The sequence below is a fragment of the Candoia aspera genome, chromosome 2, assembly GCF_035149785.1.
Source record: "Candoia aspera isolate rCanAsp1 chromosome 2, rCanAsp1.hap2, whole genome shotgun sequence".
NCBI lineage: Eukaryota > Metazoa > Chordata > Lepidosauria > Squamata > Boidae > Candoia > Candoia aspera.
The window spans coordinates 151,309,407-151,453,585 of NC_086154.1; the positions used below are offsets into that span (position 1 = coordinate 151,309,407).

The 144,179-nt window shown below is 43.2% G+C and overlaps 1 protein-coding gene across 1 annotated transcript; it reads right to left on the reverse strand.

The window, feature by feature from the left end:
• Positions 1 to 28,575: 28,575 nt before the first annotated feature.
• Positions 28,576 to 99,840, reverse strand: S1PR2 (sphingosine-1-phosphate receptor 2). Its single transcript, XM_063294306.1, has 3 exons — positions 99,658 to 99,840; positions 42,080 to 42,194; positions 28,576 to 31,409 (listed from the first exon to the last, which is right to left on the reverse strand). Exon 3 carries the CDS (start codon positions 31,292 to 31,294, stop codon positions 30,242 to 30,244), a length of 1,053 nt encoding a protein of 350 aa, XP_063150376.1. The 5' UTR covers positions 31,295 to 31,409; positions 42,080 to 42,194; positions 99,658 to 99,840; the 3' UTR covers positions 28,576 to 30,241.
• Between the last annotated feature and the right edge of the window lie 44,339 nt (positions 99,841 to 144,179).

Consider the following 144,179-nt stretch of genomic DNA (forward strand, 5'->3'; position numbering starts at 1 on the left):
CCTTGCTAGCATGTGAAATGAGCACAATTGTGCGGTAGTTTGAACATTCTTTGGCATTGCCCTTCTTTGGAATTGGAATGTAAACTGACCTTTTCCAATCCTGTGGCCATTGTTGAGTTTTCCGAATTTGTTGGCATATTGAGTGCAGCACTTTCACAGCATCATCTTTTAGGATTTTAAATAGCTCAGCTGGAATACTGTCATCTCCGCTAGCTTTGTTGTTAGTAATGCTTCCTAAGGCCCACTTGACTTCACTCGCTAGGATGTCCGGCTTAAGGTCAGTGACCACACCATCATGGTTATCAGGGACATTAAGATCTTTCTTGTATAGTTCTTCTGTATGTTCTTGCCACCTCTTCTTAATCTCTTCTGCTTCTGTTAGGTCCCTACCTTTTTTGTTCTTTATCATGCCCATCTTAGCACAAAACCTTCCCTTGATCTCCAGTTTTCTTGAAGAGATCTCTAGTCTTCCTCATTCTATTGTTTTCCTCAATTTCTTTGCATTGTTCATCTAAGAAGGCCTTCTTACCGCTCCTTGCTATTCTCTGGAAATCTGCATTCAGTTGGTTATATCTTTCCCTTTCTCCCTTGCTTTTCACTTTCCTTCTTTCCTCAGCTATTTGTAAAGCCTCATCAGACAGCCACTTTGCTTTCTTGCATTTATTTTTCTTTGGGATGGCTTTAGTTGCTGCCTCCTGTACAATGTTACGAACCTCCGTCCATAGTTCCTCAGGCACTCTGTCTACCAGATCTAGTCCCTTAAATCTATTAATCACCTTCACTGTATATTCGTAAGGGATATGATTTAGGTCATACCTGAATGGTCTAGTGGTTTTCCCTACATTCTTCAATTTAAGCCTAAATTTTGCAATAAGAAGCTTATGATCTGAGCCACAGTCAGCTCCAGGTCTTGTTTTTACTGGCTGTATAGAGCTTCTCCATCTTTGGCTGCAAAGTACATAATCAGTCTGATTTCAGTATTGACCATCTGGTGATGTCCAAGTGTAGAGTTGTCTCTTGTGTTGTTGGGAAAGAGTGTTTGCTATGACCAGCGTGTTCTCTTAACAAAACTCTATTAGACTTTGCCCTGCTTCATTTTGTACTCTAAGGCTGAACTTGCCTGTTATTCCGGTTATTTCTTGACTTCCTACTTTAGCATTCCAATCCCCTATGATGAAAAGGACATCTTTTTTTGGTGTTAGTTCTAGAAGGTGCTGTAGGTCTTCATAGAACCGGTCAACTTCAGCTTCTTTGGCATCAGTGGTTGGGGCACAGACTTGGACTACTGTGATGTTGAATGGTTTGCCCTGGATTCGAACTGAGATCATTCTGTTGTTTCTGAGGTTGAACCCCAGTACTGCTTTTCCCACTCTTTTATTGACTGTGAGGGCTACTCCATTTCTTCTAAGGGATTCTTGCCCAGAGTAGTAGATACAATGATCACCTGAATTAAATTCACCCATTCCTGTCCATTGTAGTTCGCTGATTCCCAAGATGTCGATGTTCAATCTTGCCATCACATGTTTGACCACATCCAGCTTTCCTTGATTCTTAGATCTTACATTCCAGGTTCCTATGCAATATTGTTCTTTACAGCATCAGACTTTCCTTTCACTTCCAGACACATCCACAACTGAGCATCCTTTTGGCTTTGGCCCAGCCGCTTCACTCTTTCTAGAGCTACTCGTAATTGCCCTCTGCTCTTCCCCAGTAGCGTATTGGACACCTTCCGACCTGACGGGCTCATCTTCCGGCGTCATATCTCTTAGCCTTTTGATACTGTCCATGGGGTTTTCTTGGCAAGGATACTGGAGTGGGTTGCCATTTCCTTCTCCAGCAGACCACATTTTGTCAGAATTCTCCACCATGACCTGTCTGTCTTGGGTGGCCCTGCATGGCATAGCTCATGGCTCCATTGAGATATGCAAGCCCCTTCGCCACGACAAGGCAGTGATCCAGGAAGGGGCAAGCAATAAATATTACTGACCAAAATATAATCCCAAGAAATTTCAGTATTTGGGGTTTTCCCACATGTTCCCACATGTTGAGCATTCATTGTAGCAGAGAGGAAAAAAGGATGCATTGATAGATGATGCAGTGAGAAGAAAATAGGTGGGAGAAACTCAAATGAACATTTTGCCATAATGCTTACCTCATGCTTAATTCACAATGTGGTTTCTTTGGTCTTCAGTTTAGCATGTTGGGTAAGCCCAGCCAGTTGTGGTTTATTCATGAACTGTCATTAAGCAACCATGAGTAAGCACATTATGTGTACTTAACTGATCTCTTGTAAAAGCTCTGGCTCTGCCTTGTTCTGAAGCTTGTCCAGCCACCCAGGGAAAAGTTGGCAAATAATCTAGAAAAGTACATGGCAGAGGCAGATGAACTGTAAGGTCCTTCCAGTCCTTCCATGCGTTGAGTCAGCATCTCTCATTATTTTCAGGTTGTTGCAAGAAGGAAGACTCAGGCTGGTGCCTTTATTTTCAAGGCTGCATATATCTGCCACCCCTTTCCGATGGGAGGAGATGGGTGGGGACTAATAATATAATATAATATAATATAATATAATATAATATAATATAATATAATATAATATAATATAATAATATAATATAATATAATATAATATAATATAATATAATATAATATAATATAATATAATATAATATAATATAATATAATATATAATATACAATATGGCACAGAGTCCACGTGGACAGTTTTTTTTTTTAAAGTAGAGATAGCCAGAAAAGGATCTTGAAATCTAGCCAAAAGAGAGAGAGGTGGCTGCGAGAGAAATTGCTGAGGCTAGCTGGAGAGCAGAAAGAATGGAAGATGTTTGCACCTCCTGACCCTCTAAAGGCACACTTCTGGTCACCCCCGCGATGGCCCTCCTGATCTCAAATTCTACAAAAATGGCTGGTAAAGTGCTGTAGATTAAATTGCAAGTCATGATTTTGAAATGGATTGTTAAAATTTATTTAAATTGCAAGCAGGGAAAAGGCCTCAGTTTGAACATTTGGTAGTGGAGATATATGGGAGCAGATTTATTTCACTGCTGGTGGAACTATGGAAAAAGTGAAAATTCTTGGAAAGATCTAGCTGACTTTTGCTGATCTCAAAAAGTTGGTGGACCTAGTTGGTGCTGGGAGAGGAGACTACCAGGAAATACCAGAATTATAGGCTAAATTGAAAAATAAAAAAGCTGGAAAAAGGCATCAGCAAAGTACCTATATATTGCTGTCAAGAAATTGTACTGTATAGTCATGTAAATAGTGTGTGTGTGTGTGTGTATAGCCATGAGATCTCCAGGATCTGAGCTTGCTTCAAAAGAGATTTTACTTTTTAATTAATCCAATCAAAGATACAATTGACATTACACATGTTATCTATATTGGATTGCTACCATCTACAAGACTGAAAACTAAATGGTGATGATTTCAAGCATAAATCCTGTGTTAAAAGAGACAAAATCAGAGCAGTGGTTTACAAGGGAAAATTGTCAAAATGTTATTACTGTTCGGATAAACTGAGAAGTGGAATATATGAAACAGCAGAAGAGTTATTGCTAAACTTTGTATCTGGAGTTATGCTTTGCTTCAGGCTGCCACTCTTAGGAATTAGCACCATGACTTTGGGACTTTTCATAATTTGACACATTTTTTTAAAATCAAAAGTGAGGGAATGCAAATTTTGCTCTAGTCAGTTGCAGAAATTGTGTAAGTTTGTGCTTTCTATAGCATGCTGGACCAAGAGCAATTTCAGCATTCAGTATAAAAGCATTTGCTGATATAAGCATGCTGCAGTTATACCTTATTATAGTAACCAAGTTTTCCTGACAAGTTGGATGATAGCTCTTGTCATCCTGGGCCAGCATCACCTTGTCAGATAACATATCTGGAGGGCTCCAGAGCTGAGAAAGCTGCAATACAGTTTTGCCAGCACAAGATGGAGCTGTTACCTTGATCTTACAACCTTGAATTGCTAGCCCTGTATATATGACATTACTCACTGTCGTGAGTTGGCTTCTTAATTGCTGAAGCAAACAACAGATTCACGTATCATGCATTTTCAGTAGAGTTATGAACTAATGTGCTTTTGAGAGACTCTGCTTATGAAGAGAAAGGGAGGGACATCTTAGAGTTTACTGCATGGAATTTTATTCCCTTGCATAATTCCATCCGAGTTGGCCATTCACTAGAGCTAAGAAAATGGCACAGGAAACTGAAGAGAAGTTTGAGGTTTGCTACTGCTGAAACCAAGGACTGTACAAAATTTGGGTTGGGTAAAATAGCATATGAATTTGTTTGCATTAGTCAGGGTTTTGTATACTTTCTTTTGTAAACTTGGACTTGGCTGACTGGATGGGCAAGTCTTAGGAATGGAGGGTTTGCGAATATTCATTTGCTGTGTGCAAATGTTCAAGTTACCTTTTGTAAAGGAAGAGCTTTCCCACAATTGACTGTATGCCTGAGAGACATGGTAATGGCCAAAGTTTCCCCAAGGGCACTGAGCGAGGGAAGACAATAACAACAACAACAACAACAACATCAACCAACAATTTATTAAATTTGTATGCTGCCTGACTCTCAGTGACTCTGGGTGATTCTAAAGGTACTGCCCACAAGCCAGGACTCCCAGCAATTGGCATTTATCTCTGAGGAGAAGATGTCATATGGCCATTAAGAGGAATTCTCAACCTGTAGTTTTCCCTATTAAAACAGATATGGGCAACTTGAAGCCCCAGCCACATGCAACCCCCTTTTTGTGTCTCTCTCCCAGCTCCAAACCCTTTTGACTGGATTGCTGAATGTCCATTTCCTCTATTTTGAGACAGGAAATACATTAAACTGTTCTGTAAACTCTAGGCTTAAAACACTTTTAAAAAGTTAAAGGCCACCCACCCCAAATAGAAAAATATAGTTAATATTTAAACTCTAGCCACATGCATGACATGGCCCTATTTGACCACCCCCTCTGTGTTGCTGCCCTATTTATGAAATACTTCTGGATGTACTTCCAAGCGTGCTAGAATAACAGATCAATTCAAGAAGATGGTGGTGAACATCAGTCAAAGGTCCTCTAGTGTGTTGTCAACAACTGTGCATTGGGCATCTATGAACAATTTGGACAGATGCACAGAAAAGAGTATTCATCTTTAATCCCTTTGACAATTTTATCAGTGTTAAACTAGCCTTCCTTAGCCAGGCACCCTCAGATGTGTTGGAAATTCCAGGCAGACTGGCCTTTGGTTGGGAAGGATGAGAGCTACATTACACACTTGGAGATATTAGGTTTAGGAATTAGATATTAGGCTATATTTTCCATCTTATTGTTTATCAGTTGCATTTGTCATTCTCAGTCTTTGTTTTATTTATGTTGATTTTTTACCCCTTTGTTGCTTTACAGTTTATTTCATTCCTAAGGTTTCTTTGTCCAGTGGTGTGCTGGTTTAGAATGTTAAGCCAGGTTCAGGCCACATCCCTCAGCATGAGCTCAACATGGCCCTGGTTGGACAGATGTTGAAGTGAATGAATGAAGCCATACAAATTGCCACTGAAAAAAGGAGGTGGGGTGGGGGCATTTTCAGAAATGAAAAGTACTTGGCAACTCCACTGTCTTTGCCTGGACTACATAAATCCTCTTTTTATTTCTGATCAGTCATTTCACATTGTGAGGCTTCATTTAGTAAACCACTCTAAAAACATTCTGCCTGGTTTGATTTGTGAGTCAGAGAACATGCCCAGGAATGAAAGGGAAATTCCAGCAATGGTCCTGGTTCTGGCTTTTATTAAGAGTCAGAATTGAATTTAAATCATGATACTGCTGTAACCACAAATAACTATGGCTCCTTAAATCAAACTTAAGTGAGCAATAGTTTGGTTAAAGGTTTTTTTTTTATTTTAGTTTTATGTTTTTTTGTTTCTCTTTTGTATTTATGTTTTCTTTTGTGAATTAAAGCAGTAAAATTAATCTGGAAAAAAAAACTTGATGTACTGCTTGTTGCATCTCTTTTTTATAGTCTTCTGGCCGAATACTTCATTTTTCTTGCTGCTTCCACTTAGTTCCTCTAAATCAGTGTTTCTCAACAGTGGCGACTTTAAGCTGTGTAGATTTCAAGTTCAAGAATTCCCCAGCCAGCATTGTACAATGCTGTAGATACCCAACCTGGCACTCTTTGCGTTAGCTCCCATTTACCCTCCAGTAGCATGGGAGTGATGAGAGTTGCAGCCCAACACAGCTGGAGGATGCCAGTTGCCAAAGGCATGAAAAAAACCCTAAACCAGTGGGTGGCCTGGGTGCCTGCAGGGGGCATATTGTGACATATGCATCCTGATATGGCACAAAGAATGAGACTTATGCACATGCAATGGATGCCATTATGTAATTGTGCTATTGGCACAAAGACATCACGGCACATGTGTTATCATTTTGATGTCACTGTGGCTTATTACGGATGCCTATGATGCCTGGTATTTATTTGTTTATTTACAGTCCAAGACCAAGTCACAGAATTTAAAGAAACAGCATGTATGTACTGTTATTTATACATGATGTCTGGTAGCATTTCCAAGTATGAAAAGGCAATCTTTAAAGGCCATATTGGGTACAGCAAAGGAAGAAACTATTTTCTCTTTAAAAGGCACTTTGACCTTATCCAGATTTGATCTAAGCCCGTTTCCTTCACAGGTCCAGTGAAACATAGGAGGAAACAGGCCCCACTGAAACTTGTGATGTGCTTAGCAGAAACAAGGCCAGTTAGTCTTCAGGATCTGGTTTCTAATTCAGATGTAGAAGATACAGATAGTTCTGATGGATGTGCTTGTGTGTGTGAATAGCCTTTATAAGTCTTCACTGAACTATTAAGAGAGGCCCAGCCAACAGCAATGTGGATCAGCTAAAACCAGCTGCATTTTATCAAAGCATTATTTTCTCCTGTAAGAAAGAATTGCATGACACACTAGGATGGGGTCTGTTTCTTGAGCTACCCCACTTTAAGATAGCCTTTAGGCCAGGAACGAGGAGCCAGATATTCCTGACCTATACCTCCAGCAACCTCAGCATGACCAATAGTGAAAGATGATGGGAGTTGTAATTCAACAGAGTCTGGAAGACCTTCCGAGGAGATTAATTTGATGGAATTGCTATGGCATACTGCTGTGGATTTCTCCCTTGGCCAGCTAGCTATATTTCTCCATAAGTGGCCAGCAATCCCTGCCCTGTCTCCTCCCATCCCCAGTAACCCCAGTGGCTACCAGTGTCACAGCTCTGACTCTTAGCATTATCTATATCTGCTGCTGTCACATGGGTCCCAGGTGCTCCCAGCAATTGTCTTTTCCTTAGTTGTCTGATGAATCACTAATGGTAGCACCAGCCTCAATCATTCATTCATGGATTGGCTTCAAGAAGAGATGACGTAGGGCCAATCCTAGACACGTTGGGACCTGAGAGAAATCCAAACAGCAGATTGCTACTGACTAACTAACATGAGACACGTGACCATGCTCTCCAGTGGCTCTTGAACACTTTTGTGAGGCTTGCAGTAAAGAACGTCCCTGTGGACTGAACCCATCCATGTACTGTCACATGGCGAAACTCAACATCTGGTTATTCTCCTGGCTGGAACCCTTCTTAGCATACCTTGCCCAACTCTTTGATATAATTCCTGTGTTTTGAAATGAGCTGGCAGAGCATAACATTTGATTCATAGTCAGAATGTTCAACAATTGAAAACACTGGCTCAGTAGAGATACTGAACGTTTGAGGGCTTTGCCAACAAAGAAGTCAAACTGTTTGACTTGGAGGCACATTATTTTTCTCTAGGCAAAGACACTTCCAGATCATTTGCATCAGATGCTGCCACACTGAAGTTGGCAGCTCTCCACTCATGAGTCATTCATTCCCCATCCCCTTTTTTTATCCCACTCAGCAATGGAGCAGCAACCAAGCAGGCTAAAATAGGAAGCAGTCCAGTCATATTATGAAATGAAGCAATTAGTGAAACTGAAAGAGAATGACCTCTTTGGATGCTCTCTGTTCTTTGATCTCTTGCAATATGCAACTAATGGAACTGGATGCCAGCATGCCTGGTAAGGGCTGTCAAGTGAAAGAAATTGCCTTTGACTTGCACAACACCTTCTCCCTGTTCACAGCATTTAGCATTGCGTGGAGATGATTGGACTGATCTGCAAGGTCTACTTCATTGTGGTTGCTTGAAAGAGCAGGGAAATACTTCACAGATCTGATGTCCCCAAATAATTAGATTTGGCTGTGTTAGTAAAACTGACACATTTGTTGATTGCACTTATTTGGAAGCTTGAAATTGTTTTAGTGCTTCATCATTAAAACTTAACAAAATGTCCACTAAGAATTGGAAGTGAGTAGAGCAGATGGCAAAACCTACATGCAGGCTAGTGAGTTCACCCACACGCCAGATCTCTTCAATATACAGAGTACAAAACCTTGGTAGCAATATAACCTTTTTTGCTTTTCTCCCTGCTAAATGTTATGCCTAACCTGAGTGCCAATCATTTTTTGAAGCCATTGCAATACATTGTTTCTTGAACTAGCCTTGGTTAATTTGGTATATTATTTTAAGTTGGAAGTGGATGAAATTGTGACAGGACTTTGTCAGTTTTATTTTGATCTTCTTTCTTTCTTTCTTTCTTTCTTTCTTTCTTTCTTTCTTTCTTTCTTTCTTTCCTTACTTACTTACTTACATACATACATACATACATACATACATACATATATATATATATATATCCCGCCTTTATTATTGTTTATAAATAACTCAAGGCAGCGAACATACCTAATATTTCTTCCTCCTCCTATTTTCCCCACAACAACAACCCTGTGAAGTGGGTTGGGCTGAGAGAGGTTGACTGGCCCAAGGTCACCCAGCCACCTTTCATGCCTGAGGTGACCTTGGGCCAGACACTCTCTCTCAGCCCTCACTCACCGTCTCCTGGATTCTAGCCCACTGCCTTAACCACTAGACCAAACTGGCTCTATGCCACCAGGGATTATTTTCCCCCCCTACATGTTGATCTAGAACAGCCTTTCTCAACCTTTTGACCCTGGAGGAACCCTTGAAATATTTTTCAGGCCTTGGGGAACCCCTGCACATTCAGGCTCAAATATAGGCCACAAGCTACAAAATTATTATATTCATTTCATGTATAGGCCTGTAGATATACCTCTTTAATGTGAAGTTGCCCAAATTTGAAATAATTTTTTAAATCGTGATCTCCCAGGGAACTCCTAGTGGCCTCTCATGGAACCCTAGGCTGCCATGGAACCCTGGTTGAGAAACCCTGATCTAGAATGTATTGTGAACATATGAGAAGGAGGAGGAGGTACAGCACAATAACACTAGTGACTGTATTATTATTTATTTAGATTTGTTATGGCCACCCACTCCAGCAGTCTCTGGGCAACTTATAAAGTCCCAAAACAGTAAAAACAATTAAAAACATAAAACAATATAGACAGCCCAAACTGAAACAGCTGTAACAGTAACAGGAAACCACAACAGGGCCCACACAAATGGATTAACCCCACCCCTGGGACCAGGGCCGGGGCTTAAGGGGTTTCTAGAACCCGAGGAGGGAGGGTGCCATCCATATCTCGGGGGGGATGCTGTTCCAGAGGGTGGGGGCCATGACAGAGAGGGCAATCTTCCTTGGTCCCACATAATGATAACATTTAATAGAGGGGACCTGGGGCGCACCCACTGTGCCAGAATGTACTGGGCAGGCAGAAACAACTGGAGATAGGCGGTCCTTAGATTCTGTTATTATAGCCAATCTCAATAAAAGTAGTTTTAGCCTTCCTGTGGCATTGATATCCTGATCTGGTCTACCTAGCAGGGCTGACATCAAGAAAGAGCAGCCTTTGCCAGCAACAGTTATCCCCCTCCCTCCCTCCCTCCCTCCCTCCCTCCCTTTTTTGTTTGGGAATACTGAACCGTTTTTCACATTCATACATTTCTCAATTATCTGCTGAAAAACAAAAATCACATCTGCATACCCATCGCCTGGCATAAAGCCACACTGCACTGCACTTCCCAAATTTTACCCATTGCCGCTCCTCTTGTATTCTGTTCCTCAGAATTCTGACAAATACTTCCCAAGCACAATTAACAAACTGATCCTGCCGTAGTTGCTGCATTTACTTTTGTTACCTTTCCCTTTGTTTAGGGGAACAACAACAACATTTTGTCCAGCTGTGAGGCCTAGAGCAGTCTTCATAACCTCGTTAAACAAGTCTCACAGCTACTCTTTAAGCAAACCATACTATATTCTAACATTTCGCTAATTAAACCACCTAAATCTGCAGCCTTACTATTTTTCAACACTCTCACAGCATTTATGAATTCCTTTGCTTTAATTTTTACTAGGACACTAACATTTCTAGCATTTGTTTCGATTTCAATCTTCAACACATCACTATCATTCCTGGCCTATTTCTGCAACAGCATTTCCTCACTCCAGTTTCACCCCAAATCTTTTCCTTATTTTTCTTTTTCATTCTGCTGAAGTTTCCTAGGTTAGCTCTCTTCACCTATTTTTGAAACATTTTTTTAAAATTTCATCAAAAACTGCACTTCCTCTTTACATTATATTCATTCCTCGCTTTCTTTGACAACATTCTTTGCAATTATCTTTTTCTCCATATAAATAGGTTACAAGATCTTTCATCTTCATTTTTTTCACTCTCAGCCTCTTTCATTTCAAAAATTCCACAAATACCTGTTTTCATACTTCCGTTAACAGAACTCCACACACTGCTGTGGAATCCTGTGACTTATTATTTTCACTTTGTCCCAAGCACCTTCTATATCCTCTTTCCTTGTGTCCAGTTCCCATTCATTCTTCTGGGAGAGTAATCTTCTAAATGTTTTTCATTTAGCATTCACACTTTGTCTTTCTGCAGTCATTCTCCCCTTCCCTTCCCTTCCCTTCCCTTCCCTCCCTTCCCACTTTTCCCAAGACCCACTAACAATGCCTAGTCAATCTACAAAGAAGAAAATCTATGTACAGAGGGAAATTTTCCTGAACAGAAGTATACAAAGTGCCTATTAGTATCATAAGATGGGAAGAAAGTACAAAAATAATTGTTCATTCTCCATTATTCTGTACATGCACTGAAATAAAATTTAGCAGAACATCATTTGCTTCAGAGACTTGTTATTAGTGTCTATGTATTTATTCATTAGAAAGCCCTTGTATTAGAAAGGTAGGTGATTAAGGGACAATTGGTTAGAATGCTACCAGCATATTTTCTTTTACTTTCGATAAACAGTAGGGCTTCTGGCTTACATTTCTGTCTAAATAAACGGTTGAACTTGAAGGAGGTGAGGTTATGGAGATTGCTGGTGAAGGAGAGGGGGGCCCTCTCCAGGGGGAAAAGCGCACCCACAGTACTGAATCTCTCTGCCTCCCAGTCAAGAGGTCCAGAAAAGAACCGCCTTAGCCTTCTGGGCTTTTCTGCTAGGGTTTGCTGGTGCCTTTTCAGTTTAGCAGGATTTTGTCTTGTAGACTAGAATGATACACACTAGAGCATAATCTTCTAGTCTCAGCGCGGGTCTTTGCTCTATATCCTGACAGGTGACCAGTCAGGTCAGGCAGTGGGGACAAGGTGGCCCATGTAAGATGTCAGACTTTTCTATAGCATTAAGGAACAACAGACTGAAGTACATACAAGAAACCTTGTCTTTTGTCTTTAACCTACAAAACCCTGGGTTCTAGAATCCTGGGCTGTGGTCGGGGAGAACAATAAATGCAAGCTGCCTGGAAAGGCTCCAATCTTGGGGTACTACAAGGACACATCTTCAGTGGTTTAAAATAGTGACATGTTAACCCTATTAACAATTCTATATTGAAAAGTGAGACTAAATGTTCTTATATAATGTTATCAGTTATTGGAACACGTGTTTGGAGATGGGGATATGAACAGGCAAACATCCCCTCCCTCCCCAGATAAAACCAAGAAACAAAACCGCAGTGTTGCTCAGAGAAAGAGGAACAAGCTTTCCCCTGGTCTAAGCCGTCTGTTGCCTGCGCGGTCAGGAAGAAGCCAGTGACCCCTATAGCTTTCCTGGGAATGTTTGTCTTTGGGGCTTGGATTTTCAGCATGGCCTTCCTGCACTGAAGAGTGAAGACCTCTTGTGCCCTGATCTCAGTCAGGCAGAGGAGATGGGAGAGGCTGGACAGAGGCAGCGCTGCAAAAGCTGGACTGTACTTTACTGAAGTTGTCCGTCTTTCAAGTTCAGTCCTATTTTATCAATTTCTCTCCACAAAGATTTCTCCATTATTGCTGCCCTGAATGTGTTGTCCTTCTGCAGCAAGGAAAAGGAGGAACACCGAAGTCTCTTGCATGGGCAATATCAAACAAGAATTTTTCCTCATCTTAAACAAAGCAATATCAAAATCCAGGAGCACATGTTGGATCTTAACAGTCATGATGTTAGGAGGTGGATTGTTTGGGGAGTCTGAACATAACAAAAATGGAAAATTCTGTGGCAATCTTCAAATGTAAATTTGGGGAAGAGACTTGAAAATGCGTGTTGTGAAGGAACAGGAATACTTCTGGATTTGGTGGGACACATCACAGATGACAGCCCCCTGCTACCTTTCCTCACTTGCCTGCCTCCTCCCAAATGGGGCAGTGTCAACTTCTTGAAAGGTCCATTCCTTTTCAAGACTGAGTAACCATAAACTTCTCTTTGTGCAAAAGTCAGAGAATCAGGCACTCTGGCTTCTGCATAGAGCAGCCTCAATGCCGAGCTAGCTAGCTTACTTGACCTTGCATGAAACAGAGGCTTCTGGTTGACTGACGTCTTCCTACACGGGGTAGAGGCCATAGAGCTGCTCAGGATAGACAACAGCACACCTGGCACTCAGTTTCTGCAGGTAGAGGACTCTGTGTTTGATATGCCTTGTGGTGCCTTGTGGTGCCTGCTTTCTCAAAAAGCAGGAGTGGCTACAACATGGGTAGGACTTAAGCAGGACTGCTCTAGGCTAAGGCCAAGTAGGCATCGGCCTAAGGGAGCCAAAGTTTAGGAGGTGCCAAAACTGAAAAGACTTCTGAAAAACACAATAAAAAAGCAAAAAGCAGTAACAATGCACTCTGGGAGCCAGTGCGCCAGCCCAGGGGTTAAATATAATTTCGCAGAATTGCGCATGCCTATTAGGGTGTGTGCACATAATGTTGGAAATCTCCAACCCGTTACTTGGCTTGCACTGATACTTAAGAGCTCAAATGGCTACCTAATTGTATCAAAAAACTGCAGCTGTAATTAGAGGTGGTCTTGCTCAATTCTGGCTGATACTGTAGTTATTGCTGAAAAATGTGGATTTGGTCATTGCAGTTATCTGGAGCATATTATGCCAGTGTTGTGTAATCTTATGAGTGCTAGTGATACTGCTAGCAGCCAAAAGTGCTTGGTTCATGGTACAGAAAGGGCCGTTTGTTCCTGCAGAGATGTCCAGAGAGGGCTGTTTTGCTTCCCATCTGCACTTTGTGAAGGTAAGTTGGTGGCTAGGTGGGGATGGGGCCTTTTCCGTAGTGGCACCTGGGAGCTTTAAACTTCCCTTTTTAATGTTGCTTTTAATGGTTCCTTGAGGAATCTGCTGTTGCGTTTCATGCTACAGAGAAAGTTGCCTTGACTCATATCAAGGGACAATCCCCTAGAGCAGTGTTTTTCAAACTTGGCATCTTGAAGATGGGTGGACTTCAACTCCCAGAATTCCCTAGCCAGCACTGGGGAATTCTGGGAGTTGAAGTCCACCCATCTTAAAGTTGCCAAGTTTGAAAAACACTGCTCTATAGAGATTTCAGACTACAGGTGGCATAGTCTCTGATGAATGTTGAGGTGTTTGGTATTTGAAGTCCAAAACATGGGACTAAAGCATTGAACTGCTTATGCTTTATCTTCACTGACCGGTCAAAGTCTCTGAGAATTGTCCATCTCAGGCCTATGTAGATAGAGGTGCTGGGGATGAAACTGGAAAATGTGCTATCCTGTTGGCTTATGAATCTGTTGTGTTGGTGAAGCTCCGACAGCCTGGTGAAGCCAGTATTGCTGCAGCATAGGTCTGGGCCAGGCCGCTGCCTTCCTTGGTCCCATCCTACTGTATTCCTTCCTCAGGGTAAGAGAAGGGAGGAAATGGCCTTGCTCTTAGCAAATGGAATGCAGCACACTCCTCTCACAAACCCTGTCTGGCTCAGGTCGTGGAAGCTAAACATGATCATATCCAGGGGGACAGAATGATTGCAAAAGACTCTCTATTTAAAAACATCCCACTGCCCCCATCTCCCTAGAGGGATCTGAGCTAAATCCTGCTGAGAACTGTGTTTTTCTTTCCTTGGGAAGGCTTAGTTAAGCAGCTCAATTTAAAGTGTGGGGACAGGATGGAGTGCTGGAAAGTGACAGTTCTGTTGATGGAGACCAGGTTGGGCTACCCAGAATCCTTGTGATGCATTCCTTCGTAGGTGTCCACAGTCTCCTCAGGGTAGGAGTTAGATCATCTGATGATCTGATTCTCCACTGAGGACTTGCTTCACAGTCACCATGTGTTGCAGAAATGGGGCCTCCCAGGAAACCAGTAATGGCTGCAACTTTGGTTAATCGAAGTAAGGAGGCAGGCAAATGAGAAAGGGGCATTTCCTTTTCTTCAGTCTTTGCGGCATTAAGGTTGTTGGGAGGAAGATTAAGTCTAGGTGAATGCGTTTTATGCGTGCATATACATGTGGGTTTACGTGTGGGTTTATGCATGCAAGTATCTTTTGGAGCTGGAAGTTTCTCATCCCAGATGTAAACCAGCTTCCCATCACAGATGTAAAGATGTAGATAATGTATGGTCCTCCGGATACTAATTAGTCCTAGCCAGCATAGTCAACAATAAGGAATAATGGGAATAAGAGTCCAAAATATCTGGAGGACTCCCCTATTGAAAGCAGTGACAGGAAGTTTGATAGGTACTGCTTTCACGATGTGGGGCCCCACTCACCTTGTGTCATGGAAGGAGATACCGTTCTTTAGAAGAGAATGAAGAACTTGGAAGCAGCTTAGCTGCCATGTAACATGCCGTTCCTCATCTCCCCCCCCCCCCAAATTACTATTGAAAATAAAAATGGCAAGTAAATTGAATCTCAACCTAGCAAGGGTGCAGCCCTATAGATCCTTAGGAGGGCACTCAGAGATTAGATTTTTCAGATTTCTCCCATTTGGTCTCTCCCTCTGGAAATCTTGCAGACTGTTTTACTGTCAGAAGGGGCCAAAAAGAGGCATGCCAAATTGTTGTAGTATCGGCTGAGGCAGTTGCAGAAAATCCCAGGGTGTTAGCAGCAACAGTAGTGCATGTAGTTAGCGAGCAAAGTATTGGCTAAGATATAACTTCCTTGTATCATTATCCCTCCCTATGTCCCTTGATGTCACTTCCTTGCCTGTTCAATAAAAGGGAGGTGCGCAATTGTTCTGGGCTCTCTCCCGCCTAAACGAACCGTTGTGCTGAGTGTCATTCTTCCCGTGAGGAGCCCGCCCGGTCAGACCAGGCCGGTTGCGCCATCACCTGTTGGCAACACATCCCGCAGAGGACCAGCAACGCCACAACTGGTGACCCCGACGTGATCAATTCCAAATACACGGCGTGACCCCTGTCTAGGGGTGCGCTGCCTTCACTCTCATACTACGCACCTGGCATAGGCTCGCGCATCGTAAGTATGCTCTCTCAAGTTCAAGTTCTCTCACTCTCTCAAGTTCAACACAAACATAGGGATGAACTTCTCTCATTAGTGAAGAAGGCGAATTGTTTACAAAAGGTTAACGGCACAACTGTATACCCCGTGTCAAAGAAAAATCTGACCCTCTTTTTACAATATCTCGATAAGCATTGTCCAGCTTATCCGGCAGAGGGGACCTTTAAGCGTTCCACATGGGAACGTATGGGAGTTTGGCTTCATAAATCGCCTAGAGCTCCACCCGACTTCCTTTGTGTGTGGCGTGCCCTTATGGCAGCCCTCACGACTTTATACCCCGACCCTTCCACCCTGCCCCTATTAGACCATGGGACCTCTTTGCCACCGTCCGACTCCTTGTCTTCGGCTGAAGCCTCAAAGACAGTCACCCCTAACCCCCCACCCCCTTATGACCCTTCGGCCTCAGGCCCCTCCACTCTTTATCCGTCGCTACCGCCAGAGCCGGCGACGACACCCACTGCTCCTGCCCCAACCCCGCGTCCGCCTCTAGATCGCCACCCCCCCCTGGTGTAGAACACCCCCCAGGAGGGCACGTCTTACAAGCTTTGCAGACCGCTCACTTGGCGGGCGAACTCGACCCCGATGAATTCGAGACGTGTGCCGCTTTTCCTGTCACTTGGGGGCCCGCCGGGCAGCCGGCCCATTCCCCCTTGAATTGGAAGCAGATTAAAGATCTTAAGGAAGCGGTCCGGAATTATGGTCTTCAGTCCAGATATTCTTCCGGCCTCCTTATGTCAATGTCTTCCCACAACCGAGAGCTTTGTTTGGGGGATTGGCAGATGCTTTTTAACATGATTTTAACCCCCGCCCAGTATGTTCTTTGGGAGTCGGAATATGGCAAACAGGTCATTATTCACGTCAACGCTGGCCTGCCCCCCTATGTTACCGTTGACAACCTCAAAGGGACCGGTAACCGGTCTACGATAGCCCAACAGCTTATGTCTGCCAGGGCCTCTTTCCCGCTCATAAAGGCATGTGTCATGGCGGCACTGCGGAAAGTGGATGACGTGCAGTCACGGCCCGTTCAGACCTTTTCCAAAATCATCCAGGCCCCGACAGAAGATTACTCCTCCTTTGTCTCTCGTCTGCAAACAGCTCTCGAGAGGCAAATTGACAACGTGGAGGCCCGCCATGAGTTGCTTTTAAAGTTGGCTTACGAAAATGCCAACTCCGATTGCCAAAAGGTCTTGCAGCCTATCGCTACCAAACCGGGCGTGACCCTGGCCGAATTTTTACAGGCTTGCAGAATCGTTGGAACTACCGACCACAAAATGGCCGCCCTCGCCTCCGCCATTACCACCACCCTGCACCCGCCTTCATTTCCGGCCGCTAACGCGGCGGAAACGTATCCGGTGGCCCGCCCTCCAGGAAATTGTTTCAACTGTGGTAAACCTGGCCACTTTAAGGCGCAATGCAGAGCGCCAGGAGGGGGAGCCAACACACCAGCCCCTAGACAGCCTCTCAAGCCGAAAACAGTTTGCCCGCGGTGCAGAAAGGGCTTTCATTGGGCGAGCCAATGCCGCGCAGCCCCCCCTTCGCCGAGTCAGCCGGAAAACTATTAAAGGGGCGTTCAACCAGCCCCGCCTCCAAGGTTGACCCACTAGAGGGCGCTGTGGTCCCATCCTCCGTAGAGATGGTTGCTAACGATACCGTCACTTATTCGTTGCCCGCTCATGTATACCACCTTTTTATTTCGCCCCGCTCGCCTCTCACATTGCCTCCGGGCCTACCAGTCCTCATATTCCCCAACCTGGACCTTGTATCTCAAGGCGTACTTGCCGCGCCGTTTTTGCGCAGCTCTGACTCCTTTTCTGATTTGGCTTTAGCAATTATGATAAATTCCCCGATAACTATAACTCAAGGCGAAGCAGTAGCCACTATGATAGTACTTGATCGCCCCGCAGATTGTCTGGCTTTAGAGCAAAATCTGAGACCCACCCGACCTACGGCGACCTTTCAGCTCAATGGCCGCTCTTTTTCTGGTCTTTTAGATACTGGAGCGGATGTTTCGGTTGTTTGCTCGGCTGAATGGCCCGCTGACTGGCCTACCGACCCCGCCCCGGCAGTTCGAGGGGTAGGCGGCACCCAGACTGCCCTTATTAGCACTAACTGGATTGCGGTCACTTCTCCTTCTACCGCTGCCACTGCCTTCATCAAACCCGTTGTGTTGCCACTACACACCAACTTATGGGGAAGGGACTTGATGTCCCAATTTCAGGCTAGACTCATTCTAAAATAGTCTCCCCGTCATGCCTGCCCCCTTTGTGCTCCGCTTGGACCTATTATCTCAGGCGCCCGTTTGGGTAGACCAATGGCCCCTGACTGCCGACAAACTGCAGGCCCTTAAACAAATGGTCCAAGAACAGCTGGATAAAGGCCACATAGAGTCTTCTACAAGCCCCTATAACACCCCCGTGTTTTTATTAAAAAAGAAGTCGGGGAGCTGGAGATTGCTGCACGATTTGCGAGCCATTAACGCCATCATCAAACCTATGGGAGCGCTTCAATGCGGCCTCCCTAACCCGAATTTAATCCCCCACTCTTATGATATGATGATCATCGATTTGAAAGACTGTTTCTTCTCTATTCCATTGCACCCTAAGGATACCCACATATTTGCCTTTACTGTACCGGCCCTTAACTATTCCCGCCCCACTTCTCGCTTTCAATGGAAAGTCTTGCCGCAAGGGATGTTAAACAGCCCCACCATGTGTCAACACTTTGTGTCTCAGGTATTACAGCCTTACAGGGATGCTTATCCCGCTTTTTTAGTCTATCATTATATGGATGATATCCTGGTCGCCGCACCGGGACCAAAGGGCACTGTTTTTAAGACCTTGCCTCACCTACAACACATATTACGCCAAGGGGGCCTCTTCATTGCCCCAGATAAGATTCAAATTGCCCCCCCCTTTAATTATTTGGGGCATAAGGTCCTTGCATCACATGCCACCCCGTGGCTACCTGACATTCAATTACCTGCCACCCCGACCTTATTACAATTGCAACAATATTTGGGATCCATTAATTGGATACGACCCTATTTAGGCCTCTCTACCAGCCAACTCTCCCCACTTTTTGCAGCGTTAACAGGAGGCAAACGCCCAGCAGATGTCGTTCCATTGCAATCTACCCAATTGGAAGTTGTTAAATTGATTAATCAGGCCCTGCTTACCAAATGGGTAGACCGCATCGAGGACAACGTCCCGTTTTCTTTATTATTAATTAACACCCTCACATTACCAACTGCAGCTTTGGTTCAAGTGACCTCGTCTCTGTTGATCCTTGAATGGATCCACCTCTCGCACACGCCACGGGCGACCTTGACACCCAAGTCCTCTCAGTTTGCCTTTCTTATTCATAAAGGCCGTCAAAGGTCAAAAGCCTTGGCGGGCGTGGAACCCTCCGCGCTTTATGTGCCATGTTCGCTTGCAACGTGGGAGCTTTTATTCGCCTCCAGTGAGCAACTTCAATTTGCTCTTGTTGACTGGCCTGGCATTGTCTCTTGCCACCCCCCCCTGACCCACGTCTCCAACTGTTGAAGACCACGCCTTTTGTGTGGCGCTCGCCTTTTTCTTCATTACCCCTTTTGGATGCTGTTACGGTTTTCGCTGATGGCGGCAAGACCTATGGCGCGTGCGCCTGGCGGCAGGACGGCCGTTGGCACACCCAACTTACGCCCCCTCAACCCTCTGCCCAACGTGCAGAGCTTTATGCCTCTCTACTTGTTTTCCAAGAATTTTCTGACCAGCCCTTTAACCTCATATTGGACAGTCTTTATGTCTCTCAAATTCTTTCTCACCTTTATGAGGCTTATTTGTCCCCCTCTATTGAACCCACCCTCATGTCCTTATTTTTGTCATTGCAACACTTTATCTCCGCCCGCATCCACCCTTTTCATGCTTCCCACATTAGAAGCCACCAGCCCTTTCCTGGGCCTATCCAGGAGGGCAATGATGTTGCTGATGCTGCGGCTGCGGCTGCATCCTCCCTTTTTTGCCTTTCCCTGACCACGGTTACACCATGGGAAAGTCACTCGTATTTCCATCAGAACAAAAAGGCCCTTATTAAACAATTTCAGATCTCTCCAGGAGAAGCGACGGCCATTGTCCAACAATGTCCAGCCTGTAGCAAACAAGCACATTCAATTCCCATGGGGGTCAACCCTCGTGGAACTGAATGTTGCCAACTCTGGCAGATGGATATAACCCAATATGCTTCCTTTTCCCCTTGGAAGTATTTGCATGTTTCCATCGACACATTTTCAGGGTTCATCATGGCCACCCCCCAGAGAGGTGAGGCCGCTAAACATGTGATCAATCACTCTATTCGGACTTTTGCGACGCTGGGATGCCCAAAGCAAATAAAAACAGACAATGGGCCCGCCTACACGGGCGGTGCTTTTGCTGCCTTTTGTCAAAAATGGGGAATCACTCATAAACTTGGCATTCCATACAACAGTCAAGGCCAAGCCATAGTGGAAAGAGCAAATCAGACCTTGAAACATGCTCTCGATAGATATATTGACAACAAGGGGAAAGGGCCCCCCAGCCTCCCAGCGGTGCAAGATATTCTCAATATCTGTCTCTATACTATCAATTTTCTCAACCTGACCGGACAGCCAGCGGCCTCTGCCGCTTCTCGTCACTTCACATCGCAACCCACTGCTGACCGCCAACGACCACCTGTCTATTATCGACAGCTTCCTGACCTGACGTGGAGAGGTCCTGTGCAACTCATCACTTGGGGCAGAGGTTACGCTGCTGTTCAACTTCCAGACCGTGTTCTCTGGGTCCCTGGACGTCACATTCGACCGTACTTGGTGAAGTCCGCCCCTCAATCACTTCCAACCCCCGACCTTGCCTCTGAGGTTGACACAGGTAACCTCGCCTTTCAAGATGCTCAAGAGGAGTGATGGCCTTGTGTTTGGCCTTGTGTTTCTTTCCCTTCCTTTGTCCGCTTTGGCGCGACCCCCCGCTCATGAGGCCCACCGACCTGTCAACTATACATGGACTGTGCGAGACTTCCAGGGTGTGTCCCTATTCAGCATTTCAAATCGAACTCTTTGGCCGTGGTTCCCTGTTCTCCATTTTGATTTTGCGGAAATGGGCTCTGGTTCCATTGCTTTTATAGATAAAAGCTCCTGTACCCCATCGCCAAAAGAGGTGTCTCACTTACATCTTTATTTTTGCCCTGAGCAGCCTGCGACGCCAGCCCGGTCCAACCAGTGCGGAGGCGCAGGCCATTATTTTTGTCGACAGTGGTCCTGCGTTTCCACCGGTGACATATATTGGGACCCCCCAACAAAACGGGACTATATAGCGATAACGCGAAGCCATGGTAGACCCACCATGTCTTGCAGGGATTGGCACTGTTGTGGTCAACGAAAAAATCCAATGAACATTACCTTCACGTCCATTGGTCAAGCGGTTCCTCAAGCAACATGGCTTGCTGGCGTGCGATGGGGCGGCAGAAGATGGAGCGGCGATGGTGATACCGGACAGATCTTTTCAATTCAACTTTCTATCACTCCTGGGTTTTCGCGACCCATTGGCTCAAACAAAGCCTCTCCTTCCAACCCCCTTATTGTTCCGGCTGATCCCCGACGAAACACCCTTTATAAACTTCTCGATGCCTCTTACCACATGCTTAACACCTCCCGACCCAGTCTCACTAATTCATGCTGGCTTTGTCTCACTGCTACCCCTCCTTTCTATGAGGCCTCCGGATCTTCAGAAGAGATCACCACTAGTACTCAGGACACTGGCTGTCGCTGGGGCAACACCTCCCAAACGATTGCTGGCCTGTCGGGCCGCGGGTGCTGTCTCGGCCTCATACCTGCCAACCTCACTCAATATTGCTCCAACTCCTCACGCTGCGATATGTATACATGCTTCACACCCCGCTTCGAAACCTTCAAACCTGTCTGTGGTTGGGCCTCGCCCTGGCGATCCGCCCAGTCAACTGCCAATTTTTCCTCTGCGTTTGCTAATCAATTCTTTATACCAGGCAATGACTCTATGTGGGCATGTTCATTCGGCTTGTCGGCGTGTGTATTTGCACCAAAACTCGTGACTGACAATCATTATTGTGTACAGGTTTATCTCTTACCCAAGATTTCATATCATACTGACTCTAACATGCTTTCCTTTTTTGCCTCACCTAATCCTACTGTTAAACGTGAGGTGGTCACAACATTAACACTATCTGTCCTGTTGGGTTTGGGGGTGGCTGGGGCAGCCACAGGCATCGCCGGTATTGTGGCTGGTCAACAGAGCTACCAATCTCTTCGTCTCAGCATAGATGAAGACCTGGAGAAGATCGAGACTTCCATCCTACATTTACAGACATCCCTCACCTCCCTCTCGGAAGTGGTGCTCCAGAACCGCCGCGGTCTGGACTTGTTATTTCTGAAGAATGGAGGGTTATGTGTGGCCCTTCAGGAAGAATGTTGTTTTTATGCCGACCATTCTGGGGTAGTCCTAGATTCTATGAAGGAGCTCAAAAAAAGGCTCACTGATAGGAAAAGGGAACGCGAGGTACAGCAATCTTGGTTTGAGGGATGGTTTAATATCTCCCCTTAGGGCTCACCACACTTATTTCGGCTATTGTTGGCCCTTTGATTTTGATTCTTATTATCTGTGCTATTGGTCCTTGTATATTTGGGAAACTTATAGCATTTTTGAAACGTCGCCTGCTGGCCATAGATACCGACATTACAAAGATCAATTTGCTGCTCAAAATCGAGGCTGATGCGAGGCTCTCCTCTGAAAAACAATCCCTACTGGCGCTCTCCTCTGATTCGGATGACTCAGGGGAAGAGTTCCCGCTCAAAGATGAAGGACCTCAAGTTCCCATGTGTCACCGAGCCCTGGACTCGGAGGACGTTTAGCCCCCGGAGACACAGGAATCGAAGGTCTGTAAACAAATAAAAACAGAGGAGATGTTGTAGTATCGGCTGAGGCAGTTGCAGAAAATCCCAGGGTGTTAGCAGCAACAGTAGTGCATGTAGTTAGCGAGCAAAGTATTGGCTAAGATATAACTTCCTTGTATCATTATCCCTCCCTATGTCCCTTGATGTCACTTCCTTGCCTGTTCAATAAAAGGGAGGTGCGCAATTGTTCTGGGCTCTCTCCCGCCTAAACGAACCGTTGTGCTGAGTGTCATTCTTCCCGTGAGGAGCCCGCCCGGTCAGACCAGGCCGGTTGCGCCATCACCTGTTGGCAACACATCCCGCAGAGGACCAGCAACGCCACACCAAATCTTGGCAATGCCAAGTGCTCCCAGTCCATATTCATATTCCCCAATATGGGAGGACATTTGGGATCGCTTTCTTCTGACCAGAAAGTCAGGACATCTCTAATAAGAGACAAGACGACCTGCCCGTTTTTGCCTGCCTAGCTCACAATGACAGAGCTCTAGATTCTTTGGTTTCTCCAGCATCAGAGCACCTTAAAATTGCAGTTGTACGGATTGCCCTTTGTAAGCAATTTCATCTCTGTAGGTTAGATTGGCTTGAGTTTACCTGAATTATGATGACTGCTACCCAGGATTTCTACCACACTTGTTTTAGTATTTGAAGCGCACTCTTAGTTTCTACGCCGCACCAGTTACTTCATAATGCATATGTAAAACCAGCACTTTCCCACATTTTCATAGGACATATACTGTAAGACACACACCTTCCAATGTTGTATAAAAAGGGGTCCCTTGGGGAGGGGGAGAAGGAACAGGGAGTAATGGGTGGGAGATTGAATATTTTACACTCCTAGGAAGGTTGGCTACATTTTCCTACCTGCCATCAGGAGGAGGGAAAACATGGTCTTCTGGATGTTGCTGGTGTAAAATTCTCAGTAATTCTAGCTGGTGCAGCCAATGATGGAAAATGCTTATACTTATATTATAAATTCTTTCTTTCTTATTTATTTATTTCCTGCCTTTATTATTTTTATAAAAACTCAAGGCGGTGAACATACCTAATATTCCTTCCTCCTCTATATTCCCCACAACAACCACCCTGTGAGGTGAGTTGGGCTGAGAGAGTGTGACTGGCCCAAGGTCACCCAGCCGGCTTTTATGCCTAAGGCAGGACTAGAACTCACAGTCTCCTGGTTTCTAGCCCAGCGCCTTAACCACTAGACCAAACTGGCTGTTTGCAATGATTATTGTGATTAGTATATTTGGTTTTCCCTGTACAGTGCCATGAGGCCATGTGGAATGTGGTGGTCTAAAAATAAGTAAATAAGCAAATAAAGAAAAAGCAACATCTGGAGACCACTGATTCCACTCTTCTTATTGCTTTTGCAAATGCATGTATCTTATGCAACGTGCACAGGGAGAAAAATGCACAAGGGCCCAATTTAGAAGCAAACATTTTAATACATACATATCTCCATTAAAAGGGAGGAGTGTGTGTTTGTGTGTATAATAAAAGTTAGTGTTTCCACAGGCAAGATTCTGCTGGGATAAAGACGGTACCATTTAGTGTGTGCCAAAGAAACCTGGTGATATGAGTGGTGGATTGCACTCCCTGCACTTGCTAGGGTAAAGTTTGCTCCACAGACTGGCCCAGGGATTTCCAACTCTTCAGCCTCTATGGACAGAATTGATACCACAAATTACATAACTCTTTTAACCATTTAAAATCATGGGTGATTGTACAGAATCCTGGAGATTTATTATGATTACATTAATTGGTATTCCACAAGATATTTCCAGCCCCATCCCTGCCCCTACATTTCCAAGACACTTTGCTACATGGCCCTATCTGTGCTATTAAAAGGCCCTCTGATTGCAGTCTTGACACACTCAAGTGTGGGACATGCTATTCCTGCTAAAGGCATGTCCACAGAGTAGCCACCTGCAGGCTCAAGTGTTCCCAGCTGTAGCTTTCCTCTCTTCACTTTATTTAATTTATATTCCACTTTATTTTGTACAATTCAAGGCAACATATATATTGCTCTCTCCTCCTGCTTTCCACACAAAAATAACCCAGTGAGGTGGGCTGGGCTGAGAGAGAGTAAGTGGCCCAAAGTCACCCAGCAGCTTCCATCCCTTAGAACTCATGGTCTCCCAGTTTCTAGTCCAGCATCTTAACCACCATACAGTACCAAAGTGGCTCTCACTAAGCCAGCCTATCAAGGAATTGCTGCAATTCATTATGTGGGTGGCACAGGAAAGCAATGAGCAACAGAGGCATTCAGCATAGAATGAATGTATAGGTGTATTTCAATTTGGGCATAGATTATGGATAGGGAGATATTTCACTTTCTCCCAGAACCCAATTTTTATAAATTTGTCAATTTTTCTGATTCTGTTTTTGCAGAAATGTCAAGTTTGATTTGTTGAACTTGAATCCGCCCCCCACACATTTGCATTAAAATCTGAACGTAGTTTGGTGTACAGTTACCCAATTTTGGTTTCATTGGGTTGACAATTTTGCCTAATGTTACATAGCTTCTGCAAACAAACCATCTTAATATGGTAAATTTGTGTACATTATTTCCACGAATATATGCATAAATGAATATATACAGACTTGTGGCACCACAAAATTTGAAAAAGTGCATTTTTAAAAACAGTAATTCAGAAATGTACAAATTTCAAATGATAAGGAAATCTGGGTGTATTGGTTCAAAACACAAACGTTTGTTAGGTTTGTACTATATATAACAACTCAACAAATCAGGGATTGGGGATAATAGTAAAGAATGGATAATTTAAGATAAGCAATATTGCTTATGAGGATGCATACACACACACACACACACACACACACACACATTTTTGCTCTACTAAAATGAACTTTTAGATTTTGGAAGGTCTACAAGACCTTGAAAAATCTACCGGCATAAACAATAGTGAATTGGATGGTCACAGCATGAGCAATACTTGTTCTCTGTCACCTTAAACTCTGGATATTATTAATAATAACATCAATCAGCAATTTTTGCTTATCCTCTCCCTTTCAAGGTCACCTGCAATCAATGGGAACTTGATGGTTACTGATAAGATGTGAATGGAGTCAGTTGATTGGGGGAGCTTTCCTCCCCATAAAGGAGGAACACCCGAACGTCATGTATCAGTCTCTGAAAACAGCCAAAGGTCTTGCCCCAGATTTGGCCACATGGGAAGAGTGAAAGCGAGAAACCAAGTACACACTGTAGCCAAGGGAGGAGAGAGCCAGAGCCAGACATCTGGTGCAGAGCATCCCTTCATGTCTACAGAAATGTCACAGCAGAGCTCCTTCTTGCCAAAGGTGGGCCGTATTCCATGCCCCTTCAGACAAAGATGAATAGGCCTAGACACCAGCCAAAGTGCAGACACTGGTAGCATTTACATCCATCATCTCTATATTGATGTCAGTGCAGGCATGCATCATGACAACTCAGGAATACTTTACAGAGGGGCTACGTCACATCTACTGGCACTTGCATACTAAAGATTACATGCACATGCACATACATAGGACAAACATGGTGATACTTCATGGCTATGACAAGCAGCATAAACATACATGCTTCATAGTTTAAAGTTGCAGTCTGACATACACCGAAGTCCCATTGAACTAAATGGGACTTACTTTAGAGTAGGCATGCCAAAAAATGTGCTTATGCATGCACACACACACACTCACATACTTATTTCTATCCCGCCTTACTTAAATAATTTCCCATATAATTTGCTTAGCTGCTTAAGGTATATCCACAGGAAGGTAACCCACAGTTCCTTGTTACTCTATATTTTCATGTTTGTGCACTTTTTTCCTTGCCCTATCCGAACACCCATGTTTTATACCTGTTGTTTGTAACATCTCCTTGACCACATCCAAATCTACACTTTCAGTGCTTTCATCTATCCTGGGAGAGGTGCTGATGCTCAAAGCCCAACTAAGAAGTCAGTGTCTATCTGAGATACAAGACTTTGTGGCAAGAGATCAGCATTATAGACGTATGCTCACAGATGCATTTTTGCCATTTATGATAAAGACATCTCAGCTGATAATATCCCTATTGATGGATTCTAGAGCTGAAACAACTTTGGCTCAGATTGTGTCCTAGGCTGATTATTTCATAAACTGCACATTTGCCTGTAAGCACAATAGGCTATGATCCTATAATTCCTCTCCAAACTGCACTCTATATGGTTTGGAACCAGGAGCCATGTTACTCAGGAAGTGATAAGTTGTAATATTTTTGGTTTTCAGTTAGTTTGGGAGATTGTATTCATGTCTTGAGATTATATAAGCACGTGTAGTCCTCGTTTAGTGACTACCTTGTTTAGCAACCATTTGCAATTACAACAGTGATGAAAAAATAACTTTATGGTCAATCCTTGCATTTACAACCTTTGCAGGTCTGTAAAGCAAAGGAAAGCTGAAGTAAGATAATAAGCACAGTTGTGGTTTCACTTAGCGATGGCGTCGCTTAATGACTGATTGTCGGTGCCAATTGTGGTCACTAAATTAGTTGTATGCAGGAACTCATTCCTACAGAACACTGTTCTGGAGCAAAGAAAGTGGGGATGATGGGTTCTTTAAATTACCTCCTCTAGACCCTGGACTGCATTGTCTGTGCCTGAGGAGGGAAATGATTCCCACGCCTGCATCTCATTCTGATTCATAAAAACATCCTCCTCTCATCCTCCTATGGCATGTTCCTACACATCATGCTGGGTGAATCATATTTCCAGGCTGGAACCAGCTATTCAGGCAGGAAACACCCACTTCTGGCTTTCTCCTTAAAGGCATTGCTGCCTTTCCTGCTTTTCATCACTTCTTAGAGATGCCCCAACCTCAGATGCCCACTCCCCGCAAGCCCCCCAGCACTCCTTGGTTCTCACACGATAGCTTGATTGTTGTTGTTGTTGTTGTTGTTATTGGGATAGAAGTTAGAAAGCCTCTGTTGAAGACTGGAATTTCAGGCTGGGACAGGGATACTTAAGACAGACTGCATGCATGTACAAACCCAGCCTCTTCACACACATGCTTAGGGCTGAAGATTATTCTGATGCAAAATCTCCTCTCAGAATTAGTGTCCTTGGTGGCAGGTGGGGGGTGGGGGGAGGATAACAGGGTATGGCTAGAAGCTGCTGCCAAATGCAGCATCAGACCAGTCTTTCACATTGCCATTTCTTTCAAAAGGGGCCAACCACGGGCTGGTCACACACCTCATTCCCATTTCAATGTGAACTGCCAGCAAGTCCTGTTGACACCACCAGATTAGCGCTCTTGCCAGTGGGCTGGAAACTGGGGACTTGATCCTCCTGATGGAGCCATATGTGTTTCTAAAGGTCCTAGTTGCTGGCCTTCAACTTAGTCCACTACCGCACACTCTGAGAAGGGATGCCCAGCTTTCCAGAATGCTACGCTGAGGCCTCCCTGAGCTCTACTCTCCAAAAGCATCCTAGGAGATGACAAGGATAGATGTTCTCTAATCCCTTTCCTGTCCATGCCACTTGGAACAGGTGGCATGGACAGGAAAGGGGTTAGAGAACACTTGGGCTACAAGGCATTGAAACTGGAAAGGAAATGGATGCATAGAAGATGGAAAATCTTGCTGTAAGTAAATTTTCCTCAAGTTCTATAGAGCTGCCGGACAAAAGCAAAACCAATGGGAATGGTGGCCCCAAAGTTGCTGGTCTAACTGGTTTTATATTTCTTTTGTTTGGTTATAAATATTTAATGTCCCTGGATGGTAAGGCATTGCAGAAAGAGAGAAACTAGTCTTTCCCACATTTAAAAAAAGGGTACCACATGCTTAGAGTAGATGAGTGCTCATGTTTGAATGGTGTAAATTCCATTCATTTCAATCATGCTTCTGCAGGGGAACTTCCCCTGGACTGCATCTTATTAAATTAACTGAAGTTAGCGTTTCCCTGTTGGATCTCAGGCATCTAAATCTACAGTATTAGGCCAAACCAGGGCATGTCATAGCACCTAAGCTGCCCATCTGCAAGAGAGATTGAAATCTGTCCAGACTGAAACTTTTTGTTTGGCTCCTGAAGGAAAATCAAAAGGATTACTGCTGGTAATGATATCCATGCTGATTACATAAAATGACAGCAGCTATACTTTGATGAGGTTTTTTTCTGCAAGAGTTCTAGGAAATTCCAGCCTTATTTCAGCAACCCCTATGTGAAAGTGTGAAAAAATGAAGTTAAAACAGAAATCTTCCCTCTCTCATTTAAAACATTCTTTTTTAAACCCGCCCTTTCTTAATATGCATTAAGTCTATTCATACTTACTACAAGGGAACAGTCTGGGTAAATACAAGTCTACAGATTCAGATTGCTTGTATATGTGATGTTTTCAGAAAAATATCCCCTTAGCTGCTCTTATGATTATATCTCAGTTTAGCTTCAAAAAGGCCAGGCTAAGGAAGGAAATCGGAAACTACTTCAGGATAGGAAGGGGAAGGGGTGGCTACTGAAAGGTGGAGAAATACTTTGTTATTGCTTTGGAAAACACTTTTAAAACCAGATGTAAATCCAGTCCTGGAGAACCTAAATGCATTCTGTTCATGGAAAAATATTAAAAACAGAAAGAACAATTTTAGTAGGAATTATGATAGCTTTGCAATATTTCTCTTCACAAGAGGTTCTTATGCATGTGTGTGCATTTATTTAATCAATGTATCTATCCTTTACCACTTAAGAAACCCCAGATCTCAAAACTTGTTTAACTTTCATGTTATAGGAGAGGAAGAGACTTTTAAAAAGGATGATAAGAGTGTTTTGGCAAGGGTGAAGAGAACATATAGCCTGGCATCTGTGATGTCGCAGGTATGTACCCAAAGCAGCTCTACATAGAACTTTGGAACCAGCCTTTGCATCCTCTTCAGAAAGTGAAGAGCCAGATATTTCACATTTCCAGCAGCAGAGGTACTATCAAAATCCCCTCTGTGCTTCTAAAGATATGATTGTCTTCAACTTCAGTCACTACACAGGAAACCCAGGGGTCAGCTGGTTGGGATTATGAGTATTGTAGTTTTGAGTGTCTCAGACAGAAGACTGGTTTTAATCAACTAAACCTGCAAAAGACCCAGCCGATCAGAGCAAATGATTGCTTTGCTGGGAAGAATGAGTGAGTGTTTTGTGCAAAGAGGAGAAATCTGAAAGTATGGCTCGGAGATGCAGGACAAAAGAGGTGGGTCTAAACACAGGCAAGGGCAACTTTTAGAAAAGGGGAGAATCGTACCAAATCAGATTCTTGGTAGCTCAGCAGCTACCCACCCTCCCCACTTCATGTCAGTCAATCAGTCAGCAGTCAATCACTCTGTCTCACACATTCCTAACATAAAATCGTAATACTGTGCAGGTCTAGTGAACAAATGGACACCTCCACGTAAGTCCAAGGCAGGTTGATTTGGCCACCAGGACAATGTATTCATCAGATTTGTACCGCTTTCTTGGGTTCAATCCCACCCCATTCTTCGCCAGTGCCTGTCCATTCCATAGTTCCTTTCTTTGTGTCTTTTCACACAAATGTGGAATGTTCCTTCATGAAAGATAAAGTGGGAAGGTCCTGTTTTGGGGTGCACCGCTCTAAGGAACTGGAACTGCGGAGGGGGATCATGCAACGCTCTGCTGGCTTTCCCTGCCCCATCATCCCCCAGCAACAAAGCACCCGCAAGAACTCCTTCCTCATGTCTTTGCTGCGGAGGGTATAGATGAGGGGGTTAATGGCTGAATTGAGGGTAGCAAAGGCAAAGAAATACTTTGACTGGTAAAGGATGGGGCAAGACTTCCTGGCGCATGAAGCGTCTATCAGGAGGATGGTGAAGGCAGGCAGCCAGCAGATGATGAAGGCCCCCAGGACAAAGGTCACTGTCCTGAGCAAGGCCATTGTCTGTGAGCTGGCTTTCTCAGCATGGCTGGAGCGGACGATGCAGTAGATCCGGACATAGAGGACCACAATGGAGAAGAGAATGACAGTAAAAATGGTAACCACAAAGACAATGTAGCTTTTAGAGTAAAGGGGCAGAACAGTGGAGCACTTCTCAAGATCAGACATGCAGTTCCAGCCAAGGATGGGCAGCCCCCCAGTGGTGGCCGAGATGACCCAGCAGGCCCCAATCAGCAGCACCATTCGGCAGTTCTTGTCACTACTGTAGAGCTTCACCTTTGTGATAGCCACATGTCGTTCAATCGCAATGGCTAACAGACTGAAGACCGAAGCTGCCAGGGTGGTAAAGGCGGTGCCTTCTCTCACAAACCACTGTATCGGAGTGAGGCGAAAGGTGGCTGGGCCTGAAAGCACGATGTTGGCAATGAAAGCCGAGCCAGCCATGAGGTCTGAAAAGGCCAGGTTGCCAATGAAGATGAACATGGCTGAGTGGAATTTCTTGTTCCTCCAGACAGATATGAGCACCAGCAGGTTCTCCAGGATAATGAAGCAACAGAGCACAATGATGGTGATGGCAATGGGGGTCAGTGAAGACACCTCATCTCTCTCCAGCTTATCTTTAGTGTAGTTGTAGTGCTGGAAGATTTTGTTCTTGTCGAAGTAGTACTTGTAGACGTTTCCCATGACTGGTTACAGAGGTACCCCCCTGGGGAGGTCTCTATCAGAGGGCATTGGGATAAGACCGCACCAGAAATAAGTTCATTTGAAACAGAGGAAATGAGGGCCAGCTAGGTGGAATCTGGAGACGAAAAAAGAAACACAACATCAATCGGGCTAGTTGCTTAAAACAGCAGGCGAAAACCCAACATGGAACAGGTGTGGGGACAGGGGAAGCCACCTGTTTTAAGAATATTCATCTCACTTCATCAATGTGGCCATTGTCTGAAGTGATCTTCCTATTGGATAAACCAGCCCCCCCTCCCTAAATGCTCGGATTTCATCTTTTCTTTCCTTTTCTTTTTTAAAAAGCAGTCTTTTGGATTAATGGAGATGTTTGAGGCAGTTGCTAGTTGAAAAACCTGACCCTTGCTTCCCACATTCTGGCTTGTTAGCATAGAAATCTCCAAAAGAATGGCATTGTTCACATGACAACATTTGTTTTATGGAACATGGCTTTATAGTTGGACCACATTAATCATGTTCAAGTATACATAATTAAGTTCTTTGCTGATTTGTGCTGACAAGCTTAGGGAGGAGTGAATCTGACAATTTCAGTACAGTTTTATATTTTTCTTACCTGAAGTTCAGATTATCCTGTTACTGCATCAGTCTGTAACTTAAATTATCCTGTTACTGTAATCAGTCTGTGTTTCTTTGCATATTTCAATTTTCCTAATTTATAGTCTGGGGCAAAACATTTTCCTCTGTATAAATGTTCTACCAGGGCCGCAACTGGGGGTGGGGGGGGGCAAGCGGGGCATGTGCCCCGGGCACTGTGCTGGGGGGACACCAAAATGAGCGCTGGGGGGCGCGCCAAAATGTGGTCTCCGAATCCATGTTTGCCTAGGGTGACAGAGACCCTAGCTGCAGGTCTGTGTTCTGCAGTATATTTTATCTTCATCGATATACACATTTTCATGTACATTTCTTCCTAGTAGAGGCATTTTTCATAATGTATACAGCTTTGTGTGCCATAGTTTTGGAAACTATGAATCATTAGGGACAGCAGCATTTCACTTCATGCAATATTCAAAAGGTTCAGAATGATGTATAAACTTTACAAAGTGAAGGCCCAAGCAACTACAAGGATTATCTCCTTCCACATAGGTCACCACCACATTCTCAGAGTGCCTGTTGCAGGGCCTACTAGACATGCTGGTCATCAGCAGTTAATTCTGCTTTCTTCAGGAAGGGTGCATGTTATAGAACTTGCTGTTATTGGAGTTGAAGGAAATGCCTTCATTATTAAGCCTCAGAAGCCTTTTAATGGATTAGTGTTTTAATGTTAAGATCTTAGCGTCTTATGTTTCTTGCTTTTACCAGTGTTTTTATGAGAGTTTTATGAGAGTCTGTTTTTCAGGCATGGAGGGAGTTGGTGATATAAACAGTTTCCAAGTATATAAATACATGTTGATATCTTTGCACTGAATGCATTTCTTCCCATTCCAGTTTAGGCTTCTGCACAACCTATCTCAGGCCTGCACAAGAAAATCATTTCCTGTCTATGGGCCCTATTCTGATAGTGCTTTTGTTAGTAACTGGGAGGCAAGACTGGTTTTTTTTGGCTGGGTCATACAGTTAAGTTGGTCATGCTTATAATCCCAGATGCTGGCTGGACATTACCAGCTGGACCAGCTCAGGTAGTTCAATAAGCGCTGTGCAAAAACAGTCCAATAATCATGGGTATCCCTGAACTTGGCTGGATGCTATCCTTCCCCAGAAATATCTGGTCTTCCCCCACCAGCCCTGGGGAAATCAGCTCCAAGGTGCTTTCTACACTTGTTCAAAATGGTAGGCTCAGAGAACTTGATATTTGAGAGATGTGGAACAAAGCTTGAGAGATATGAAACAATGTCCAAGTAAAGTCTTCCATGAGTCAAGCTCAACTCCCAGTGACAATATAGAAGTGGTTTGCTACTACTGCCTTCTTCTGGGGATTTTTTTTTTTTTACTTCCCAGTGTAGCTTACAGCCCTGGGATGTCATGATAGTCTCTGATTCAAACCAAGTCTGATACTGTGTAGCTTTTCTGAGATCAATCAAGGTCTGCTACATGCTGCCATCTGGTGTGAGAAAGTCAGGGGAGTTATAAACGTTGGTCAGTAATTATTTATATGCTTCATGTATATTATCTCTGGAATCATCCTTGCAGCAGTGTTGCAAGGTAGGTCAGTGTTGTTATTTCCACATTAGGCCAAGATTGAGAGAAATGTGGGTTAACTAAGGACACAGCTGTGGTACGACTGGCAGTACAAACCACCTGATTCATAGCTCAGTCTCTTGGGGAAGATAAGACAGGCACATTCATTGCTGGTTAGAGAGCAGAGGAAGAAGAGGTTTCCTGCTATGACAGCAGGCCGCTGGACCACTCCTTCCCTTCTCATGTGTGACCCTTTACAGGCCAATTATTATTACTTATTCTTGTTCAGAAGGCAAGTTCTTCCATGCATAGGATGAAGTCTGAAGAAGGATCTGTTTTCCAGGGCACACCAGATTTAAGATCATATCCCTCTTAAGGGGGAAAGGTCTCTTCCCTAAGGGGCCACTTTGAAACATGCAGCCAGTCAGCAGTTTGCCCAGTGGTGGGGGCATATTACCAGTTGGAACTGCCTCTGTAACGATCCCCCTTTTTCATCACAGTTTGTCCAGTGACCATTCCTTTCCATTCCATTCCTGTGTTTGTTTACTCTAAACACAGCAATAATTAGTGATTCACTGGCAACTCTTGGCAAATCTATGAGGAAGGGCACTCAAAAGGGCACTAACGTTCAAGCGCCAGATAATATAATGCAGGTTGAGTCAAACCATTGGAACAACCAGCTCACTGTTGTTGAATCTTACTGCAGCAACTCCGACAGAAGGCTTTCCATAGTTTTTGTTCTTCAGAACTTGTATACAACAGAGGTCCCAAGAAACAAACTTGGAGCTTTCAGTATGCAAAGTATAAACTCTGTCACTGAGCTATTTTCACCAAACTGTAGCGTTAGAGGAGGACAAAAACACACTTGGTAGCATATACTCAAATAAGAATGGCATGGTTGGTGTTTCAAGAAATTAGTTATTTTCCATATTTGGTTGCTAGCTTGAGAAGAGGCCTAAAATGTGGGTCTTTGGCACCATTTTCCCCTGGGTCTTCTAATGACATAGACCCAATAAACTCTCTTTTTTAGAAGGAAGGGGGTTGGGAAGCAAAAACTAGATCAGGCATGACTATAACCCACCAACGTGGTGGCCCTCTAGAGTCTTGGGACTCTGGTTAGTCAGGAGTGTGTGAAAACTCAGAGGCAGTAAAATCTCTGAGCACTGTACATGGCTGGCAGACTGCATTTGGCTTGATAAATCAGGCCCAAGATTTGAGGAAAGATTAGCAGAACGAGGGTTCAAATACTTAGGTCTGCTCAACACAGACCTAGCCACAGAATATCCACAAACATCACTCGCTTTTAAGTTCCACCACTCATGGCTTTGATCTTTTCAGTCTGCTTTTAGAGAACATACAGTAGAATGCTAATGAGATTCCCACATTTAATCAAACATCCGTATAACAATTAAGGTGTGCCTTGGCTTACTTAAAGACATAATATGATTGTCAAAGAAATAAGGCAGGCATTCAAGTAATAGCGTTGCTCTTTTTTTTCCCATTAAAATACATTGTGTTTCAACTTTCACTTAAGTAGTAGGTTGGGAGCCCCACCTTCCCCTGAAACGTAAGTCTCCAAGAGCTAGAAGCCTGAACCCCAGACAGCCTGGGAGAAGCACAGTGCTGCTCCTCACTCCCACGGTGTGTTTGTATGGAATACAAAGTGGAACTGCTTCCCTCCAACTTAAAAAACCAGGCAAACCCACTGCTCGCTTCCCACCCCAAATTATTAATGACCTAAAAAGCAATTAGACATCAGCCCCTCCCATGGCCTCTGGAAAGGAGGATGCCTGCTGGGATGGGCAGCAATGACTATGGGGCAAACTGGTGTATAAACGAGTACTTTCGGGGCAGTTCCATCTCCAAAGCAAGGTGATGTCATGTACGCAAGAAGCAATGAGAATTTGGCCACGTGCACCAAATATTGACACAGCTATTATAGGAAACACTAATCACAGCTGGGTAAGGTTCATTTCCTTTCAGCTGTAGAAGCATTTATCATTCTGGATCTCTGCCCCTCCATCTCCCTAAGTTGCTGAACATATTGGACACGTAGCAACAGGAAGTTCAATGCATAACAACAGGAGCCAAGTTGGCCCTTAGAAAATCCTCACCAAATATGTGGGCAGAGAAATTGGGTGGATAAGTTCTTCAAATGGCTCTAGATGGAGAACTTCTCCCACCATTTCTCAAGGTCAGGGTTCCTCCTTAGCAGGGATGGTTGCAGCGCTACTCAAAAGGCTCTCTGGGGAAGTTCCCTCATGATAACCCTTCCTCTATGACTGAATTAAAGTGTGGGAAGTCAGGGGGGCTGTAGACTACTGCTGAGATGATTGATAAACATCTTGGTAGATAATGGGGAGGCAAACTGCTCCTCTTCCTTGCTTTTGTCATTGCTCCTCTCTTGAGTATGGCAGATAAGTAGCAGCAACAATAAGGAGAAAAATATCAGATCAAATAATCAGAAGACCCTCTGTGGTCCTGGGCAGGTACCTGATGTTGCAGAGCTATGATATTGAAACCAGGGCTTTCTAGGACAATCCAATCACCACCCCACATCCTTGGATGGGGCCTATAATTGACTCTAAGTGTGTCAGGTATTATTCAGCCTACTTGTCAAAAACTCCAGGTCAAAGATGGCTCTTCAAGAGCAAGTGGACCCAGGAGGTCACTCGGCAAGACCCGCCTGACCACTTGAAAAACTTCCTGGTCAGGCTTGCTTTCCAGAAGATTAAGAGATGCTTCCCTCCCAGGTTTGGAAAGAGAGAGAGAGAGAAAGATGAAAACACTGTCTTTATCGACCTGCCTCCATTCAGTGGCTGGGAAGAGGAAAGAACAGTAATGTCAGGCTCTGCCTGCTACCCAGTAAAAACACAGACGTTAGTGAAATGCCTGGTGTGTGACTTTTCTGATCTCTCCTGGGCTAAAGGCTTTCCCAGCATTCTGCAACAGGTTATGTGCCCAGTGAGCAACCCAGTAAAACCAAGAGAGATCAGCTCCACACCTCATGCACAATTTAAAGGCAGGTAGCAAAGACCTGTGAAGAATTTCTTTGGAGCCACCTGGAGATTTTCCAGCAACTGCCAGTCTACAGGACAAAGAAGCTAGCTGAGGTGACTTGCAAAAGAAGGAAGAAGCCATGGCTACCTCCCAGCCCTCAGCGATGCCTCTGGAGCGCCTATCAGAGACCAACTATTTGAATTGGGCCCTGAAGATGGAGATGAATCTTCGCAGAGAGAATCTTTGGCTGCCAATTGGTGAGCAAAACCCCCAAATCCCAGTGCTGAATGGCTGAGACAGGATGAGCGGGCTAGAGCCACCATTATCTTGGGAGTTGAGGACAATCAGCTAGTCCACGTGCGAGGCATGCAGTCTGCAAAGCAACTTTGGGACGCTTTGAGAGACTTATATGTAAAGGCAACAGCAGGGAGTAAAGTTACCCTGATGAAAAAGCTGTACAGAGCCTACCTTGCAGAAGGAGGTAGCCTTCCTGAGTACCTGCATCATATTCAGCAGCTGTTTGTTGAGTTGCAGGAGAGAGGAATGGAATTTACACCTCTCACAAAATCATATATCCTCCTGTCCTCACTGAATGCAACGTGGGACACGCTGATCTGTACCCTGGAGGCTATGCCTGAAGCAGACCTCACCCCATCGTATGTTACACAGTGCTTACTCGCTGAATGGGAGAAGAGAGAGGAAAGATCCCCCCCCCCATCTCTTCTGGAAAGCTGCAGTACCAGAAAACAAGGGAAAAGAAGGGAAAGGAAGCTGAGGCCACAGCACTAGCCAGCCTGCGATGCTTCACCTGTGGTTCAGCTGGACATTTGCAGAAAGACTGTGCCTTGAGACCCAAGAGTAGAAAGACAGAGAAGAAGAACACAAGGGCAACACAGAAGAAGGCTCTTCAGACAACCCAAATTGCACAGGTTGCTGAGAAGGGTAATTCTGATGTATGGGTGTTAGATTCTGGGGCCAGTTGTCATTTATGTAATTGTAAAAGCTCTTTTGTGTCACTGTCTAAAACTGAAAGACAAAGTGTATCTTTGGCTGATGGGTCTGTGACCAAAATTATGGGACAAGGTGACTTGTATTTATCCTGCTTGGGAGAAACTGTAAAAGGTGTGTTGTATGTGCCAAATTTACAATCAAACCTTTTATCTGTGGCACAATTGGCTGCAACAGGGTATATCATAACATTTAAGAAAAATGGTTGTGAGATACGAAAAAATGGGAAATTGTGTGCTACTGGTATGTTAAAAGACTCCTTGTACATTGTGCAAAATGCAAGGAAGCCAAGCTGCAAGGCTGCAGTTGGCAACACGCCATATCATGACCAATGTGTACACCTGATGCACAGGAGATTTGGTCATGCTAATTTCAAGTATATAGCACAAATGCCACAGCTGTGTGCTGACCTAAAGATAAAACCCTGTGATAAATACTTAGACTGTGTAGTTTGCAAAGAATGCAAAACACTAAAAGCTCCTGTGAGTAAGCACAGTGACAGAGTTACAACTAGACCTTTGGAAATTGTACACTCTGACATTATTGGTCCTTTTGCTCCAAGTCTTGGACAAGCAAGGTATGCAATGACAATCATTGATGATTTCTCAAGATACACATTTATCTACATCTTAAAACATAAAGATGAGGCATTTGAGAAATTTAAAAGTTTTGTGACATGGGCAAATGGAAAATTCCCTAGGCCTGTATCTGCACTCCAATGTGATAGAGGAGGAGAATACCTTTCTCACAAATTCAGAAGGTTCCTAGTGGAAAAGGGGATAGAACAAATTCTTTCTAACCCTTACACCCCTCAGCAAAATGGTGTTGCTGAAAGAAAGGGCAGAACCTTGCAAAATGCGATGGAATGCATGATTAAAGATTCACAATTATCTTTTAAGTACTGGGGAGAGGCCATATCTACTGCCACTTATGTACAAAACAGATTGTATAACTCTGTGATTCAGGACACTCCATTCCACTTGTTTTATGGTGTGAAACCAAAGGTAAACCATCTTAGAGTGTTTGGTAGCACTGCATGGGTTCACATTCCAAAACAGCAGAGAAGGAAAGGAGGCCCCACAACAAAGAAAGCCATCTTTGTTGGCTATGAACAAAGCCAAAGGAGTTACAGGTTCATAATGGGAGAGGAATTAATAATTAGCAAAAGCGCTTCTTTTGCTGAACAAAACTGGGGGAGATTAAATTCTAGCTTTCCAGTTGATCTGATCACCACAAGAGAACAGCAAGGACTTGCTGATGGTGATCTTTTGCCTGATGAGGACATTAAACCAGAAAAGCAAACTGAAGATCTGTCTGATGAGACAGATGCTTCTCAGGAAAGTGATAGGAGTCAAAATTTAAGCCCTGTATTACCTCGCAGATCTCAGAGGAGTAATAAAGGCGTTCCTCCATCACGTTTTCAAGCTGAAACAGTAAAGGCTTTTCACATATTCAAAGAACCTGAGTCTTTAGAACAAGTGAATGCTTTACCACCTGAGATTGCACAAAATTGGCATTCTGCCATGCAACAGGAATTAGCATCCTTGAAAGAAAATGAAACATGGAAACTGGTAAATCTACCTCCCAATGAACGCTGTCTGGGTTGTAGGTGGGTTTTCAAACTGAAAAGGGATGCTGATGGCAAAATCCAAAAATATAAAGCAAGGTTGGTTGCAAAAGGGTTCACTCAAAGGAAAGATTTAGACTTTGACAAGACTTTTGCACCAGTTACTAAAGGTGAATCAATTAGATTACTGTTAAAAGTTGCTGCACTGAAAGGAATGTCAGTTAACCACTATGACATTCAAACTGCATTTCTCTATGGTGATTTAGATCACAAATTATACATGCAGCAACCCCCTGGCTATGAAAAAGGGGAGAATCTAGTCTGTGAACTGCAGAAGTCAATCTATGGGTTAAAACAAGCTGCTAGATCCTGGAACCAAAAAGTAGATGAAAAGCTGCAGAATTTTGGTTTTGAAAAAGGAAAAGCAGATCCCTGTGTATATATGAAGAAGGACAAACAAGGTTGTATGTATCTGTGCATTTATGTTGATGATTTGCTGCTGTTCACATCAACAGAAAAACAAAGGCTTGATTTTGAAGCCTGCATGAAAAGCCATTTCATATTAAAAAGCCTTGGAGTTGTGACCAATTACCTAGGTTTGGAAGTACACAGGAAGAAGAATGGTAGCTTTCTGTTAAACCAAAGGGGAGATAATGGTAAAGTAATGTGAATGGAAAGACATATAAAGTTGTCAGAGAAGATTGGTTTGCATCTTAATCTATAGTGTAAAAAGGGGAGTGTTGATGTTTTCCTACTAACGATTAAGACTGCTATTGTACCTAATCATTTTGGCCGGGTGAAGAGGTTGTATTTGATTGACTCCTTTCACGTGCTTGATGCAAATCGCCTGGGGGGAGGAACCTGCCCGGACTTGTTTCTTACTTCCTCTTTTTTCTCTCTGCTGATATGTAGCAAGCCAGGAGAGCTAAGTCCTTTAAATATGTTTTGCTTTTGTTTTGCTTTTTGTAAATAAATTATTTTTATAGAAATGCCTGGTGTGTGACTTTTCTGATCTCTCCTGGGCTAAAGGCTTTCCCAGCATTCTGCAACAGAAGTGTGCACTTGGCCCTTTCTTTCACCAGGGGGTCCTCAAAGTAATGCTTCAACTCGGCGAGGAAGTCATGGAAATCGGCCAAGGCTGGGGCTCCGGACTCGGACATCTGCACGTACCAGTCCGCAGCCCTGTCTTGGAGCTTGGTGGCCACCGCCGAGATTTTAGTGGCCTGTGTTGAAGCAATGGCCGTATTGGGCCATGTAGTCCCTCGCATTTGTTAGAAAGAAGGACAGTTTCGTAGGGTTCCTGTCAAATTGTACGGGGAAGTCTTTGGCGAACCTCCCAATTTGCGGGTCCCCTACCTGTGGGTGGTGAGGGATGGCTCTCACTGGCCTGGGGCCGCGAATCCCTGCGACAGAGTCTCGTGCTTGGCCCCTTCCGCTCGGGGTTGTTGGCGGGGTGGGTATGTTGCCCCGATCCCCTCTTACCCCCTGTGCCGCCTCAGTCTTGGAGCGCTCGCTGACGATTGTTGCTAGGGACTGGAGCATATGTTCCAGGTCTCGTACCTTGGCTTTCAGGGTCGTGTCCTCGTCTGCCAATGTCGGGGACAGGAGCAGGTACTCAAGGTACCGTACCCTGGCTTCCAGGGCCGTGACCCTGTCTGACGTGCCCTGGTCGTCCGATGTCGGTGCTGCCAGATGCTATCTGGTACGTAGTCTTGCGCCTTCCTGCTTGGGCGTTTTGGGGTAGCGGAGCCTCCAGGTGGAGTAGGGTGTTCCCGTCCAGGGTCCTGCTCCATTGGCCCAAGCGAGGAGTTGCTGGTCCCCGACTTCGTCTTCCGTCGGGGTTCTCCCGTCTGGGTCAGAGCTCCAGGTCTGGAACTGGGGTGTGGTATGGGCAGGGAGGGTGTCCGTGTCCCCTTTCGGGTACGCTGCCTCCAGCCGCTGTCGGGTCGCCTCTGCCTCTTGCAGGCCGTCCTTCATGCCTCTGGTGCGAAGTGCTGGTTCCATCACTGTCCCCGGTTCTGGTTTTCGCCAGTTGGTCTCTCCCGCGGAAAAATTTTCATCCGGTGGAGCTTGGCGATTTTGGTTTGGTGACTCTCAGCTTTATGTCAGGCTCTGCCTGCTACCCAGTAAAAACACAGACGCTAGTGTAGGCTTAAGTTCTGGTTTTATTTGAGTATAGGATGCATGCCCTTAGAAAAGCTGAGAGTGAGTGGAGCGCGCCGGAACGGGATTTAAATAGCCTGCGCCAGTCAGCGCTCCACCCCTTCTTACTCCGGGTGCGCCCCGAGCCCTGTTGGTTCCGTTGCTGGTAGGTGAGGGGTCATGGAGCCCCTCCTGTGCCTCGGGCGTTTCCTTGACTGTTTTCCCGGCCGGTGATGGGTCATTGCCGGGCGATCAGGTTCGTAATCTTTTTGACAGCTCGGGCGCGCCTCGTGGTCTGGTCTTGTCAATTACCTTCTTTGCAACATTGTATCTCTCTCTTCCCCGCCTCCAGCTAGAGTCGATACTTCGTTGCCAGCACCTGTTGCTCTCTTTTATTAGCTAGTTGCCTTTTCCCTTAATCCGTCCGGTACCCATTTCCCTGTATTGTTATGTGAGCCGTTGCGATGTCACAAGCATCGTAATGGTGATCATGACAAGTAACTGTATTGGAAGGAAGGGGTCACCTACTTTCCCTAAAAGACAGTGGCAAGACTGGAAGACTTGATGAATGGCTAGTAGCCACTACTGAAGAATACAAGTAGCCCCACAGAGGGCTTTCTCTGTATCTTTAACTCCTTCCTTCCCCAAAGGGTCCCAAAGAAAGGACAGAGAACAGCCTCAACCATTCAAAGGGCCTCTGTAGGAACTATAACTCCTGCCATATCCAGCCAATGAGGGGGAAGAATTGTAATCCAACACCGCTCCCCCTCCAGAAGGGCATCAGGTTGCACTGCCATTTGGATGACTTGTGGGTAGTACACACACACACACACACACACACACACACAAACACAGACTGCAGCAGTTCAGCCAACAGAAAGAAAGCAAGTTACCTGGGGAGGCCCTTAGTAAGGTAAGGGTGAAGCTTATTGAGCTGATTCAGAAAGCCCAGGATTCATCTCTAGTCCGGATCCCCAGCCTTTCAGCAGAAGTCAGCATTATGTTTTTCTGAGGAAGTGTACAAAAAGCAGAAGAATTAGCAAGTGGGTCATTGTATGTTACTTACTTCAAGCTTCTTACATTCAGAAGTTATATTATTTTTTAAAATTTTTTGACCTTGCTATTAAGCCACCTCATTGTGAAACTGCATCTAAAACTGAAACAATAAGCACTGAATAAAGCTACAAATTCTGAATATTTAGGATTATTGCCATTGACAGCAAATATATGAGATCCCATAACTGGACTGCGGATTGGCATTAGTAAAAAACTCCAGGTTTGCATCCTTAGATATGGCTTTTCTCCATTTCTGTGTAATGCAGAGAGAAGTGTAGCATGGTTTAAAGCAAGGTTTTTCGAAAGGTGTTCTTTGTGAATTAGGGTTTCATGAGAACTTGATGGAGCTCCATGAGAGACTATGGGCAAAAAAAGAAAAAAGTTCACTCAAACACGGCCAATCTTCTGTCACTAGAGCTTTGTCTCTTGGTTAGGGGCTCCAGGATTTTTTTTTTTAACCAACAGGTTCCATGGCCTGAAAAAGTTTGAAAATCCCTAGTTTAGAGGACCAGAAGAACATGGGGTTGAATTTGTGCTTGACCCTTCCTGAAGATCATCCACAACTGAAGATCTGTTACTGACTTAGTGTTCAAAGCAGTATGTCTTTCTGGTTCATGAAATTTTAACCTACAACATATACCCTTCTGATCTCCACAAAATTGCTGCTATTTTGATTTGGAAGATCTTAGCTTTCTGTCCTTTTAAGCCAATTTCTAGGCCATCTGACTGCCATTTGCACAGAAACATGTTTGAAAATATATTGGTGACACCTAAAGGCAAATGGGAAACTGGACTTTTGAAACAGATAAAAGTCTAATGAGCAGGACTACAGTATCTTCCAAAGTTCTTCTTGTTGGTAGAAAACTAGCCAGATCCAAATATATAAAGTAGAATAAAAGGAAGAATCCTGAAATATTATGCAAGAGAGCTCATTTTATATAGTCTCTGCAGACTGCAGAAATATCAGGATAGATTACTTCCACATGAGGACTGTGCTAGTTTGGAAACATCTCCAGATCTCTGTATTCATAAGTCTGTGTTCAACTGTGAAGATGATTTATTTCTGGCTCATGTGCTATATATTTGAAAATGCAGTAAAAGTAGCCTTTCTTTAAATCAATGCAGCTCTGTAGAGTTTGTGTGCAGTTCAGCTTCCCATTTGCAAAAACTTCTACTTTATCTCATGGTATTCTGCATGTCGGGGAAGGTGGAACAAATGATATATTTGATCATAAAATCATAATATAAATAATGCAGCTTACATATTTGCGTCAGGTGTCATGACAAAATTATATAATAATGCCAAGTGAGCAATGGCATAATGGCATATCATACTGTATGTCTCATTATTTTGACATCCTCGGGGCCGCTGAAAGATGCCATTGCTTCCCCAGATTTTTTTTTTTTTTTGCAGACAATCAGACAAACGCACAGCAGCATGAAGTAAAAACATGGATCTATGTGTGAGTGTATATAAGCAATTTGCTTTATTTCTCTTTTGTACGGCATAGTAGTGAGAAGATCTTTGTTACAGCAATACTGAAGACAGCTTGTGGGATTTCTGCTGTTTGTTTTTTTTCAGTTGTGCCAAGTTAGGACTGTGGGTTCCTCTTCAAGTTATTTTTGTGTGTCTGGGGACTAGAAGCAATGCTACACATAGGCAGCATACATAGATCCTTTCCTTCCCACCTCAAGGTCTGTACTTTGCAAGAAAACGTATGTGGAAGTTGAAGCTCTGTGCAAGTTCCATTTGTCTAAAAATTAACATGAAAAGTTGCCTGAACCACTTCACTACATTACTGTAGCAGTCTGTCTGCAAGGCAAGTATATTTGCGTACTTTCTCTAATATACTGTTAGGTTTTAAGCCAGCAAGGGAAAAAGGTTGATGCTTTATGTAGCAGCATATTAGTGCCAAGTAATTATAATGAATTTGCATAACTAATTAATCCATTTATGTACAGTAGGTAATTACACAAGTTGCATATCTTCTAGAAACACATACATTTTTCAGTCTAGTTCTAAAAAATGTAAATCATTAGTGGTTGATAGTCTGAGACAGCAAATGGCTGATAATGCATAAAATAACGAAGTCTGCACTGATGTGAGTCTGAAAAAAAAACCAAGCAGAAAATAGAAATCACTGAGGAAGCATCTCGTAAGTGGTCAAAGCGCTCATTTTCATTTCCACTTGTACTGAACTTGGAAATTTTTTGCTGCTGCTTCTCTCAACTTAGCAATTGCGCTGGGCAGAAGCACAGGCTCATGGACAAGGAGAAAGAAAGAGCAATCACATTTTTCTTCCTCAATCTGGAAAATCCTAAAAATGCAATTATCTTAGCAAGATCATTGTGTGATTTTTTTTCTTTTTAAATTAATGTTAATGTTTTTAAAAGATTAGTTACTTGCAAGATTTAGGATAGTCTTCCTCAATGTCATGCCCTGAAAATGTGTTGCTGTGTAATATTCCTCATCCATAGCCAGCAAGCTAGTGAAGCCAATAGCTTGGGTTTTAAGAATTATCCATATGGACTACGGACTAATCTAACCCATATGGATTAGGGCATTATGTTGAGGCTGACAGGCTCAATAAAGTCTGAAATAAGTAAATTAGAAGGGAGAACGGTAATGTTTTTCATGCTCTTCAGTTGAAAATGTCAAAAGAAAACAGTTGAGATCCACACTTTTGCAAAACAGACCTTCTAATGTCTTTCTGGATTTGCAGAATGCTTGGATTTTATTTACATCTAACAATTCCCCAATGCTGGTGGGACACAGGACAAGTAAAATGAAAGAAGCGACAAGTCATTTCTTTGTCTCACTTAAAACTTAGTATAGGAAGTCCATCTTACAACAGAAAAGGAAACCCAAGAAGTGTCTCATTTATTCTTTTCACACTGAAAAACTGGGACCATGAAATCATCTTCATAACAGAAGAGCAAATGAGCCATTCTTGGGACAACAGAAGGCATGAACATTTCTTCTTCCCTCCACTTGAAGGGAAGGCAAAGTTCCTAGAGGAACTCAAGTGGTACCCTTATCCCAGCCTCTGACCTCAAGTCCAGAAGAACTTGGAGACAGCCTGGGGTGACCTTTTACCATTGTTCAAAAGTAGCAATAGGATGATCACAAAAGCCGAGTCAGATGTGAGCAGTGGTCTAAAGAGTCTGAGTTTTCAATAGGAGGATGAGCCAAGCCTTTTGTGCTGTAGAAGAAGGCAGGAAGCCCTCTCCCTCAGCTGGGGACAGTCAGCAAAGCTCATTTCAAGAGTTCAAATGCACAGCAAATTCCCCAGGTTCTTTTTATACCATCATAATTTAAGCTGAACTAAACAGGTCATTGCAATGAAAGACACAATCACATGCTGAATTCAGCAAAACTGGAAGGGAATAAGCCCATGTATATCCCAGAACTCAAGTGGAAATTGGTGTCTGTGTGTGTGTCTGAGTGTGTGAATTAATAACATGAAGTGTTTTCAGTCATGATGGAAAAGACATCTGCTTTTTGGTAACACTTTTTACAGGCTCTAAATAGAGTTATTTAAATGTATGCTGTTGATGTATGGGAAAAGCCAGCTTTAATTTGGCTGACACGCCCTTAAAAAGTGGTTCTTCTACAAAGGAAAGATGTATTGCTCCCTACCACACTCCCATCAGGTTTATCCTTGGAAAAATTATCCTGCATTAATCCCAGTCTTGTGTCTAAGTCCCACTGAAGTGGATGGGTGTTACATCAACAGTGGTGTTATAACAATATAGTTCCTCCAACAAAACGTATACCTAGAAATATCGTAAATATAAAAGTTGCTACCATGGAACCTGGTCTTGTAGTCAAGATCCATCAAATGTAGCAAGTTTTCTGTCTCCATGGTTATCAAGAAGAACTTGTGAATGTAAGAATGGCTTCTCCCCAAAGCTTAGAATTAAAAAGACATTTGGCTGAAGCTCCAAATAATTAAAGAATATGAATAGTTTTAATTACGGTCACTGACCAGAATTGCAAACAAAAATACATTAAATATAAAAATAAAGTAAAAAACAAAACAAGATAGAATATTACAATTGGTGGTTGGTTCGTCAGTGCATAATCAAAGTCTGCCTAATTTTACAGGTAGTGTAACAAAATTTAGCTACATTCAAGGAGACTCAATCATACTGATCTGATAACAACTATACATAAAAAAGATCAGAATTTTCCTGGTGTTTTACCAGCTAAGGCGGGTCTTTGAGTCCTTATAGGGGGTACAGTATAGCAGGGCATGAGCTGTAGTTTCAACAGCCCCTTGTCCACAGGGGCACAGCCTCAGCTCATAGGGGACTTTTTTGTATCGGCCCTCCAAAATTGCTGTGTTGAAGCATGCTAAAATTAGTGCTCTTTGGAATTTGGAAGCAGTTATGTGGTTTAAGTGTCTCGCTGGTTTGTAAAAAGGGGCTTGACTGCTCAGAAAAATGTTCTTAGGTAGAGCAGACTGGTCCTGTTGGGCTTCCAGGTCTTCGATACATTCTTTAAATGTGCTGAGTGCATATTCATAAACCATCAATAGGAACACCTCCCTGGAAAAGCTGAGAAGCTGAAGTTTTTGTGAGATTGTCCTGAACCATACTGATTTGTAATTGTCCTCAATAAGGAAAGAACTCAAACCTATGGGAGAGAATAGTAACTTCAGCCAATGTGCTATGATACAGGTCCATAAACCTGTTTCAACTTTAGACAGCCCTGCCTCCCTCCTTAATACTACATTTGGAGTGCAGGGGGCTACCTGGAATATAGCCCTTAGGAATTTAGATTGGACCTTTCGAGAGAAGTAAAGGAAGTGTAAGGTCCTAGCTGGGCACTGAACAGTAGTTGTGTATGAGCCTTAGCTGAATATAGCTTCAGTGCTGCAGGGATATACTGTGCTTCTCTGGTGAAGTGAAGAGATTGAATTACAGCCACTTTTTTTTTTTTGAGCATTTTGTATGACATAATTTTGGTGTGCACTGCATTTGGTGGAACTAAGGAAAACCATGCCCAAATATTTAATTAGAGAATAGTGTTATTTTTAAAGTAAATGACGTTAATAGTAAATACATCCACGTCATAGGATTATTTTGAATACCAAATATATATATTTTCACCTGTACAGAACATCTCTAGACTCCAGAACTCTGGTCCAAGAATAATTAAATTACTTAACCCAGAAACTCTATTCCAAAATACAGTGAAAGCAAAGTATCTTGTAAAGTATTTTGCTCTTTCCTTTTATTTATGCTTGGCAATTTTTCAAGTCCAAATGTTTTAAATACTCATTAGCTGCTTTTCCCTATATTTTTCCCAAACCATTTTTGCAGTATCTAAAAATTGACAAACATGTACTTGATCCAAGTTCAAACATCAGTTATGTAAATTAAATATTGCTATGAAGGAGAGATGGGAATCTGTAATTCTCCAAAAGTTGCTGAACTCCCAGTACCCTTAGCCCAGGGCCGCAACTGGGGGGGGGTTGCAACTGGGGCATGTGCCCCGGGCGCCGTGCTGGGGAGGGCGCCAAAATGAGCGCTGGGGTGTGTGTGCCAAAATGGGGATGGAATCCATGTTTGCCCCGGGTGACACAGACCCTAGTTGCAGCCCTGCCTTAGCCAGCATAGCCAGTCGTGAGAGATGATGGTACTAAATTTCTCCAGTTTTGTAAAGGGTTCAATATGATGATATAGCATAGAATATAATGTGTTATAATGCTGTTAAATATATCAGCATGCTAAATTGTTTAATTTTCATTTCTTGTAAAATAAAATCTTATTTAAAATATTACCAACAAATGGTATCCCTATTATTACTCCCCAAATATTCTGTCAGACTCATTCTTCAATTTGGAAACATGCCAGATCTAGAGGACTTGTATTTCACAGGATGACCAAAGATGAGGGATGCTGGGAATTGTAGTTTATGTATTTTATTTCTATCCCACCTTTCCCTCTTCCCATAGCTGAAGGTAAACTACAGTGAGGTCTCCCTGCTCCTAGTCCAACAAGTTAACCACTGTCTCTGAAAATGTTTTTATCTTGCATTTGGAAAGCTATGGGCTTCCATTACTGCCTTAAAATAATCAAATTTCAAGTACCCCAATTTACTATGCCAGAGAGCAATAAAGCCCCAAATGAATTGCTTGGACTTAAATTTCTTTTAAAACCTCAGTGAAGTTCTTATCTATGTACAGACACACAAATGCATACACATAAAAAACACATAGAGGGGCAGAGGGTACACACAATGTACCAAGCAGAAATGTGATTTGGTTTTGAATTAGAATGATGCATGGAATCCAGGTACTGTAGTTTATTAACCATGGTTTATAGTTTAGCGGGACTCTAGGGCTTGTTTAATAAACAAACTGTGGCTTACTGCAATATGTGAAATACATACAGAAGGTGCAAGTCTTTTAACTTTAGGATACATACAGAGATGTATTAAGACATTAATGGTGGCTCTGTTGTGGAGGCACATATATTGCATCTGATCAAAACGTATTATTGGACTCAACTCAGGAAAATAAGTTAGCAATTCAGGTGAAGCCAGCTGGATAGAGCTCTGGTTGGCCAGCTCAGGAAATTCACTTTCCCTCCCAAAGGAGTATTTCAACTCCCTTCCTCCCTCCGAATAATTCAGTGATAAACGCAAGTATTGGGACATACTGTACAAGAAACCGAAGAGTTGGTTTACCAGAGGCATGTGATCAACAGATAAGACAATTAATTAAATCAACATCTTACTCTCTGATGAATGTGCTTGATTAAAATGGGTGTGTGTGTGTAAAAACATGCAGTTGACTTCTGGTCTTTGGTACATCTGAACCCCCCGCCCCCCGCCGCCTTCTGTGAGCTTTTGCATCAACAAGAAGATTTTGGCAGGTGCACCTGCTTCAGACTCCTACAAAGTAGCTTGATAGTCTGCAGTGGCTGACATTCCACTGTATAGAAGCCCTAATGTTCCAGTCTCCCTTTTTTTTCAGACTGTAGACCCTCCATTGATCAGACTTTTATCCAACATCTTTGGCTAGCAACTTTGTAGGGGGGAACATCAGTACTTGGTCCGACCTTAGGCTAAAGCAGCTAAGTACATTACCAGTAGGGTAAAGGCAGTTGTTTGGGAGGGCAGAAGAAAGAGATACATTAAAGAGTGTACAAGGAGCAGTATATACAGTATACTGTCACTTCTACTATATACAAAAGTGTATTCCATGCCCCTGTTTCCTTAGAGAGTGCACATCTCAGCCAGTAACTGCCCATAGCTATGATGCCATAGCCAGGACTCAGTTCTAGCAGTAGTTACAGAGTGAGAGAGAAAAAAATGACTTCTGGTTTTGACAGGTTTGTTGTGTATTCTTGGTATTGTGTATTTCTCCCCCGAGGGACCAGCTTTAAAACTTTCAGATTAATATGTTGCTAGGTTTAGTCAATCATAGGGCTTATCCACATTGCACTCCTAAGATGCTTCTGTCCTGTGCTCATGTCAGATTGACTCTAAAACGGCTTAAGACAATCTTATCTAAACTGAGAGATTTTTAGCAACAGCTTGCAAGGGACTTTGTCTGGACAATAGGCAACCACATCCTCCCATTGGATAATGTCCCCGCTGATGTGCTCTCCTATCTTTCCATGCCTCTAAAGCAATTGCCAATCACCTTCCTTCTTCTCGGTGGGTCTTCCTGGAGATGTACTGTATACTTTTGTGTGGTGTCTCTGTGTGTGTATGTGTGTAGTTAATAATACAAAATTAAATTGAACTTGTATATTCACAGGTGAAGCATCAAAAGTCACATAACAGGAAGACACAACGATCAGCTTTAAAATATTTTTTTTTCTTACTGCCTTGTTGGCCTCTCTTTCTTCTGGATCTACTCTATTAAAAAAATCAGGGAAAAATAGCTCAGGGAAAGAAAAATAATTAAAACACATAGACATTTCTGCCAGGTTTTCAATTAGCAACCTTCTATTTACAAGGCAACTGTTATGACCGCTGTGCTATTAAAGCATGGCTGGTAATGGTACCTCTAGAACAGGGTTTCTCAACCAGGATTCTTTGGAAGCCTAGAGTTCTGTGAGAGGTAACTAGGGGTTCCCTAGAAGATCAAGATTTATTTAAAAATTATTTCAAATTCGGGCAACTGTACATTAAAGAGGTAAGTTTCATTCTTTATTTTTAGTTTAAGAACACTGTTAATGCATATGTTTAGGCCTACCCATGAACTGCATATAATAATTTTGTAACTTCTGGCCTATATTTGAGCCTGAATGTGCAGGGGTTCCCTGAGGCCTGAAAAATATTTCAAGGGTTCCTCCAGGGTCAAAAAGTTGAGAAAAGCTGCTCTAGAAAATATTAGAGGCCATGTTAAGCACTGACTCAGTCGAGAGGACATTCCTGTCATAGTACTCGATGAACTCCTGGTTAGCCTGCAACAAAATGAAGTACACCAGCCATAATGGACAGGAGCACTTGAAATCACATAAGAAGAAAAGTGGTACTTTAAAATTGCAGGACAACAAGCCCAGACGTTGCATTTGCAATGGGAGGGGTTGAGTACAAAGCAACATTTTCCTTCTTGCCCTCCAAAGATGGTTGTTGTCCTATTCTAGCAATGGGGCAACTGGGCCATGTGGATAAATCTTCCACATAAATCTGTAAAAATGTACTAGCCTACAAATAATTTATATCACCCTTTTACATCTCAGCCAGAGGAGTCCCTGCAGCATCAATACCCTGAAGAGAGAGGGGAGAGGAACCAACTCTTGCCCAGTTTATAGAAATATCTTTGCTTTGTAAACTGGCTTTCTCCAAACTTGGGTTAATATGATACCACATTGATGTCCCAAGTTTCTCCAGAAGAACAGAAGGGCAACAGATACTCCATATTTGGAAGGCCATCCAAACTTCTTCTAGCATTGCTTTGTTTGCAGATTCAAGTGGCTCCAATGTTGCCCTTTCTTACAGCTGCCAAGAGCTTGCTTGGCTTATTTTCATCTACCTATGGAGAAAATACTACTCTGTCCTGGCACAGACTTGTGCCTGCACGTACACATGCACGCACATATATACCCAAACACTCAGTTTCATAATGTGGGGAACCTCCTCACTCAGTTTCTGAGAATCTCCAGGGGCAGCTTCTTCCCCTTGCATGCTTCAGCTCAGTGCATGGAGCAGGCTTGCAACCCTGGAAGGGAGAAACATCTTCAGATCAACAGATTATTCACTATATAATTGGATAATTGCTGCTGCACTCCATCTTCCCACTGAGCCAACCACTGCACTGCAGCTGCCGTATTTCCCTGCTGACACCCCTGGTCAATGGGAAGGCAGCAAAAGCAGTGCCCAAGAGTGTTTCATCTGATTCCTTCCTCACTGTGTTTGCTTTTCATGGTAAGGAGAAAAACGGGTGGGGGAGGATATCATCTGACCATTCTCTAAGGAAGCAGCAAAAGATGCACCCAGAGTGACTGAAGAGGGTGGCAAGGTGGCATGGCTATAGGAGGAAGGGGGAGAGGAAGCTTCTGCCAGTAGAAAATCCTCTACCCTACAGCTTCTAGAGGAAACACAGCAGAACTGTACAGCTTTTCCTTTGGTGCAAGAGCTGAGCTGATAGCAAATTCACTCAGCATTGCAAGCTCCACAGTGTCAAGGGGACGTGGCATTTCTCTGTGGTTGGCAGCGTGCTTGCATGTAAGAGGTCAGTATTTTTCACCCAAGGAAAAAGGCAAGCTGACAGAACTGACTCTTCTGTCTTCCTGCCTCCTATGTAGCAAGACTAGCCACTGAGTTACCAAAGGGAAATGCAGCAAAATCAGATCAAGGTGACTAAGGCCTCCTTTTTTACATGAGGGAAAAAGCTCTATCTGGTTTACACAAATTCTCATCTGTATACAAATATTCTCTCCACATAAGAAGTAAGATGGTCAGGAGAATGGCTTTTGGGCCACAGCTTCTGTCTTACCAGCTGTTTTTTTTCTAGGAGATGGGATTTTATTATTTCTTTCTATATGGAAGCTGTCAGTTATACGAGTCCCCACAAGCAGGCACAGGTGGGCTTACCATCTCAAGAGGCATTTTTTTCCCTATGTTGATAAGACAGTCGGTTCTCTTTCCTGCTCTGAGAATGTTCTTTCTGGCTAGATTATGTATGCTGAAGAGTGGAATGCCTGCACTTCATAATGAACATCGGAAAGAAGAATTTGGAAAAATCATATTCCTTTGATAGTGATAAACTTTATTTAAATATTGAATGCCTACAGCATCTGCTGGGGGCAGCTCCTGGCTCTCCAGCTCACCAGGTTGACACCCCTGCAGTTCTGTCTGGCAGCATTGTTCAGCCTCATTTCAATCAAGTCCATGTGGAAACAACTCAGACTTCCATGCGTTAGAAAGAGAGGGGGAGAGGTGAGCCTGTAACGGGAGCAATACTGTAGTATTGAGCTGTGTCTTGTAGGGACCCTTGTGTTCCGTGACTTTGTGGAAATAACAAAAAAGAATACAGCAGTGGGCAAAAATCCAGCTTTTCAAGAATCTCAGCTTTTACAGAATAGCAACTACAAGAGAAGCAAGTTTCTACCTCATGTGACTGGGGATATGCTAGGATTGAGTGGGCAATGCCTACTGAAATCCCCAAAGCCAGGGGGGTAGCTGCAAAAGGCCTTTTGCCTCCCTAGGAGTAGTAAAACTGGAATCATGCAAATGTTCTCAGGCTGCATCATGTAGAAGGGTCACAGCATCCAGATTTTCAGGATTAAAAAAAACACCCGCAACTAAATACGAACAGGTTTTTAATTATATACAAAACACTCAGAATACAGAAAATCGCCCTTCATAAATATCTGATATTAGGGGGCTATTATTCTGGCATAAAGGGCCAATGAGAATCACACACAAGCTTTCAGAACTTGAGTAATTTTCATCAAGCAGCTCGCTGGAGTCACTGTGCAAACTACCCTGAGATACAGCAAGGCAGACTTGCAGCCTCTGGAATTATTTCTGTAGAACACGTTCAGATCTGACTTAAAGGCTGTATTTTGAACTGGAAACTTCCCTACTCTTGGAGGGTCCAAGTGCGCCCTGTGTTAAATAAGCACAAGAAATGGTTGAACATAGGGCTTCAGGATTCAGCCCTTGTTCAGCGCTTCTGCTCTGCGTTACTTGGCCATTTTAAAAACAACAAAAATCAAGGAGATCTGGGTTGCGGGAGTTGGTGAGGCTGGATACTGTCTGCCCCTCCCACAAGATTGGCAGAAGGCCAGCAGGCCCAATGGAGTTCTCAAGGAGTCAAGGGTGGCTGAAGGCAAGTCCCAGTGTGCCTGTTCTGCTTCTTACAACTTCAGACAACCAGTGGATATCTTGTCTTCAGATCAGTGTCTTACCCAAAAGAAGACAACCCTGAATTTAAGCCTCCACCCCCAAAACCAGGAGGCGTAGGCAGAGAAAAACATCATCTGCCTCTATTACTGTATCCAGCAAATCCAAGACAAGCTTCTCCTTTTAGAGGTAAATTATCAGAGAAACAAAATCTTCTTTTCTGGTAAATGGAGTATTGTTCTGCATGTAACATTTCATAGCAAAGTTGCTCTTGGCTTCTAGCACGCTGTGGCGTTAGCAGCTTCATTTCAGCAGGGCCTACTGAAGGAGGAATGTCCACAGGCTTCACCCATGTAAGTTCTAGCCACAAACTCACTCCTTCAAGGCAAGAAAGATGGACAATGGACTCTTTGGCCTTCCTCTTTCCTAGAGAGGGCATATGAGACACAGCTCAGCCAGCCCCACCGTTAGGAAGAGGGAGGCAGCTCATTGCAAATTGTTCGTTATTTACCATATTATTAGTATTACATTTTGATATGCTGGTCTATGACCATAATTTGATATGTTTGGATTTTCAAGGAGGGAGGGGAGTTTAGATTTTATGCTTCAAACTAACTTGGGTTCTGTGCAACTTCTAACTTTGGGAATAGACAATTGCCTGTTCCATCCCAGTCTGTCCATCTTGGGATGGCCACACAATTTAGCCAGCCACTTAGCCAGAGGCAAAAGACTCCTTGTTAGCTGCCAGCCATCATTCTGGCATTTTTCTTTTCATATGCACCTTGGTTCCTTGCTCCAGATTGCCCACGCGTTGGCCTGCTTGTGGAAGTCAGTCAGCCGCCACTTTAACTGGAAAACAAAGATGTCTTACTGGAAAAAGGGGCCTTTATGAAAACATGTTGCTCCATGGGGGGAGAGGACTGTTGAGCTCCTCCAGGCTGAATGGAGATCTGCTCATAAAGAATGCTCTCCTTTCAATGGGTGCATGCCGTGCTCCAATAAAGCCATGAAGGATATTAGCTCTTCCACAGTTCCTTAGGCAGAATTGTCTTGTGAATGAGAGGTTTTGTTTGAAAAGAGTGCAAGAATGGCCTACAAAGCACTCCATTGTTTTGACTTGCGGCCTTATGAGTTCAGTATGCCTACCGATTCTTCCTTTTACTCAGGAAAGAAGAAAGAAAACTAAGTAAAAGAGCCAAGCATCACAAGGCAAACACAGGGCTTATGACTTTGTGTTTGCTTCAAAGGAGTCATATGGAAAAGAAAAAGGGAGCCGGGAGGGAATTGATTAAGGCTGTTGAATACTTCCCTAGGCTGTCACTTTTCCAGAACATATTCTTCCAACCATTTTAGCTCATTTTTCCACAAGCTGGATGCCAAAATCATGAAAAAGTGCAACTGGGTGAAAAATAACACAGGGAAGGGTTTTTAATTAGTAAGTATATGGAGTGTTAAAGACTCTTCCCTCCCCAATATATGCCGATCAAGTTTAGAATAAACATGCAGATCAGGTAATCTTATGTCAGATAGACATTTTTTTAAATGCTAAGAACTAAACCTCTCAGTCTGCTTTCCTCTCAGTTTGCTTCTTAAAGAACTAGAATTTGTTTAGGAACAGAAGAGAGGCTTTCCTAGGTGAAAGCGTGCAAGGTGCTTCCCACTGTTTCCAATTTATTCATGTCTCAGGAGTTCTTACAATAATATTGTGGAACAGGACAAAATTATTGCTAGTTTGCAGACTAGAGGATAGGGGAGTGGGTATGGGGGTGTAGACTGAAGCTCAGAGGGTGTGTTTTCCTAAAGTGACAGAATGAGTTTATGACAGGTTGGATCTTAAGCAAGGATTTGCCAGGTCACGCAATGCATCTTATCATTCCTTTGGTGCCATTTATGCAATGTGAGTCACAAAAATCCTGAGTAAAAACTTGATAATCGAACAATGGAAAATGAATATATTCTTATTCCTGCCATGCCTGTCCTCTAGAGTCTAGCCAACAGTAATAGGTTCTCAAGTTTCACTCATGGATAAATAAGCCCTCCTGTCCAAAGATGCTAAAGAATTAACAGTCCCAGAGCATCACAGAGAGAAGAAAGCAATGGAGTATCAAGGACTACAGTACTGGAATGGCATACTCATAGCCACTAAGTTGCAACTTAAGGGCGTTAAGTCTTCAATCAGCATCCTTTAGCAATATTGTCCTATTGACCCTCTTCCTCAGTGTCCATCTGCAGAGCCTTAGAGTCTGCTTTTATCTGGGTTAGCTTTGCTTGAGGTATGAGGCTGTCTACATCTTCCATAGAAAGCTGATCCTCTGTAGAGAGTTGCTCCACAGATGACGACACAAAGAGGATCTTGTTCAGACCCCCCCAAGACACAGGCCATTGCTATCCGGGAACTGATCACATATACAGAGAATGAAGCCCCATTCCTTCCTTGTCTTCATCCCAAACACCTTTCCATTCCAGACTAGACCATGCAAAACTATACATGCAGACATACATACCATGCCTCCCGAGGGCACCAGGGTTGATACAAATTAGAGCAGCACCTCCTCACTAAATCAGATTAAAAACAGGAACAGAAACCCAACCGGGAGTGATAACAGCTATAGAGAAGGAAAAGGTTTGTGGATAGAAGCGGGAAGAAAAGATGAAGAAGTAGCATCTGATAAAATCACATGCCTTTTGGGGGTAGCATCTAGCTCCGGGTGTGCAATACAGCACATCAGTCTGAGGTTTTATTGGGCTTTGCATGGAATGTCAAAGGCTTCACTAAAGTAGGCAGGGACAGAATCAAAAGTTAGCTCAATGGCGGGGTGGGGGGTTAAGGGAAGAAATTAGCGCCTTAAGCCTCTGCAAGGCTTATTTTGCACCCTAACCTCCGTCAAGTCACCACTGAGAATGGGCCAAACTTTGGAGGCCAGTCCATTTTAGGGGAGCCATTCTTGGGGCTACAAAAGAGGTGGAGATGAGTTACATGAGGCCCGTAAGATGCATTTTTGCACCCTGAATAGCCGATAAGATCAGCCATTCTCTCTGTACTTTTTCACTAATATAGCTGTACAAGATAAAAATAGAGGCAATGCCAATGTTTTCTACAGCATATTGACCATCATGGCCCTCTAGATACCTGTTACAATGCAACAGCAGTTTTATACACACACCTCATTTGAGTACACGTAATGATGAGTGGGTAATGCTTAACATTTTTAAAATCAGGTGTAAAAAATTAAGGGGTGGACAGAGCAATCATGTTTGAAACACACCTAGCAAAAAACGGGGAAAGATAAGTGAGAAAAGGTATGCTACAAACTATCAAAAAATGGGGGCATAAGACTAAAGTGATGGCAAATAATCTGGGGGTGGAAAGATTACTTCCAAGTCAGTTTGTAACAAAATGAGGAGGAGGAGGATGGAGGAAGATAAATGTCAAAAGGGAATGCATTCCTGAAACAGGGAGCACCAAAAAAGATACAGTAGTATTACGAGGAACAGAATACTCAATAGTAGGGGCGCCAAGAAACAAACAAACAACAAACAAAACATTACAGAGCTGCAAGAAAGCATTTCTATCACCAGCCTTTGGCAGGAGACAATTTAAAAACCCTGAAAGTTGTCTGGGGGAGGCATTACCTTCTGTGGGGTATACAGATTTACTTCCTTTCACTATTGACAAATCCATTTTGCAGGTTTCCAAGATTTGAAAACTCACCAAAGTGACATCGTACACTGAGGGAGAATGCATGCCTAAAGGAATGTTCCCACTTGTGAATGATCTTCAGCTCACTAAAAAGGTCTCTCCAGCTTGGCCAGAGCAGCAAAATGTGAATGCTTCAGGAAAATATATAAGCTCTGTTCACGCCTTCATACTGGCAGAATAGGTGGGTGGGTGTGTTTGGCCATTTTCCGTGCTCTTTCCTTCAAAGATTTGGCAGGGGATCATCTGCGGTTTCCATAGCACATAAGAGAAAGAGCGCTGGCATAAGCACCTTGTCTCCAGGGACGAATGCCACATGCCAATGGCTGCATTGGAACCACATTCTCCAAATATTTCCAATGCCCTTATCTAAGCCCTTGGAACTGCGGACTGATGCAGCAAGAAGCTGCTCCTTACGTAGTTCTGACCAGGAGGACAGCTCCCTTCTCCACTCCCATGTTCTAGCAAACGGTGTCATTTCCCAGAAGCGGTGCATTGCAGACTCATGTCCATATCCGAAGGAACAAGTCTGTTTTGCCCTGGATACACCAACAAGTAGGGAATACCTTGATTCAATGAAGGTGGGGGTGGGGTGGGAGGGGATATTCCTTTTTATATGCTGCAGTTGCTGAACAGAGTCATACATATTTTGGTGGCAATTCACTAAGCGTGCACAAAGCAGAATAGATCTATAATCCACTTAAAGCTTTAGTAAAACAAAAACAAAACCTCAGACTCCCTTCTTATCAGACTTTACACCGGGTGCCGCAGCAAGTCCTGACACTCAGCCTTGTATTCAGGATCTTGCTTATAGCTGAAGCTTCACACACAGATGGGGTAAATAACTTGCTTTGAGAAAGAAATGATCATATACAGTATATATTCAGAAGATCTGCCTACTGCAGAACACCAAACTCAAGCCCTATAGGTATGTGCCAGTCCCAGGGCTTATATTCTAGGCCTTTCCCTTCTGCCATCTGTTCAATGCTTCTTGGCAGTGCTTTCCGGCTTGAGAAATACCAGCTCCCTCCTCACCAACTTCACCCCTTATGACCTCTCCCTCTCTGTTTTGTCTTTCCTTTCCCCCTTCAAGTTTGAAAGTTTCTGTCTCTCATCAGTCATACAAGTGTTCCCCTCCCTTTCCCCTTCCCTCAAACAATCCGCCCCCCTCAGAGTCAGAAAAGCTGATTGGTGCCAAAGCGCGAATGTGCAGTCAGGCAAGAAGTTGGATCTGTGAGGGTACAGGTCTGTAAAGCAAAGGAAAGCTGAAGTAAGATCATAAGCACAGTCACAGTTTCACTTAGCAACTGCTTTGCTTAACGACCAAGTTGCCAGTCCCAATTGTGATCGCTAAACAAGGACTACCTGTATTGCAAATGGAGCTGTTGCAGAAGATGAGGGAAGTGTATGTCATCTGCTTCTTCCCACTGAAGCTGGGGAGCTCATCAATTCAGTTTGTATGCTGCCAAATCTTCTAGGCTCATATAGTAAAACTTCCACAATGATAAAAAAATAAAAATACGGTACTTAATACTTCCAAGACAATAATTATAAAGCCTAATCATAGAAAAATAGGTGGCCAAAGGCCCTCTAGGAAACCTGTCTTTAAAGCTTCCAGAAGGGTATCACAGAGGAGGCCATCCTAATATTTAGAGGGAGGCTGTTCTATAACATAGGCACCATGATAGAAAACTAGTGCTTTCTGGTGTCAGCATCCACCACTTCACAAAAGCAGGGTACTACAAGCAGCTTTTTCCAGGATGACCTTCTCAAATGGGTTGCATCTGGTTGGGATAGTTGGTCCTGTAAGTGTCTTGGTTCATTGATTTAATATTCCAATATGCCCCTCACGTACCAAGATGGGGTAGAGGTCCATGGAGGAACATTCCAGGCCTAGAAGGGAATGATGAAAAAATGGATATATTTTTAGTGTAGCTGGAAGTTGCTAACAAAAGGCTACAGGATTGACCAGTGCAATTATGGGAAATGAGTAGTTTGGCACCTATCTTTTTAGACAGTCTGAGGGAAGAAATCTGGTACAAAGCCAGACCAGATTTGTCTCCACCATCAATGGAAGGAGCTTCCTGGTGATGATAGTTAACAGACTTCTTAAAGGAGCACTTCACAAAATCCAACTGATCCTTGAAAATATGCTAAGTATCTTGCAATTCTTGGAGAAAATGAGAGGTCTCTGGAATGGGAGGAGACCATAAAGTATTTGGCAGCAGGAGTAGCTGGTAATTATAGATGGCCTGAACTAGTGACATCTAAGTAGAAGCATGAACTGAGTTGTTATAAGCAAACTGAACAAGAATTAAAAGATCAGGCCAACTGTCTTGCTGTACATAGCAAGGAAGGCTTGCTTTAAAGATGCATGTGTCCTCTCTGAGGGTGAGAACAGGTGGATTCTCAGTATGGTAACTCTTGTAAAGAAGTTCGACAAAATCTCCTGATCATAGCTATGGCACCCTGGGACATCTGCAGCAGCATTTTGCTCTGAAGGAAAGCAGAGGAGGCTGAGTAGTAAAGGCATGAAAACAAGTGTGGCAAGAAGAAATATGGTAAATGTAAAGTGAAACACTTTATTAGTAAGTTGAGTCAAAATTAGAAACAAATTTACAATAAAAAAAAAGACAAAGCTCAGAAAATACTTTATGTCCCTGATACTGCAGGGTTCTCAAAAAAACAAAATAGATTCAACATTAGCTGGATCCATCTCAATTTATTTCAAGAAAATACAGTGGCCCAAATTGTCCAAACCAGACAGATCAAAGGCACATTTTTTGCGCTGAGGCTGTAGTCATGACTACAACTATCTAAATATTCTCAGTGTGGAGAACAAGATCTTCAATGTAAATGAGCAAGTTGTCCAAATACATAATAAAACAATTGTCAAAATTCATTAAAAAATTAATTTATCAATCATAAGAATGCTAACAGGCTGCATGCCAATTTAAACAGCATTACTGTCATGTTCACTGTTTCAATGTGCACTGTACATCGTAACGTTTCACACGCGCGTTTCTGTTTGGGAGGGAGCTGCTGTGAAACCTTGTGCCAAGCTCTGTAACTATGTTCATTTCAATGGAATGTGTTTGGGTTATGTGCTCTGCTCAAGGACTTTTCCCGCGGACCATCAGAAGCCGTTAGGAGCACCTGGGATTGTGAGCTTGGGAAGATTCTGCGGGGGGAGGGATCTCATTTGTACCGAGGGTTTTTAGTTTGCATTTGGCGTGCTTTTTTCATTCTCAGCTTTCTTTGTGATCCTGCATACTATTCTTTAATAAATCAGATATCTTTGTGATCCTGCTCATGAGTCTGATGGTGTTCTAGAATAGGCAATCATTACATAAAGCTGAGAATCACAAAAGTTGTACCGTTAGTTCCTACCAAGATTAGTTTCTTGTGAGGGAAAATAGTTAACGATGGCTCAGTCCAAGCTCACGACTGGGGGACTTGAGGAGCCAGCTAGCTTGATGCCTGAGTTGATGGTCAGGAGCGGAGAACTGAGTCTCCCCCCTGAACCTTCAGATTCGAGTTCCAGCCCTGAGGTGGAGGAATCTAACGATGGGGGAGAACCAGAGCAACCAGCACCCAGCGAATCGCCCGCAGAGTTGATCACCTGGGATGCAATGGGAGAATTGCATTGGTTCCCGCTGACCCCAGACATAGAATTTACCACAGTGTTAATGGAGAGACAGCCTAACACGCGAGGGAGGGAGGAATCTCAAACCTCTGAAAGGCTAAGAGTGGTGGAGGCCAAAATAGAATTGATGGAGTACATGTTAAGAAACCTGTCTCTATCATTGGGGGGGGCAGGGGAGGCACGATGGAGGTCCCAGCTTCATGCAACCATCCCCCATCCTCTCACCCGGACCGCTGGAAGAGCGGGGCCGGAGATAGCTCCGGGATGAATCTCCACCCCGCAGAGCGACAACTACCACTCAAGCAGCTGCCGGTTCTGCTCCAACAGGAGTGGGAGTGAAAGACTTCTCTGTTAAGTTTGATGGGGATCCAACCAAGTTCTTTCTTTCTAACCAATGCCAAAAGTTACATGAGGCAGTTTGGAGCATACTTCCCTTCCGAAGAGGCTAAGATAACTGCCATTGCCACCAAGTTGAAGGGTCGAGCGGCTGACTGGTATGTTCAATTAAGTGAGGCTGACTCCCCTGAACTTGAGTATTTTGAGGACTTTATAGGGGCGTTAAAGCTGCATTTTGAGGATCCTCTGGCCAGGGCAAGAGCTAAGAAGGCACTGAAGGATCTTACCCAGGGCCAGCTGTCTGTAGCTGATTACGCCCTGGAGTTTAAGGCTTTAGCAGGGAAAATCCCTGACTGGTCTGAGTCAACCTTAATAGAATGGTTTAAAGAGGGACTCAACTGGGACGTCCTACGATGGGCGTTGTGTAGAGACGACCCAGAGTCATTGTATGAATGGATCTGTCTGGCCGGCAAGGCTGAGCATGCCCAGCATACCTTCATGCAAACCAGATGACCTGAAAGACCACCAGCCACCATGAGGGGCCCCCGAAGTGCTGCAACTGCTGCCCGGCCAGGCTATAGAGCCTGGGAAGAGGAGAGAGATCGGTGCTATGTGAGGGGTCAGTGTCTCCGATGTGGAAAGGAAGGGCATTGAGCAGCGAATTGCCCAAAAGCCAAAGCTGGAGATTGAGCAGGCAAGCTGCCGGCCAAATTGCCGCCCCCCTCACAGCGGATGACAGCAGCCAAGGGGGCAGCCAACGCTGAGGAAGTGTTCTACTTCTCGGGAGAGGCTGAAGATACTCTAAGGAGCCGGCGGGAAACGCCAGCCACCTGCCAGGAAGAGCGCCTGCGGGCAGGTGGGGGAGGATGGGTGCGAGGATGCTATGGTGAGTGCTGACTGTCCCACTTTAGCAGTAAAAGTGAAATTGGGCTCCCGCACAAAGACTACAGAGGTCTGGGCTTTAGTTGACTCTGGGTGTTCCAGGTGTCTGATTCACCCTGATCTGGTTGCTGCTTTGGACCTGCCTAGCTTCCCCCTCCAGCAGCCTTTGATCTTCACACAGTTGGATGGTTCAAGGGCGGTGGGGGGGGGCAGCAACCCATTTCACTGGAACTGTTGCAATGCAAATGGGCAGCCACCGTGAGACTTTAAAATTTGTAGTGGCACCTGTTGGCAACCCCTTGGTAATTCTGGGGATTCCCTGGTTGACCTATCGAAGCCCACATATAAATTGGGAACACAGAACTCTGACTTTTAAGGGTGGGTTTTACCAAGTCCCTACTGCGGAGAGAGCTTCAAGTGCGGGGGTTGGAAGGACTGCAATTGCCACGCTGCGCCCTAGTTTGGCACGTTTAGAAGGCTTGCCCGATCAATACCAAGACTTTGCAGACGTCTTTGGGGAAATGGAAGCAGATCAGCTACCCCCCCCATCGGAAAACTGACTGTGCAACAGAGTTGGTTCCCAACGCTCAATTGCCCAAGCCGAAAATTTATCCAATGACCCAGAAGGAGCTTGAGGCATTACGGGACTTTATTGATCAAAATCTGTCAAGGGGGTTTATTGAACCTGCAAATTCCCCAGTTGGGGCCCCTGTGCTATTCCGAGAAAAGAAAGATGGCATGCTTCGACTCTGTATGGACTATTGGGGGTTAAATTCCGTCTCAATTTCCAACAAGTACCCTCTGCTGCTCATGAAGGACATGTTAGCTCACTTGTCTAAGGGCAAGATTTTCTCCAAGCTCGATCTTCGTGAAGCCTATTTCCGCATCCGCATATGAGCTGGAGATGAGTGGAAAACCACTTTTAATTGTCCACTGGGTTCATTTCAGTACAAAGTCCTCCCTTTTGGGTTGGCAGGGGTGCCCGGAGTCTTCATGCAATTGATTAATGAAGTATTACATGATCATTTGTTTAAAGGAGTCCTGGTTTATTTAGACGATGTTCTCATTTACACTGAAACCGAGGAGGAACACGAACACTTCCTCAAACAGGTGTTAAGCAAGCTTAGAGATGCCAAGCTTTATGCCAAACTTTCCAAATGTGAGTTTCACAAGACCCAACTTGACTATCTAGGCTATAGGGTGTCTGACAAGGGCATTGAAATGGACCCTGAAAAAATTCAGGCGATTTTAAGTTGGGAACGTCCCCACACCGGGAGGCAATTGCAAAGTTTCCTCGGGTTCAGTAATTACTATCGCCAATTTATCCAGGGGTTCGCTGAGATTGCTTTGCCCCTCACTGATTTACTCTGTACCAAGGGCTTGGGGGAGACACGCAAAGTAAAAAACCCTGGGGCAGTGCTGAATTGGACGCCCGAATGCCAGGCAGCATTTGAGAAGTTAAAAACCCTCTTTACTGCTGAGCCTATTCTACAACACCCTGATCCTGAACACCCCTTTGTGGTCCAAGTTGATGCTTCTGACTCCTCAGTTGGGGCTATATTGTTACAAAGAGATTCTGAAAATCACTTAAAACCCTGCGCTTATTTGTCCAGAAAATTTTCTGAAACTGAACGCCGGTGGCATGTTTGGGAAAAGGAGGCTTTTGCTGTAAAAGCCGCTTTGGAAGCCTGGCGTCACCTCCTGGAAGGCGCTAAATGCCCTTTCAAGGTTTGGACCAGAATTCACAGGAATTTGGAAGCCCTCCGCACCCCCAGCGTCTCAGTCCTAAACAAATTTGCTGGGCTCAATTTTTCAGTCGCTTTAACTTCCAGTTAAAATTTATTCCGGGAAAGAAAAACTTTCTGGCCGATGCTTTGTCACGTTTACCTCAGGACCTTGACCAAGTAGCAGATGTGGTTGGGACTATTCTCACTGAACCACAACTGGGCTTAGTTGCTGTCACCCAGAGCCAGACCCGTGCGCAGGCATCCCCACCCCCAGCCCAGTCTGGGAAGCGGAAGGTGCAAGTTCCTTGTCAGTTACAGAAGGACTTTCTCCAGGCACTGAAATCTGACACTTGGTTGCTAGCTAATAGAGACAATGTTTATTTTGAAAACGGTCTGGCGTGGGTGGAACACCACCTTTACGTGCCTGAAACTTTAAGAGCTGATGTTTTACAGCGTTCCCATGATGTTAAACTTGCTGGACACTTTGGTTTTGTCAAAACCTTGCATTTGGTTTGCCGTCAATTTTGGTGGCCAACCTTAAGGCGTGATGTAAAAGACTATGTTGCTTCCTGTCCTGTTTGTGCCATGTCAAAACGAAAAGGGGGGAAACCGCAGGGGCTTCTGCAGCCAGTGGCCAGCCCATCCCGTCCCTGGGATGAGATTTCTATGGATTTTATTGTGGACCTACCTCCCAGTCAGAAGAAAACTGTCATTTGGGTTGTAAAAGATTTTTTCTCCAAACAAGCCCATTTCATTCCATGTGCGTCCATCCTGTCGGCCCCGCAATTGGCCCGCCTATTTCTCATCCACATCTACCGTCTCCACGGTAGCCCCTCCCGTTTGGTCAGCGACCGCGGGACACAGTTTACTTCCCAGTTTTGGAAATCATTTTAAAAATTGATTGGCACCAAACAGGCGCTGTCCACGTCGTCCCATCCTGAGACTGTCAGATCTACTGAGATTTTGAACTCCGCCCTTGAACAATTCCTTAGAGCATACATTAACTACCATCAGGACAATTGGGTGGACTTGCTGCCTTTTGCTGAAGTGGCTTACAACAATGCTGTCCATCAAAGTACCGGGCAAACCCCTTTTTGTGTGGTTTCTGGTCATGACTTTCTTCCCATCCCTGAGCTGCCACAACCCCCTCCCCAATCCTGTTCTGCCTCTGACTGGGCTGTTAAGCTTGCTGATTCCTGGCTGGTGATTCAACAGGCTTTGGCTGATGCCCAGGCTGCTTACAAGTTTCAAGCCGATAAACATCGTTCTTTGCAACACGATTTCAAAATTGGGGATCAAGTATATCTATCTACCAAATTCAACAAGTCCCCACAACCCTCTAAAAAACTTGCTCCCAAGTTCATTGGTCCTTTCCCTATTGTTGGTCTTATCAATCCAGTTACTGTTAAGTTGGACCTGCCTCACAATTTGAAATGCTTGCACCCTGTTTTCCATTGCAGCCTGCTCAAGCCCGTCCACCCCTCTTCCCACTGGCATCCCCAACCTCCTCCTCCTGCTCCGATCATGACTGATGGCCAACAGCACTTTGAAATCAAAGAGGTCATTGATTCTCGCAAGCTTCGAGGCACCCTCCAGTATCTGGTCCGATGGAAACACTTTCCTCATCCTGAATGGGTGTCTGCTTGCCACGTTAACGCTCCTGATTTAATTCGCCGTTTCCACTTGGCTTACCCTTTGAAGCCTGCTGCTTAATGTTTTCTTTCTTTTGGGGGGCAGTATGTCATGTTCACTGTTTCAATGTGCACTGTACATCGTAACGTTTCACATGCCATGGTGCTGACACGCGTTTCTCTTTGGGAGGGAGCTGCTGTGAAACCTTGTGCCAAGCTCTGTATCTATGTTCATTTCAATGGAATGTGTTTGGGTTATGTGCTCTGCTCAAGGACTTTTCCCGCGGATGATCGGAAGCCATTAGGAGCACCTGGGATTGTGAGCTTGGGGGAGGGATCTCATTTGCACCGAGGGTTTTTAGTTTGCATTTGGCGTGCTTTTTTCATTCTCAGCTTTCTTTGTGATCCTGCATACTATTCTTTAATAAATCAGATATCTTTGTGATCCTGCTCATGAGTCTGATGGTGTTCTAGAATAGGCAATCATTACAATTACTATATATTCACATTTCCCATAATAAGTATCAACTACAGTTAAGTGTTGTTGCCTCTCTTTAATACAGATCGGATTGTAAGCTCCCTAAGATCCAAGCTGTTAAAAATGTGTGCCTTCTGCAGCCATTCCTGTAGTTCAGAAATGATGGGAAGATGGTAACAGTTATAGAGTTCAGGAGCCAGTAATCATGGACTCTATATATGTGAGCCATCCTTCTTCTTAATAGAAGAATACTGGTGAGGGAAGAAGAGCGGCAGATAAAACCTTTTTGTAAGTGCTCATTAGGTAGGCCAACACTGTATTGGGTATTGGGTAGTGGCATTTTGTGGGAATTTGACCTCCAGAATGAGCTTGACAGTACAAAGAACTGTGGAAGTGAGCAAGTCTACTGTTTCTTGTTTTCAATTTGATCAATATAGTCCACATATTTGGCACACAAGGCAAGAGAAAGTCCCTGCTGAAAGATGGTGAGTGATGATCTCAACAAATATATAGATTGTGGATTTAAAGCCAGTCCATTCCCAAGACTATTGGAAAATATATTTGGCAGGCTAAATAAAGTTGCAGAAATGCCTGATGATTGCTGATGGGAAGGAGAGATTTGGGTCCTGAGTGTAAGAACTGGCTTTCAGTACTTCCAACTCTAATAGGTGGTTAAACAGACCGAATAGCTACAGCAAATTTGCATGCAGTGAATGGTTCACTGAAGTTGCCTGTTTTACTATAGTTATAGGACCTATAGTTGTATAATTGTATTTCCAAGCCTGTCTGGGTCTGTAAAATAAGAGATATTTTATTTATTTATTTGTTTGTTTGTTTGTTTATTCAATTTCTATAGCCGCCCTTCTCAGCAAGTGACTCAGAGCAGCTTACAATAAAAACTATAAAACAATAAAAACAATTTCAATTAAAAACAATTAAATCACAAAATAAATATACATGGCCACCAAGTAAGCAGTGGATATATGTTAATATAACCAAGAAATGGGACCATTCACATGTTCGGGGCCCCAGACCCGGGAACATAACCAGGTCTTCATGGCCTTACGAAAGGCCAACAGGGTCCTGGACATCCTAATCTCTGTAGGGAGAATATTCCAGATATGACTAAATGTTGCTTTGTAGCTCTCTGTGTCTGGGCTCTGTTTAATTTCTGGGTGCCCAATCCTCTAAATGACAGATTCATTTCCTAACAGGCCAGGTATGGAGCATTTGGGGCATCTGGTTACCAAATTCTTCCCTTCCTTATAATTTTTATTTATTTTATTTATCATATTTTTATCACCGCCTTTCTCCCCCATATGGGGGACCCTGGGTGGTTCACAATAAAACAGTTTAAAATTCAATAAAATCATAAATAATATCAATAATCAATAAATATAAATATAAAATATAATGAAATCCAAGTAACGGCAGATCTAATTCCACCTAAAGGGAACAAGACCGGTCCTGGCAAGACTAGGGAACCACCCATATAATGCATCATGACTTCATCACTCAGTTGACATGTACTTGCATCATGGTATACAATGCAAGCTTGTAAGATGCACCATACAATATACATGTCATCATTTGCTCCCCTTCATAGATCGTTCACAGACTAAAGCTAGGATGGTGTTAGTCAATGCGTTCACTTTACCTAGAGGAGTGCTTCTTCTTTAGGGCTTTTTAAAAATTTTCAATTTGTGATATGACAACAGCAGCCTTTATTTACAAAATTAATCCTTATTTTAAGAAGGGGAACAAGTTTTTTCTTTTAAAAGCAGTGATAATTGTGCTCCTTTCAAATGTGCAGTAGTTATTCTAAGAACTGACTCACCCAAGGTTACCCCTGCTTCAGAGTAGAACTTTTTAACTATAATTACTTAAGATATCCTGGGAAAAAAAACAACCCTGCTTATATTAAAAATTAAAAACCAGAACAAATACAGTATAGACTAGTACTAGACCAGGGTTTTTCAAATTGTGTTCTGTGGAACCCTAGGATTTCTCAAGAATTTGTTGGGCAATTTGAAGAAAGGCTAAGGGAGAAAAAAGTCACTTAAATGAAGCCAATTTTCCATTACTAGAGCTTTGCTTCTTAGTCAGAGTTTCTGGGATTTTTTTTTTAACTAACAAACCCCTGCACTAGCCTTTACACCTTACTTCCTGTTTTTACTTAGCTTTTTGGTTTAAGGTTTTTATTTTTTATTTTGTTGATAGCAGAAAAGCACTTTTGTCTGCAAAAATAAAAGCAAGTATTCTGTGAGAAAAAGTGAGTATTTATTCTGAAATATCATGATAGTGAGTAGGGGCTGGGTACTTTAAAATGTTACTCATAATTCTTTTAAAGCACTCTTTACACTTACAATATTTCTTTCCTTCATGGTCTTTCTTTTAACATTTAATGGTGGCAAAGATGAAAGTTGAGTCTAGAGTTTAAAAAACAATTTTTACAAGTGCTACTGCAAGCTAATTTGGGATCTAAGGCTGATAAAGTCTTATTCAGGTTTCCCCTGAAACTGTACTCAGCATGAGGCCCTCTCAGGTTTTCTGGATAGAAAACTGTATACAGTATTCAGTGAAAGAAAAGTTATTTTATATTGTTAAACATTTACATAGCAAATACCATACTTTAAAGATTTTCTCTTGGTTATCTGACAACTTTAACAACGATATTTCGAAGAGAAGCTATACATATTTTGCTTACCTTTAATGATCTATAGTTCTTATGAGACAAAAATTGTGCTGCTCATTTATTTCCTGATGTTTAGAATGAATTAATTTTACTAACTATTCACTTACTATTTTTTCCTACGTTATTCATCTCTTTGCATAGTAGAGGAAGTTCATTGCTTTTTTACTCTTCCTGAATCTCCTCTAGTGAGAAAATTTTGCTGGCCATGTGCATGAGCATTAGAACAAGCAAACAAATAAAACATTCATGTTGAGAGATTATTTTCTCACTTTTGAAAGAAAGCTAGCTACAGGGCTGCTCTCCTAAATTTTATACATAGTTGCAAAACTATTTTGCACATTTGAAAACACCAACACTGTTGCTGGTATCACAGCTGCTAGCCACAGCAAGATGCTGTTCTAATTCTATAGATTATTTGTACAAAAAAAAAAGGACTATAATGAAGGTGCTTCAGAAAACTGATCTCTGTTCTGTATACCTGTTTCACTCTAAGGTAGTGTTCAAAAATACAGATGACAAAAGATTAACTGCTTCAGCATAGAACAACATCAAGGAAAGGTATGCACAACCTTTTTTCTGTGAATAAGTATAATTCTCTCCCAAAGATGAGGGAGCAGGCTGTCCTGACTTACAACCATTAAACACAAGAAGTGTAAAAGCATAAAATAATGAAGGAGCTTTATCACAGACACCAGTTGAATAATAGTAAGTATTTACAAATAGGAAACAGGTCATTTAATAGGTCTATTCAGTGGTGTCCACAAGCATAGTCAAAAAAAGTGAAGATGGCAGGAATCAAGTGCAGGGCTTTGACTGCATTGCTGTGGCCACCATCTTCACTTTGTTGACCCACCCTCCTCATGGACGTTGCTGGGTTTACCCTGCCTTCATTGTAAGGAAGGCAGGCCCTTGACATTAATCTCCAGGATTTTGAGATTATTATAGATTAAGAAGCTGCAACAGAGAGAGAGGGGGGTTACCTACATTTGTGACTATGCTATAGGTCAGTGTTTCTTAGTGTGGTCAAAGGACTCCTGGGGGTCCCCCAAGACCCTCTCACGGGTCCGCAAAATCAAACTTATTTGCCAGATATTGAAGATATTTGCAAAAATTTAAAGCAATGTCACTCTTCTAATTATGTTTTATTTTTAAAAAAATACAGGGGTTTTTCATGAAAAATATTTTATTTATGTTAATATCTAATGGGTTTAATGTTGTTATTTTTACATGATTCAATAAATAAGTATTCTACAAATGCATCCATTTTAATTGTTAATATGGTAAATATTGATAAATATAACCCATACAAACAAAAGCTCTTTTGGGGTCCTCCATAATTTTTAAAAGTGGGAAGGGGTCCTGAGAGCAAAAAGTTTAAGAAACACTGCTATAACTAGGGTCTCCAAATCCATAGCTCATGCTCATAACTGCTATGCTACACTGGCTCATAAAGCTGCCAAAATCTGAGGGATGCAAATGGAAAAAAAGCCCCCTTGTAGGCAGTTTTTAAGAATGATAGTGTCTAGCCCAATTTATGGGCAAATGAAAGAACATGAAAATAGAGTGCAACAGTAGAAATCAAAGTGTTCTGTAAGTGGCTGAAGGCAGAAAGCAGCTTCGGGCAAATAAACCAAAGGACGTGGCCATTTTGAATTCAGTTGTCTAGCAGCTGCATAACTAAAGTAGAGCTTGTTTGTTCCAGATATCAGCCTATAAAGGGGCATCAGTTTAAAATAGGCAGTACCAAGAACAGCAGATCCTGAAACTAAAATAGCAAAGTAAGAAAATGAATAACTGAAAGCCTCCAGGAAAGTTTGTGTTTGAAGAAAAGGCTGCCAAGAACTGGAGCTGGTGGAAAGACATGAATATGAGATGTATTGCACCACAAATGAAGGAGAGACTCTGAAGAAGCAAAAGAAGCAACTAATACACTGAGTAAATGTATGTGCTCAGGAAAAGGTTTACGTATGAAAAGCAAACTATTTCACTGGAAGTCAAAGTGAAGGAGAAAGCACAAACCTGTGGATTTGAAGGTTATACAGATTGCCTAATTAGAATACAGTATGGGATAAAATATGAGAGAATCTAAGCAAGGTTACAAAGAGAATCCCAGTTCAGATATTTGGCTCTGTACACGATTAGATTTGTGTGAGGAAAGTGGAGATGAACATATGGAACCCATAAATTTAGCATCCCTCTTGGCAACTCTCCACAAATGGGAGCAATCACTGCTACGCTGGGGGGCCTTCAGTGTTCCTAGAGCTTTGCCTTATGATTAGAATTCTGATTTTCCAGGAAAAAAGGGAATGGTCCCCTCCCTCCCTTCTACCACCCAACTCCAAAATGACTCTAGGTGGCTTATATCAAATAAGAATAATAAAGAAAAGCAAGAAAACCACATGTGTCCAGGCAAGCCCACTCCCTCTTACAAAAACATAACTTAGAGGGCTCCACAACCCCCCTGCCCCAAGGCCCAGGGAACAGCCAGGTTTTCAAGGCCTTCTAGAACATCATCCAAGTTGGGGGGGGGGCACAGATCTTTGGGGCATCTCATTCTGAAGGACAATTTCTATTAGTGGCATGAATAAATATCCCAATAAAGTTAGAATATTATTTAACCATGGCACAAAGAACGGATATTGTAGAGGAAGTGGCTACAAAGCAATTGATAGGGATTGGATGAGCAATTCAACAATGTAAAAGTTCTTGCAAAGGCATTAAGACACTCTGCTTGAGAGTAAAGACAGCCCTGCTGCAAACAAAAACTTAACAGTTAAAAAAACTGCTACAGAGATATGAAGGGGTTGAAGGAGGATATAAAAATGTATGATATGACATAAAATAAAACTGAAAATGTCATCTGTAATTGGCAACAAGAAATGAGGTACAAAAAGAACTACTGAACTATATAGGAAAAAACAAGGTTAGACCTAGGGCAGCCTTTCTGACCCTAGAGGAACCCTTGAAATATTTTTCAGGCCTCGGGGAACCCCTGCACATTCAGGCTCCAATATAGGCCTGACGTTACAAAATCATTGTATTTGTTTCATGTGTAGGCCTGTATATATATGCATTAACCGTGATCTTAAACTAAAAATAAAGAATGAAACTTACCTCTTTAATGTGAAGTTGCCTGAATTTGAAATAATTTTTAAAATAATTCGTGATCTCCCAGGGAATACCTAGTGACCTCTTGCAGAACCCCAGGGTTCCATGGAACCCTGCTTGAGAAACCCTGTGACAGAGACTAGGGCCTTTCTTTACCTGAACCCAATGAAGGCACACACATGCCTGGGCAGTATCTTTTCTTCTGCTGTGTCACCATTAGGTTACTTTCGTCTCATCCTCAGTTCCTGAGCAGGCCAGCCTTAAAGTGTCCTAAGTTGTACTGGGGTTAAAGTAGCATTTTTGCTCTCATTCCAACTCTATCCAAGGTCAGCCTGAAGGTGTGTAAAATCAGTTAGGCTTTATCACTCATTACCTTATAGTATGGTGACCATATTTTCTTTGAAAAAATAAAGGACAAACCTGAAAAAGCGGCAAATCTGAAAGAGGTTCATAATGATAAAATAATTTAATTGTTTATGTTTATAACTTTGCTTTACAAATGAAAGTTCAAGAGCAAAACCAAGAAAAACTTTACAAAAACGCACATTCTAATAAAAATATCTAAAATCAAACTGTATCTGTGAATTTATGTAAAAAAGTCAATTCAATTTCCATATTTTTCACATGAATGTGAAAGATTGTGTGTCAAGTAGTACCATTTGTATGGTAAAAATTAAATGACCAAAATAAAGGACAAATAACGTTTTTTTAGAAAAAAATAAATCTGAAGGACAGCTTTCTGAAATAAGGGACTGCCCTTTATAATAGTGGACGTATGGTCACTGTACCTTACAGGGGAGTTAGGTATCTTCAGATTTGAATTAGGCAGGGTAGGGATCTGCAATGGGGAGAGCACATTTTATGCCAGCCTACTTTTCTGCAGTCTCAAGGATGGGAAGATAACATTTCAATTTAGCAGTGGCAAAAGGCCGTGGGAGTCCAATCCTGGCTCCAGAGGACAATATATGGAGCAGAGGAGCTGGGAAGAAATTTTTCCTATAGGATATATAGTTTGCTCTTCCACTGGTCACAGGAACAAAGAAATCTTACATGGTTTGGTATTTTTGAGTCTCCCTATCCCAGGTAAGTTCTACCTGCCCAAACCAGGTGATTAGAGAAAGCTTGTTGAAGGTTTCTTCCGCTCATGAAGGACAGTGGGAGGGGATGCAGAGATTGGTGTACTTGGTGGCAGCTCTCCTCTTCTGGAACAGCCTGCTCTGGAGGCAAGTGTGGCTCTTAGGAGTGGTTGGACCTGGCTTTTCCAGAAGTTCTTTGGAGACTGAACAAGTGAAGTGGTTCCAAGCCGCAAAAGCCTTATAGCTGTCATTTGGTTTTATCCAAACTAGGGTATTTCATTGTTGTTACTTCTGTTCTGTACACTGCTTACATCCTTACAGAGTGAAGCCGTTTAAAATTCTTAATAAATGAACAAACAAGCAGGAACAAATCATGGCCCAGTTCAGAATGGCCTTGAATCCCTTGGATTCCAAACCCTTTTGCTCATTCAAGAGCCCCAGAATTAGGTCTGGCAATTTCACTATCCTTGAGCTCCATGTTTAATTTTTTCCTGTTGGGTATCAAGTGTTGGATGATACATTTACTGTACCGCAAAATCTACTGAATTGGAAGAACTGATATGGCCCATGAACACACACAGATAGATGTACATTTACACACAGAAGCCCTTCTGTGGATCCTGCCAGTGAGGTCATTGCTTACACTTAATGAAAAACTCCGTCACAACCCATTCTCCCCCAAAATGAACTGGGTAGAAATGGAAAATCCTTGGCCCTTCAATCCATACACGTGACATGACCACATCTGTTTTATATCATCACTCTGTCCTTATCCCTACCATCCATATCAGCAAAAGCTCTCATTCTCCAAAAGGTTGACCAAAGGATCTAGAGCCTGTTTAGTGTGGTGGCTAAGGTGCTAGGCTAGAAACCAAGAGACCTGAGTTCCAGTCTTCCCTTAGGCATGAAAGCCGGCTAGGGCTTCCTTTGGGCTAGTCACTCTTTCTCAGTGCAATCCATCTGACAAGGTTGTTGTGGGGAAAATAGGAAACTGGAGCATTTAGGTATGCAAGCCATCTTGAGTTGACCAAAACAAAAAAAAAAAAAAAGGGGGGGGATCTAATAAATAAATGAACAATGCAGTGAAAATACTACTATTTTTATTGGCACCAAAAAAATGTGTTTGTTAGATGCCAAGCAGAACTTAAGCTGTTAAAAGAGAAATGAATAAAAACACAATGTTGAAGAATAGGCAACAGTGTCTACAGATGTCAGTGTTACAGGGTGAAAAGGACTCACCTGTCACTTAGACTTTTAATGCAGTGACAAATAACAGAAGGAATGTACTGAAAATTGTTGGCAACACAGTCTGGATACACAGTCACTTTTTCCATTCCAAAAATTTCTGGAAGGATTTTTTTTATCATCCTTTGCACAACAAATGTCTGAGTATCCAAAGAGGGCTTATAATACTAATTGCAAAAAATATGCAGATCCAGCAGAAATTGCTGATGGTCCAAGGTATATATAGAGCAGTGAGAAACAATTCTAAGGAACCTGATTTTGTGATACATTGTAAGAAAAATGGTGAAATTAATCAACTAATAGAAATGAAAGTTTGCAGATCTTAAAAACAGTCAGCAAAAACTCCATTGCAGGGCTATCCAAATGAGGCAGCTAAAATTGTAGAAGAGACTGTATGTCTTGGAACTAGAGAGAGGAATTAAGTGTATGATAGACCAATTTTTTTTAAGGGAGAGAACCACAGTAGTCCAAAACAAAAGAAAAAGAAATATTAAATAACTATTTTATTACCTGGGATCTGAAGTCAATATAAGGTTGTTTAGTGCCTAAAGATTTGATTCAATTCAATGTAAAGCCATCCAAAAAAACCAAGTGAAAGCCAAAGTCAATGAGATTTTGAAACTTGAAATTAGATCTGCTATCTTTTTAATTTTTTTAAAGTACTCCTACAGATGCAATTTAGATTGAGGTTGCAGTGTTGAATGAAGGGGCATTTATCTCTTTCCTTAGCCCAGCTTTCTCTGATTAAAACACTCTTACCAGCATCTGAGTACATTTGGCTTGAGAGGAGGGTCATCAGAAAGGTCCAATGCCTTTAGCCCCAGGAAATGCAATGGCCCATTGATACAAATAGGCAAGAGTGCTATAACAGAGCTGGCTTCCCACTTACTAGAGCATTATTGTGTCAAGGGACATGCCCAGCCCAAAATTCACCTGATTACATCCCAGGTTGATTTTCCTATCACAGCTTAATGCTAAAGATAAAGAGATGACTTGGAAGACACCGTATCAGATCACCCAAGACTAGTTTGGTTAGCTTGAATTTCTTCTTTAGAAGCAACTCCCACCTACCCATTGGGTGAAACTTTGTCCTCAACAGGCTGGTGAAAATGTAAAGTCAGACTCCTGTAGAATCCCAAAGACTTGCCCTGTTATTATAATAGGAGATTAAGGTCCATGATAAGTTTAGGTACTGTATTAAGCTTGAAAAGTGTTAGCAAAGCCTGTGTTTTGCTTTATTTTAAATTGCAACTATTTCTGACTCCTTTCTGCTAGATTCTTTTGAATCAGTGATGAATGAAACTTGAAGATACAAATCTACCTATAATAGCTGAAAACAAGACAACGAATTTACATGGTATCCTTCTGGATTGGCTCAGAGGATTGGGGGTGGGCAGCCATACGTTGTGCTGGTTCGCCTCCTCTCTCTGGGGTTGATTCCAGTTGGTGGTGATTGGGGAGGAGAGGTCCTGCCCTCGGCCCCTACTATGTGGGGTGCCACAGGGTTTGGTGCTCTCCACTCTCCTATTCAACATCTATATGAGGCCACTGGGTGAGCTCATCTGTCACCATGGGGTGGGGTATCAGCGGTATGCTGATGATACCCAACTGTATATCCCTGCCCCTGGCGAATTAAGCAATGCCATGAACGTCTTGTCCTGGTGCTTGGAGGCTGTGAGGGTCTGGATGGGGGACAACAGACTTCAGCTGAACCCTGGCAAGACAGAGTGGCTTTGGGTTTGGGGGCCTACTGGTTCTAGGACTATGCCATCTTTGGTGCTGAATGGGGTGGCACTGCCCCAGACAGACCCGGTGTGCAATCTGGGGGTCCTCCTAGACTTACAACTCTGCTCGAAGAACAGCTGGGACAGTCGTGGCTGGGAGGGCCTTTGCACAGCTTTGTGTTGTGCAGCAGTTGCACCTGTTCTTGGATTGGGAGGCTCTGTTCACAGTCACTCACGCTGCCTTCTCCCCTTTTACCAGCATCTGGACATCTTAAAAATTCATTTTCCCATTTTTAGTAAACATTGTACACAATTCAATCTAGATGCTCTAGTTTTTGCCATTTATATATAAATTGCACTTGTTCATTACAGTTTTCCTGTCTAACACTTGGTTTTTAATTAATTAATTTTCAGATCCATAGTCCTTGTTGCATCATATGATCTAGCATTCATTAACCTGCAGATCATTTAGCTGCTGAGGGAAAACATGGCATCATTTGCTCACTGCCTACTAAAGTATGTACATCTCCACATCCCCAACTTGTGGTGTTAAACACAAACATTCCTTATACATTTATAAAAAATAAATTTTTATATTATACTGTACATATTTGCCTTACTGGCTGCTCAGTGTGAACTCCTGGATAATCATTCCATCCATCCATCCATCCATTTATTTATTTTGCTATGAGTGCTTTACTTTCATTTTATATTCTGTCATTTAGCAATTTACTTTCAACTCCATATTCACACAGAATATTCCATAATTCAGTCCTATTCATTTGATCACTTGCTTTTTCTAAATCAACAAGTATACAATAAACTTTCTTGCTCACATTCAGCAGTGACCTGCTGAAGAGTAAATATTTGACCTGCACAGACCGTGTCCAGCATAAACCATCCTACATGTCCCAAATATTACTCACTATCACCCCTTGTACCCTTTTGATCAGAAGACTACCAAATGCCTTCCCAGGCACACTTAACAATCTTAAGAGAGCCAGTTTGGTCTAGTGGTCAAGGCAACAGGCTAGAAACCAGGGGACTGTGAGTTCTAGTCCCGCCTTATACATGAAAGCCGGCTGGGTGACCTTGGGCCTGTCACTCTCTCTCAGCCCAACCCACCTCACAGGGTTGCTGTTGTGGGGAAAAAAGGAGGAGGAAGGAGTGTTCGGTATGTTCGCCACCTTTATTTATAAAAATAATAAAGGTGGGATAGAAAATAAATAAACCTCTCTATGGTTTTTGTGTTCACTTTTGCTACTTTTCTCTTTGTAGACAGGAACAATAATTGATTCTTCCAAACATCAGACCCGGCTGCAGTCTTCACACATGTTACACAAGTCATGCCACTCACTTAGCAAACCACATCCATATTTGAACGTTTCTCCAGTTATACCATCTGCACCTGGAACTTACCATTTCTCAACATTCTCACAGTGCTTTTTTTTTTCCCTTGGACACTAACATTTACAGTGTTTGTTTAAATTCATTCTTTGACAAATCATTCCCATACAAACCTCTCAAATACTCCTTCAAAGATCCCCTTATTTCAGTTACATCTCAAATCATCTCATCACTTTAACTCCATTCACATCCCCGTCCTTGGTTAGACCTCTTTACCTACTTCCCAAACTATTTTTTACTTTAAACAAAATCACTCTGCATTTGCTCTTAATCTTTTAATTGTAATTGTTCCCTGCTCTCATTGACTACATTCTTTACAATTGTATTTTTTCTTTACAACTATCTTTTTTTCTATTACAAATATCTTTTTTCCTTGTCTTTGCATTAATCATTTTTGTATTATATGCATTTTTCTTACTAACAACCTCTTTTAGTTAATCATTCCATTAAGTATCCTTTTTCATATTTCCCATTACTGTAACATGTCTCTGGGACTCTCACATAATTATTTTTGTTTTGTCCCAAGCAGTTTCCCTTATGAAAGGATATGCCCACTTTCTATTCATTATGTTGGAAATTAATTTTTCTACTAGGAGCAATCACTTCCCTACAAGTATTCATCAATCCTACTCTACAAGGTCAGACTAATGATATGCATTCAGATGTGAACCAGGCAAGGGGGATTCGAACCCAGGACAGGCTCTCTCTCCACCTGTTGGCTACCCTTTAAAGAAGCCATGCCTTTTCTTGGGCTTGTGCATTAGCCACAAGAAAAACACACAGACACCTCCCCATTCTCTTAATTTCACAAGACACAATATATATATATTTCCTTCTCTCCTTCCATTTGTTGATTTATGTTCGTTCCCTTCTACTCCTCCTACATTCTAGGTCACAACCTGTGAACAGATTAGCCCATATTTACCTTTGCCACCCATCATAGCTGTCAAGGCTTTTACAACACTTTTTTTGTAAGCTGGAAAAGGTGTAAACTAAGTTACCCATCTTAGTTGAACCCATGTAGAGTGCAGCATTCCCAGATAATGGTATGGACAGTACCAGCCAGTTTGGCCATATTTTGTATGCCATAAGCACAACAAAAGCCCAATTTTAGCCCAAGCATGTTCACAGTATTCTGTGCAAGCTAGAAGTCTGTAATTTAGAGATGACAGAAGTAACAAAATATTTCCATGAAAAGATGCAATAAAGGAAGCATTACTGGGAACACCAGCACAGAACTGAAACCTAAAGCAGCTGAAATGTTGAGATTAACTATAGCATGACTGCTAAACATTAAAGAACACATACTTGTTCCAGTCTGTAGTTGCAACTGCAAACATTACAGAGGACAAGGGCTACATGGTGAACTCATGTCAGATGGTGAGGTCCTGTTGACCCAAATATGAGAGGCCTGAGCAGCAATATACATTTTCAAGCAGCACATAGGATGCTAGTTAATGTCTCTAGAATCAAGTCAAATCTCAGAGTATAGAAATGTTTCATGGATGATCAAAGAAAATAAGAGGGCTTCTGAGGCTGTTCAAAATCTGGAAGATCAGATGAGAATTTCCCAACCTTGCTCTTAAAGCAGGGAACCCACCTTTGAGAGCCATGACCACAGATGGAATTCTATGAAAATTATACAGGCACTCACAAAATGGTTGCCTGGGTGGGTGTGGCACTAGAAGGCAGAGAAAAACCTGGGTTACAGCCATTCATTTTATTTTCTAAGAACTTCCCTGGGATTTAGATGGGCCCCAAAGGCATTGCAGAACTACAAATTATTCTTGAGGCTAGTACTTTGCAGAATGCCAGCTCACTTACCTGTCTAAAAAAAAATAATCTAAAAACATTAAAAGAATTCAAAATCTGATTATTAACAGTTCCTTATCAAATTGAAGACAAGTGTTGAGTGGAGTGCTGCAACAATCACTTCTCTACTCTTTAATACTTTCCCTGATGATTTGGATGAAGGGGTGAAAGGAATGCTTGTCAAATTTGCACATGATACAAAATTGGTTGGGATAGCTAATACTCCAAAAGACAAAATCATCATCATCATCATCATCATCATCATCTGATAGGCTGGATAAATGGGATTAAAATAACTGAGTGAAATTTAACAGGAGGAAAGGTGAAGTTCTTCACTTAGGAAACCAAGTGACCAAATGTCTTGGTAATAATATTTGCAGAAAATATCTTTGGTAATTGACTACAGCCTATGTACGAGCCAACAGTGTGATGCGGCTACAACAACAGCTAATGCTACTTTAGGCTGCCTCAACAAAAGAATTGTTTCCAAATCATGAGAAAGAATTATTCCACTCTATTCGGTTTTGGCCAGACACCATCTCAACTACCGTGGCTAATTCTGGGTATCATACTTTAAGAAGTGTTCGCAGACATTAGAATAGGTTCAGAGAAGATCTGGGAAGACGATCAGACAACTAGAAACTAAGCTCTGTGGAGAGAGATTGAAGCGACTGGGAAGGTTTACTCTTGAGAAAAGATGTTTAACACAGGATAAGATAGCACTCTCCAAATACCTCAAGGCTGTCACACAGAAGAAGGACAAGGCCTATCCCTTCTGTCCTTCCAGAGTGAAATGAACTTAATTTAGAGGAAGGCAAATTCCAACCGAATATTAGGAAAAAAAATCCTAACAATGAGAGTAGAACAAATGACCCAGAGAAGTAGTGGGTTCCCCTTCACCGGATGTGTTAGAGTCTAGACAGCCATCTGTCTGGAATGCTTTAATTTGGATTCCTGAAATGAGTGGGGGCCGGACTCACATGCCTACACTGCCCCTTCCAACTATGACTCTAAAAAGTTAAAATTAGACAGCCTGAGAGTTGCCAAATATCCTAATAGTCTTGAAGACGGACACACTGCACTCTGTTGTTAGGGATTATGGAGACTGCCTAATTTTATTTAAAGACACACACAGGACAGCACATTCATCAGTAGCAGAAGGCACCTCTGTTCAGCCCCTGGCACCTTGATGGATCTCAGGTAGAAAGAATTCCAAACCCAAGGCCATGGGAGAGCAACATAGGGTTGGCCGTACTGTAGCAGAAGAAGGAACTCTCTTCTCTAGGAAAGCTATGCTGCAAGATAAGATTCCTCTGAACTATCTGGAGTGGGGGGGGGGGTCAATCACACACAGTCACCATTCCTACGCATGCCCATTAAATGAGCAAAATGAAATCAAACCAATCCACGTCACGCTTCTTGTACAAGCTTTAAAGAGCTGAGTTATGTAAGACATCTCCTCCTACATACCAACAGGCTATGGGTGCTATTTACTTGCTGATGTTGCTTGTGCTTATGCAAGGAAAGCTAGTATGGCACGGACTGTCCATAAGCCCTGCCTGCCTGTTGCACCTGCAAGGAGTGGCGGGGGTGGGGGTGATTCACAAACTGACCACTCAGCACACACATGGCTACCTGCAACTTATTTGTAAGCACTTAAAAATATTTAGAGGCATCTGTGTTGAGGGGCAGGAAGAGAACCAGTGCTTGCTCACCCATAACAGAAGCATAATCTCTAAAAACAGGAGCTTTGGTTCACAAGACGGCAGCAATTCCAGGAGCCAAGATACCCCACACTCTCCCCTACAAATGCTTCCAACCTTACTTTGATAGAGGGATCTTCGGACACTTCTCCCATCCTGTCCTTGTTTCTTCCTAGCTGGGAAGTGGCTTACTCAGCGAAGAAATCAGCTGGGCACATGCAACGTGACCTGGTAAAATAACTGCACTAACCCAGAATGCCAAGATGTACCAGCACAGCCAGCCCAAAAATCATATTCAGGCACGTCCCAGCCTATGGCTTAAGGCTGTTGAGTCACTAGCAGCAGCAGCAAGAAGGAAGACTTGTTTTGGAGCAGGGAATCAGCTACTGAGAAACCAGGAAAAGAGCATTTCAGGCCAGAGAAAGTGATCTCAGAAAAAGCCAGCAAAGTTAGGATGTTTGGAAGAACGTTAGACTCAAAAAAGCTGAACAGGAGTCCGAGAGACAACAAGCAGGCAAGTGGTTTCACAAATACTTGAGCACCAAGCCAGAGTAGAAGTTGATCACAGCTTGAGGGCAAGAGAGGTAACTTGAGTACACCAAAGTAACAAGCAAGCACACAGCCATCTAAGAGGTGTGTGAAGCCTGAGTGCTGCAGTAGAGAAGGGCTGTCCTTGTTCCAACGGCACAGTAAAGGTAAAGGTTTCCCTTGACGTAAAGTCCAGTCGAGTCCGACTCTAGGGGGCGGTGCTCATCTCCGTTTCTAAGCCTTGGAGCCGGCGTTGTCATAGACACTTCCGGGTCATGTGGCCAGCATGACGACTCGGAACGCCGTTACCTTCCCGCCGAAGCGGTACCTATTGATCTACTCACATTTGCATGTTTTCGAACTGCTAGGTGAGCAGGAGCTGGGATTAACAACGGGAGCTCACCCCGCCGCGTGGTTTCGAACCGCCGACCTTCCGATCGACAGCTCAGCGGTTTAACCCGCAGCGCCACCGCGTCCAACGGCACAAGCAGCCGTTAATTGCGTATACAGCCCTGCACGCCAGAGGGAAAGACCAACAGGGGACTCTGACTTTGCATATTTAAGCACAAGGGGCAATTACCAGAAGAGCAGAAGTGGCAGACTGGTGTTGCAAAGGAATGCAATAGCCCTCCATGCATGCATGCAAATAGCCTGGCTGGAAATAAATGCCAGCCTTCATGCACCATAACTCAACACAAACTGACACAGAGGGACACATATATTGTCTCACACAAGAAAAGCATTGTGCAAATAGAGTAAAGTAGACTAATACAGCCTCAGTTCTTGCATCACGGGAGAAGCAAAGAGTTGAAGTCTCTTACAACACCACCATTAGAAATCTCACTCAGCAGGATTAGAACCTCTTTTTTTTCTCCTAGAAAGTGCCACTGACCCACAAGAACCATCAAATTAGAGCAACAGCTGCCAGATCAGCGAGCTGGAAGTGTTTGCATTGCACTGCATGGCTATAGAGCTTTTTTTCTTCTTGACTTTTTATTCACAAATCCATAGTAGAAGCGGAAGTGAATCCTACTGAGACATTCTAAAGAACTGGTGGACCTACAGTGTCTGAAGAGCCAGATGACTACAAAAGCTGCAGGAAATGAGGATGAGGATTCCAGTTGGTTCTGAAGTCACAGTTCTCCACGGCAGCTCAATCATAAAAATACACAGAGGCTTTTAAGCCAGTAACATCTCTTACTCTTAGTTTCCATTCTGTAAAACAGGAGTTCAAGTGATTGTCCTGCTCCAGAATCTAGATAGCTCCTAATCTAATCTAAAATGTCAGAGTTCATGAGTTCAGTTCCTGGTAGAGAGTTTGAACCCCGTAGAATAAGATTTGGCCTCTACGTCTGATGATTCCTAATAAGGATGAAACTGGCCACCTACTGTCTCCTGGTGGTCAATTTAACAGAAAACATGCAGGGAATATGCTATGGGGATATTATCAACCAAACATAAGAGCACTCTAACGTCACATATTGTAGGGACTACATATAACAATTTCCCATTTTAATGTTATAGGCTCTTTAGTTTACCTGGCAAAAGTTACATCTGAAGACTTCTTAAAAATGAAACAGGCATGCAGATCCAAGCTCATGATGCTATCAAAACAGGGTTTGGGAAGGAACTCCTAGCTCCTGTAGCAACATGAGAAGGAGGGCCCCCAGTAAGGCTAGCTTTCTACGGGTTGCCATCTAACAAGAAGGAGACAAGAGCCACACTGAAATTCTAAAATTTGCAACCCTGATATCCAAAAACATACACATTAAACCTGCAGAGCAATCATCCTAGAAATACTTAGTGAGCTACAGCACCTTGGATTGTCAGGCTGATCTTTGACATGCAGGGCGGTAGTTAGTCTTGTCCTTCCCCACCCCCGTAATAGCTCCCCACTTTCTCTTGCATGAAGAAAGAGACGTGTCCATTAGTAAAACTCCTATGTCATAATTCCCACTAAGTTACCTTGCCTTTGCAGTCAGGGGGCTCTTTGAAAAATGTCACAGTGCTACAGAGGATCCACTGAAGCCCATAACTAGTGCATCTTTCTGAGCACTACCTTCCAACATTAATTCACCTGGATTATGTATTGGTTTATGTGTACTGGGGTGGGACTGCCAGGTACTGGCCTTGAAAAATCAAAGTGGCTCTTCCACAGGCTCAGGGAAGATGACTTTCAATGGAAATGAGGTAGATTGGAAGGAGGAAGGACACAGGCAAATATCACAAGAGACTTTCCCAATCCAATGTCCAATGCATGTATCGAATGCAAAAACTTTTCTTTTGTTCGAAGTTAGTGTATTGTCCCATCACATGACAGTTGGCCCAATGGAAAGATGAACCCAAGCTGAAACCATGTAAGCAACATGTTAGCAAAACCAGAGACAGATGTGAAAAGCATGGCAGAGAGAAAAGACATGACATATTGTTGAATGGATTTGGTTTTGATTACGGAAATCTCAACTTCTTAAGAAAACACAGATGAGCACCTCAGGAATTCTTGCAGTACTGGATCATGCATTAACATGTTTTAGTCCTATGTTAAAAAACAGTTATTCCAAACAACAATTTTGGATTCCCTAATCCGCTCTTGTCTATCTTGACATGTTAACGCTAACCCTAAACCTAAGGTTAATTTCTAAGGCATGCTTTATAAAAAGCATAAAAATAAGAGAAAAGCCAGAGAGAGGAGGAGGAGGAAGAGGAGGAGGAGGAGGAGGAGCTGTTGTTCACAGAATTTCCTAGATCTCCGTTTTCTGCCAAGAAACTCAAGTAGCAAACAAGATTTAATTTAAGTGTGATTCCAGTTGTTTTCAAATTTAGCCGAACAGCCTGCTTACCCACAGACAACATGGATAAGAAAAAGATTTGAAACAAGATGCTCCTTCTTCCGAATCTGTAATGAGGGAAACTCTCTGCAAACAGCAAGTCAGTGCTGCAAACTTTGGACAAGTCCATTTTTGGAAGATTCAAGGCAATATGTTTCACTCCATTCCATATTTTGCATCCAGCTGAATCTCAAGATTGGAAAACTAAATTCCATGTGTATTAAGCTTTTGGTAATGAAAGATGATTTATTTCAGGAATTTGACTTCAGCCAAATATAAACCCTGTGCCAAAGTTACCGTGTTTAGATTCCCCACATTTGGAAGCTTGTCGCTCATTTTATTGTTAGATGAAAATTTCAGATCTTCTGCTTGATTCAGCAGTTATTGTTCTGGACAGCAGTGGGTCTGCTGTCAATATAAAGGCTGTTCTGTATCATTTTCTTCATGCCCTTTACATGGACTCTTAGTGTATTTTTACATGCTACTGAGATGGGTATATGCCGCTGGAAGGGAGATGGAGGTGAATTTGTTATGGGCTAGGCCATTCTTCAGATTTCCACAAAGATTGCAGTGGAAAATGTCTTTCTACTTAAGGTAAAGACACACATACTATTATAAAAGGAGATTGTTCTAGCACAAGCCTGAATTTGCCCTTTCTATTACAGATCTACATTCCAGCAAATGTTGTTGGGAAAAAAGGCCAAACCTTCTACACCAGGCGGGCTCATGTGCACTATTTTTGTTGTTAAATCAGTACCTCTCTCTCTTTCTCTGCCTATCAACTAGCATAACAAACTCAGAACAATTAAAACAACGTTGATTTCTTGGAATTTGAAAGAGAAGGTGCTGGTGATATAATCAATGCTAGCAGAAGCTTTCCAAGAATTAATTTTTCCTTGATTCAGAGTAAACATATGCTTTCAGAATACATTTCTCAACATTTTATGTGGAACAGAAAATAATTTAGGGACTAAAGTATGAGGGCTTGTCCTTTAGACAATTTTACTGGGATTTATTTTCATCCATGAGTGCCTCTGCACCATGAAGAGACCAACTCACACTGAGCTTAAGAGGAAAGGGAGACCAGATAGCTTGACCATCAAGGCAGCTAACACAATCCACCTCTCAGTCCCTGGCATTCATTGGTAGGGTATTGTATAAGGTGAGAGCCTTGCACTTTTGGAAAATGCTCCAACTTGTATTTTTCACTTCAGATCAAATCCTGTTTAAAATTAGTCCACAAGACAATTGTGCAACCTATATTTTTGCCCATCAGTTTGAAAATAGTTCTTTTCCGCTTTCAATGCTGCATTAGCCCCATTGATGTACTGGAAGGATGTCACCTAAGGGTACCACTACTTCTTCAAGAGTTATGAAAATTGTGCTGCTCAGCCTATTTCCATGCAGTCGGAGAATGCAAAGTAGGAAACCACCTCAGAGTCCTCTGGTTTATCAGCCTGTCCTCCAATCAACCCCCCTCACAATTTTATTTTATGTTTACTTAGCTTTAGAGAGGGGAATGTTGTATCCCAGGGCTGGATGCCCTATGCCATCATTAATCTGAACTAACAAGTGATGATATGACAGACAACGCTGCGGCCTTCACATGATTTATGAGGCCTTTCCACCCACTTTTATCATCCAACATTACCAATCTGACATGAGATGAAACTCACCACAGGGGACTGAGTCTCTACACCCTAACCACACTAGCCTGATATATCTCTAAAAGCTTAAATGGCATGGGGAGATGTAACGTCACAACAGGAACAGTCAGCGGAAGCTTAGCTCTTTTCCTTATATGCTGAGCCTCTTGTGTTTGTGGCTTCTTGAATTTCCCTACACACAGATGGTTTAAAAAGAAGAGAAGAATGAAGGTTTTAAGCGAGTTCCTCTTCCAAAAAAAGTTATCTAGGTTCTCAAAAAACAAAACAAAAAACCTTGATTTATAAATCAGGAGGAGGAGGGAAAAAATGTTTTCATGGCTTTCTGGAGCCTTAATTGGATCTTAACAAAAGATTGTTTGCAAGCTATGTAGGAAAGGGTTAAGCCCAATGAGAACCAGTTTGTCTTAAACCCTCCTAGACCTGGCCTAACAGCAACGGAAGGAGATTGGGGAGAAGCCAAATGTTACTGCACACATCACACAGCAACTGGAATTAACTGTTAAATCTGGCTACTGAAATAGGAAAAGCTACCTACCCACCTACCTAGATTTCTATGCTACTGCATTCCTGACTGGCAGGTTACAAGAAAAGCCAGTGCATTAAAACAATAGAAAAAGTGAGGGATAAAACAATTAAACAACTAACACGCCATCCTCCATGGGCAAACTAACATCCTCCCAAGGGCCTTATTGAATAGGTTTTTACAGCCCTGAGAAAACCTAGCAGAAGGAAGAGTCTGAATGTGTGAAGACAGGCTGTTCCACAGAAGCTGGTCAGGGGGAGAGGAGGAGTCACCGACAAGACCTGACTGAAGGGTCCCTGCAAATGGTGACCCCCGGAAGGCATTCTCTCCTTGATCGCACTGGATGGGCAGATTCATTATGGAGCAGGTGGACTGAAGATATCCATGCCTAAGCCACAAAGGGCTTTAAAGGCAATAAACAGCACCTTGAACTGAACCTGGAAGCTGACTGGAAGCCAGTGCAGCTCCTTTTTTATAAATCTAATTTTTTTGAAGAAATAATTTTTTTAAGAAACAAAGAACAAATTCAAGGTGTTGGTTATCACCTCTAAAGCCCTACATGGCATGGGTCCAGATTACTTGAGGGGTTGCCTCACCCCTGCTACATCAACCCGTCCCACCCAGTCAGGCAGAGAGGGCATGTTACGGACCCTGTCCATGAGGGATTGCTGATTGGCAGGGTCCAGGAGGAGGGCCTTCTCTGCCATGGCTGCCACCCTTTGGGGCCTGTCTTACCAGGGTTAAGACAGGCCCCCACTCTCCCAGCCTTTCAGAATGGAGTAAAAACATGGTTATGCCACCTGGCCGGGGGTGGGAGGGGGGACAGCTATTCATGGGGGTGGTTGGCCCCATGAGGGCACCAAGGTTAAGAGCATCCCATCTTGAATTTTATATTTTATAAAATTTTATATTTGATATCTTGTATTTGTATTTTTATGTATTTATATTGAACTGTTTCAGTGATTTATTTATATTTCAAATTTCTGTCACTGCCCATCTCCCCCCAAAGGGGGACTCTTTGCTATTTTTATTATTTGTAAGCCACCCAGAGTCGTCATGCACGAGATGGGCGGCAGAGAAATCTAATAAATAAATAAATAAATAAATAAGAAAGAATAGTGAATAAGAAAGAAAGAAAATAGAAACAGAAAAGAAAAAGAAAAGTTTACAAAGAAGTGGCTTCTGATCTTTTTGACAGAGGTTATAAATACATTTATATTTTACCCACTCTCTCTTAGGTTACATTTTGCCATCTCTGGTAGTTCTGTCATCTTTACCAACCATTCCTCCGTTGGGGGTATTTCAGAGTCTTTTCACTTTTGGGCATATAATAGTCTCACAGCAGTAATCTTATATAAAAATAATCTTCCATGGCTCTTTTCTAATTGACTATCCATTAATCCCAGCAAGATAAGTTCTGGTTTCAGTTGAATGTTGATCTTTAAAATTCTTTGTATCTTTGTATGTATTTGAACCCAGAAATTTCTGGCTTTTGTACAAGTCCACCAGGCATGATAAAATGACCCTTCATATTGTCCACATTTCCAACATAAATTTGAAGTACCTTTATACATTCTAGACAATTTTTCTGGAGTCATATACCAACGGTGCATCATTTTATAAAAATTCTCTTTTAGGCTATAACATAATGTAAATTTCAGTCCTTTTAACCACATACTTTCCCACTGTTCCATCAGTATATTGTGTCCAAAGTTCTTAGCCTATTTTATCATACAGCCTTTCACTTGTTCTTCTTCCATTTCAAATTTCAATAAAAGTTTATACATTTTAGCAATTACATGTTCATCATTTGTACATAGCTCAACTTCAAATTTGTCTTCTGCTGTTCAATTCCAAATGTCCTATTATCTACCTTATCTCTTTCTCTTAACTCTGTATACGAAAACCATTGAAAACTAAATCCCTCTGCAGCCAATTGCTCTTTTGATTTCATCTTATATTCTCCATGTTCCTGTTCTAACAACTCTCGATAAGTTAACCATTTTTCTTTCCCTACAGTTTCTTTCCTGTAAAATGCTTCTTGTGCTGAGACCCATAAAGGCAGAAGCCAGTGCAGCTCCTAATTATCCTGGCAGCCGCATGCTGCACTAGTTTTTCTTCTGGATGGTCTCAAGGACAGCCCCATCTGGAGTGAATGCAGTAGACCAACTGTGAAATGATGAGGGCATGAGCAGCTATAAGCAACGCATCCTGATCCAGGAAAGGACACAACTGACACGCTAAATACAATTCTGCAAAGGCTCTCATGGCCATGTTTCATCTGCTGTTCCAGCAGAAGCTGAAGTCCAGGAGGATCTCCAGATTGTAAACCAGTTGTCAGCCCAGGTAGGCCAGGTCAGGAATAGACAATGCAAGGATTTCAGGAATGCTACTTTATTGTTGTACAGAATAATAATAGAATCGTGCCCCCTCTTATACCAAACAAAATCAAGGTGGGGTTCTTTTGGGTTTCTTTCTCATGACTTCTCCTTCCCCAGGAATGAGTTGCCTTTCACTTTCCTTTAATGGTTCTTGCATTCCTTTGTCAAGGTTATCTCTGTATCCGTCTATACCAGCTCTGAAGGGAGGAGCATGACCCTGTCCAGAAGGCCTTGAATTCAAGTCATTTTGTCTTACTAGGGTTCAGCCTGTTACTTCCCATCCAGACCCTCACCATCTCCAGGTGTCAGGACAGGACATCCACCGCAATACGTGTCTGGATAAGGGCTGATATGATGATATGGATATCATCAGCCTATTGATGATTCCTTACCCCGTGCCTATGAACAAACTTAATAAGCAGCTTCATACAGATGTTAGATAAAAAGGGGGTGAGGATCAAGTCCTGAGGCACTTCAAATTGGCGTAACTTCTCTCTCCCCAACCGATAACGACTACTTAGGAAGGAGGAAAACCACTGCAGAATGATGCCTTCTACTCCTGAACCCTGCAGTTGGTCCAGAAAGACGCTCTAATGTATCAAAATCTGCTGCCAAATCCAACAAGATTAGGAGGGTTACACTCTTCCTACTTTGGTTTCACCAGAGGTCATCTAACAGGGTAACCAGTGCAGCTTTGGTCCCATACCCAGGCCTGACTCCTGACTGATAAGGGTCTAAATAATCTGTTTCATCTCAGAGTCTCTGTAATTGCAAGGCCACCACCTTCTCCATAGCATTCTCTACAAAGGAAAGATTGCACACGGGATAATAGTTAAGCCATGGTTTCCTGAGCAGGGGACATCCCACTGCTTCTTTCAAGGTACAGGACAGGTACTCCTCTTTCAAATCGTGTTCACCATCACTTGCATTCACCCTCCTGTCAACACCCTGTTTGTTGTAACAAGCCAGGAGGGACAGAGATCCAGTGCACAAGTGGCGGGGCTCACAAGACAGAACACCTTGTCTACCCTGTCAGGACTCACAAGTTCAAACTGACTCCAGGTAACCAAGCTAAACAGTGCCTCTGCCACCTCAAGTGAACCTGCCCAGCTAGTGTCCTATTCTGATTAGATGTGAGTGATTTTATCCTCAAGATGCTGTGCCAATTTCTCACAACAGCCCAATAGCAATGAGATAATTTTTATTAAAACCAGGTGATTTAGCAACCAGTCCATAGAAATGAACTCTTCAAAAGTCCAGTGGTCAATTATTTTGATATTGGTCAGTTTTCCATCTATTCAAAATGCCACCAAGGTGGATCCTCAACTAGAAAAGAGTCATCAGAACTGTCCTTATCAACATCCAGTGAAGACTCTGTTTAGGACATAAGGGATGCAGCACAGTCTTACAAAGGACATTATGACATCCCCATACACCATTAGCAAAAAAGTCAATTCAGAATTCAGATAATTTTTCAAAGTGATCCAGAAGCTGTTTACCGTCTGATAAATTAATTTATTCACTTCCAAATATTTATGGATTGGAATGGGTGGGGGGCAGTCTTCTGATATCGTACAGTGGAGCTTATGTTGAAAGGGATAGGAGAAATCAATTCAGGGCCAGTGCATGGAGCCAAAACACAGCATTTACAATATCTCTGTATCACTGCATGGGCGCTTCCAGACAGAGGGATCTTATGCAGTAATTTCATCCTTACTTTCTTAACACTTTTTTTTTCTGATAAGAAAGGAGCTGCACTGGCTTCTGCCTTTATGGGTCTCAGCACAAGAAGCATTTTACAGGAAAGAGACGGTAGGTAAAGAAAAATGGTTAACTTATGGAGAGTCGTTAGAACAGGAACATGGAGAGTATAAGATGAATTCAAAAGAGCAATTGGCTGCAGAGGGATTTAGTTTTCAATGGTTTTCGTATACAGAGAAGAGAAAGAGTTAAGGTAGATAATAGGACATTTGGAATTGAGCAGCAGAAGACAAAATTTGAAGTTGAACTATGAATCAGAATTTTTTTCTGGGAAAAATTTTTTCTGGGAAAAAAAGGGAAAAATGGTGGGAAGGCACAAAAGGATTCTAAAGAACATATGACATCATCTGGATACCTGTTAAAGTTCTCTGGAAAAAAAACAGGGCAATTGCACAACAAAGTGCTCAACACTCTCTCTTCTTCCATCTCATCATGTGGTTAGTTCAGAGATAAATTAAGGATGGTTTTTATATGACCTATATTACAGGTCAGAAAGCTAGATCTGCATTTTTGAAAGATGTTGGGCAAAATGATTGTTTTTTACAGTAAGATAAGCTGCAGGAAAAAAAAAACCATAAATAAATGGGGTTTTGTTTAGTCTTTTTTGCCTTTCGGTTTCCCGTATGATGCAATGGACAGCATTTGTCTCTCCTGAATTCTTCCTCCTTGGTTACCCATCCCCTCCACAGCTCAACAGAAGCTGAAGTGGCTATTTTGCCTTCTTACTAAGGCTCTTTTCTCCACATTTTCACTTGTATCTACTGCACCTTTATGGATAACAGACCCCAGGAGAATTCCCTTCACCCTCTTCTCTCTCTGGCTTCCCTCTCTCCCTCTCCCTCACTTCTAATACCCATTGCAAGGCAGCAGAACAATTTTTGCACTTTTCCTGTTTTCACTCCCACTCCCCCTCTTCAGGACAGTTATGGTCTCTCTCCTCCTAGTGGCCCTTGTCTCCCCTCCATCCCAGTCCTATTCTTCCATTTGTTTGCTCCTTAGTGAGAGCGAGTTCTGAAGGCCCATCTGGGAAATCTGCATGAAAGTCACACAGGGGCACAGATGAAATTAAGGGATGGGCCAGGTGCAACCCACAGACAAGAGCTTCCTTGCCCCTTTTCCTGAAAAGAATCCATGACTGGAGCCAGAGAGGCCTGTTCCTCTTTACTTGCTCTGTCCAATGGTTGAAGGTTTACTATTTAACCACAGAGTTAATATTTAACCATACATCTACTTTCCTGAGTTCTTTTGCTAACCCATTTCCACCTTCTTGTTCTACGCTCTCCTTGACATATTTTCCCAAAATTCTAACTTATTTTCAATGTTCCCTTTTTCTTAGTTTTGTTGCAGCTTTCCTCTACATTCTTTAAACCTGTCAAACTTCAATGAAGTCTCAGTACTGCCCCCTAAAAAGAATCTCATGCTTTTTATTTCCTACATCACTTCACTGTGCCCATCTTAAGGTTTTCGCTGATCTTCTAATGCAGGGTTTATCAAACAATGTTACTAAGAGGTTTAGAGTTTTGTGATTGAAAAGTTGCCACCGCTGTGTCAAGCAATAACTGTTAACTGTTCTTTATTTGCAATGCACAACTAAAGGGGATCATTTAACATGCTAGTTTCCCCAGCTAAATGATTTAGAAGTGATTTCCTAGAAAATAGCAACTTGGAAAACCACTGCTGTAAAATGTTGTACAGTAATTCAATTTTGTTGCATGTTATGATTTTTGTTACATTTGAACCAGAGTTGTCAGATCTGTACAAACCAGAACCAGGTGCAAAATAGTAGTTCAGGCAGTCAGGCAGAGGGCTGGAGTAGGATTCATATGAGAGTATAAGATGAGTCATTCCCCACTCCACAAACTTGTGGTGCGTGCAGGCGTGGATGTGCGTGTGTGTGTGTGTGTGTGTGAGAGAGAGAGAGAGAGATCTCTTATAAACTTTGGCAGTGCAACAGATCAAACCAAAGGGGAAAAGGTGTTTCAGAGTACCTTCCACAGCTGCCCAGAAAAGTCATATTTGGTTTAAGGAATTGCCAGGAATTGCCACATGGGCTTACATTTATGTTCTGAAACATCTTTCCCCCTTCAAATCTGAAACTGCACAGCAATATTATTAATCGCTAAATGAACTCATCCACTTGGTATGCCTGTAAAAATAAGGAAGGGGGTTCACTGATCGGAGTGCTGCAGTCTTCATGTATTTAAAAAACTGCAACAAGTTATTTAAAAAACCCCAAAACATTTTCCCACAATTTTCCTTTAATTGTATCCAAGACACATCCTCTTAGCCTTGTTCCTCCCCACTTCCAAATCAAAAGTGGCATCTTGCCCCAGTGGAATACACCTAGCTGCTTTCCACCTTTCCTGAGATGTTCCAACCTGTACCCTCCCATGAGTAAGAGCAAATGTGCAGTATATACACACCCCATCTACGCAATCACTAAATCTGGGCAGAAAGGGGCTGCCACCATTGGTAGCAGACAGTCTTGTCCAGCTTGGACAGTGCAAGGTGCAGCTTGAAAATATGCAAAGAAGGAGACATGTTTTGACCTTGAAGCATTAAGGGAGATTTTATCAGCAAAGAAGCAGTATATAGTCTTTCTGCACATGCAGCCATTAGCTGCTATTCCAGTTATAAATCAGGAAACATTCTTCTACTTGGAGCCGAGGCTGTGGCCTATCGGTTCCACTTAAGGGCCAACATCTGCTTCCTATCTGGAACACCAGAGGCAAATGCCAGAGACCTGCTGGGTATTGGCTTCTGCATTAACCCACTTCTGCTTTCTGCTATCTGAATCTTTTAAGGAGAGCATGGACCCTTCTTGCCCACCCACCCACCCTTGTTGACCTCTGTTCCTATCCACAAGCAGCCAAGAAGGGATCTTTGTTCAGAAGCCAACTACCATGAAGCACTTCCTGTCCTGTGGAAGTTAAGATGATCTGTAGGAGTTACAGGGTGGAGCAGAGAGATGGCTTATAATGGATGAAGTCATGCTAGCTGGAGAGAATTCCTCCAATTCTTAAATAGCATGCGTGGGTGGAGAATAGCTATTTCTTCCTGATCTGATTTTCAGTAATAAATCTTGCCATCCAGCTCTTAATTTACCCATCTTGGGGGCATGCTGGCGCACAGGGCAGAATAACAACTGCTGCCTGACTGGCTTAATCAAAACCGGAGCTCTAGGACAGCTCTAGGATATCCGAGGCCAGAAGTCTGAGGAACCACAGTTGTGTTGGCCACAGCTAACAACAGATGGTTTTTGTTGCTGGCCTGAGATTTGGCAAGAGATTTTGGGAAAAGGAATTACTCAGAGAGGAGGGAACTGATCAAGGAGGGGAGGATCTCTCCTAGGGTGGGAGTTTATGAAAGTCATAATTGGGGGGCGGGATTCATAGGTGCTTTCCAAAGAGCCTGAGAATAGTGATACAGTAGTGAATGGACAAGCCCTTAATTAATTTGCACATAAGCAAATGAAGAACAAGGGGGACAATAGCTGGCAGAGAGAGCACCTTGGGATAGGAAAGCGAACACTTGACTCAAAGGGCAGTTTAAGAGTTTCTAAAACAAACAGTCCAGGTCCAGATGGGGGAAGATGTGAATTGTTGTTATCTCTCCAGAGGCTTTCAAAGTAGAGATGTTTCCCAACAACTCATCTAGATTAAACAGACGTTTCCAAGAATGCAGAATCACCTAGCCTTTCTAAAGTGAAAGAAGACAAACCCTTGACTAAATTGCAGTTAACCAGCTCCTTCCCAAATGCTGAGATTTCTGCAAAGTGAACTGATGTCTGCTGAGTTTTACGTTATCCAAGAAAAGTAAAAGTTCAGGGTGTTCCTCACAGATCACTCCATCGAGGTTGAAGGGAAGTTACGCGCTTTCTTCCTACAGGCTGTCCAATTGAGAACACAATTTATAGAACACATTGGGGTGGCATGTAAAGGTGATGAGTTCATTTAAACTCACATTGCTTCTGTATTTTATTACTTGTTTTATTATATCTTGCATTTTTATCTTACAATTTTATCTTACCCTACTGTATTTTATCGTATTTTATCTCACCATAGTATATTTTAGCTAATTTTACTGTATTCTAGCTGTTTTATGGTATCCTATTTTGTATTTTATATCTTATAGTGGCTGATGTCCACCTTTTTGATATGGTCATTTGACTAATCAATAAAGTCATTCATTCATTCATTCCTACAATATTTAAAAGTGCACTGATAAAGAATTATACAAAGCAAAGGTTTTTCATGTTGCTGAGAACAGAAAGTCTTCAATCACACTCTTTCAGCTACAGTCCAGCCACACTGGCCAACTAAATGCATCCTGGAAACCTACAAACATATAGGACAGATTATAGAAAGAGGAGTAATATGATGTACCATTAGAGAGAGAGGTTAAAATATATTGTACTTATAACTGCTGTGAAGAATATTGGAAGCCACTTCCTTATATATTTCTTTTTTTTTCTTTTCTATTTTTTAAACTTTTCTTTTCTTGCACTTTCTGCTTTTTACTTATTTATTTATCAAACTTCACCACCGCCCATCTCCCCCTTGATTTCCTTCTTTTCCCTTTTTCTTTCCTTCTTGCTTTATATTAGTTTGCGTTCGTTTTTAATCTTCTTGTTTAAAAGCTTTAATAAAAATTATTTAAAAAGAAAAGAAACCCACAAACACGGATAGGAGAGCAAAAGCCTCTTTCTCTGTTGAAGTGGCATGCCATTATTGGGACTAGCAGCCACAGATGGTTTTATTCGTAATGAATTTGTCTAAAACTCACTTGCTGGCAATGAATTCCATTGTTTAAATATGCACTTTGTAGAGAAGCCTTCTCTTCATTGGTTCTAAATTTTCTTGCGCTTTGTTTCAACATTTTTCATACCATGTATGACAACAGTTTCTCTATCTTGTTACCCTTTACATGCTTTCACTCTAAATTAAAACACTCAGTTGCTATTGTCTTTCCACAGAGGGGAGCTGTTCTAGTTCCTAATCGTACACCCTGTCTTTTTTAAAAAAAAAAAAAATTCCCCCCTTTGGAGATGTGATGTCCAGGAACTGTGCATCAGTCAGCTGAAAGAGTAGTTGCTCCAAAGATCTCTATGAAGTGTTATATAGTATCAGTTTCATTTCCAAATCTTTCTGTAACAATTCTTAACATGATTTATTTTTACAGCAGCTGTACACTGAGTTGCTATTTCATTGAACTACCCATCCTGATTTCAAGCTTCCCCATCTGCCATATGAAATTCTGATTTTTCTGTGCGTGCCAACGTCTCTCAGTTTTTACTCGCTTGCCTTGAATGTAAAGCTATTGTAAAGTCCGTTCGCCAAGAAGTAAGATATAGGATTAAGGTGTTCATTTGCATATGGCTTTCTTTTCCACTGTGTATTTTCCCAGAATCAGTTCTGAGTTGCTTACTTCAGGGTATAAATGATCAATCTACTGTCAGGCCACATCTGAGAAACGATAACATTCTGGGGGCTCCATCTCCACTATTGTAAAACATAGCCTTTTAGATTTACTTGGTGGGTTTTTTTTTCACAGTTGCTTTGACACCAGATGCTGTATTCTCTTGTTGTGTCTCATCTCCATACCTTGTGCTTCTTGCTGCTGAGACTTTTTGCATAGGTTCTGGGGTTGAACTAAAACCCCTACTCTCAAGTTCCTATCCATTAGAGACAGGGAGACAGAAACAAAGCCAGAAGATGGGCCACCTCCATTTGAACCAATGCAAGTAAGGCTTGGGCTACAGAGAAACTTCTCAGAATTGGGAACCAGGGATAGAAACAGGAAACAAGGTAAATGATTGTGGGTAACATGACACAAGCTTGAGATCAAAGAGTGGAGCTGACTGGCTGAAGTGACAAGACAAACAAAAGGAAATTTTGCTCCACACAACACAATTGGCTGAAAGAATTCATTGCTTCAGGATGTTGTGATGGCCGTCAACTCATGTTACACATGACACCCAGCTGCAAGTATCTTTTTTCTCAAGACTTTTTTTGCAGTGATGTGAAAAGTGGGATGGGGTGGGGGAATGGGTTGTTTTGAGCAGAAATTGGCCAAAGAGGAAAGAGTTAAATAGAGTCTTGCTCTCTGTCATATCAGTCTTTTGTTCCTAATGGCGAGTTAGTATTAAATACACATGTATACATATGCTTAAAAAGAACACTAGAGGAAGCAGGATGGCCAAAATGCACATCAAGTGGCTTCAAACTTGGACAGCTTTTTAAAGAAATAGGACAAATGTTATTTTAATTGTTTTTATATAAAGAACTTTGCAGCCATCTCAAAATGGTTCAGACAACATCATTATAATGGAATTCTATAAGCAAAGTATAAAATACAATGTATAAAAACTACCAAAGCATGCTATCTAAAAACAGTAAAATGCATACCGTTAAAAAAAAACTTCACTAACCTCCTCTCCTCGAACCTGCTTCAAATTCATCAATGAAAGTTTGAAAGCTAATCCATAAGGAGGAGAATAAGCAAATGAATTTTCTGTCAGAAAGTTTCACTGATGAGGCTACCCCTGAAAAGGCCACATTTTCTGTTTTGCTAATCTCATGAACCATGATTGCTGGATCCTTAAACCATAAGGTCTGGCTCTTTTCTGCCTTGTCTCCACATTCTCAGTCTTCCAGAGACATCTGGCTGGCCAATGTTCCTTACTTTGGAGCCAACCCTTTCTGAAATCTTGCCTTATCACTCAGACTCCAATTCCTGCCTTCACCCATGTCCGGATCTACAGTGCCACCTGAAGGACTTTGGTTCATTCTCCTGACTGTCTGACAGGGCTAGCTTCACTGGACCCAGTGAGCCTTAGGTCTAATCCTATCAGGCTACTTTTATGAGCCTAGAAGCAGAGAGGGATGCAGTGGCGCTGTGGGTTAAACCGCTGAGCTGCTGAGCTTGCCGATCGGAAGGTTGGCAGTTCGAATCCGCGTGACTGGGTGAGCTCCCATTGCTAGTCCCAGCTCTTGCCAATCTAGCAGTTCGAAAACATGCAAATGTGAGTAGATTAATAGGTACCACTTTGGCGGGCAGGTAATGGCATTCCATTTAGTCATGCCAGCCACATGACCACGGAAGTGTCTACGGACAAACGCCGGCTCTTCGGCTTTGAAACGGAGATGAGCACTACCCCCTAGAGTCGGACACGACTGGACTTAATGTCAAGGGAAACCTTTACCTTTACTAGAAGCAGAGATGGACATAACACTGGATGTCCTGAGGGAGAACTCTTCCCTCAACAATAGCTTGTCACGCTGAAGAAATGATGACTATCAAAGGAAGTGTTGTGGCTTCTTTGTGGTGCCTGATATTACAGCTGTGATTTGATGTCCAGGCCAAATCCTCCAGTCTGAGGTAACCACACAGCTGATTGAAAGCCCTGAGAAAGTAATATGTGGATAGGCTGAGAATTAAAAGGCTGAATGCCAAAGGAAGGGCACCCCAGCAATTCATGCAAGGGTCTAAATCCAGATAGGTCATCATCACAGGCCCCAGTGGATTCACTTAACTCCCCTACACATTTTACATAGTTACAATGAGTAGCCACCAAGTCCCCATCCTCAATCTAGGTTCTCTTCTCAAGAAGGTCCCATCGGTATGTTCAAATACAGATTTTAATTGAAAGAGGCAAGTCTGTCCAACAGGTCCATGTGCCTTGAGTCACAGATAGCCCTTAATCAGGGGCTCTGGGTGTATGTTAAGAGAACAAATGCTTTGAATCAACTGAGAGTTTCTTTTTTTAAAAGCCAAGATCTATTCAGAAGGGTGTCTTCACAATCCTCCTTCCAAGCACAGCCCACCTCAGCTGAGAGCCTGATTTTTAAAAAGAAAGTTCTATTTGTTCAAACTTTTAAAAGAATATTTTGCTGTCTGAGAAGAACAAATACCCCCAACCAAGCTGAAGTATACTAGTAGCCAAGTGATTTTGGCAACTCACATCAAAAGGCCACACCCTGGTGGTAAAAGTTAACGAATATCCCCAAGGTTCTAATTGTCCTGCCTCCCTTTGCTCAAGAACATAAGGACAGTGATCTGGATCAGGCCAAAGCCCACTACTGTAGGTCAACTTTTTGTTTCTCACAGCGGCCAACCTGATGGCTCTGGGGTCTTCCCAAGCAGGAGGTGGAGACCCCTCTCCTGCCACTCTTTTCTGCCACTCGCACTTGGAAACACACTGCCTCCAGTTCAGAGGTAACTAGTAGCCCTCGACTGATCTGACTTCCAGGAATGCATCCAACCACTTGAAAAGCCATCTGAGTTAAAACCATCCATATTTGTATTGGCCCACTTGCTACCACACCCAGCCATCCTCAAGATACTGATTTGCTTTCTTCTCAGCTATTTTTATCCATGTTTTGTTTTGTGCTTGTGCTTGGAAGGTCCTTGGAACTGGACCTAGTATACAAGGCTGCCTGGATGCAACAGAAGAGTGGCCCATTGGAAAAAGAAAGAATGCTCCCCTTTTCCACAAGGGCCACTGACTCTTCTGCAGTCTGTACACTCCAATCCTGAGGTTGGGAGGGAGAAGCTCAGCATTAATTCCAGCACAGGATGGTCTGGAGCTTCAGCAATAGCAGTGACCAAGCCCAGTCTCCCCGCCCCCACCCAAGCAAATATAATATTCAAGAACCGGCCGAACGCATTAAAGTAACAGCTAAATTAGGCCAGGCATCGGGACCATCGCAGAGATTCCTCCTCTCCCGCTTTTGCTGGCTGGCGGGCGGGCGGGGGCGGCGGGTTGCATGAGAGCGGCAGCTCAGGAAGGGGCGCGTTAAAATGGGAAGAAAGGACAGAAGCGACGTTTGAAGGAGCAGAAGCAGTTGGAGGGTGGCTGGCGGGCGGCGGCTCTGCTGTCCCGGCAGCGGCGGGGGAAGGCAGGCTCGGTAAACTTCTGCGGAAAAAGTCACGAACGGTCTGCGAAAGAGGCGGCAGGACGCGAGCAAAGCGAGGGCAACCTCGGGTAGGCTGGACTTCAGAGGCCGCATCCCGGAGCGCTGCAAGCGGGGGGGGGGAGGGGAGGGAAGGGGAGGGAGAGAAAGAGGCGATTCTCCCTGGCCAGGAGGAGCGAGGGATGCCCGGACTTCCACGAAAGAGGGAGTCGAAGGTAGTGCTGAGCCGCCGAGCGGTTGGCGGGACGCGGCGGCAAGCCGCGAGAAGCAGCCGGTCGAGGAGGAGGAGGAGGAGGAGGAGGCGAGCGCCCCGGGCAGCCGCCGGACTCACCTCCCGGCTCCGGCAGGCGTCAGAAGCGGCGGCGGCGGCGGCGAGGTCTGTTCTCAGCCGGCTGTCGTAGCCTGAGCGACGGCGGCAGCAGGAGGCAGCCGGGTCGAGCAGAGGGGTTGGCGAGGAGCCTCCATCGCCCGCCTGCCCGACCTCCCGCCCAACCGTCGATGCGATCCAGCTGTGCCTTGGATGCAGGCGGAAAGGAGGCGCGCCGCTCGGCGGGGCTTAGCGGCGCTTCCTCCGGCAGGGGGTGCGCCCCTTTCCCCGACTGCCCGCCCCCTCGCTGCCTTGGCTCGCAGCGAGCCGGGGCAGGACGGGACTCGTGGGCTTTTCACCATTCTCCCCAGGCGCAGCCGGGAGAGCGGATCCGCAATAGGCTGAGGGCGCGTGAGGGGATGGCAAATTCGTATCGACCAATGGCCGTTTATCAATAAAATGTAAAACGCCTAAGGATTAAAACATCAGCCCAGAATAATGCTATCCCCACAAGCCCGTGACTCAAAAGGTGCCTTTTCTGGCTATCCCAAACAGTGCTTAGCCTTTGCAGTAGACGCTCGGGGGATCAAAGCGCTAGCAACCCACACAACGATCCTGCAAGGTAGGTCGCGGTTAACTCTCAACTTGGAGAGAGGAGGGCGAAAGCCACTTGGCGAGCTGCGGGCAGCGACAAAGCTCGAACTGGGGGACTCCCTGAATCTTGGCTCAGCGCTGCCTAGGGATTAAATGCGGGAGGGGGGCGTTTGGTCGCAGCTTGTTCAATGGAGCGACATCAAAAAGAGGGGGACTTTTTGAAAAATGTGCTTGATTGAAGCTGATGATGAGGGTGACCAAGAGGTGGGGAGTGAGGTGAGAGAATCATTACTGGCAGCAGCGGCCTCGCTTATATTATCTGGGTCGCCACAGGGCCCTTAAACAGACCAACGCGTTGCTCCTGTCTACGTCTATCGGGAAACAACAGGCTATAAAATGATAGCCACGCACCCCAGCAATTACTTGTACTGTAGTGGCGGAATATTGAAAACTTCTTTTCCCGCCAAAAAGTGTGCCTGCGAAAATAAATAGAATTCGGGGCTTCCGAATCGGGCAAATCCTACACAGAATCAGACGACGTCCCAGTCGAAACGGATTTGCTCCGAAGCCGAACAAAAAGAAAGCCAAATCTCAATCCTCCCGAAGCATGGTGAGCAATTGGGAGCTTCCACTTTAGGAAAACTTGAGGGGAGGATGAGTGAGTGAATGAGTGGGGTGTTGTTTTGGGAACAGGCAATTCTGATTTCATGCCTTCAGCAAGGCTTTGCACGGAGGGTGCTCTAAGCGAGCATACTCGAAATGCTTTTTGTTAGGCACCCTCCCAATCGCTGGAGCATTGAAAGAGCTTTGCTCTGATGTTCTAGGTTCTGGATTCTTAGATTAGTGGTGGCAGAATTCCTTGGAAAAAGCTGGATATTGCCCTTCTTCCCCATGCTGCTGTAAGCTCTACATCCAGCAGCCACCGTTTCCTTTTGGTATTTTCTGTGAGTTTGGTGCCAAATGAGCAGAAACTTTTTTTTTAAAAAAGCCTTAGACTTCATTAATCATAGCTCCCTAGTCCCTGCATTGAAGCTAGGGAGATGTGCCTATTTATTTATTAGATCTGTATGCCACTGAATCTCCCAAGACTCCCAGCAGCTAACAGCAGTAAAATCATACAGTGCAAATAATGAAAACGTCCATGCAATACAAATATATGAAACAACACAGAAGAACCATCAGAAAGTAAACACACAATTGGTGAGAACCCATTAGTCCCCAAATGCCTTCTGGAAGAGTTCCCTTGTAACCAGCTTCCAGGAGGGAGCCGTAGAAGGATCTAGTCTAGCTTCCAGGGAGAGGCTGCTCCAGAGTATAGGGGCGTTATTGAAAAGTATCTCCTGGCTCAGCCCCACTCATCTCATGAACAGGGTGCACCACTCACAGTTTTCTCTTGGGGGGAAATGCTTGGATGGGTTGACTCTGGTCAGAGAAGGCAGTCCTGCAGGTACCTGGGCTGTATGTAATTTTCATAGCAGTAGGAAGATACATGCTTCCCTTTTTAGAAAACCTGAGCTAGATAAGGTACCTAAAAAATTTAAGTGATGCCACAGGACATCGGCTCTTCAACGGATGAATTTAGGAGAAAACACACACCCTTGCGCAACAACAAGTACATCAAAGCCATTGAAAGTTCAGAGAATACTTAATTCTGTAATACACATATTACATGCCATTTCTCCCCTCCTTTCTTCTTAAATCCAGCCCCCCCCAAAATCAGACTATTTCTTCCCCCCTAAATAAGGTGGGAGGAAGCTTTTTAAATTTTATTTTTAACCAGAGCTAATTCTAAAATTGTATTAGAACCTGATTTCAGTGCCACGGTTTAGCTTAGCAAATGGAAATAATACTGCTGAATCATCCCAACTAACATCTACACATTTTGGATTAGGGAGAAAAATTGCACCCAGATTTGGGTTATTACGGGAGTGGATGGTTACTCTGTTAGCTAGAGAAGATGGAAATGCCACACTTCATTTTGGAAATTCCTTGTCAACCTGCCCCTCAGACAAGGCAGCCAAGCAAGGCAAAATGTTGCTGAAGTTCCCATGTGGTTTTCTTTTCATCACTGAAACATCACAGACTAGCCCAACAGCATTGCTTCCTCCAGTGGAGCAGCAAATGGAGTTCCCAGCCTAAGCCCCTGACTCAAGAGGAACAATATCCTAATTCTTGCATTATCAAAAGTAGCACATCTCACACATGCCTCCTTCCCACAATACATATTGAGACTTAGTCTGGCATCTTGGGAATGCATAATGGGGAATGCAAGAGAACGATGTGTAGCAAATGATGACAGGTTGAAAGGCAATAGATATCTATGATAATGGCAACTCACTGGTCCCTACAGGAAAACATTTAATTATTTGAGATATGTATGAAGTATGATGGCTATAATTTATTCTGGACACACACAAATAGCCTTCTGAAATTCTCTACCGAATTTGTGGGCCATGTTTGGGCATGGCAAGACTAAAAGAGGAGAAAGTCCAGAGTTACATATTTTTCTTAATCTCCATCTACTGATTTGTCATGATTGGCTCATTTTCTAACGTCATCCCTCTTTAAAATTAGTTTTAATTTAATAAAATTGGCAGGAGCAGAGGGAAGGCGGGTTGAGGACAGACTTAAGAAAGTTTGTGGGCTGCAAAAGTCCCCAGGCTTCAGGTTATGCAGCTACAATTTATAATATGGGGTTCACAGATAAAGAATTTTGGGTAGACAGATCAGAGAATTAAATAATACTTTAGAAAGCGTAGTTTTTCTAATGTCTGTTTATTTTTATTTTTATTACAAGAGCTATATTTTAACAGTGCAACAGGCCTTCAAATTCCAAAGAAGTCTCTATATTTAAAAATAACATCTTTGAAGTTGGCTGGTATAGTATATATTCAGTAGACCATAGCTAATATAGACCAAATCATCTCTGGAGTCGCATCACCAACTCAGTAGGAAATTTCTGTTGTATAGTGATGCATTTATTTATTTATTTATTTTACTACGTTTGTGGATCGCCCCCGTCAAAAAAGATGCTAGACATCTGGGTTTTTCCCTTGTGGTTCTGCCCCATTGATTCTTTTAAAGGGAAGTCATGGGGAGAAGGATTTTTTTTTTTTTTTAGCACCTGAAAGGTCTGAGTTTCATAATCAACCTGAGGTATAGTACATCTGAGAAACTCCCCCACCGCCATTAGTGTAGGAAATTTTCAAAAAGCAAGAGGAACAGCTGGTAGCCAGCTGCACTCAGAAGACCAATTTCAGGGCACTGATGCTGCTGAGGTTCGCATCAAAGAGGAGCTGAGAAAATAAACAAAGCAATGGTTTCATGGGAAGTAGAGGCTTTGTAAAACTAGCGTAGCATGAAGTATAGATCAGCGTATGGAAAGGGCTTTGCTATTTTTTTAATTATTCAGTTTTATTACATCTATTTCTACTTATTTTTAACCTCTTTTCAAGGCAATAGTCTTTCCAAGGCAGCTTTCATAGTAAGACAGTATCAGCACAGAATCACATTATATCATATACCAACAATTCTAAATAAAATTTATGTAAACACTGTTTTAAACTATATAACATACTGTTTCATGTATGTTTTATATGTTGTCCTCTCAGCACTGTGGATGTGATTAGATATTGAGCCTCTAAGAGCGTTTCTAAGTGTACTATGGGTAGGTACAAACTACAGGTAGTCCTCGCTTAAGAACAATTTGTTTAGTGATGGTTCGGAGTTACAATGGTGCTGGAAAAAATGACTTACAACCAGTCCTCACACTTATGAACATCACACCGTCCCCGTGGTCACGTGATCATGATTTGGGTGCTTGGCAACTGGTTCACATTTATGACTGTCATAGTGTCCTGTGGTCATGTGATTGTCATTTTTGACCTTCCAGTCCAGCTTCTGGCAAGCAAAATCAAGGGGGAACCGCGTGAGTCGCTTAACGACCACGTGGTTCGCTTAATTCCAGCAGTGATTTGCTTAATGACAGCTGCAAAAAAAGGTAAAATCGGGTCAGATTAGCTTAATGACCGCTTTGCTTAGCAACCAAAACTTCGGTCCCAATTGTGGTTGTTAAGTGAGGACTACCTGTACACAATTCATGTTTTCATGCTGAAACTTTAGCAACAGCCTAATTTTTCTGTGTGACCCTGCCCCAGCTCAGGCAGGGGCTACTGACTGGAGGGCAGGAAATACAATGTCCTCCTCTACCACCCTCAGCCCACCAGCAAGGCAACTTCTGCCCAACTTTTTCTAATATGCACCAGAAGTGATGTTTCCTGACTCAGGCAGGCTCAGGAGGTGTTTTCTGATTCGCCTGCTGTGCTTCGTTTCATTTCAGGCAACCCCTCCACTTGGTTACTATGTGCTCTGGCAGGAATGCCCCCTCCTCTCCAATCACTGCTCACCACCCTCTATGGCCATTTTCTTTACAAGTTCAACAGTAGGTGAAGAGCTGGGCATGTGGGTTTTTGCTAGTACGCTGAGAGCAGTACAATGAAAGGATGGACTTGCCTTTGTTTTAACCAGGCAAAATTTTTAAAAGTTCAGCTACTTTCTTCTTCCAGCCCAAGAGACAGGAAAAATGGTTAACCTAGGGTACATGCATCTTCCCTTCCTTTCTTTTACCTAGTCCAGGAGGGATAAAGAAACAGAGACATCCACCCACCTGGACTTGCCCAACATTGTGCCATCATTGTGGCCAGCGTGGATTAAGCTGGCTTTATTTCCAGCTGGCTTACCAATGGGAATTGAGCAGTTTAAAGCTGCAGTGCAGACAAGGCCTCTGGAAGCCCACCAGTCCAACTCCGAGTCGACGTCTGAAGCAAAATTGGGAAAAAAACAAACCTATATTGTCCCATACTTTAGGGTGCCAAAACCCATGGAAGAGAATACATGTAGGAGGATGCCACAGTATTCATGCTCTGCTTGTGAGCTTTCTGGAGACATCTATTGGGTTGCTATTGGAATATGATGGTAGACTAGACTCTACATGCTTGTTAGTTTGACTTAGCATATCTCTTCTTACCACCTCCTAGTCCTGATTCCTGAATGGTATTTCCAGGGTTGTTCTTGTTCAGAAAGTACCACTGATGACGTCTGCAATGGCAGCTGGAATGTCCTCAGTTAGACAGACCCTGGCGTTCACTCAATCATGTCAAGTTCTGATGTCATCCCTGGGCTGAAGATCAAGGTATTCGTACTGTGGAAAGGTCAAATGAAGGCAGATAGATCCTGCCACAGGAAATCAAATCACAGTCTCTGTGCAAAGCAGGGCCAGATCAAGGCTTGGTTCTGTAGCCAGTCCATAATACTCTAATAAATGACATTCAGGAATTTCTGGACGGGACGTATCGCTATATTTATCTGTCTGCATGGCATTTTTCCATGCATTGAGACTTTTGAGAACTGCCATTTACATTTTGCATCATGGTTTGGATCTACACTATGCCGGGAACATTGTCGGAAGGTTATGGCAACCAGGGCCAGACTCCTGGCATTGTTCACCATCCCAGGATAGGGTTTTCTTCTCTATTGTACCCCTCCCCACCCTCTATTTTCCAGGATAATAAATATGGCTGCTTAGGTGGGCTATGTAGGAGTGGTGGGTGGTTGAGAAATACTTTTAAATAGAATGGTAAAAATAAACTTGTGAAAATGCAAAGAAAAATTAAAATAATACCAAAAATCCTGAAGATGGTATACCAGTTGATCTTGGCATACATGTACATTTCATTTGTCCATCTGTTTTCATGTTTTTTTAAACTCTATACAGAAATGAGCAAACTTCTTTGACTGAAGGTCCAAGTACAGCAGCAACTCTCTCTCTCTCTCTCCACACAGGCCACCCTCCTTTTTAGGTCATTCCACCGCTTCAAGCAATGCTGACAAAATCTGCAAAGAAGGACTTAAAGGAAGTCCTTTTTCAGGGATTAAAAAACAAAACAAAACAACTACCTCCAGTTAGAGGGAAGTGATTATTTTATACATGTCCAATAATGGATTATCTGTAGTAGTCGAATAGATTTGCTTGGAGAACAGACATTCAATATTTTCCCCTGGGGCATTCAGCTATCAAACAAAAGGTAGTAGCAATGCAGGATTTCTTCCTAGTATCAGTGAGTGCCTTTCTATGTACCACTCTCTGATACATAGCAAGCATGGAGTATGCAGTCTAGACTGGGATGGTGATGGTGACAAAGTGTAAAGCTCTGATTTCCCTTTCAGAATTCTGATTTGGGGACTGTCCTACCTCCCCACCCCACCCACACAGTGGTGCTCTTTTGCTTAAAAGCATATTCATAGCATTGGTAAATGTTTGAGTGGTGAGTCAGCTCTGAACAGACAATGCTGGTTACAATCTACTCCATGCCTCCCACTCCACCATGAGCACTGCAGGTTCGTGCTAGCCCCATGGCCAGGGACATTCTGGGTGCAAAGGCTTAAAACATCATGGAAGAAGTAGCTTCTCATTTCCATATGTTTGGGAAGCCCCCCAAATTAGCGGTATCAGTCTGAACACCCACACAGGAATCAAGTAATAATAGCTGCAGGGTTCGCTGGCAGTCATGTTGGGAAGGAAATGCTGAAGCTTCAGAGAAATTATGTCATGTCAGGATGCTTCCTGCACCCCCAGCAAAACCACATCAGGGGCGCACTTCATTCATAGACTAAAGTGGAAGAAATACTGCGCTGCTCACTGTTCAGAACATTTCATTGCCAGAGCAATGGGACAGCAGAATCATAACCAACTGCATGAAAATTCATGCTTAAATCCATATTTTATTCGGTTTTTGAACATCTTCACCAAATGTGCATGTTGAAACATCTTTTATTTAGTAATGCATCTTATTCCATGTGTTTGTGTGTGTGTGTGTTATTTTCATTTTTTAGTAGGGAATTGCATATGGACTTGGATAGGCGTCAGGATTGCAAAGATTGTGTTGTTTTCTTTCAAACTACAAACTGAACAAAATCCTACTCTGAGATCAAGAGGTGCCTTGCCACTAAGTTCAAAGGTGCTTTCCATGGAACAGGTTGGACTTATGTACTCAACACAAGATAATGGAGAAAAGGCTCCAGACAGAGATTAGAACAAACTACCTTAGGACTGGCAAAGTCTCAGAGTTCAGCTTTACATGTGTGATCTCTGCAGCAAATCAAATGCTTGACTCCAGGAATTCAAGGTGCACCCCTTCCTTCAATTTCTCTCCTCAGAAAACAATCCTGTAAGGTAGGGTGTGCTGAGAAAGAGTGAGTGTCTCAAAATCCCACATGAGCTTCCACGGCTGAGCGGGACTTGAACCTGGCTCTCCTGGTCTCTGGGCCACAACCTAACCCTTCTTGTGCCTGTCCATCAAGCTGCCAGCCTTTGCATGGATGTCTGCGTTTACTGGCTAATTATTGGGACGCTGGTGTCTCCTGGATACTGACCAACCGGAGGCCTCCTTAGCCAGCTTTTTCCCCAGTTCAAAGGGATTGCTTTCAGTTCTTGCCAAACTGGTTTTCAGAGCTTGGCTGGGACAGGAAAAGACAATGTAAGGGTTTGAATACACTAAGGCCGCTTTCTATCTGCCCAGGCTGCTTGAAAAATGTTGTGGCTGCCTTTTGTTCTTGGTGTTCTGTAGGATGAAAGAAACGTCTCCCAAAGATGTGAGGTCACTGTTTCCATCCCCCGAAGTCAGCAAATGCTCAGTCTCAGATAAGCTGGATCAATCCTAGCAGGAACTTTATAGGCCTTTTTTTTCAGTTGCCACATTATAATACTTTTGGCTTAGACATAGGCAACAGTGACACAACCAGAGTGAGTATAAGCATCCCAAAATCTCATGAGGAGGAGGAGGAAGAGGAAGAACAAGAAATTTTATTGTATTTATTTGAATTTATTAGCCACCCAACTCATGTTCTAGTCCTCAGGAATCCAAAGAGACTTGAACATGTATGGATAACATAGTATCTGAGAGGAAAAAGGGGGAGCTTTAGTGACTCACATTGTGTCTGGCTCTGGTCTTCCATGCGCAGCAGGAACAGCATTATGCTTAATTTGTACACTTTATCCTTATTGCAGAAATCAGCTTTTCTTGCTGCAGAACTGATCTTCATTGCTGATGGAAAATCAGGGAACACAGACCTGATTATGTTCCATTTTGCAGATAAGGAACTGAGGCTAAATGCAGGATTATCCATCTACAGCAAAGGGTGCTTTTGGATTTCTAATTGCTCCGGCTCTCTGCCTTGGCCTGTAAAGATTCTCCAGGCACAATCAACTCATTCTTGGGTAAAGAACTGCAGCTGGTCACTTCTCTCTTGGCTCTTGAGGTGCCCCCTTGATTATAATGACGGGATGCATCCAGGAAGAAAGAGCCCTACGCAGCAGCATTTACTGAGCCATGCGTAAATGTCTGTAGGGGAACAAAAGGCCCCTAGTGTGCCTGTGGCTGCCTCAGGGAAACTGTTTGCAGGAGTTCAATAAGGGTGTATGTGGGGCAGAGAGAAAGAGGCCTCTCTTCTGCATGGTCCAAACAGAAAGAAAAAACTACACTGTGCATGTATAAAAAATAGAGTCAGACCACATCATTTGCTGTTCCATGAGGCTGCACCACAAGTTCTGGAATGCCCAGAATCTCTTACCATAACAAGGGATTGCTGGATCAAGCTAAGGATTCCCAAGTCCAGGAAGAGGGGCTCACCCAATGTTTTTCACCCAGCAATTGACATTTGAAGATAGACTCCTTCTCAACAAGTGGCTTGTATTTAGCACAGTACTGAGAGTACTGATGCTCAACTCTGAGACCACACAAGACAGCTCTCTAATTTCAGGGAGAGAGCTGTGCAAAGTGGAAGGTGAGATTTTAAGAAGGTCTGCAGAATAAGAGGTGAGCCTTGCCCTGGTTGTGAGGGATCCTAGGTGCAAAGCTTTTCAGCTCAAAGTCTGCTTTGTTAAGGCCGTGTCAGCATTATTGGAGTGGGCCAAGTGTCTTGTTTCTACAAACAGATAGGTTGGTGCTGTGCTGGATGCAGCCTGACTGATACACTATGGATCTAGAAGAGAATTGCCAGATCTGAGCTGCAAGATTCCAGGTAACCATTAGGTGGCACCAATTTTGTCCATCTTTCTTTGTGGTCATCTGGAGCTTTGCAGTCCAGATCTGACAGTTGTGGGGTAGAGGCTTTGCAAAACCCAAAGTGTGGAAAGAATTGTAACACTGGTTAGCCAACCATAAGCAACCAGCTTTCTCCTTACTTGGGCAGGACAGACTGCTTGATTCTACGGCCAAGGGAGGTGACACACATTCACATAATCTCTGCAGAGACTAGAGCTGAGCTGTACAGGATCAGCAGGCAGATGTGCATAGGTAACTGAACTCTGCCGTTCAGAATGCAGATGGTGGTTCTCCTAATTTAAAAGTTCCTCCTGGAAAGAGACTCCTGGTATTTGTAAAACTAGATGAGAAGGAGAAGTCAGGCTTATAACGTTTTTCTTTGAGAGGTTATATGAAGAGAGACTTCTTAAAAAGCTACAAGACAAAAACAAAATGGAGTGTCCAGTTACTGTGATTAAGCCACATAGTGTGGCTCTGCCGAGCTTGCAATAATTCTAAGTCTAGTTCACCACCCCACAGTTAAACTAGATCTGCTTTCTTGCAATCATTTACTGCTGCTTCCCCTTCTCAGCAAATAACACAATAAGAAGCTGTTGTTTTTCACTAGCAATAATATGTGGGAGACTGCTCTCTTCCTCCTAGTGTAGAGCTTCATAAAACCAAAATATGATTAGATAAGACCATGCATGCTCACCCCTGAAGAAAAGCAAAGTTTTCATTCTCTGCCTGGTCTGAAGGATTTACTAACTCTTCTCATTTTTCCATGCCAGAGTTGATTTTTTTTTAAATCGATGAGCTGGAAGCAGATTTTTCAGTGGTGAAATTTACACAGAGAATGGCTGTAATTATCTTTTATTCATGGCCCCAATCCTTCTACAATGCTTACTCACATATAAACAATATCTTAGCTTTAATTAGCAGCTTCCTCTAAGCCATTTTACTGCTTCTTCTTTAGTACAGTTGAAGAATTATCCCTGTTCTCCAGAAAAGGGTAAGGTTTGAATCAAGTATTTCATTTCATCATGTTCTTTCTTTTCAGCTGTTGTGCTTTTTATAGCATCACAAACAAAAACAAAAACAAAACCTCCCAAAAAGAAGTAAAGAGAGAACTGGCAAGTGATCCCCTGTCATTGGGGGAACAGGAACTAACATTAATGGGCTATTCATCACTAACTCCCCAAGTGCTAAGCAGAAAGCAGAAGTGTAAAGAAAGGAAATTATGATGGAATATCTTTTAAGACTTCATTGATATTTTGCCTATCCAATCAGGCAGCTGGCATTACATTGTCTTTTATTGCAAAATCTTGACCAAACTGGATCTGACAAACATGAAAGTGATGCAGCTATTAGTTATAATGAAGTCATCTGGATTTTCTGTAAAAAGAAAGTGAACAAAGGCTAAGAAATCCTGGATAATCTTGGCTCATTTTCCTATTCCACTGCTAGTATTGTGACTAAAAAAAGCAATTATTGTAAGAAAATTACTTCAGCACAATGAGACACCCATTTCCCATGTGATCTCAGGTTTGGATTGAGTCAATCTGCTAGACAACCACTCCCCTCCCTCAGACTATATTTTGATCAGCTACTGCTTTTTATACAATATTAATTTTATTCTCTAGTCACTTGAACAGGAGCAGATCCAGCTCAGGGCTCAAACTATCTAAGGGCAGTCCCACACTGATTGCCTGAAAGTGCTTTCTCCCATGATGAAAATAGCTGGAAAGTCAGCTAGCATAAAACCGTCCTCTCCATATTTCAGTCCATGCCTCAACCTTGGCTTAGTTGAAATCCACTAAACTGAGATCCATTAAATGGAGGATTTACTGCTCTCTGTAGTTGTCATGGAAAGTCTAGAATGCTTCTCAATTCAGCACAGAAAGAAAACCTTCTGAGTTACTGATGTAAAGAAATGGATATTAAAAATAAGAATCAGAAAATACTGTGCTAGTAATTATTAAGAGACATGCAATGGACATCTTGTTGTTTTTGTGCCTTTGATGCTGCCTTTGACTCATCTCTAGTTTTTGTGGTTTTCTAGTTCTCATCTCTAGTTCCTGTGGTTTTCTTGGCAAGATTTTTTGAAAGTGGTTTGCCATTGTCTCCTTCCTAGGGCTGTGAGAGAGTGACTGGCCCAAGGTCATTGAGTTGGCTTCACACCTAAGGTGGGACTAGAACTCAGGGTCTCCCAGTATCTAGCCTGGTACCTTAACTACTACACCAAACTGGATCTCACAATGGACATCTACAGAACTAAAATTTGTACATAGCTATCTGGAAGAGATTCTGTCTGGACAGATGGGCCTACCATTCTTTTGAAAGACTAGTAATTGTAGGTTTAACAGAAGGTCTAAAGATCTTCCAGTGTCTCTAAGGAGCCCACGCTTGAATTGTGCTTTGCAAAGTGTGTGTTATATGCCCCTGTGGAAACTAGGAGTCTGGATTCTCTTGCAGCTCAAGCCAAAAGCTATGGTGGGCTATGGCCAATGACTGAAGGGGAGGAGCAGGCCCATAGCAGCCTCTGCTGGCCAATAAGAGCTCAGCAGATGACTGACCAAGACTGAAGTGCCATACAATGCTTGTATATCAAGACTTATGTCAGGAGAAAACAGAAAACACCACTTTAAAACCAGAACATCTAAGGAGCAATTTATGCTGCCTTTAGAGTGGACTGGAGATGAGTCAAAGGCAGCATCTTGAGGACCTGTCCTCTAAATGTGGTTAATGTGGCATCTTCATTCCAAGGTCAGTGGGACTGAGAATGAACCCTAAATATTTCCATACTTTTCTATCCTTGCAAACCATCCTTGTTTCTACCATGTCCATCCATCACTTCATACATTGCCTTTTGTTCTTTAAACTTCTCTTGTTTTGAGGATCTCAACAACACCATCCAGCCATGGTTTTTCTCTTCTTCTCAGCCATTCACTCTTCCTTCACATAATTTTTTGTGATTCATCCTCATTTGTCCTCTCTGCATGACCAAACCACCTCTATGTATTTCTTTTGTAATGGTCATTGACTTTTGTATTCAATCCACATTCATTCAGTCTTATCTCTTCTTGTTTTACCACACATAATTCCTAAATATCCCATTCCCACTGTGTTCAACTTACTTTTATATTCTCCTGATGTGGTCAGTTTTCATATCTATATAACAAAGTGGGTGGTAGCACACTCTTGTACACAAACATTTTGGTTTATTTTGACATTCAGTCTTTGCCACAGACCATGTACTACCCACTATCTTTCTACCAGTATTTGTACATCTTAAATTTTCATTGTTCATTTCCTCATCTCTAATAAGCATTCTAAAAAAGTATACAAAATGCTCTATTTTTTTGGCATTTATGTATAACTTGAAATAATCACTGTCTCTTTCTGTCAAAGCCCATAACTACCTTGGCCTTTGATCCATTAATTTTCAGATCCATATACCTTGTTTCATCAGATAATCTACATATCATTTAGAGTAATCATTTGCATATAAAATACATGTACATTCACATCCCCAACCAGCATCTCTAATTTTATGATTTTATCAAAGGTTGTAGGGATAACCAGTTAACAGGGAGATAACATATGTACTCTGTTCAGTAATTCAGTCGTTGTTTACAACAGAGGTAGGGTCTCAGGGCCACATCAGTTTCTTAAAAGCCTTGGATAAAGCCCCTAAAGATTTCCAAATTTACATCATATTGCGATTATTTTAGTCTGATAAAAGGGGGAAATCAGGTATGCCTTCTGGTTTACTTGCCTTCTGAATGACAAAGCTAAATTCATTTCATATAAAGGGAATCAACATAAATGGCATGAAATCCCTTTTTCTTTTTTTCTCTACCAAACTCAATTCATTTTGAAGTATGGCCCCACAGGCACATCGCACAAAGGCCTAGCATGGCCCTTGGTCCAGGAAAAATGCCATCCCCAGATCCAATTTAGAAGCAGGCAGTCTCTGAAATTTTCTGCAGCAGCAACTGTGGTCTGGGGAAGGCCAGGAGGAAACTCCACCAGGGAAAGGGTGGTAGGGAAGGAAAAGGGCCAGCATGGGCTGCTCTGGGAAGTTCTGACTTTCTTTGAAGTAACAGGGAGTTCCCGGCCAAGCAGGTGGACATTTTCCATTGTTAGCTATTGGAATTCAGTTGTTAGGTACACTGGTTCACACACAAAGGCCTTCTGTGTTTGTGTTGAATGGCAAGACCTGAAAGACATATTTTTTCCTAAGAATCAGCTGGACTCGGATAATTTGATACAGAGACACTTTCCCACCCTAACCCCCTTTTTAGCTCACCAACACCATTTTCCTGCCACTGTGTTTATCTAGCAGTAAAGATTTGTTTTTCAGAGCCCTGGCCATGAACTGGGACCATTCCCAGCAGCGTGGGGCAGAATGCTTCAGCAGGAAGAATTCCACCCAGAATTGAGAGGAGGAACTGGGATCATTTTGTTTTATGTTAGGTGAACATGGAGTTCTTGTTGCTGTAGCCCTCTAAAGTAAGGCAGGCTGAACTTGAGAACTTTGCTTTGCTGTGTATATATGATGCACACACAGAGAAACCTTCTGGATCTATTCAATCTTGCCCAATTCACCTAAAACTTTCTCAAGTATTGCTCTCCTTAAGCACTAACTATGCCCACCAGATTTGACTGTTGGGGTGCCATGGTAAGACCCCTGGTGTGAATTTCTGTTTTAATATAGGAGACAAGGGTGGCTTAGGAAGAAAGAGAATTGTTGAAATGCCACAGCTCTCTTCAGTAAAGATTGGAAGCACACCTGCATATGTGTATTGTGTGTTTGTCCTATTTGCCTATATTCAAGACAGTTCTTGAGTGCACGTGCTTTGTATTTAGGAAATACTCATGACTGCCGAGTATTCCTGAGCAGCTCAGTTTGTCTCCAAAACACTTCTCTAGCTCCTGACCCACAGTGTAAAGACTAAAGACTAAAGTGTCCCTTAAACGAAGGGGGAGAAATGACAAGTACTTGGTTAGCCGTCAGTTAAACAAAATGTGCTGAGGAGGAAATGATCAGGCTAATAGACACAGGAACGGAAAGCAGAGGTTCAGAGCTGAGTGTATCCAGGCTGAACAACCTGGTTTTCGGGCAGGGTTTGGAGTGGCGGGAAAGGGGTGGTTCATTCACTCTGCCGTCTGGTTTTCCTGTCCAAATCTCCCTCTGCTTTGGTTTCCAACCTTCAGAGCGATAAAAAGAAGAGCTTGTGGTAATTATTTTATCATTTCCTTGTGGTCAATAATGCAGTTAGGGAGAACAGCAGTGTTACCACAACTTGAACCTAGCTGATTTTAATTGCCCCTTTCCCTTTGTTGCTGCTGTAATTAAATCTGCATGTTCTCTTCCTTGGGATTAATTGGCACAAGTGTTGTCTTCTCGTCCCATGACATCTTCACTACTCAGAAGCAGCACAACATGTACTCTAACTTGCTCTCCTGATGCTTTTTTCCCTTAATAAAATATGCTTCACCTTGGCTGATTTTAGGACAGCTGTAGTTTCCCTGCACTACCTAAAATAAATGTTTATTATGACTCTATCCAGGGTAAGCAGTTTCTGTCATTCTGCTGCATGAGGGCTAGAGAGCTGGCTGCCAAAATCCAGACAGCCACTGCAGGGCAGCAACATTTGCTACCAGTTTGCTACCAAGGAGTGGGTGTTTGAATTTTGGCATCTTGGATCGAATTATCCTAAACTGTATGGTTGGACAGGGTGACAGAGCTTGCTGAGAGGTGTGCGAGGGAGGGGGAAGCAAAGAAACCCCTGACACAAAGTCATTGGATCTAGAAAACGGTTACTATCTAAAACAGTGTTTCTCAGACTTGGCAACTTGAAGATGCGTGGACTTCAGCTCCCAGAATTCCTCAGCCAGAACACTGGCTGGGGAATTCTGGGAGTTGAAGTCCACACATCTGCAAGTTGCCAAGTCTGAGAAACACTGATCTAAAAGGACTGTTGCTAGATAGGCAATTAGGGGAAAGTGTAAAGTTATTTGCAGCGTGCAGGTACAAAGCTGTAACTTAAAAACCACACAGCTAATGTGCACGTACTGTTTCTGTACAGCTCTGTAGAGTCCTATGAGTAACACCCCAAACATGCACATTACAACTAGTAGAGTCCACAGATGTGTTGTTCTTGGCAATAAAATACATGCAAATACATGTGATTTCTCTAACAGGTTTTATTTCTCTAGCACTTATATGATGAATAGCCAGCCAGCATTCAAAATACTTCTGCCTCCCTGCCAGTCAAAATGCCAGGCAGCTTCTGAGTTTGAATACACAACATTTTTTCAGGTAGGGGCTTTACCACGTACTCTTAGGAGAATCCTTCAATCCTTCCCTTCCTAGGGAAGGTTTTGGATCTTTCTCTGGCATTCAAGTTTGTCTAAGGAATAGGCAGGGTTATCTGTAGGAAATGTCAAAAAAGACAAGATAGTAACCACTACTGCATGATTGAAGCCCCCCCCCCTTCTTTACAAGTGTGACACATATAAAAAGGGATGGGGCTTCAATCACATGGCTGCCAACTTGACTTTTTTGACATCCCATGTTCTCTAGTTGGACATTATGTTTAGCTTTATTTTGTGTCTGTGTTAGAAAACCTGCCTCTCATATATTTATCTGCACAAGTAAGGCATTCTGCACAATTTGAAACTGAATTCAAGATTTACTGTTCTTTATTAATTTCTTGGGAGCTAATGTATAACTTGAGAGCTGTCTTTTTCTCCCAAGATAACTATATACATCAAACAAATAAATTATAGCAGATCAGCACCATCTTGTAGTCTGCTGAGAACATGGGATGCATTTTTATAGATTTTACAGATCATATTGTTTAAAGTTTGTTTTTGTTAAATAAAGTTTGATTTTGTTTATGTCTTGTGAGATTGGTTTATCTCCCACAGGGTGAAGGACTGAAACTACTAGTCACATACCTTTATATTACAAGGATAGGTGGTTACGTTATTTCATTAGTTCCATTTTTACCTCTTATTTACCACAAGGGCAAGTATAGATTCTAGGATTCTAGAAGATAGGTGAGGCAAGTTGTAACTACTGTGCAATTGCATAGAAAGGTGAAGCCAGAGTTTTATAGACCGAGAGGTTTTCCAGAAGAGGAGTTAGAGGCCTGCAGCCTTTCATCATGTGGGCCTGGCTGTTCCAGATGCCAACCGAACAACAAATACATTTGAAACAATTACAGCCATAGCAGTTTCTCAGACTTGAAAGGGGCTGATCCAGCTCTGTTGATCCTCTTCTGAATCTGACTGAAAACAAAAATCAAAGAAAAATGTCAGCAGGTCTCTGACATTCTTACGTAGTTGAAGTCATAGGATGCAATTAAGTAAGACAATAGGAAACTCATCACCAGATTGCCCACATTTTTTTAAAAGGACCAAATCAGCCACGTGGATTTCACTTGGGAGATGCTGGCACTATAGGGAAATATTTCTCTACCTAGATCGCAACCAGATGGATTCATCCATCATGGTAATTCATGTTTAACTGTAGTTTATTTAATGTGCTAAACCATTAACAAAGGTTTGCAAACTGTTCTGGCAGAGTTCAAACACCAAAATAAGCCAAAATAAGTAATGGCACATGTGAGCCCACACAGAGATGTACTGGCTGCTGTTTGACATTTGATCGATAATATAAACCACATCTCAAAGATTTTATTTTATAAGACAAATATGGCTTCAGGGCCTATGGATCTGGCAAATGGCATAGAAAAAGGAGAATCTGAGTATCTCCTAACATTGTGGGCATGATTTTTCCCCCTTTTCCCCCTTAATTTGGGGTGCTTTCTGGTAGGTAGAATCCTGGAGAGGAGCTCACATATGGTGTCTGCAGGTACAATGTGATGATCCTTTCAGTGAAGATTGTCTGTGTAAAGGAAAAGGTTGAGAATCATTGCATTAAGCCAGAATGATACTGGCTTTGTCTGTTACGTGAAGCCAACCTTTCTTGTTTATAAATTAAGGCCAGTGGGTTTGCTGTGTTATGCGCTAGTCAGTGGCTTATTCAATAAACTATAATTAAGGAAATCAATGTTTAACCTGATTTGTGAACCCAGTTAGAGTGCTCAGTTTTGGTCAGGGAAAATTACAGTATTTCTCTGACTGTGATCAAGTGAGCATTGAGAAGGGAAAAGAAACATTCCTCAACCATCTTAAACTGCTGGCACAGCTGATTTGTAGGGTGGTCAAAGAGGTGTTTGTCTGCCTGAAAAAAGTGGTAGAGATTGCCTTGCAGGCAGGAGGGAGAGAAGGATCGTGAAGAGACACAATACACATGGCTTCCATGGAGGAAAGGGATTGCAATGCAGAGAAGATGCAGAACCTGTTTTCTGTGTACTGCAGGGACAGAGCCCTGCCTTGAATGCAATTGATAGGAACAGTTATTGACAAAAGACATGCTTGATCCATTCCACCAAACTAGATGGCCCATTTCAGCCTAGCATGTTGGCCAAATGGTTCAAAAAGTTGGTTGAATCCAGGCAATGGGATAAAGAGAGTAAAGGCAAACAGGATGCACCAACCCAACTTATCTCACCCATTGTATGTAAGCCCTCCAGACAGGTTGTGGCTAACTCCTGAAATACCCAGATTTGCTGAAGGCCATACCTGAGGTGTGTGTGAATCAACAAAAGAGTAAATCAGACAAAACTACCCTGGCTATTAAAAAATATCCCACGTCCTGCGATTCACTTGGCATAGCCTTGAAACTCACCAGCTTGCTCAGGATTCTTCTCAGCCATGAAATAAAGTAAGAACAGCTGAAATATTTGAGAGCAAAAGAATAAAAACCCGCTTCCTTTTTAAAAAATCCTTTTTTCTACCCTTTTTCAGGGTGAGTTCACATACATAGGTTTCCACAGGGTGGAGGTCAAGGAGGAGCAGAATGGTGAAAGCAGCATCATGCTATTGCAACACTAGCCCCACCCATTTTGTACCTGCATCATGATGTCACTCCCACAAAGGGTGGAGGTGGCAGCATGATGGTGCACCACTGCTTTTGTCATTTTGATGAAAGAAGGAAGCTCCCTTGAATGCCCATGTGAGCTTGCTGGTTTGTGACTCACAGCCATTGTACTTCATAAATCAAGATTTAAGTCTCAGCATGTGCCATAATACCAGGGCCGCAACTGGGGGGGGCAAGCAAGGCATGTGCCCTGGGCGCCATGCTGGGCAGGCGCCAAAATGAGCATGGGGGGGGGGCGCCAAAATGGGCGTAGAATCCATGTTTGCCCCGGGTGACAGACCCTAGTTGCGGGCCTGCATAAAACCAACCAACTGTGGTTCAATGTACCACAGTTAAATAAACCATGGCTTAGCATGATGTGCAAGCCAAGCCTTAAAGTAGTGCCATTTGAATGAGGGAAAGTACTTTCTGTGATTCATGACACCTATTGTCTGTATTATCATCAATTCACTTCCCCCTCACCAATTCTACCTGCAAACCTGGCATTATAATATTTTAAAAACATTTGCAAGACTTCTAAGGATCAAGAAAAAAAGCAAACATACCTGCACTGTTTTTAAAGGATAACAACCCCATTGAAGAAAGGTAGTCCTCATTTAGCGATCACTGTTGGGACCAGCAACTTGATCGTTAAGTGAAGCAGTTGCTAACTGAAACCACAGCTGTGCTTATGATCTTACTTTAGCTTTACTTTGCTTTAGAGACTTCTGAAGGTTATAAATGCAAGGATTGGTCGCAAAGTTACTTTTTCATCACTATTGTAACTGTGAATGGTCACTAAATGAAGCAGTCACCAAACGAGGACTACCTGTAGAAGGGATGCTGCATTCAACCTACTCGCCTGGGTCACACATAGCACTAAACCATGGCTTGCTTAACATTTTGAGTAAGCCTTGTGGACTATATTTGCAAAACATACTATGCTAATAAATCACTTCTTACAAATCACAATGGTTAGTCTGAAATAAAACTAACCATCCTATGGCTTAGTGTGAATCGAATCACTGCAAAACTACACCCATACACAATATGCATGGGAAGTTGTGAAGCCATGATGATCACTGCTTTAATGATACATCTAACTTCCCCCTTAGTGTGCATGTTGGACTGTGTAGTTCACACAAACCATTATGACATCCTGTTCCTCAAGTTCACTCCAGTATGTCAGTTCCATGGGCTGATTCAAGTGAGACTGTAACATCAATGCATGAAATTCTGCCATAAAACTTTCCAAAAACAGTAAAAAAACAGGGTTAAAAAGAAGCAACAGTGGTAGAGCAATGTGAGAGCAGCATGCAGCTGTGGCTCCAAGGCTGACTTAAGACTCCTAAAATTAGAATAGCAGCTGTGTTGGCCGTGAGGAGGGAAAAAACTCAGAAAGCCCACTGAAATAGCACAGAATCATGGCAAACTAACCCTAACATCATAACCCTAACGTAATTTTTAGAACCACACCAACCAAGGGCATGAGTAGTCTGTTTTTGATTTCTACACTTCGCTCTCAGTCATGGGACTATTTGGCAATGTGTTTTTCTCTTACACATTATTATCATGCAACAGTATGTAGGTGGCATGCCCTGATGCTCAGAAGTATGCAGATTAATCCCTGTGCAAAGAGGAGCTTAGACTCATCAGTGCAAGACTTAAATGCTGTGACTTAATCAGTGTGCACAGGCACCCTGGGGTTTATTCATAGCCACCCATCAGAGTCACTTTGGGTTCAGACATCATGCTAAGCTACAATTGTAATCTCATTTAGGCAGTGTGTATGTGCTCCATGACATGACATGGTTTATGACTGTCTTATGTGGGAACCAAGCCACTGTCCTTGGTTCAACAAACTGTGATTAAGATAATCCATGGCTCAGGATGATGCCTGAACCCAGCAAGTCAAAAGCTGTTAGTGTGGGGACAATCCAGCAATTCAGCCCAGAAGAGCTCAACCTGGGCCAGTGGAGGAGCCCAGGACCAGATGGAAGGTGCTTGGTCCCGTGACCTCTTTTAGTATTATGTGCTAGCCAGCACTTCTGGAATCTTGCACAGTTTACACACTGATAGGAAATGCTGCACTTTGCTACAAGAAAGAGTAAAACGGCAAATGCTGGTTGCTTTTCTCTTTCTCTGATGTGCAACTTCTGTCTTTGCAGGTGACCATCATAGGTGGCAAGAGAGGGCAACTGACAAAATGTAAGTGGTGACCTCACGACTCAAACTCCACTCTTTATATATTTGCATGCCATACAATGCAAGCATGAAAGGGGGAAGCTTAGGTAATTATGTCACAATATGTTTTGTGTTTTGGCATCTTCATGATTAGGATGACTTGACCATGATGTAGAATGTAATACTAGCTGCTGTACATTGGTGATAGGCAACATATTACCTTCCATTATATTTGGTGGACATGTAAAAAAGCCAAAAAAAAATTGGATACAAATACATATTCAGAAGATTTTAAAGGTTAAATTACAGCTGAAACCAGAGACTTTTCTTTTGGGACTAATGGACAGGCAACCAGAAAAAAGCCATGGAACTTTGTTTTTATATATGACAACTGCAGTGAGACTGTTTCATGCTCAAAAGTGGAAAGGTTTCAACACTACCCACAATGGAGGAGTGGTTGGTAAGGATGATGGAACTTGCTGAGATGGCTAAATTGACTTCCTTGCTCAGAGAAAAGACAATATCTACATTTATGGCTGACTGGAAACCCCTTATAGACTTTTTGCATGAAATGGAAAAAAATGCACTTATGACTTGTGTTGTTGATTAGAAAAAAAATGGATAATAGAAAAAAGTGAGCTTTCTTTGTAATCATAGAGTAAGAGATAACTGTGTAACCATATTTATATTTGCTGCAAAGGAAATTGGAAGCTTCTTCTTTCTGCACTTTTTTTCTTTCTCTCTTTCTTTGTGCTTTTTATTCTGCATTAGTTTGTTAGTTTTTATGTTCTCTTTAAAACTTTTAATAAAATTTATATAAAAAAACAAAAACAAAATCTGGAGTAGTCCTGAGATCCTATTGTCTTGATCACCTACTGCAGCTGCAGCACAGATACCCAAAACTGGACAGAAATTTGCCTGGACAGAACTTCTATAGACTATTCCTCTCCTTGGTCCTTGATAGCTTAACCATGGATGAAGCAGACAAGCAGCTCTTAGTGAAAGACACTCCTTCTTCCATCAACCAGCGTCCTGTAACATAAGCCAGGTCCAACGCTTCTGCTGGAGAACTTTGCTAATAGGTTTGGGACCGAACTGAAAGCTGATGTTAAGTCAATCAAGGCAATATATAAAGGGTGGTGTTGTAAGATTGATTCATTCTAGATCTGCCCTCCTTACATCCAACTTGCTTGTCAGCTAAGAGCTGCTTCTGATCCAGTCAGTCACTTATAATACAAGAAGTGGGCATATAGTTTGAGTCGCACGCTTAATAGGCTATGTGGACAGCAGAGTAAGGGGTTTGAGCTGTTGCTGTTCTTAGGAGTAGTTATAGACTGAATCCAATCACCTGGCATTTGGAATGTATTATTAATATGTGTGATGAGGGAAGTCAAAACAGAAGCCCACCAATCAGTTTCTCTTCAGCAACTCGTGGTTTTAGGTCACAGCCGGGGGCTTTCCCATATTTCAGCTGGTGAATTAATTTAAGAATCTCTGAGTGGGAGACGGGGCTGGGTAGGGCTACTGTGCAAAGGGGAAGGGCTATAAAGTGTCTTGTAGAACTCTTCCAATCTGGCAGCTGGAAGCTCTGCCTCCAGCTGATTTTCCAACTGAAAAGGCGAAGTCTTGCCAGATATGGCTTCTGTTGCGCTTGCAATGGGATGGTTGGAAACACATAGCATTTACGTCCAAGAAGTTCTTTCCCGTGCACTTCAAATGGCAACAGTCTCTCTCTTGATATTTGGAAATGGCAACTAGACAAACCCTGTGCATGTTTACAACTCAGCAAAACAATGTCTTAGATTCCATACCTACCACATCCGTTTGTGCTTCGCACAAGATACTATCATCTCTCCCCATGTGCATCCAAAATACTGTGCCTCGACCTCCTGGGTCTGCAACAGTTGCTAGTTTGTGTGATCATAATGGGTTCACTGGAGGTGCATCTTCCTTCCTGTTTCATTTAGATGTTACTTCTGTACCCTGAGTCTACATCTGTAGACAGCTGCTCTAGCCTTTTTGTTATACCCCCATGGCCTGCCCACAGATGCTTTGTTCCTTGAATCTAGTTGCTACTTTCAGTCGAAAAGAAGTGTGGCATAACAGTGAAAAAGCATGAGCTGCAAGGCAGGAGGTTCAGGTTTTTAATCTTATTTTTCCTCTGCACTCAACATAGAACAACCATGTTTGAGTACTGAATGAAAAATACAAGTATTGGACTGTAGGTGATTTGAGAATTATTGGGGCTTTAGGGAATTAAAACCCCAAACATCTGAAGGGTATGCAGGTATCTGGAACCAGATCCTGACAGTAGTTGTTGCTGTTTGTGAAGGGTGTTTGTGGAAGGAGCTGTCTGAAATAGAGAGGTGGTGGAATTGAAGTGGATTTAATAGAAATCTATTTCTATTTATAGCTTCTCTGGACTAAATCATCTTTTAGATGCCATACCGCCTCTTTGTTCAAAGTAATTCTCCTGAAAGTGTGAGTGGGAACCTGTTGCAATTTTGGATTTGTCCCTGTTGTATCTTTCCACTGTGGCCCACTGAGTGCCTGTCTGGGAGAAGGACCCTTCCTAAGTGCTACATCTGAAATGCTTACCGAACATGTAATAAATCTTACAAATAAAATACAATTCTGCACAGTTTCTTATGGTTCATTGAAGATTTCCTTCATCATGTCTACTTGAGGTGATATGTTTATTGAGCATCAGTTGGTATTTTGTTGTTTAACAGCCCCTAATGTAGACAAGTTTTGTGAATTTATGTTGGGGGAGTTTCATGATAATTCTGAGTGAGTTTAATGCCTACCAGGGCAAGGTTGACACATTCCTCTTTGCCTGAGGTCTTCTGAAAGAGACAAACCCAGATCAGAGACTTCTAAAGAAGTTGCCTTCTCCAAGAACAGGTAACTCTGCCATGGGACTACACCGAGAGAGCTGGAATAGGGAAAAGTGGTTAACTTCCTCTGAGTGTGTCCTTTCTGGACTCCAAAAAGCCTTTCCTTTCCTGTGTCCTAGCCATTACAATCTCAGAGCTGGAGGGTCATCTTGTCCAAGGCAGAAAATCTACTAACCACATCACCTCTGAATTGGTGGCTGCTGTCCAGAATGAGAATTTGGAATAAAAAAGACCCCATTGTCTTGCCAGGCTTTCTTTAAAAAGCAGCTCAGACCACCAGTCTGAAAGTGGTTTTTAATGTTTAGCCAGGGTCCCTTTCCTTGTAATCTCAATGCCTTGGTTAAAGCAGGCTTCCCCAACATGGTGCCTTCCTGATGTATTGGCACTGGTGTTGGAAGTCCTGGCAAATCCAGCATGCCTCATTTGCATGTGAATTAGCATGTAAATTAAGTTGTCCCACAATGCAACTCTGAGGAAGCTGTTTGTTGCTACTCCCACTTCCTCTTTCTCTCTCTTTCCCCTTCTTCCACCCCCGGAGAAGCAAGCATGTTGCTCTGTTCTCGGGCCTTGATGAAGAATCCTGCCCCTTTCTTCCACACAGCTCTTGGCAGCTGTAGGGCTGAAAGTTTAGGGCAAACTAAGTATTTAGAAAGAAAAGAATAAAGGATCTTCATCTTTTCCACCCAGATGGATGTTACAAAAGCAACAATAAAGTTAGTAAGAATTCTTTTACTTACCTTAACCTAATCTGTCTAAGCGTGTGATTCTTTATGCTTGGGAGGGCTGAATGTGTAAGATCAATAACGTGTGTTTCTCTGGCATGCTCACTGAAGCTATCTAAGATAATTTTCTTTTTCTGTGCCAGCTTCTCAACTGCATTATAAGCTCTGCTCCATTTCAGTGGTTCTAGCAGGCCGCTAAATTGGCTTCAATTGGTTGGGAATTTGGGGCACCAGCACTAGAGAAGGCTGCTGTGGAGCAGCAGGAAAACTGCCCTGTCATCTTCATTATTTTAAGACTCACCAGTCATTGGGCCTCTTAACCGTCTCTCCTCCAGGCTCAACTCCTTCGAGCATGGAATTAGTTTCCAGTTCTTTCTTGGAAGCCTTGGGTGCTCCCAGCAGGAAGCTTAACCCAGCTTCTGGGTCACACAGCCTGTGTAGCTAAATACCATCTTTCAAGATCCACTAATCCATGGGCTGTAATGCTGCGCTTTGGTTGTGCTGCTGACCACAGCTAGGAAACCACATCCCTGCCTGTGCCAATCCAGAGGTTGCTCCCTAAACAAAGGGAAGTTATTAATTGTACGCTGATGGAAAAGCCTTCTGCTCAGTCCACTGGCAAAGGCATCTGGCAGAGAAAGACATGACCAGCAGCTGCATGAAACATTTATCCTGGTGCAGCCACTGACATGCCACTAATTATCCAATTGAGGCAAGGTAGTATTATAGACTTGGAAGAATAACCAACTGGGAATGGAGCAGAGTCATAATTATCTAAAATGTAATGGTGACTCAAGAGACCGATGAGGAGTAACGGAGCTGGGTTCCAGTCTGTATGTGGTTCTTAGAGATGGATAAGCTCATTGCAAAGACAGCTCTTACCTAGGAATGGAATGAAAAATGGAGGGAGCATCAGGAAGCCCCACAGACCGGTTCTGGGGAGAGCCCTGTGCTAAAAATGGTACCTTCTCTTAAGTCACATCTGCAGAACCAAAGGTTTCCCTAACCCCAACCTTGATTTCAGGGAATATGTGATCCATTCACAATGCGCTCTTTTAAAATAACAGTTGGAGGCATCTGCCTTTGGCTTTCTTAAATAATTTGAAATAAAAAAGTAAATAAATCTGAAAAAAGAGAATGAAACCATGTTCTTTCACATGGCTGAGATGCCAGTGAGACAGTTTTTAAAAAAAATGTAAATAAATGACCATCAAAAGAGAAATTGTCTTATTGGTTGCCAGTAAGGCCTTGACTGGATTCATGTTAAGGTCTAAAGTGGGCTGCTGATTCGTGGTTTACCATGTTGTAGTAATTTGAAAATCATGATTCATAGCTCAGTAGGTTGTGTGAAGAAGCTAACTATGGTTTATTCAATAAAGTGGGTGTAAGCAAATCATACCTTAGTCCAACCAAGCTCTCAGTCCGGTAGATGATAGTAAGTTTCATATTGGCATGGCTGTGGGAAGGGATATTCTTCTTATGCCTAACATACCTAAGTTTGGTTTTTGGGTAAAGCGTTTTTCTGCAAAATATTCCCCAAACTACCAGCTACCACTCTGCAAGATTCTTCTGTGGTGCACATCTCACAGGATGTTGTGGAGGAAGAAAGGCTTTGTTGGGTTGCAGAGGGGTGGCAAGAGAAAGTGTGGACATTTGGGATCCAGTTTTCCATTCATGCATTTATAGCAGAACCCACATGCATAAATATAGGTACATATAAATATGCCTATTTATATTTTCCTCTATTACCCGTGAAAAGAATGAATGTGGGTTGCTCAGTGCAACCAAAATGAAAAAATGTTAACCAATAACTTGTCCACTGCCATCCAAACCCTTCACTCCTTGCAAGATTGATGCCAGCCTTCCCAGGTAGTCCAGACAGGAAGCATGACCAGATGAGCTAATTCTACTTTATTCTAAAGCTACTTTAACAGAATCTTGCAAGTCTGAAAGCACAATTCTCCCACCGTCTCCTTTACAGCCTGAGAAACCAGGGAGGGTCCCTTCTGAGCCTCTTGCCCCACCCACTCTCCAGCTGCAGGCTATGCCCTCTCTTATCTGACTGTTCCCTAGGCAGCATTTTGTCACCCTGTCTCCCAAGTCTTTCCCACGTACCATTACATTGTCTGGGATGCTTTAATTTGGTCCCTCGCACTGAGCAGGGCAGCTGGACTCAGTGATCCCAACTAGATGATATTCTATGATATTTTGCAAAGTTTTTATTTGTGTGTGGAGGGGAGACAGAATGAAAGAGAAAGAAATATGCCCATGAAGTCAGGTATCTGGTTCTTTACAAATTAAACAATGCAGAACTTTGGATTTCCTCTGCAGAACAATGCCCTGCCATTTAAAGATTGCTTTCTTTTAAACCTTTTTTAAAAATGAAGTTTGTTCTCCTTTGCAGTCCACATCACTCAGATATTTTTTAAAACTTAAGAGACTCCTTATTTTCTCCTCTCTTATAGAAGGTCCTTCTACCAACACAAAGGAAACTATTCTGGAAACGCTACATCCGTCAGCATCCATATCATGTGGGTCAGGCTTATCAGAGGAAGGTCTCCCAAGCTTCCTCCATCCTCCTCTTCTGGCCAGAGAAACGTTCTCTCCCAGGAATCCATGTCCTGGCTGATTCCAAGAAACATAAATCAGCCTTTGGCACAACCTCCAACGGGAAGCAAATTGAAAACATCCAGACTTGATGTGGCTGGAGTGCAGGACACAGAGCAAGAGTTGATCTGCCTCAGCCATATATGCCACACCACTGCCCTTCCTTGGGGAAAAGCAATTGCGTATCAGACTTGTGGGAGGACAATATAAAGGTAAAACCTGCATTCACTGCCTCCTTTTTATTACTTGCATGCAAAGACAAGAGTCTGGAGCCAGAGTAAGCCCGCTGCAGACTCTTCTGTCATCAGGTGACATTTAGTTGACACCAATGGAGAAATCCCATAGGTGCAATGGAAGACAGTATGATATTGGCCCTTGCTTTCCCTCCAGTTCACTATATTTCACCCCCCCTCCCCTTTGCAACAGAAGAGGTGAGATGTCAAAAAGAGATGAACGACTCCACCCACCCCTTCCCCCTCTTGGAAGAAGCATGCATTCTAAGCAGCAGCTGCCTCCAGGAATGCTCCTACTTCAGCTGTTCCTCTTTCCCTACCTGCTGCCCTGGGGCAATAGAGCCCATCTGAAAAGGCTAGTTGGGAGCTGGGCCAGCAGACACACTGCTCTGTAAGGAGCTAGCCAGCCCAAGGGAATTCTGAGTCCAACAGGAGAGAACTGGAAATGTCAGAGCAGCGTTTTGTGAACATTCACTTGAGGTGTTTGACGGTGACATTAGTGGAACTGGAAGTCCAGCCCCCAAATATCAGGGTGAAAGTTAAGCAGGTGTTTGAACTGAGCCATTGTCAGCCCTTCAAGGTAGAGCAGACTAGGAAACTAAAGTCACGTAGACCAATACTACTTCTATTGTAAAATTAAGGAACAGAATCTTGCAAGTCTGAAGGCACCTCCCCCCTCCCTCTCTTTATCTTTGTGGGAACTAGGGAGGGGCTTGTCTGAGACCTTTATATATGTTACAGTTCTGCCTCAGACTTGGGTTTCTTTTATCTGGCTGTTGCCTTGGCACCGGGCTCTTCCTCCTGTCCCTCAAGGCCATTCCCTCTGCTCTCTACATCCGTAAGGTAAGCAAGCCAGACTGGGACAAGCAATGTTATCACCTTCTGAAGAAATGCAGAGAGAGAGAGAGAGGTGGGGGGGGGGGGAGAGGGAAGGAGGAAGGGAGAGAGAGAGAGAGAGAAGAATTTGACATATATAATTAGTAGCATTAAGTCCAATAAAACAGTTGGATTCAAAAGCAGGAAACCTGTACCATGCAGGTAGTTAGAATGACAAGAGAATTAAAGGAATATCAAAGGAGCATAAACAGTTTGTAGAGAGGCTGAATGAATTCACCACTGAAGATGTATGCCAGTTACCAGTACCTGAATTTTGAGGAAGGAAGACAAATACTGTAGTGTTAAGAATATTTTGTAGATTTAATAACAAATTAAAAACAAGCAAATTGATGGTCCAGGCAGGATCTCTCCAAGAGTTTTAAAATAACTCAGATATGAAACTGTTGATATGCTAAGAAAATATATACCATTTCCAAAGATCAGTCCCTCTACTAGAGGACTGGAAAGTGACCAATATAATGTCCACTTTTTGAAGATCAAGATCTGGCAAGGTCAAGAATTTGATATTAAACTGATGTAAATCATTATTAAAGATAAAGCATATAGAAGGCCAAGTCTTGCTAAAGTAGAAACAACTTGGCATCTATAAAGGTAAATCCTCTTATAAAATCTTGGCTTGAGGGTTTGGGGGTGTCAACAGTGGAGAAGCTCAGGATGATTCAAGAGGCATTATTTACTTGGACTTTGACAAAATATCTGATTATCTGGGCCCCTTTCAGCCAGGATTCAGGCCCAGATATGGGATGGAAACTGCATTGGTTGTGCTTTTGTATGATCCCTGGTGGGAGTGGGATGGGGGTAGTGCATCCATCCTTGCTCTACTTGACATCTCAGCAGCTTTTGATACCATCAACCATGATATCCTTCTGGACCAGCTTTGGGGGCTAGGAGTGGGCAGCACTGTATTGTGCTGGTTCTCTTCCTTTCTCTGAGGCCAGTTCCAGACAGTGTTGACTGGGAACAAGAAGTCCCACTCTCAGCCCTTCTAGGTGGGGTGCCACAGGGTTTGGTACTGTCTCTGCTCCTATTTAACATCTACATGAAACCACTGGGTGAGATCATCCATCACCATGGGGTGAGGTATCATTCAGTATGCTGATAATACCCAGCTGTACATCTCTGCCCCTGTGGAGCTAAGTCTTGCTGCTGATGTCCTTTCTCGGTGCCTGAAGGCTATGGGGGTCTGGGTAGGGAACAACCGGCTTCAGCTGTGTTGGAGGTCCCAGCAAATCAGCATGCCTCATTAGCATGTGGATGAGTTCATTCTAGGATGCAATTCTCTATGTGCTTCTGGAGGAAGCTGTTGTCCCTCCCACATTCCTCAGTCCTACCTCCTCCACCATCTGGGAAGGGAGCATGCTGCTGCTGCTCCTTCCATCTGGGGCCATGCATGGGCCTAGAGTCAGGAGGTTCCCCCTTTCTGCATGCAGCCTTTAGCAGCAATAAGGGCTAAAGGTTAATTCGGTTTAGGGAAAGAAAGAAGAACAAGAATCATTTTTCCTGAATGGATGTAACTGGACCAAATAAATGAGTAAGTCCTCTTTTTTTTTCCTGCTTACTTTTGAACCTACTTTGTCTAAGTGTGTAATTCTTTATGCTTGGGTGGGCTAAGTGTGTAAGATCAATAACCTATATTTCTCTAACATGCTCATTAATGCTATTTTAAATAATATTCTTTCCTGTACACATCTTCTTGCTATATTAAGCTCTGCTCCATTCAGTGGTCCTAGCTGTCCACTAAAGCTGAACCCTGGCAAGTCTGAGTGGCTTTGGGTTTTGGGGCCTTCTGTATCTGGGAATCTACCATCTTTGGTGCTGGATCGGGTTGCAATGCCCCAAACAGACCCAGTGCACAACTTGGGGGTTCTTCTGGACTCACGACTCCCGTTCAAAGAGCAGGTGGCAGTCATGACCAGGAGGGCCTTTGCACAGCTTCCTGTGCACCAGTTGCGCCACTCCTGTATCGGGAGGCTCTCAGTCACTCATGCCCAAGGCACCTCCTGAATGGACTACTGTAACAAGCTGTCACTGAGAAGGCAGAGAAGCCCAGGGCCGCAACTAGGGTCTGTGTCACCCGGGGCAAACATGGATTCCGCGCCATTTTGGTGCCCCCCCAGGTCTCATTTTGGCGCCCCACCAGCGCAGCGCCCGGGGCACATGACCCAGTTGCCCCCCCCCAGTTGTGGCCCTGGAGAAGCCGCAACCTTAGCAGCCAGGTGCCCTTGCACTGGGCTTTGGAGTAGCTTAGCAAGAAGCAGCCATTTTCTCCCTCACAGTGAATAGCAACACAACTAGATGAGGATATGGGGGGTGGGGCATGGCAATGGCAATGCTGGGGGCCATATTGTTTACTCCCACATCGATGAGAAGAAAGGAGCACTGACTGGTTCAGCCTGAGTACTCAGAATGGCTCTGTGAGAACAATTATGCCCAAACTGCTCTGAAAATGACAGGAACATTTGGGAGATGAAAACACTGGTGATATGGAAATGTCTTGGGGGTGGCTACCATGAAAGAGGCAATGGGACTTATTAGGAAATAATCAAAAGCAACTGCTGAGTAAACAACTCTGGTGAAAGTACTGTTCTGATCACTATATAAAGAAATGCAGAAAAGAGCAGGCAAAATTATCAGCACAACTATCTCATAAGGAAGCGTTATATCATTGGGGAGATTTTTGGTTCCCCCACTTGGTTTCAAAACTAAGGCTGTGTTTGACTTCCATATTTCCTGGGTTCACACAACACTGAACCATAAATGGTTGGGTTCATTGTTTGCTGAGATAAAATGTAGTTGGTTTCTGTGGTTCAGTGTGCTGTATGGACCCAACCCAAGTCAACCAAAATTCAGCTGGAGCCTTGTGAGTAATAGTGTTCACAGGAATGGGGAGAGAAATCTCAGGTCATAAAATTAAAGTAGAGCAGAACCATAAAGACATCCTGGCCTTGTATGCCTAGATTGTCACTGAAGCCAGCTCTCCAGCCTGGTAAAACCCACAGATTAGGCATTTGGCCTGTTTACCTCGAGTCCTCTAGGTAGTCAGAATTTAGCTCTTCCTTCTCAAGGAATGGGAAGCAGCCCCTGCCTTCCTCCAAGTTTCTGGCTGGAGGGATCCAGGCGATCAGATTTCCTTGATTTCTCTTAGGCTGAAGGGAAGAAAGCTAATTGGAAACAGCTACCTTGATGCTGCCATTTCTGCCCACTCAGTTGCGGGGAGAGGTGATGGCAGTCTGAGGCTCCCATTTGAAGACCAAGGGGGAAGGGTCTGCATTTGCAAAGGCACTGACAGATGAAGGCTGGGCTTTGGTCCAAGACCTATAGAGCGAATGTATGCAGACTATACACACAGAGTCTGGAGGCCAAGGATACACGCAGAGGCATTCTTCCTAGACCCCCTCCCCGCTCTGCAAAAGGCCTTCACTGAGGAACTTCACTGAGACCTCCCTCCATCTCTGCTCATCTTCTCCTTAGCAGCTGTTTCTTCAGCAAAAACCTTGCTGAGTGAACTTCACTTTACAGGACCTGTTCCACCATTGCTATCTAACCCGCGGCTTGAAAAGGGCTTTGGCTCGCAATTGCCGGCACCTCCAGCTTTCTCTGTTTAGTAAGGATGGCCTGTGCTCCCTGGAATCCATTCTGGGTGAACAAATCACCCTCTTGCTCTTGTGCTTCTATTTATCTTTAGTTTGGGGATTGCTTGGGCTGGGGTGAGAAACAAAAGACTTGTTGAGAGTAGCTACAGGTTTCATTGTTCAGAGTTTAAACCCTTTGCCCTGGTTTTCTGGAAATTAAATCTCTAGGAGTCAAGTTACTTTTCCAGTGAATCCATTAGTGCATTGCCTATAGCAAGTATAGATGTCTTCCAGGCCTCCTCCAACAATTCCCCAGTATATGTTCCTCTTCCATTAGAATTGCTGTTATCACATGAGCATCAAGGAGTGTGTGTGTGTGTGTGTGTGTGTGTGTTTCTGTCCGTACAGTGTTCTTGGAAGCGTTTTCAGAAGTGGCTTGCCGTTGCCTTCTTCCTAGGGCTGAGAGAGAGTGACTGGCCCAAAATCACCAGCTGGCACTGTGTCTAAGGCAGGACTAGAGCTCACTGTCTCCTGGTTTCTAGCCTGGTGCCTTAACCACTACACCAAGTGTGGGCACGCACACACACATACACACAGAATGTTGGCATTGTTGGAAGTCCTGGTATATCCAGCATGACTCATTAGCATGTGAATTAGCATGTAAATTGAGTTGTCCCACAATGCAACTCTGAGGAAGCTGTTTGTTGCCACTCCCACTTTCTCTCACTCTCTTCCTCCTTCTTCCACCCAGGGAGAAGCAAGCATGCTGCTCTGCTCTCCATTCATCAGGGCCATTTGCGCAGGCCTTGATGAAGGATTCTGCCCCTTTCTTCCACACAGCCCTTGGCAGCAAATAGGGCTGAGGGTTTAGGGCAAACTAAGTATTTAGAAAGAAAAGAAGAACAAAGGAACTTCATCTTTTCCACCAAGATGGATGTAACAGAAGCAACAATAAAGTCAGTAAAACTCTTTTTTTACTTATCTTAACCTAATCTGTCTAAGCGTGTGATTCTTTATGCTTGGGAGGGCTGAGTGTGTAAGATCCATAAACTGTATTTCTCTGGCATGCTCATTAAAGCAATTTTAAGATAATATTCTTTTTCTGAGTACAGCTTCTAAGCTGTGTTAAGCTCTGCTCCATTTCAGTGGTTCTAGCAGGCCACTAAATTGGCTTCAGGCATATGATAGACTGTTCATCTCTGTCTATGCACTGAAAAAGTTCAGCTTACTCTAAAAACAAAAGGTGAAAAATAGACGATATTTAATTCAAATTCCTGAATTCCTGTGTAAACATTTTAAAAAGATGTATAGGAAGTATGCAAAGCACCCACATGCATGGTCCCAAGAACTCAGAGAAGGGAATGGGATGGGGGTGCAGGAGGTCAATGATCATCACTGAAGATCTGGAAGTTCCAAACCCTTTCAAATCAAGGGAGAGACACATTTAATGCTAAAAGATGGAGTGCTGGTTCACCTATCCATTTTGCTATTTTCATATAGCTCTGAAGCTCAGGCCAAGCAGGTTGTTGATTTGTATACATTTTTTTCCCTCTAGAGAGACCAGAATGAAAGTCCCATCCTCATGGAGACGTCTTGCTAACTTTTTTTTTTTTAATTGTATGGCATAGCAGCTTGGTATTCATGCTGCTTTTTTTCTTGCTGGGAAATCCTTGTGAGGTCCAGCAGCCTGATACGTAGACTATTTAGCCATGACTGTAATGATTGCCTACCCTAACAAAACCAGACTCACAAGTAGAGGCTTAATGATATCTGATTTATTAAAGAATAGTATGCAAATACAGAGAAAGCTGAAAATGAGCAAAAGCGCGCCAAATACAAACTAAAAACCCTCGGTGCGAACGTAATCCCTCCCCTCACCCAAACCGTTTCAAATTCCCCACCGCAGGTGCTGGTGACAATTTCTGCTGATGTCCTGGGGAGAAAACCTTGAACACACAAAATAACCCAAACACATTCCAATCCAGCTGAATACAGATAACATCCCAGGAGACAGAATCCTCCTCCCCTCCCAACCTAAACACGCATCAGCAAAATGACATGCGAAACGTTACGATGTACGTTTAACATTGAAACGATGAACATGACATACCGCCCCCCCCAAAATAAGCGAAACATCAGGGAGCAGGTTTCAGAGGATAAGCAACATGAAAGCGTCTAACTAAAACAGGAGAATTCACATCATGGGCAGACACCCACTCAGGGTGGGGGACGTGCTTCCACCGAATCAGGTATTGTAGGTGCCACGAATTCTGTGCGAATCAAGGACCTCCTTCACCTCAAAATGCTGCTGCCCGTCAATCATGATCAGAGCAGGAGGTGGAGGCTGTGGATGCCAATGGGACGAGTGGCTGACAGGCTTAAGCAAGCTGCAATGAAAAACAGGATGCAACCGTTTCAGATTGTGAGGCAAATCCAATTTAAACGTGACAGGGTTCACAATCCCCACAATGGGAAAAGGACCCACAAACTTGGGAGCCAATTTTCGGGAAGGCTGTGGGGACTTCATGAACTTGGTGGAAAGGTAGACCTGATCACCAACCTTAAAATCAGGTTGAAGGGCTCTCCGTATATCTGCGTGCAATTTATAAGCAGACTGGGCATCAGCCAATGCCTGCTGAATCACCGGCCATGAGTCAGCCAGCTGAGCAGCCCAATCAGAAGCAGAACAGGGCTGCGTAGAAGGTTGTGGCAACTCAGGAATGGGTACAAAATCTCGCCCAGAAACCACCCAAAAAGGGGTGTGCCCCGTGCTCTGATGGTTGGCATTGTTGTAAGCCACCTCAGCAAAAGGTAGCAGATCAACCCAATTATCTTGCTGATAGTTGACAAATGACCTTAAAAATTGTTCAAGGGTCGAATTTAAAACCTCTGTAGATCCGTCAGTCTCCGTATGCGAAGCAGTGGACAATGCCTGTTTGGTGCCAACCAGTTTCAAAAATGATTTCCAAAAGTGGGAAGTGAACTGTGTCCCGTGGTCCGTGACCAAGCGGGAGGGGCTACCGTGAATCCGGTAGATGTGTATTAGGAAAAGGTGTGCCAATTGTGGGGCGGAAGGAATAGAAGCACATGAAATGAAATGGGCTTGTTTGGAAAAATAATCCTTGACAACCCAAATCACAGTCTTTTTCTGACTAGGAGGTAGGTCCACAATAAAATCCATAGAAACCTCCTCCCATGGATGGGATGGGCTCGCAACTGGCTGTAAAAGCCCCTGCGGCTTACCCCCCTTCTGTTTTGACATGGCACAGACAGGGCAAGAAGCAACATAGGTTTTCACATCACGTCTCAGGGTAGGCCACCAAAACTGGCGCCGTACCAGGTGCAATGTTTTTACAAACCCAAAATGACCAGCTACTTTATCATCGTGAGACCTGGTTAAAATTTCCCTTCGCAAGTTGTCAGGCACATAGAGGTGGTTTTTGCTTCCAAGCTAACCCATTGTCAAAAGTAACGTCTCTATTTTCCTGCAACCAAGTATCGGATTTCAGTTCCTGGAGAAACTGTTGTTGCAATTGAGAGGGAACTGGCGTCCTCCTTCCCCACGGTGAAACCAAAGCTGGAGGCAGTTGCGCACGGGTTTGGCTGAGTGTGACAGCCTGCAACCCCAGCTGGGGCTCCGTCCACACTGTGCCCATGATTTCAGGGGCTTGGACCAAATCCTGGGGCAGGCGGGAAAGCGCATCAGCTAGGAAGTTCTTCTTTCCCGGGACAAACTTCAATTGAAAATCAAAGCGACTAAAAAACTGAGCCCAGTGAATCTGCTTAGGACTGACTTTGCGGGGTTTTCGGAGCACTTCTAAATTCTTATGGTCAGTCCAAACTTCAAAAGGGCATTTAGCCCCTTCTAGGAGGTGCCGCCACGCTTCCAAAGCAGCCTTTACTGCAAAAGCCTCTTTTTCCCAGACATGCCACCTCTGCTCAGTCTCGGAAAACTTCTGAGACAAATAAGCACAAGGCTTGAAGTGACTGTCAGCATCTGCTTGCAATAAAAGCGCTCCAATTGAAAAATCAGAAGCGTCTACCTGAACTACAAGCAGTCTAGTGGGATCAGGGTGCTGCAAAATCGGTTCAGCAGTGAACAGGCTTTTGAGTTTGTCAAAAGCCACCTGGCAGTCAGTTGTCCAATTCAGCAGTGCCCCCGGGTTCTTTACTTTGCGCGTGTCCCCCAACCTCTTGGTACGTAACAAGTCAGTTAAGGGCAATGCAATTTCAGTGAACCCCTGGATGAACTGGCGATAATAATTGCTAAATCCAAGGAAACTTTGGAGTTGTCTCCAGGTGCGTGGGTGCTCCCACCCCAATATAGCCTGAATTTTCCAAGGGTCCATCTCAATGCCCCTGTCAGAGATCCGATAACCCAGGTAGTCAAGTTGAGTCTTATGGAACTCACACTTGGAAAGTTTGGCAAACAGTTCAGCGTTTCTCAGCTTGCTAAGCACCTGTCTCACCAGGCATTCATGCTCCTCTTCAGTTTCAGTATAAATCAACACATCATCCAAATACACCAGTACACCTTTAAACAAATGTTCATGTAACACTTCATTGATTAATTGCATAAACACCCCTGGTGCCCCCAATCCAGAAGGTAAGACTTTATATTGGAAAGAACCCAGTGGACAATTGAAAGCAGTTTTCCATTCATCCCCCTCCTGTATGCGGATGCGGAAATAGGCTTCCTGCAAATCTAGCTTAGAGAAGATCTTCCCCTTTGCCAGATGTGCCAACATGTCTTTTATTAAGGGCAGAGGATACTTGTTTGATATTGAGACTGCATTTAATCCGCGGTAATCTGTACAGAGTCTCAGTGTCCCATCCTTCTTACCCCGGAACAGCACGGGGGCGCCAACTGGCAAATTTGCTGGTTCGATAAATCCCCTGGCCAAGTTTTTATCCACAAACTCCCTCAATGCCGCAAGCTCCTTCTGAGTCATGGCGTAAATCTTCGGCTTGGGCAGTTGAGCGTTGGGGACCAACTCTATCGCACAGTCAGTTTTTCGATGGGGCGGGAGTTGGTCCGCTTCCATCTCACCAAACACATCTGCAAAGTCCTGGTATTTCTCTGGCAAGCCCTCCAGTGGTGTCACATTGAAATGCGGGGTTGCTGCCGCAGCCCTCCCCACTGCAGCAGACGGAACTTGTTCTGCTGCAGGAGCTTGGTAAAAGCCATCGGAAAAAGTCAAAGTCCTGTGTTCCCAATTTATGTAGGGGTTTTGCTGGACTAGCCAGGGAATCCCCAAGGTGACGAGGGGATGACCCACAGGTGCTACCACAAATTGTAACCCCTCACGGTGGCTGCCCATCTGCCCACAGGCGCTTTTCAGAGCAGATGGCTGGCGTTTCCCGCCGGCTCTTTTAGATCGTTTTCCTCCTCTCCCCCGAAGTAAGGAACCTCCTTCACTTCGGTTTCCGCCTTGGCTGCCTTCATTTTCCTGGGCAGTGAGGGCGATTTGCCCGCCGCTTTTCTGGACTGATCGTCTGGCCTGAGTTTTGGGCAAGCAGCCGCCCTGTGGCCCTCCTTCCCACACCGAAGGCACTGCCCTTTGGCAAAACGGTGCTCCCTCTCCTCCTCCCAGGCACGTTGCCCGGGTTTCCCAGTCGTGGCAGTGGGTCGGGATCCCTTGCTGAGCGCCGCGTGTCTCAACACCTTCCTACTGTGTGCGAAAGTCTCATGGGCATGTTCAGCCTTCCCTGCCAACTGTATCCATTCATACAAAGTATCTGGGTCATCTCTGCCCAACGACCAATGCAGGACCTCCATGTTCAGCCCGTCCTTAAACAGCTCTATTAAGGTGCCCTGGGACCAGTCCTCAACCTTTCCAGCCAAAGCCTTAAATTCCAGGGCATAGTCAGCTACAGACTGTTGCCCCTGGCTGAGTTCTTTTAGAGCCCTCTTCGCCCTTTCTTTGGCTAATGGGTCTACAAAGTGCAGCTTTAATGCCCACAAGAATTCTTTGAAATCCTCCAGCTCAGGAGTGTCTGCCTCATTTAACTGGACAAACCAGTCAGCAGCCCTCCCTTTCAGCTTGGTGGCAATGGCATTTATCTTGGCCCTTTCGGAACGGAAATACGGTCCGAATTCATCCATATAACTACTTGCATTGGTAAGAAAGAATGACAGCTTAGTTGGATCCCCATCAAATTTGACTGTAAAGTCTTTAACCCCCGCTCCAGGCGGGCCCCTCGCCACATCTGGATGGTCGGTCTTTCTTTTGGATACTGGAGCTCTCCACTCTCGAAGAGGGGACCTCGAAATTCTCACTCTGTGAGCTTTTGGCTCAGCCCTGTGCCGTCTCCTTCCTCTTTCCGCCGATCGAGGAGGAGAAGAAGGGGACGAATACCTGGTGCTGTGAGGTTGTGGCTCAGCCCGGTGCCTTCTCCTGCCTCTTTCTACCGAGCAAGGAGGAGGAGAAGGGGACGAATACCTGGTGCTTGATTCTCCTCTCCCCCTCTCCCAGGGCCCCCAGTCCATTGACAGTTTCTTTAACATATATTCCATCAACTCAAATTTGGCCTCCAATAGTCTTATCCTTTCAGGAGTTTGAGAATCCTCTTTCCCTCCCCCATCCTGCCTCACAACGATTGGGGACATCGGGTACTGCTGCTTCCAAGACGTCTTGGACGTCCCTGGTAGGGGTCCCCATGCTTCATCCCAAGTGATCAGCTCACCGGGCGACTCTTCGGTAGGCTCAGGGGCTCCTTTTCCTCCAATCTCCTCTTCCTCCGGACTGGAACATGAAATCTCCTGTACCTCAGATAGTTCCCGCGTAGGGACCCTCTCCATTCTCCTCACCGTGGAGTTGGGTTCCCCATCGCTCATGTCCTCGCTTTCCCCAGTTTGGGGTTTTGGTTCAGTCATCGCTAGCGCTACTCCCTCACAAGATAAATACGGAAAGGGGCTAACGGTAAATTTTTAAGATTCTCAGCTTTATGTAATGATTGCCTACCCTAACAAAACCAGACTCACAAGTAGAGGCTTAATGATATCTGATTTATTAAAGAATAGTATGCAAATACAGAGAAAGCTGAAAATGAGCAAAAGCGCGCCAAATACAAACTAAAAACCCTCGGTGCGAACGTAATCCCTCCCCTCACCCAAACCGTTTCAAATTCCCCACCGCAGGTGCTGGTGACAATTTCTGCTGATGTCCTGGGGAGAAAACCTTGAACACACAAAATAACCCAAACACATTCCAATCCAGCTGAATACAGATAACATCCCAGGAGACAGAATCCTCCTCCCCTCCCAACCTAAACACGCATCAGCAAAATGACATGCGAAACGTTACGATGTATGTTTAACATTGAAACGATGAACATGACAATGACAGTCATGTTGCCCGGGGTGCACCACGAGGAGGCTAGTCTACATTGCACTGAGTTGGGCTGAGAGAACGTGACTGTCCCAAGGTCACCCAGCTGGCTTTCATGCCTAAGATGGGACTAGAACTGACAGACTCCTGGTTTCTAGCCCAGAACCTTAACCACTAGACCATACTGGTTCTCGGTCTTGCTAACTGTTTTTAAAGGATATCACCTCATGATGTTGCCATCGTTTCATCCCCAATTCGTCCTAAAGGCCAAATTCATCTTTACCTGTTCTACTTTTAAAGTAGTATTTTCTCTCTTCTCCTGACACAAGCTTGTCTTACAAATGATCTACAACATTTCACTGATGATATTGGTAATTGTGTTGTCAGAAACTGGGATTTTCTACTGGCCACTTGAGTATGCTTTGGGCTCATCCCTTTCCCCCTGATCACTGGGTGGTGTCCTCCTCTATGGCCATTTTGGCTTGGACTGAAGAAGAGCCTGGACATTTGGCCTCTGCAGAGAGATTTGCTCATGTTATGCCCAACCAGCACGTTCTAAAGCACCTGTCAGCTCTTACATGGGCACCTCATATACATGTGTTTATTGTTGTTTTGAAAGAACGCTAGATCTGTTTGCCACCCATGTATCTAGCAGTTGTTGGAAAGGCCACTGAACCTGTATATGAAAACAGGACCAGAGTTCCTGGAAGAGAGCACTAGTCCAGAAGGCCAAGGAAAAAGAAAGCCGGTTTCTGCCACTCATGCAATTATGGTTTCATCCTAAATGAGTGCATTACTGTACAAGTTCTACTTTATATGACTCTACTCTACTTTGTATGACTCGACTCTACTGTTTCTATTTGTTGGGGCATTGCCATTTGATCCACTCCTACACCATTTTGCATACTCGGGGGTACTGCCACTTCCACTCACTACCAGCATTACCCTCCTCTTGAGCACTTACTGATTCTGGATATATTGAAGCTAGGGTGAAATTGACACAGCCTCGTGTGGCACAGAGTGGTAGTTGGCAGTCTTGCAACCAAAACTCTCCCCACGACCCGAGTTTGATCCCAGTGGACGCTGGATTCTCAGGTAGCCGGCTCAGGTCGACTCAGCCTCCCATCCTTCCGAGGTCAGTAAAATGAGTATCCAGCTTGCTGGGGAAGATGATGACTGGGGAAGGCAATGGCAAACCACCCTGCTATAGTCTGCCAAGAAAACATCACGAAAGCGGTGTCCCCCCAAAAGGTCAGACATGACTTGGTGTTTACACAGGGAACTTTCACCTTTCACCTTTTCAGGGTGAAATTGACATAGTTCCTTCTGTTTCTTCTTTTAGTCTGATTGACAAGTCACAGGCACAGTGGAGGGGTGCCCGAAACATGAGCACGATGCTGGATGCTCTTAACAATCCTCTACTGCACAGATGCCCAGTCACCCAGGCAATTTTTGAACACAGAAATAGACTGGCTGACAGGTTGGCGGAGTGGAGAAGAGGTGCAGAATGAAGTAGAAGGAACGTTGCCTGATGCATCATTAAGATGTCACTCAGGAAAGCTGAAAGATGGCTAAAAGTCCTAGACACCTGCCTCAATCATCCAAGCCTGTCCCACCACATGCTAAGGACAGCAATTGGCTGCTTTTCCTCTTGGCTCATGACACTGAGTGGGTGCGGAAATTCCACCAGGAGAGTCCTCCAATTGCTGGCCTTAAAGTCTTCTGCACTAAACTGTAAGGGCTGCACTAGCCACCAGCTGCATCTCTGAGGCAGAATAGGGCTCAGTCACTGGGGCAGTACAATTAATATCAGCGTATTCTCCAACCAGTTTGAAGACTGAAGACATGCATGCTAATGTGGCCATGATAAAGAGCCCTCTTAGTCAACTACTGAGATTTCTGGATAGGGAAAAGCAGAATATTATTATTAAAAATGAGAACAGTGGCGACAGTGCTTTTTATCTTAAATATGTTAAAATGACAACACGTGTGTTACTTGTCTATGTATTCATTCTCTACCCACCCCCATTTTAAAGGTGCAAATACAATTGAGGAAGTATGTTAGTGACTACAAAGCTTAGCCAATCAGTGCTCTCCACTTCTAACCATTCCCTAATTCAAACTGACCAACTGCAGGAAGGTTTTTTTTTAAGAGTTCAGCTTATGTATTTCCAAAACAGCCTATGTATTTCCAAAGAGGCCAGACCTTTACAGTTTCAAACAACTGCAGTTTGTGATCAGAGAAGGTCCTTTGTGGTTTTTCTGACTGATTAACACACCAAACACCTGGACTGTGTCACTGGAATACTGCTTCCCCAAGATATGATTTTGCTGTTTCTTGCTGTCAAGCTAGTCCTAGTGGCTCTGTATGGCTTCCAAAGAGGAAAACCTGGTCTACCCTGAGCCTTGGATGCATTTCCCACATCTATCATTTTTGGTAAATGATTTCACAACCACTTTAGCTACAGCCTAGTTGAGGTCACCCAACTAGAGATAGTAGCTGGCTCCAGAAAGTCAAACATGTTGTTAGAAAGAGAGAGGATGTTCCAGTTGGAAAGCAGCTATAAAGGATTCTGCAAAACAGAAAGACAACAAATGCATGCCACTGTTTTTCTTGAGTGGCGCCAGTCAAGTCTCCCAACTTGGCATAAGCTGTACAGTGTCTGGGCTCTAGGAAAAAAAATGGTCAAGTACCAACTGTTACGCTTGGTGACTGAACAGGAGGAGAGAGTTAGCAGGGATACTGGGAAGACATATATCTTGCTTGAAATACCCACTCTGCCTACTTGCTTGAATCAAATCATTATACAGATCCCTTCATGCAGATTGTATGAAAAGAGGGACAGTTTTAGTTATCTTTTAGTTGTCACTAGACCTGCCTTCCCCACCCAAGACATCTTCTAAATGTGTGGACTTCATTTCCCATTATTCTCTGCAATGAGTGTGCTGGCTTGGAAATTCTAAGAGTTGATGTCTGTACATCCAGAAGATATCTTAACTAGGGATGGGTAAGTTAGACCAGGACAACTGGTTGCTTTCACAAGAAAGAGGCATATCCAGGGCGCTTAGTCTTTATTTTCTTATGAAAATTCTAATTTAATGTCAGCATACTGCTGAAGAAGCTAATATCTGTTAATCTGATTTTTCTTTCCCAACATATATGGCCAGATCCAGAGCAATGGATCAAGTTGATGGTTCCTCTCTATCTTGTACGTAGATAAAGACATCAGTGGGATCAGAAACTCTTGTCAAAATGAGGAAAGCCGTGTTACACTCTCACAAAGCAAGCTCTGCCTCTTTTGTAGACATATACAACATCTTGCTGCTTCTGTCATTTCCTCCCGTTTCCCAGGACAATGCCTCTGTACATAAAGATGCATTGCCATGAATAGGGAGGTTCTAGTACAGAGCTGTTGTTAATAGTAACTGAAGGATCTATCCTCCATTAATTGCTTTAATACATCTTGATCATCTAATTGCTTATATTTTTAACCCTATTATTATTGTTATATATATATTTTAATGCTTATATATTTAACCCTATTTAACCCTATTATTGTAAACCACCCAAAATGTTGGGAGTTGGGTGGCATATAAAATATGTGTAATAAATAAATAACAAGAAAACAAGTTCTCTGCCATTTTCTGTTGTAAGCCGGTGGCCACCAGTCCATATCCTGGACATGCTGAGCGCAAGACTCTTCCCTTTTGTCAGTTTTGAACTCCAAAATTGGATCCACTGAGGCCCAAGTGCAACGGGGGATGATGGAAGAGGCACAAGGAACTGATTAGTGGCCAGAAATTACAGCCCCAACACAAGAAGTGTCAAGAACAGGGTGAAGCCCTGGATTGGTTCCCTGCTTCCAAGATCCTTCTTCCTCTGACTTCTGCCCCTGCCTCTTAGAAGCCAGAAATCTTCTGGCATTCGACAAGAGGGCCTCATGCGTGGGTGGGAGGCTCCAGTAAATTGAGCAGAAGTTCTGAAAGGGCCAGAACACTTTGAGAACAATGCCTGGAGGACTTGGTTTTTTTCCCCAAAAGTTCCTCATCAGGCAGTACCAGTGGTGCCATTTGGTGTTTTTGAGCAGCAATTGTTTGAGGTGGAGGGAGCACAGATTCCTTAGCACTTGCCCTGTCTGCATTCCCAGCCCCATTCCCCTTCCCTCCCCCCTGCCCCCTCAGCATTACTCAGCTCACATGGAATCCATTTGTCTCTGGCGTAGTTCAGGCACATTTGCACTTGAGGGATTTATCTTGTGTTTGCCGAGCGGTGAAGTCAACAAACTCAGCCGTGAAGTGGTCCCAGCTGTTTGCAAAGGTCCTATCCTGGCCCCCTCCTCGGCCACACTCTCTTCTCCAAGACAATGATCTCATGCTGGACGAAAGGACCCAAATGGTCCATGGGGGGGCTATTGCATTAAACTGAGAGGAACTGGCTTAGTCCCAGGCTAACAAACATAGAATGGATCACAATGAGTTGTTCTCAGGGGAGGGATGGAAAAAGGGTAAGCATCTGTAGGGCTCGAAATAGGAATTCATTGGATTCAGGTTAAAGCAGAAACAGCCCATGTGCTTGCCTGCATCTGCCCACACACTCTGATTCTAGCTTGAATGTCCCTTTGGAAGAAGGCCCTGACTTTTCCTGCACAAAATTTATGATTCCTTTACAACAGTTTTTACACCCTTTTGCCAGTCAAAACCCTCACAAAAAGAATTAAAAAGAAGTCTGTGGTATTCGTATATCTGCTCTGATTTTCTACTTTACTGTTTTTGTCTTTATGGCTTATTTTATGCACTGTTTCATTGTTATTTTATTGTTCAGTTGAACTTGTATATTTTATGTAACATGTTCAGTAAATGTATGTTCCTTACCAATCTTTTCCAATTCTGTTGTGGACCATTCTGAGCATACTGTACTGAATAAATATTTCAAATAAACAAATATAAATACAATTGATATCTTAATTTAAAATCAAGACTGAAAATTCAGTATGAACATTTTAAACTTCAATCCAGAAAAGAGAGAAACAGAAAATAAATAAAATCAGCAAAAGCCTAGAAAATATCTGGATCTTAATTCTGTGAATTAAGCTGTTGAAGTTTGTATATCACGTTAGGTGCGAACCAGATCATCATGGCTTAGTCAATAAATCATGATTAAAACAAACCACTATAATTTGAGAAGCCAACCAATGCCCCAGGAGTAGTTTGTCTCTTGTTCTCAATTGTTCTTAGTGTACTTCCTGGTTTGGAAGATATCATCCATGGACTTCTTTAACTTGGAGGAATCTGAAATCAACCGTTCTTTATCAGGAACTTTCCCTGTTTTCTAGAATCTTCCCAGATAAACCACTTTCCATGTTTCATTCCTGTTCTGCCTTCTAGATATTTTTTAAAGAATTAGAATATGCATGCAAAATGTACTGCAACT

What these genes read in the sequence shown, in the direction of transcription:
- S1PR2 (XM_063294306.1), bottom strand. Translation starts at nt 31,294, where the DNA reads ATGGGAAACGTCTACAAGTACTACTTCGACAAGAACAAAATCTTCCAG.